Genomic DNA, 144,179 nt, shown 5'->3' with positions numbered 1-144,179 from the left:
CTATCCCCATCAAAATCCCAATGGCAGTTTTTACAGAAATAAAAACAAATCCTAAAATTCATATGGGATCACAAATCACCAAAGTGATTGTAGGAAGAATAACAAAGATGGAGGCAGCACTCTTCTCAATTTCAAAATATAAACCTTGAGTGAACAAAACAGTATGATACTAGCATAAATACAAATATATGGGCCAGTGGAACAGAATTAAGAGAGCCCAGAAATAAACGAACCACATTTACTGGCAAATGATCTTTGACAAAGCTACTTGGAATATACAATGGGGAAAGACCATCACTTTAACAAATGGTGTTGGGAAAATTGGACATCCACATGAAAAATGAATAATTTGGACTCTTACCTTATAACATAACAAACAAATCAACTCAAAGTGGATTAAAACTTAAACATAGGATCTGAAGCTATAAAACTACTGTAAGAAAACGGGAAAAGCTCCTTGATGTTTGTTTTAGCAATGAATGCTTAGCTATCACATCAAGAGCACAAGCAATAAAAGGAAAAATAGACAAGTGTGGCTATATCAAACTAAAATGCTTCTGCACAGTGAAGGAACAATCAACAGAATGAAAAAAAAACAAACTACAAAATGGGAGAAAATGTTTGCAAAGCATATATAAGGGACTTGATATAGTCCGTTCTCACACTGCTATAAAGAACTGCCTAAGACTGGGTAATTTATAAAGAGGCTTAATTGACTCATAGTTCCACATGGCTGGGGAGGCCTCAGAAAACTTAGACAATTATGCCAGAAGGAGAAGAGGCACATCCTACATGGTGGCAGGTGAGGGAGAATGAGCAAGGGGAGGGAAATTTGCCTTTTAAAACCATCAGATCTCACAAGAAGTCACTCACTATCATGAGAACAACATGGAGGAAATCGCCCCCATGATCCAGTCACTTCCCATGGGGTTCCTCCCTTGACATGGTGGAGATTATGGGGATTACAATTCAAGATGAGATTTGGGTAGGGTCACAGAGCCAAACCATATCAGGGCTAAAATAAAAATATCCAAAATATGTAAAATACTCCTACAAATCAATATCAAAAACCAAAATCCAAAAACAAAAAGCCTGGTTAAAAATGGGCAAAGTATTTAAACATTTCTCCAAAGAAGACATACAAATGGTCAACATGTATAGGACAATGTGCTCAACATCACTCGTGATGAAGGAAATGCAAACCTAACTAAAATGAGATACTACCTCATACTTGCAGCACTTTGGGAGGCTGAGGAGGGCGGATCATGAGGTCGGGAGATTGAGACCATCCTGACTAACGTGGTGAAACTCCGTCTCTACTAAAAATACAAAAAGTTAGCTGGGTGTGGTGGCGGGCGGGCGCCTGTAGTCCCAGCTACTGGGAAGGCAGAGGCAGGAAAATGGCGTGAACCCGGAAGGCAGAGCTTGCAGTGAGCCAAGATCACGTCACTGCATTCCAGCGTGGGTGACAGAGCAAGACTCTGTCTCAAAAAATAAATAAATAATAAATAAATAAATAAATAGAAGAGTTGATGAGGATGTGGAGAAAAGAGATCCTATATACATTGTTAGTGGGAATGCAGAATGGTACAGCTACTATGAAAATGTAGTATGGACTTTCCCTCCAAAATTAAAAGTAGGACTACCATATGATCCACCATTCTCATTTCTAGGTATATAGCCAAAAGAATTGAAATCATCATTTAAAGAGATATTTGCATTCTTATGTTTATTGCAGCATTATTCACAATAACCATGTTATGGAAACAACTCACATGTCTATGTTCAGAAGAAAGAATAAAGCAAATGTGATATATTCATACAATTGAATGTTATTTAGCCTTTACAAGAGGGAAATCCTGTCATTTGTAAAGCATAGATGAACCTGAAGGACATTATGCTAAATGGGTTAAGCCAGTCACAAAAGAACAATATTGCATAATTCCACTTTTATGAAGTATCTAAAATAGTCAAACTCACAGAAGCAGAGAATTTAATGGTGGTTGCCAGGGAATGGGAAGAGGGGGAAATTGGGAGTTGTTCAATGGATACAAAGTTTTTATTATACAAGATGGGTAAGTTCTACAGATCTGCTGAACAACATTCTGCCTATAGTTAGCAATACTGTATTGTGCAACTTAGAATTTTGTTAATAAAGTTTCATGTTGAGTAACAAGGAAAATTTAAAAAGGCACAAGAAAACTTTGAAGTGATAGATATGTCTGTTACCTCGACTATAGTTATGGTTTCATGGGTATATGCATATGTGCAAATTTATCAAATTGTATACATTAAATATGTGCAGCTTTAAATATCAATTATGCCTTAATAAAATTGTTTAAAAAATTTTTAAAAGCAGAAAAACATTAGAAAAGACCATTTAAAATATAAGGCATATATCTAACACTACCAATTATATTTTTAATGTAAATAATTTTTTAAGGTTAAAACAAAGGGCATGCAAAAATACTAAAAATTATAGGAATCATGCCTTCTTGTCTAGGATACATAATATAAGAGGAAACATCTTATATTATGGTACCTCTAAGGTCAAAACATCAGTAGGATCTACTAGTGAGAGTCAAAATAATTTAATTTCACATTAGGAGAGAAAGAAGAAACCTACTTACAGAATTGGAAAATAGTTGCTATATGAATTTGGGGATATCAACATTTCTTTGTAATTCCTAATCATCAATGCTTTGGGGTAATGACCAGGAATAAAATATCTGAGTCTGAAATACCAACAGCTGGAAAAGCAAAATAGAAGAAAAAGGGCTGTTTTCACTAGCCACTAAGATTTTTTAGAATGAAGTTTTTTATTTCCCCTAAGCCTTCTTTCCATTAAGAATTGGTTAAGATTATTAACCAATTCTTCTACATCTATTATTCTTAAACGACATTTTAAAATAGTTTTAAAATTTCAGAATCTGTATTTTTCATCAGTACTTTAATTTTATGTACAATATTATATATTTCTCATTATCATTATTATTACGGTGTATACTTTGAGTTTTGTTTGTTCAAAGCAAGTTTCAGTTAATCATTTAAAAAAATTCAGCAATTCCAATTCAAGAAACATAAACTGATCTTTTGTAGCTTTGAAAATTTTCAAAATAAAAATTTGGGGACAACACTCCAAGGTGACTTCTAGTGTAATATGACCAATTCCTCCTCTGGCAGCAGCTGCCCAGATAGAAATATTAGAGTGATTCAAGAGATGCTCTAGAGATGCTCTATCTCTTTCTTAAGGGGACAGGTGAGGAACATGCTTTTCCTCGCTTGTCCACATAAGGTTTTAAGGTGGACTGTAATGTTTGTTGGAAATAAAGTTCAGTCGTAGAGTTCAGAATCCAGAGTTGGAAGGGGGCTTAGAGTCATATACTTTAGTAGTTCCAGATTCTTGGATTTTGTGGACCAATGTAAATTTAAAAGATACACACACAGTGGGAGAGAGAGAGAGAAAGACAGAACAAAACAAAACAAAACATGGGAAACTGACAAAAGTTTGCTAACTTTATTTGTCTACTAATGACTGACATACAAAATTAAAAACCCTGTCTATCATTCCATTTGTTATCATATTTACATCAAAGAAAAAATAAAATCTATGTCAAGAAAAAAATCAATCTATTATCTAAGAGTAAAGTCATTTAAATATTGGCTACATTCAACCATGTAAGTATACACCTTGTTCTTCCTACCTTCCTTAGTTGACAAATAAAAATTGTGTAGTTACAGTGCAAAAAAAGAAAGAAACATGAGTTGAGTGCCTGCTAGTACATGCCAAGTATTGTGTTAGTCACAGAGATGGGGTGGTTGTTAGGGAAGCAGCTGACTGCCAAAGAAGAACTGAACACACCACTCCACTAGACTTACAATCTAGTGATACATGCACACAAGCACATATATACAAATGCATAATGTTTACATTTAAAAAGATAATTTAAATACTAGACTCATATAACAAAGTATATTGCGACTGTGTAGGATCAAATATAACATGAAGCAAATTGTCATTTTTTAAAAACTTTACATTTAGTGTGTTTATCTAGGGCAGGGATATACCTGACAAAATGATCATTAATGTTGACAATTACCCTGTTTCATTGCATGGGTTTTCCTATACATCTTCTTGTTCTAATTAGAGTTTTAAGATAGGTTCTAAAAACCTGCATTTTTTTTGTTGTTAACTTGTTTGATTAAGCACTTGCTTAACTGTCATGTATCTATGGAACATACGTATTTGGGGTTACAATTTTAAGAAATTCCTTGTTTGATAGAGCTATAACTACAGTTGTGAGTTGTATATTACCATTAATGTTCACAAAAAATTGTGGAAGAGTAGTAATATTGATATTATTTTTCTTGTTATTTACAGTATGTGGGAGATTTATTTATGTGCAGAACTAAATAAATTACCTAAATGTCTCTATAATTCAGAATAATAAATATGACAACTAGACTATTTCAATATATACTTAGCATAATATACATATAAAATAATGTACATATACTTGTGAATCTTACTGTGCTACTGAAGCTAAGTGGAATTAAAAAATATTCACCCATTCAAATACATACATTAAAAAAGGGGAAAAAAGGACACTTGGCCAGGCAATATCAGAATGATACAAAGGGAGAAATATAATAAGGACAAATAATAATGAGTATATTTTTAAGAAAAAGGAATAATACTCTTTTGCAATCAGGCATAATATTCCCATACACTGAAAGAATGCAACCTTACAAACAGGCTATCAATTCAAAGGTTTAGAGTGATAATTTTGCCATTTAGAAGTGAGCATAATAATATTCCTGCCTTGATCACTTATGGTGGTTATTAAAATGAAATAATTTTATATGAAATGACACATTGTAATATATAACAGTGAAAATAGGAGGATTTTGTAGTAATTAAAAACATTTTTCCCTTTTCAAACACCACACTTCACACACACACACACACCACACACACACACACACACACACAATCCTTTAAAGAGCCACAGTTATATTTTAAGTAAGAAAATAATTAATTTTAATTTTGTAGTTACTACCAGGATTATAGACAGTCAATAATTGAAAAGTCTTCAACTACTTTATTTGTCCATTGAGGCTGCTGTAACACCATAGACTGGGTGGCTTATAAAAATCAGGAATTTATTTCTCATAGTTCTGGAGGCTGAAAGCCCAAGATCAAAGTGCCAGTAGATTCTGTGTCCAGCGAAGGTGCATTTTTTGGTTCATAGACAGACATCTTTTTTCTGTAACCTCACATGGCAGAAGGGGCAAGAGAGTTCTCTGAGGCCTCTTTTATAACAGCACTAATCCCATTCAGGAGGGCTCTACCTAATTAGCTCCTAAATGCCTCATTTCCTAATTCCATCACATTAGGGATGACGTTTTCATATATAAATTTTGGGTAGAACACATTCAGTCTTTGGCAGTTACTCTAGGTATATTACTTCCTGAAGAACACAAGGCATTCCCCAGGAAAAGACTTCCTGGGTTCCATGAGTTTACTTTCTTACATCTGTTAAGTCTTTACTAAAATATCAACATTTCTGTGAGATCTTTTTGGACTCCTCTATGTAATGCCATAAAAAACTACATATTTGTAGCATTTTCTGTCCTCTAACAATTTCATTAGTCACCACCTAACTTTGATTTTATTTACTTTTATGTTTATTTTCTGTCCATCTCTTCTTCCTAAAAATAAGCTATAATTTGGCAGGAATTTTCATTTGATTTTTTTTTTTTACTTTTTTAGCAGCACCTATAACAATAAATGACATAGAATAGTTGTTAAATAAATATGTGTTGAATGAATTAATTATAACATTATATATTAAACTATGAAAGAAACTATATCAATGCAGAAGTTACAATATTTTAAAATATGGCCATCATTTGATTCAAAGTAGAGACATTTTACTGTCTTTGATAAACGACTTCAATTCATATATAAATTCAAAGATAGAGGTGGAGTATAGGAAAGGCAGAGATGCAGAGATGCATAAAAATAATGTTCAGACCTTCATTTCTGAACAATATTGACTTACAATGATTAAATTTGCACTCCTTCCTGAAGCAACCATAAAACAGACAAAATAAATAAAATGATGGGTTGCAAGACACTGCACATCAGGCAATGAAACAGTGATCCCTGAGAGACAGGAAATAAATGAGGTTAAATCTTAAAATTGCCAAGATAATTGCTTCGTGAGAATTTTCAGACCTCAGCACTAGTAAAGGAAGCCCAGTCAGAGCCCAGAAGATACCTTGACTTCAGGAGAAAAGACTGAGCATTCATGGTGGCAAAGACTGCTGGAGCATCCAGGGAAGAGCACCAAACAAAAAAGTTTCATAGATAAACTTTATAGGGACTGGTAGAACAGATCCCTCTAGTATTCACTGGAGTACTCATCAGTATATGAGTGTATGGAAAATACGGGGAAAAACAATAGTATGAATTCTCATGAAGCAAACACTGATAGAACTGCAAAAAATAGACAAATTCAGAATTATAGCAGGAAATTTTAATATCTCTTTTTCAATAAATGGTGAATCATTTAAGGACAAGATCAGGGAGGAAATTCTGAAACCAAACAACTTTGACTAAGTGACATCTATAAAACACTATACCCAAAACAACATAATATATATTTTTCAACAAAATTTATCAAGTTTTAGCCATAACAATCAGAAAAAAATACTTGATAATGATAGCCCAAATGTGAGAAAGGGAGAAAGTATACTGTTGTAAGATTCTTACACTAGAAATAGAATGGTATAATTTAGCTTGAAGGTAGACTGTAATAAATTAAAGAGGTGTACTATAAACAATTAAGCAGCAAAGTAGAATAAAGTAATATTTGGTGTTAATAAATATGTTAATTTTCTTGATTATGATGATGGATTCAAAGATGTTATACATATGTCAAAATATATCAGGTTGTATGATTTCATTGTGTACATTTTACACCTCTTTTTATGCCTCAAGAAATTTTTGTCTTTTTATGCCTCAAGAAATTTTTGTTTAACATTTTCACCTTTAAGAACTTACATGTCTATTGGAATAATAAATCTTTTTATATGTACACTTCTTCTTGCTTTACGGTTAGTTTAGCCAGAGATCTTTCTTCTACTTTTCGTACTCTAAATTACTAGACCTAAAGGCATGTCAATTGAGTAGATTCTAGAAATTTTTGCTTTGAAGAAGAGAATTTTCTGGACTTACTCTCAAAGGCCTTTAAAAAGGAAAAGACTTTTGCTGTGAATGAATTTTGAACTTACAAACCTTCAAGCATTAAACTAAACTAAAATCAAACACAATGAGTCAACTTGCCTTTCTGTGTGACAGAAAAGTAAGTCTGAAAGTTAATACTTTAGAATCTTCTTTACCAAGCAGAATTGCACTTGCTGAAGGAATTATTTACCTTAATTATTTCTTCAAAGAGAAATTTATGTGCCAGTTAGTAGCTACCACCTAATTAATATACATGCATGCATGCATACATACATACATAGTTATATACAGTATGTGCGTATAGCTTGTGTATGTGTTTGTGTGTATATCTATTTTGTTTTCATACTTGCCTGCCTATCTATCTATCTATCTATCTATCTATCTATCTATCTATCTATCTATCATCTTTGTGAATACATTTAAAACTAAAGAATTGAGAACTAAATGATTGTCCCAAGCTTGTCCCAGCTCCCTTCTCGGGATAAACTGAGAAGTGGACAATAGTGCCAACAGTGGCTTGTGCAATGAAACATAGTTTTCACCAGCTGCTGGGAGTGTTGCCCACTGATGGTTTATAGCTGAGTGCTTCTTCCAGAGTTACTCTCTGTCAAAGGAAGCTACCTTCTAAAAGGTCATACCACCTGGGATAGACCATGTCAAATGACCTATTAATTTGATAAGGCTGGACACCTTGTCTCAATTAGGTACTTCTTTGAGGGCCATTTCATCCAAACTTCATAACGTATAAGATCCTGTAAGGCCAATGTTTGAACGACATTGCATTGAAATCTCCTCCTTTAATTTTTTGTGTTCCCCTTGTTTCTTAACGGGTGGTGATCATGAGATTACTCCCCAATAAACTTCTTGTAAGAAAATGCATTTATCTCCCCATGTTTGCCAGGACCAACAGAAGAAAATGCTCTGATTCATTATCTGTTAAATGATCATCATCTGTTAGTATTCTTTAAATTTTAGGAATTATAAATTTAATTTCTTTTTTTAAAATTATATCCGTGTTCTTTTTTTTTAAATTATACTTTAAGTTTTAGGGTACATGTGCACAACGTGCAGGTTAGTTACATATGTATACATGTGCCATGTTGGTGTGCTGCACCCATTAAATCGTCATTTAACATTAGGTATATCTCCTAATGCTATCCCTCCCCACTCCCCCCACTCCACAACAGGCCCCGGTGTGTGATGTTCCCCTTCCTGTGTCCATGTGTTCTCATTGTTTAATTCCTACCTATGAGTGAGAACATGCGGTGTTTGGTTTTTTGTCCTTGCGATGGTTTGCTGAGAATGATGGATTCCAACTTCATCCATGTCCCTACAAAGGACATGAACTCATCCTTTTTTATGGCTGCATAGTATTCCATGGTGTATATGTGCCACATTTTCTTAATCCAGTCTGTTGTTGTTGGACATTTGGGTTGGTTCCAAGTCTTTGCTATTGTGAATAGTGCTGCAATAAGCATACAGGTATATGTGTCTTTATAGCAGCATGTTTTATAATCTGTTGGGTCTATACCCAGTAATGGGATGGCTGGATCAAATGGTATTTCTAGTTCTAGATCCCTGAGGAATCAACACTGACTTCCACAACGGTTGAACTAGTTTACAGTTCCACCAACAGTGTAAAAGTGTTCCTATTTCTCCACATCCTCTCCAGCACCTGTTGTTTCCTGACTTTTTAATGATGGCCATTCTAACTGGTGTGAGATGGTATCTCATTGTGGTTTTGATTTGCATTTCTTTGATAGCCAGTGATGATGAGCATTTTTTCATGTGTCTTTTGGCTGCATAAATGTCTTCTTTGGAGAAGTGTCTGTTCATATCCTTCGCCCACTTGTTGATGGGGTTGTTTGTTTTTTTCTTGTAAATTTGTTTGAATTCATTGTAGATTCTGGATATTAGCCCTTTGTCAGATGAGTAGGTTGCAAAAATTTTCTACCATTCTGTAGGTTGCCTGTTCACTCTGATGGTAGTTTCTTTTGCTGTGCAGAAGCTCTTTAGTTTAATTAGATCCCATTTGTCAATTTTGGCTTTTGTTGTCATTGCTTTTGGTGTTTTAGACATGAAGTCCTTGCCCATGCCTATGTCCTGAATGGTATTGCCTAGGTTTTCTTCTAGGGTTTTTATGGTTTTAGATCTAACATGTAAGTCTTTAATCCATCTTGAATTAATTTTTGTATAAGGTGTAAGGAAGGGATCCAGTTGCAGCTTTCTACATATGGCTAGCCAGTTTTCCCAGCACCATTTATTAAATAGGGAATCCTTTCCCCATTGCTTGTTTTTGTCAGGTTTGTCAAAGATCAGATCGTTGTAAATACGCGGCATTATTTCTGAGGGCTCTGTTCTGTTCCATTGGTCTGTATCTCTGTTTTGGTACCACTACCATGCTGTTTTGGTTACTGTAGCCTTGTAGTATAGTTTGAAGTCAGGTAGCATGATGCCTCCAGCTTTGTTCTTTTGGCTTAGGATTGACTTGGCAATGTGGGCTCTTTTTTGGTTCCGTATGACCTCTAAAGTAGTTTTTTCCAATTCTGTGAAGAAAGTCATTGGTAGCTTGATGGGGATGGCATTGAATCTATAAATTACCTTGGGCAGTATGGCCATTTTCACGATATTGATTCTTCCAACCCATGAGCATGGAATGTTCTTCCATTTGTTTGTATCCTCTTTTATTTCATTGAGCAGTGGTTTGTAGTTCTCCTTGAAGAGGTCCTTCACATCCCTTGTAAGTTGGATTCCTAGGTATTTTATTCTCTTTGAAGCAATTGCGAATGGGAGTTCACTCATGATTTGGCTCTCTGTTTGTCTGTTATTGGTGTATAAGAATGCTTGTGATTTTTGCACATTGATTTTGTATCCTGAGACTTTGCTGAAGTTGCTTATCAGCTTAAGGAGATTTTGGGCAGAGACAATGGGGTTTTCTAGATATACAATCATGTCATTTGCAAACAGGGACAATTTAATTTCCTCTTTTCCTCATTGAATACCCTTTATTTCCTTCTCCTGCCTGATTGCCCTGGCCAGAACTTCCAACACTATGTTGAATAGGCGTGGTGAGAGAGGGCATCCCTGTCTTGTGCCAGTTTTCAAAGGGAATGCTTCCAGTTTTTGCCCATTCAGTATGATATTGGCTATGGGTTTGTCATAGATCTAGCTCTTATTATTTTGAGATATGTCCCATCAATACCTAATTTATTGAGAGTTTTTAGCATGAAGGGTTGTTGAATTTTGTCAAAGGCCTTTTCTGCATCTATTGAGATAATCATGTGGTTTTTGTCATTGGTTCTGTTTATATGCTGGATTATGTTTATTAATTTTTGTATGTTGAACCAGCCTTGCATCCCAGGGATGAAGCCCTCTTGATCATGGTGGATAAACTTTTTGATGTGTTGCTGGATTTGGTTTGCCAGTATTTTATTGAGGATTTTTGCATCAATGTTCATCAGGGATATTGGTCTAAAATTCTCTTTTTTTGTTGTGTTTCTGCCAGGCTTTGGTATCAGGATGATGCTGGCCTCATGAAATGAGTTAGGGAGGATTCCTTTCTTTTCTATCGATTAGAATAGTTTCAGAAGGAATGGTACCAAATCCTCCTTGTTCCTCTGGTAGAATTCGGCTGCGAATCTATCTGGTCCTGGACTTTTTTTGGTTGGTAAGCTATTAATTATTGCCTCAATTTCAGAGCCTGTTATTGGTCTATTCAGAGATTCAACTTCTTCCTGGTTTAGTCTTGAGAGGGTGTATGTGTCGAGGAATTTATCCATTTCTTCTAGATTTTCTAGTTTACTTGCATAGAGGTGTTTATAGTATTCTCTGATGGTAGTTTGTATTTCTGTGGGATCGGTGGTGATATCCCCTTTGTCATTTTTTATTGCGTCTATTTGATTCTTCTCTCTTCTTTATTAGTCTTGCTAGTCTTCACAATTTTGTTGATCTTTTCAAAAAACCAGCGCCTGGATTCATTGATTTTTTGAAGGGTTTTTTGTGTCTCTATTTCCTTCAGTTCTGCTCTGATCTTAGTTATTTCTTACCTTCTGTTAGCTTTTGAATGTGTTTGCTCTTGCTTCTCTAGTTCTTTTAATTGTGATGTTAGGGTGTCAATTTTAGATCATTCTTGCTTTCTCTCATGGGCATTTAGTGCTATAAATTTCCCTCTACACACTGCTTTGAATGTATCCCAGAGATTCTGGTATGTTGTGTCTTTGTTCTCATTGATTTCAAAGAACATCTTTATTTCTGCCTTCATTTCGTTATGTACCCAGTAGTCATTCAGGAGCAGGTTATTCAGTTTCCCTGTAGTTGAGCGGTTTTGAGTGAATTTCTTAATCTTGAGTTCTAGTTTGATTGCGCTGTGGTCTGAGAGACAGTTTGTTATAATTTCTGTTCTTTTACATTTGCTGAGGAGTGCTTTACTTCCAACTATGTGGTCAGTTTTGGAATACGTGCAGTGTGGTGCTGAGAAGAATGTATATTCTGTTGATTTGGGGTGGAGAGTTTTGTAGATGTCTATTAGGTCTGCTTGGTGCAGAGCTGAGTTCAATTCCTGGATATCCTTGTTAACTTTCTGTCTCGTTGATCTGTCTAATGTTGACAGTGGGGTGTTAAAGTCTCCCATTATTATTGTGTGGGAGTCTAAGTCTTTTTGTAGGTCCCTAAGGACTTGCTTTATGAATCTGGGTGCTCCTGTATTGGGTGCATATATATTTAGGATAGTTAGCTCTTCTTGTTGAATTGATCCATTTACTATTATGTAATGGCCTTCTTTGTCTCTTTTGATCTTTGTTGGTTTAAAGTCTGTTTTATTCGAGACTAGGATTGTAACCCCTGCCTTTTTTTGTTTTCCATTTGCTTGGTAGATCTTCCTCCATCCCTTTATTTTGAGCCTATGTGCATCTCTGCACTTGAGATGGGTTTTCTGAATACAGCACACTGATGGGATTTGACTCTTTATCCACTTTGCCAGTCTGTGTCTTTTAATTGGACCATTTAGCCCATTTACATTTAAGGTTAATATTGTTATGTGTGAATTTGATCCTATCATTATGGTGTTAGCTGGTTATTTTGCCCGTTAGTTGATGCAGTTTCTTCTTAGCGTTGATGGTCTTTGCAATTTGGCATGTTTTTCCAGTGGCTGGTACCAGTTGTTCCTTTCCATGTTTATTGCTTCCTTCAGGACCTTTTTTAGGGCAGGCCTGGTGTTGATAAAATCTCTCAGCATTTGCTTGTCTGTAAAGGATTTTATTTCTCCTTCACTTATGAAGCTTAGTTTGGCTGGATATGAAATTCTGGGTTGAAAATTCTTTTCTTTATGAATGTTGAATATTGGCCCCCACTCTCTTCTGGCTTGTAGAGTTTCTGCTGAGAGATCAGCTGTTAGTCTGATTGGCTTCCCTTTGTGGGTAACCCGATCTATCTCTCTGGCTGCCCTTAACATTTTTTCCTTCATTTAAACTTCAGTGAATCTGACAATTATGTGTCTTGGAATTGCTCTTCTCGAGGAGTATCTTTGTGGCATTCTCTGTATTTCCTGAATTTGAATGTTGGCCTGCCTTGCTAGATTGGGGGAGTTCTCCTGGATAATATCCTGCAGGGTGTTTCCCAACTTGGTTCCATTTTCTCCATCACTTTTAGGTACACCAATCAGACGTAGATTTGGTCTTTTCACATAGTCCCACATTTCTTGGTGGCTTTGTTTGTATTTTTTAATTCTTTTTCCTCTAAACTTCTCTTCTTGCTTCATTTCATTCATTTCATCTTCCATCACTGATGCCCTTTCTTCCAGTTGATCGCATTGGCTACTGAGGCTTGTGTATTTGTCACTTAGTTCTCGCGCTGTGGTTTTCAGCTCCGTCAGTTCCTTTAAGGACTTCTCTGCATTGGTTATTCTAGTTAGCCATTTGTCTATTTTTTTTTCAAGGGTTTTAACTCTTTGCCATGGGTTCGAACTTCCTCCTTTAGCTCGGAGTAGTTTGATCGTCTGAAGCCTTCTTCTCTCGCCTCATCAAAGTCATTCTTCGTCCAGTTTTGTTCCATTGCTGGTGAGGTGCTGCGTTCTTTGGAGGAGGAGAGGTACTCTGATTTTTAGAGTTTCCAGTTTTTTTGCTCTGTTTTTTCCCCATCTTTGTGGTTTTATCTACCTTTGGTCTTTGATGATGGTGACGTACAGATGGGGTTTTGGTGTGGATGTCCTTTCTGTTTGTTAGTTTTCCTTTTAACAGTCAGGACCATCAGCTGCAGGTCTGTTGGGGTTTGCTGAAGGTCCACTCCAGACACCGTTTGCCTGGGTATCAGCAGTGGAAGCTGCAGAACAGTGGATATTGGTAAGCAGCAAATGTTGCTGCCTGATCCTTCCTCTGGAAGTTTTGTCTCAGAGGAGTACCTGGCCGTGTGAGGTGTCAGTCTGCCCCTACTGGGGGGAGCCTCCCAGTTAGGCTACTCCGGGATCAGGGACCCACTTGAAGAGGCAGTCTGTCCGTTCTCAGATCTCGAGCTGCATGCTGGGAGAACAATTACTCTCTTCAAAGCTGTCAGACAGAGACATTTAAGTCTGCAGAGGATTCTGCTGCCTTTTGTTTGGCTATGCCCTGCCCCCAGAGGGGGAGTCTACAGAGGCAGGCAGGCCTCCTTGAGCTGCAGTGGACTCCACCGAGTTCGAGCTTCCTGGCCGCTTTGTTTACCTACTCAAGCCTCGGCAATGGCGGGCGCCCCTCCCCCAGCCTCACTGCAGCCTTGCAGTTTGATCTCAGACTGCTGTGCTAGCAATGGGCGAGGCTCCATGGGCATAGGACCGTCTGAGCCAGGTATGGGATATAATCTCCTGGTGTGCTGTTTGCTAAGACCATTGGAAAAGTGCAGTGTTAGGGTGGGAGTGACCCGATTTTCCAGGTGCTGTCTGTCACCCATTTCTTTGACTAGGAAAGGAAATTCCCTGACCTCTTGCACTCCCCGGGTGAGGCGATGCCTTGCCCTGCTTCGACTCATGCTCAGTATGCTGCACCCACTGTCCTGCACCCACTTTCTGACACTCACCAGTGAAATGAACCCGATACCTCAATTGGAAATGCAGAAATCACCCGTCTTCTGCGTCGCTCATGCTGAGAGCTGTAGACTGGAGCTGTTCCTATTCGGCCATCTTCTATACTAGTCTGTAACTGTAATTTCTAAAAGATATTTTTAATTATCCTATCACTTTTCACAATCACTTATTCTTAAGTTGTTAATTTCCACTTGTGTTTGCCTGAAAATTTTCTGGACTTACTCTCAAAGGTCTTTAAAAAGGAAAAGATTTATGCTGTGAATAACCCCACCTTCCGAGTTTCCTTACTTTCTCTTGACCATAACTGAGCATATAAAAGAAACTTTTGCTGCATTGTTTCAAATATTTTGTGGTGTTGTCTACAAATCTATTCAGAGATATTGCAATAAACATCTTTAACAGACTAATGATTTTTAATATGTGAGAAAATGTATAAATGCTATAGCACTAAAGAGATTATTAATAAGACTTTTTGCATATAAATATGCATTTATGTAAATAATATAACATTTGTGTCCTTCAAGAAAATAATGTGCCCAAAGATTTGTATTTTAATATTGCTTAAAATATTTTTAAAATTATAACTTTTTATAATTTTAGGTTTTAAAATAACTCAGTTTTAAAATTTTTGCATTTTTTCTAAAAGTATTTGATTCAAAGGTTTAAATATCCCCATTTCCTCTAATTATATTGTTAGAACTATAATTACTTGGTCAAAGTGTATGAATTTGATTGACAGCTAGAATAATATAGGGTTCTTTGGTTCTGACATCTGACTGGTATGGGTTGAGTCCCAGTTTTTTCAACAACTGTGTGAACTTAGACTTTTCTAACCTTCCATTTGTTAATCTGTAATATTTAGATAATAACAGAACCTGTGTGATAGAATATTTGAGATTGCACAAAATAATGCAAGTAAATGTTTAGCAGAGTAAGTGTGCAATGTGTACTTTGATCATTACTGCAGTCTTTTCTTTTGCATTTGTTGATGCAGGAGTGGTAAATTCATATGACTTTTATAGTGATGAAATTAAGTTGTTCCTTGTTCTTAATTAGTTACTTCCACATATACCTATAAACTATATTTTCAGAATTCTGCGATTCAATTTCAAAGATTTCAGCTTTTATGTATTTTCAATTTTTTAAAAGATGAATCCCTCATTAATTTTTTTTTTTTTTTTGAAACAGAGTCTCGCTGTCCCCCAGGCTGGAGTGCAGTGGCGCGATCTTGGCTCACTGCAGGCTCTGCCCCCTGGGGTTCATGCCATTCTCCGGCTTCAGCCTCCCGAGTAGCTGGGACTACAGGCGCCCACCACCTCGCCCGGCTAATTTTTTGTATTTTTAGTAGAGACGGGGTTTCACTGTGTTAGCCAGGATGGTCTTGATCTCCTGACCACGTGATCCGCCTGCCTCAGCCTCCCAAAGTGCTGGGATTACAGGCATGAGCCACCGTGCCTGGCCTCATTAATTTTTTTATTGTGTTTATGGAAGTCACCATTATTCAATTTTCTTTCCTCTATGAAGCTTGCATTCATCAATTGTAAAGAGGCGTAGGAAATATGCTGAATATTTAAGGTAGTAGCATTCAATCACTTTCTGTTAACGTGTGGAGGATCAAATTTAATGCTATTGTGGAGCAGTGACTTGTAAACGTTCCCTAATCTGGCAGCTAGAAGAAGTATAAGCTTTGTTAAACCTTTTACTGAGCCACAAGTTATTCTCAGTGTAATCAGGCTATTTAATTCTTTAAAAATATTTATGAGTTATTAGTCACTTCATACATTTACATGACAGATTTATTTTCTTAATGTTTCCAGTTGAAAAACAATTAGGTTGCATATATAAAAATTAAAACAACACCTTTCATAAATGCCAAGAAAGTAACACATATCAAACAATGACAGAGGTTCACTATGAAGCTTTTGAGTGATGGGAGTAATATATTACTAATGATACCAATGGCACTGGGAAAAGAAATTAGCTGGGCTTAGCCGAAGCAGCTGATTAATAGGCATGAATTAATAGACATGAATAATGCCTTTCATATCCATGAGGTCTGATGGATATCATTACGTAAATGATTGACTTGTTATCAGCCACTAGCATTAATGTTTTCCAAATTGTGCATAAAGGTCAAAAAGCACCATTTAGCTTGATTCATTTTATTAACCAAAAGGTTTTATGATTTTTAAAGAGGTCCCTATCTGATATTATTCTCATGAAACTTGATACAAATATAACACATGTTAAAATTAGGAGTTCCTTAAACACATATTCCTTCAGAGTTCTTGGCCTTTCTGCATATTTGTTCCAGAAGGTCTATTTTAGTACCTGAAAATGACTTAAGAATTATGAATTAAACAAATAAATAATCAAATACTATATAAATGTTTCTACTAAAGATTTATAATTTAAGAATACACTTGCCTTTCATAATTTGAGAATTTTTAAAAATACAGACGAAATGGTACAGTTCATTTCTAAAACATTGCTTTTTCAGAATTAAGCAGTTGCTAAAGGCACCAATTTCATGTAAAATTCTAGTCCAGCATAATGTTTTGAAATGAAACTTTCTACAATTTATTTTCACCCAAAGTGAATAGTTTGTGCAAAACTGTAATCATTATTCTTTTATCAGTTAGGAGTAGTCTGCTTACTAAAGGGATATGTATTTTTAAAAGACCTGGTAAGTTTGTTAAATAAATATGATGCCTTTGGTAAAGTTATATCTTTTATGAAGTATTCTTTGGGTTTGTGATTATTATCAAAATAATAAAATTTCTTCTAAAATAAAGAATTTATCTGGCATTTAAAATTATTTATTAAATAATTATGTATTTAATAAACTATATTTTTTATAGTTTGTATTGATGCATATTTTTAAAAATAGTCTGTGTGATTGTTCTGAATCCAGTAATGACACAGTAGCATCTATCACATTCATCCTTCTGAAGATAAAAACTTTAAACTCTAGGCAAAATTTTTAGAAAACTAAAAATGAAGAATCTGGAAGTGACCAAAACCAGGCATAAACTGTATGAGATTAAACCTTAGAAATAAATAATATCCATGTTTATTTGACTTTTCCTCAAAGGCAACACTGAAGTCTATGCAGTGAGAAATGGCTAAAACTTAAAAACAAAATGTCTCAAGTTATATTAGAGGAAGACATCATGTTGTCAGAAGAGCTACTAATTGAGAAAGAAGATTCTTTGAAGGAGAGATCCCAAAGGGAAGCCCCAAATTCTGCATATACACTCATCTCTAATCCTGATCTGAATATTGAACTACATTTCAGCAGGTAGATTCTAAAGTCCCCAGAAAAGTACAGTCTTGAAGAGTTGGAAAGAGCTGAATAAAGATTTAAACAGTTTCCCAAAATAGAATAGATGTATTTTTGAAATGGAGTTCCACCAAACTTAGGCGCAGGTAGGGTGCTTCAAAAATTAATACCTTTGTAATTAATACACATATAGTCAAAGCTTTGCACATTCAAAATAACTACCCAGTAATCCGTCTGCCTGGTAGATGAAGACTAATATTGTTTTAGGGCCAATATTAGAATTTAGATTTTCTGCAACATACTAGTCGCCATATCTAGTATACAATGAATTGCTAACATGTAAGGAAATAGGACATGTAATCCATAGCCAAAAGGGAACAGGTTTTAGCTGAAACCCAGATGACACAGAATTTGAAATGAGCAGACAAGGATTTTAAACCAGCTATTCAAAATATGCATGTGGACCAAGAAAAAAAAAAAGTAAGAAAAGAAAAACATACGTAAACAAAACAAAGGAAAATAAAAATCCAGGATATTAGAGAGGTTAAAATGTACAGCATCATAAAGAAAAATATTACTTGATGGAAATATTAGAAGATTAAAGACACCAGAAGGAAGGTAAAGATTAGTAGCACAAGTTAAGTTCATCATGTTGAAGAATAGGTGGGAAAATATTATAAAAAAAGTGAAAAGAACCTTAATGTCTTATGAGACAATAAGAAGTGGACAACATACCAGTAACTGGAGTCCCAAAATAAAAGAAATTAGAGATGTTATGAGAAAAAAATTTGAAGAAATAATGATTGCTGCATTTTAGATTCATTATTATAGATCTTACAGAAAAAATTAGCAAATCCAAGAAGTCAACAAAATATAAGCAGAATAAATACAAAAGAGCCACACCTAGTCACATCATATTCATACTGTTGAAAGTCACATATATAGAGAAGATTTTATAAGCAACAATAGGAAATCAGAAAGCATTAGATATGAGAAGATTTTATAAGCAACAATAGGAAAAAGAAGGCATTAGATGTAAGAGAAAACAAACTATGTTTTACAAATCTTGAGCACATACTAGTTGATGTATACAAGAAATGATGATGAAAATATATCACATTCATGACTATAAGAGAAGTCTCAGTTCATTCTAAAATATTGATATTATATCAAGCATATTCTCTGACCACAGTAGAATTGAAATTATGAAGGATAAAATATCCAAAAATACCACATGTTTAAAATTAATCAGAATGTTTCTAAATAAGTGAAGAGTTCAAAAAGAAATCACAAGGAAATTAGAAGGTCTATTGAACTGTATAAAAATGATTTTACAAAATGTCAAAAGTTGTAAAGTGAGTCAGTGTACTGGGTGAAACTTACTTATTTCAATCTATAACTTGAAAAAGAATAAAGGTCTGAAATGAATGATACATATTTTAATCTTCAAAAGAAAGAGCAAATTAAATCCAAACTAAAAATAGGAAGAAAATAATTTATATAAGATCACAAATCAATGCAATTCAAAGAGACTAACAATAGAAAAAATAACAAGTAAAATTTCATTCCTTAAAAAATCAATAAAATCTATAATCATCTAGTAAGTGTGAATCAAGACACTAAAGAGATAATACAAATTATGAAACAGGAATAAAAGAGGGATTCTATAGAAATTAAAAGGATAATTTGATATTATAAACTTTATGCTGATAAATTTGACAATTTAAAATGGATGAATTTATTAAAAAACAAAACAAAAACTGATACTAGAAGAAATTAAAAACCTGAATACATCTGTGCGTATCAATTACATTGAATTTGTAGTTTTCACAAAGTATATAAATGCTTCATATTTTTACTGATAAATTTGAGAATTATTAGGAAGGAATAATCACAATCTTAGACTTTGTTTTAGAAAACAGAAGAAAGAAAAGAGAAAACACTTCTCTATTTTATGAGACTGTATATGTCTAGCATTGAAACATGAAAAAAATTGAGAAAAAAATATTTTAAAAGATCAAAATCTGTCATTAACTGGAAGTATACATCCTGAAAATCTAAAATCAATACTATAAGACACACAACTCTCCTTGGACACAATGTATTAATATATTAATTATGGTTAGATATTAATTTTGTCAAATAATTTGCCTATCCCTATTTTGATGAGTTTGTGGTTTTACTCTGCAATATGGAAGACCGCATAGATTTTTTTCCCAAAAATTAACTACAAGAAATGATAAAGCCTTATAGAAGAAATGATTGGCCAATTTATCTTAAATGTATGCTTCCCTGATATTAGACCAGATAGATTGATCTAATAATTTCATATTTCTTATTATAACTTTAGTGAGTCTTATTTTCAGTGAAAGTAGGCTTACTGGAAAGATTCTACAGTTATTTTTAAGCAAAGGTATATGATATATTCATTGAAATCAAAAGGGGTATATGGTCAATGATAATCCATCAGAACTTACATAAGCATAAACCATCCAAAATTACTGAAGTAACAGATTTAATTATTTTGCCTCACCTATGAGTTTAATGTTTTGGTATAGTGACAGAGAGATGGTAGAAGGAGAGAGTCACATTTTTTATAGAAAAACCATTCAAATTTGTTTGCAGATTGCATTAAAAAATCTTGAATATTTTACTAACAATTTGAGTCATCTGATGTGGACATACATCACTTTAATTTTGTATTGTTTAGGTACCTTTTATCAAATCCACCCTGATAACATTTACAGATGGTTTCTTTCCTTGAGGTTTTTAAATAATGATCACTAAGAAATTAAGCCTACAAAATATCAGATTGTTTCTTTTTGCAATAGATACATACAGTTCAGTATACCATGCTTCCCTAGTACAAGAGCTAATGGAAAAATAAAATGTATATTTCAAAGAAGTAGTTGCTCATTCTTTATGAAAATCTTTGTTACATATTTGGCTGTGTTTGTTAGATATCTGCCTTTACCTAAACCCAGTATTTTTCTTCCACATTTGCTAATGAACTACTGAGGATATTAATAAAGTCCAATATAAAAATTGGCTACATTAATTATTAAGGATTGTTGTAAATTTCCAAGTCTGACTGAAGAATCATTTACTTAAAGTGGGAAAATTTTAATAGGCTTACTTATACAAATTTACATATTTTAAAAGTTATTTAGGTCAAAATATTTAAATTAATTTTATTTTCAAATAAGGTATTACATTAAAAAATTTGGAAGACCTTGCAGTTGATTGAAAAGTTAAGATATAATTAGGTATTCTTTATTTGAAAATTACCTAAAGGATCATTAGATGTAAACATTTTAATCTTTGTCAGCATTGAGAAATATAAAAATAGCGTATATATCCATGTAACAAGCCATATAAGAGTGCAGATGTGAGGAAATTAAACAATTTCTGTTGATACGCGAGGTAGGTGAAAGTGTCAGCTTGAAGAGCTTAGAAATAGTAATAACATTAAAATATATAATAACAACAGCAACAGATGCAATATAAAATCTATACATAAATGTAATGCTCTTGATGTGCCATTATTACCATCTCTGGTTTCCCTAAGAAGGAGCAGTTTTTAATTTTCAGTGAGAAATATTATTCATCCATCAATCTCTTCCTAGGTCCTCTCTGTGTTAGTGGACTCTATAATCAGCCAAATTTGTGAAACTTATTAAAGCTAATAGTATCTTTGGACACTTAGACACTGCTATCTCTGTACTTCCTAATATACATCTGTATTTTAGTTCCATTATACTCCATTCTTAGTGATCCAGAAAGTAAGCTTCCATTTTTTTGTGGTAAATTACTTATACAATCTAACCTCTTAGTAAGTTTTTAAGTGTACTTTATAGTATTGTCAACCATATGTATACTTTTTTACTGCAGATCTTTAGAAGTTTTCATCTTGCGTGACAAAAACTCTGTATCCATTGAAGAATAACACCTCATTTTCCTTCTTGGCAGACAGTGGAAACCATCATTCTACTTTCTATTTCTATGAGTTTACTATTTTGGCTATCTCATTTAACAGAGCCATGCACTATTTGTCCTTCTGTCTGGTTTATTTCACCTAGTATAATGATGTCAGTTTCATCTATGTAGTGTATGGCAGGATTTTTATTTATTTATTTAGACTGAGTCTCACTCTGTCACCCAGGCTGGAGTGCAGTGGTGTGATCTCAGCTCACTGCAACCTCCACCTCCCGGATTCAAGCGATTCTCCTGCCTCAGCCTCCTGAGAAGCTGGGATTACAGGCACGCTCCATAACGCCTGGCTAATTTTTGTATTTTTAATAGAGAAGAGGTTTCCCCATGTTGGCCAGGATGGTCGCGAATTCCTGACCTCAGGGTGGTTCGCCCTCCATGGCCTCCCAAAGTGCAGGGATTAAAGGCGTGAGCCACCACACCTGACCAGGATTTTATTTTTTAAGACTGAATAAAATTCCATTATATGTTATATACCACATTTTGATAGGTATTGCATAGGATCTATAATTAGTTATTTTGGTTAGTATGGATATTTCAATAACATTAGGTCTTCCAATCCATAAACACAGGTTACTTCTCCACTTACTTGCATCTTTAATTCCTTTCATCAGTGTTTTCAGTATGTATTTTACTTTCTCGTTTAAGTTCATTCCTAAGTATTATATTCTTTTGGTATTATTAAAAATTAGACTTTTAAAAATATTTTCTTTGTGGATTGTTTGTTGTTATTTTACATAAACGCTGGCTTTTGCATATACATTTTGTATGCTGCAATTGCTGAATTCATTTATTATCTGAACTGTGTGTGTGTTTGTGTGTAAGGTGTTGCTTTCTCATATATGGCCTTTTTATGTTAAGGTAATATCCTTTTATTCTTAGTTTGATTTTTTTTGTCATAAAAGGATGTTGAATTTTTTTTTTCAATGCTTCATTCTGTGTCTACTGAGATGAGCATGTAATTTTTAACCTTGGTATATCACATTTATTTTTGTATGTTGAACCATTCTTGCATCCCAAGAATAAGTCCCACTTGATCATGGTATATGGCTGTTTTAATGTGCTATTGACTATGGGTTGCTAATATTTTGTTGAAAATTTTTGCATCTGTATTTATAAGGGGTATTAGCCTGCAATTTTATTTTCTTATAATGTCTTTGCCAGGCTTTGGTATCAGGATAATGGTGGCCTCATAAAATGAGTAAGTATTCTCTCCTCTCCTCAATTGTTTTGGAAGAAGTTGAGAAGGATTAGTATTAATTCTTCTGTAAATGTTTGCTTGACGTCTCCAGTGAAGACATGGTCCTAAGCTTTTCTTTGTCAGGAGATTTTTAATTACCAATTCAATCCCCTTACAAAAAAAAGATTAGAAATAAACAAAATAGATAATAGAGTAACGATTTAAAAATCAAGAAAAGTAAAACGTTGTTTTCTGAAAACATCAAGAAACTTGACAAAACTTTAGCTTTTTTTTTTCCTTTCTACTCCTAACTTTGGATTTTGCTTGTTCCTTTTTTAGAGTTGCTTGAGGTATAAAATTAGGTTGTTTAAATAATATGCTTTCTTTTTCTTGTAGACTTTTACCAGTGTAAACTTTCCTCTTAGTACTGCATTTGCTGTATCTTATCAATTTTTATGCTATATTTTTTCTTTTCATTTGTATCAAGATGTTGTCTAATTTTTTTTTAAATTTTTTCTTTGAAGCATTGCTTGTTCAATACTGTGTTAATTTTCACATATTTCTGATTTTTTTGTTTTCCTTCCTTTATTGATTTCTTTTTTTTTATTTTATTGTTGTCAGAAAAGATACTTAGTATAACCTAAATCTTCCTAAATGTGTTAACACTTGTTTTTTGACCTAATGTGTGATCTATGCTTGGGAATGTTCTATGCGTGCTTGAGAAGAATGTGCATTCTTCAGTTGTTAAATGGTATTTTCCACATATGCTTTTTAGGTCCATTTAATTTATTATGTCATTCAAGTTTTCTGTTTCCTTTTTCGGGTTTTGGTCTTGATATTTTACCCATTATTGAAAGTAGGGTATTAAAATCTTCTAATTTGTGTTGTCTATTTCTTCCTTCAATTCTGCCAGTACTTGTTTTATATGTCTGTGTGCTCTGATGTTGGGTGCAAATATATTTATAATTTTATACATTCCTGTATATTGATCATCTTATTATGATATAATGTTTTTATGTCTCTTGTGACAGTTGTTGACTTAAGAGTCTATTTTGTCTGATGTAAGTATAGACATTTCTACCCTCTTTTGGTTACTAATTGCACGGAATATTTTTTTACATCCTTTCATTTTCAACCTATGCATGTCCTCAAATGAAAAGTGAGTCTTTTATAGAGGGTATGTGGCTGGATCTTGTTTTTTATCCATTCAACCACTTAACATTCTTTGATTAGGGTGTTTATTTACATTTAAAGTAATTATGGATAAGGAAAGACTTAATATTGCAATTTTCTTCATTGTACTGTCTGTGTCTTATAGGTTTTCTTGTTCCAGTCTTCCTCTTTTGCTGTCTCACATTAAGTTTAGTTGCTTTTTATAGTGATATGCTTTGATTCCTTTCTCTTTATTTTTGTGTATCTGATATAAGTATTTTTCTTTTGATTACCATGAAGCTTTCATAAAACAATTTTTAGTTATAATCAGCTAACTGATAACAATGTAGCATGAATCACATACAAAAACTTTACTTTTTTACTCCCCCCAGTTTATTAATATGATAAATTTCATTTTTATATTGTGCATCCCTTAAAATATATACAGTTATTTTTATACTTTTATTTTTTAACTTTCCTACCAGAATTAAGTGATTTATACACACTTGTTACAGTATTGCAGTATTCTATTTGTATGTGTGTGTATGTTTGTGTATGTGTGTGTGCTCACGTATATCTATCTTGATTGACATAGTTTGGATTATTTGTCCCCGCTCAAATCTCATTTTGAAATATAATTCCCAATGTTGGAGGTGAGCTCAGGCCTGGTGGGAGGTGTTTTGATCATGGGGGCAGATCTCTCCTGAATGGCTTGGGCCATCCCCTTGGTGATAAGTGAGTACTTTCTCTGAGTTCACACAACATCGGGTGTTTTAAAAGTGTGTAGCACCTCCCCCCTCCACCTACCTCCCCCCCCGACACACACATTATTACTCCTGCTTTTGCCATGCGCCACCTTCTCTCTCTTCAACTTCTTTTATGATTGTAAGCTTCCTGAAGCCTCCCAGAAGCTGAGCAGATGTTGGTAACCTGCTTCCTACAAACTTTGCAGACTGTGAGCCAATTAAAGCTCTGTTCATTATAAATTACCCAGTCTTACATTTTTCTTATAGTAATGACAGAATGATCTAACACAGAAAATTGAGACCAAGGAGAGAGGCACTGCTGGAAAGATACTTGAAAATGTAGAAATGGCTTTGGAACTGGGTGAAAGGCATAGGTTGGAAGAGTTTGGAGGGCTCAGAAGAGGACACAAAGATCAAGGAAAGTTTGGAACTTCTTAAGGACTAATTGTTAGGCCATTCTTGCATTGCTATAAAGAAATACCTGAGACTAGGTAATTTATGAGAAAACTGTAATCGGCTAATGATTCTACTGGTAGCATAGGAAGCATAATGCTGGTATCTACTTCTGTGAAGGTCTCAGGAAGCTTTACTCATGGCAGAAGGCAAAGCAGGAGGAGGCATATCACATGGCCAGAGCAGGAACAAGAGAGAAAAAACAGGGGAAGAGGTGCCACATAGTTTTAAATAACCAAATCTTGTGTGAACTCAAAGTAAGAACACATTTATCATGAATGAGATGGCTCAAGCCATTTATGAGGGATCCATCCTCATCATCTAAACACCTCTCACCAGGACCTATATCCAACAATGGAAATTACATTTCAAAATAAGGTTTGGAAGGAGACATACAAACTATATCATCTGCTCCTCACCTCTCAAATAGTATGTCTTTCTCACATTTCAAAATAAAATCATCCCTTCTCAATAGTCTTCCAAAGTCTTAACGCATTCCAGCATTAACACAAAAGTCCAAAGTCTCCTCTGAGACAAGGAAACTTCTTCAACCTATGATCTTGTAAAATCAAAAACAAGTTATTTACTTTCTATATACAATGGGAGTTTAGGCATTGGGTAACCTTTATTATACTAAAAGAGAGAAATTGGACAAAAACAGAGGTTACAGTCCCCATGCAAGTGTGAAACTCACCAGGGCAGTTATTAAATCTTAAAGCACCAAAATAATCTCCTTTTACTTAATTTCCCACATCCAGGGCACACTGATGCAAGGGGCGGGCTGCAAAGGCCTTAGGCAGCTCCATCACTGAGGCTTTGCAGGGTTCAGCCTCTGAGCCTGCTCTCAGAAGTTATAAAGTGCCTGTGGCTATTCCAGGTTCAAGGTACAAGCTGCAGGTAGATCTACCATTTGGGGGTCTGGAGCATGGAAAACTCCTTTTCACAGGTATACTAAACAGTGTCCCAGTGAGGACTCTGTGTGGGGTCTCCAACCCCATATTTTCCCTTGGCACTGGCCTTGTAGGAATTCTCTGAGGCTGTTGCCATGCAGCAGGTTTCTGTCTGGACAGCCAGACTTTTCCATACATTCACTGAAATCTAGGTAGAGGTAGAGGTTGCCAAGCCTCATTCACTCTTTCACTCTCTGTGCCTGCAGAATTAACATCACATGGAACCGCCAAGGCTGAAGGAGTGGCCCAAGTTTTACCTGGGTGCCCTCTGAGCTGAAGCTGTAGCTGGAGCAGATTGGATGTAGCAAGCATTATCCCGAGGCTGTGCAGGGTAGCAGGGCCTTGGGCCTAGCCCATGAAACCATTTTTACCTGCTAGGACTCTTGGTTTGTGAGGGGCGGGGCTGCCAAAAAGGTCTCTGACATGCTTTCAAAGCCTTTTCCCATTGTCTTGGATATTAGCATTTGGCTCTTTTTAGTTATGTAAATATCTCTAGAAGTGATTGCTCCACAGCCTGTTTGGATTCCTCTACCAAAAGAGCTTTTTATATATGGCCAGGATGCAAATTTTCCAAATTTTTGTACTCTGCTTCTCTTTTAAATATAAGTTCCAACTTTAAGTCATTCCTTTGCTCCCACGTATGAGCATAGGCTGTTAGAAGCAGCCTTCATTGAATGCATTGCTGGTTAGAAATTTCTTCCACCAGATACTCTAAATCATCATCCTCAAATCCAAGCTTCCACAGATCCTGAGGGCATGGATACAATGTAGCCAAGTTCTTTGCAAAGGCATAACACAAGGCAGTTTTGTTCTAGTACAAAATAAGTTCCTTATTTCCATCTGAGACTGTGTAAGCTTGGATTTTCACTTTCAGTATCACTATCAGCATTTTGGTCACAATTGCTTAACCAGTCTCTAAGAAGCTTCAAACACTCCCTGATTTTCCTGCCTTCTTCTGAACCCTTCAAACTCTTCCAACATCTACCTGTTACCAGTTCCAAAGTTGATTTCACATTTTCAGGCATCTTTACAGAAATGCTCTACTCTCTGGTACCAATTTTTGTGTTAGGCCTTTTTTTAACTATATAGAAATACCTGAGAATAGATAATTTATAAATAAAAGAGGTTTAATTGGCTCATAGTTCTTTAAGCTTTACAGAACACATGGTATCTGCTCAGCTTCTGGAGAGGCCTCAGGAATCTTACACTTATGGCAGAAGTTGAAGTGTCACATGGCAAAAGCAGGTGTAAAAAATAGAGTGAGGGAGGTGGCACACTATTTTAAATAACCCAACGTGTGAAGTCAGAGCAGGTGCTCACTTAACACCACAGGGATGGCCCAAGCCATTAATGAAGGATCTGTCCCCATGATTAAAACACCTCCCAGCAGGCCTGAGCCCACCTCCCACTTTGGGAATTGCATCTCAACATGGTAGGGGCCAAACATCCAAACTGTGTCATTCTACCCCTGGACTCCCAAATCTCATGTCCTTTTTACATTGCAAAATACAATCATCCCTCTCAACAGACCCCCAAAGTCATATATCATTCCAGCATTAGCACGGAAGTCCCAAGTCTCATCTAAGAAAATGAAAGTCCTTTCCATTGATGAGCCTGTCAAATCCAAACAAGTTATTCACTTTTAAGATTCAATGAGGGTGTAGGCACTGGGTATTCTTTCTCATTTTATTAGCCAAAAGAAAGGGGCTTTAGGGCCTGTGCAAGTTTGAAACCCAGTATTGCAGCTATTAAATCTCAAAGCTCCAAAATAATCTCTTTTGACTCCACTTTCCACATTCAGGGCACATTGATGCAAGGGGTGGGCTCCCATGGCCTTGGGCAGCACTGCCTTTGTGGCTTTTCAGGGTTCAGCCCCCATGACTGCTCTCACAATTTGAGTGCCTGCAGCTTTTCCAGGCACAGGATGTAAGCTGCCAGTGGATCTACCATTATGGGGTCTGCAGGATGGTGGCCCCATACTCATAGATACACTAAGCTGTGCCCCTGTGAGGACTCTGTGTGGGGCCTCCAATCCCACATTTCCCCCTGGGACTGCCCTAGTAGAGATTCTGTGTGAGGGATCTGTCTCTGCAGCATGCTTCTGCCTGGGCATCTGGGCTTTTGTATGCATCCTGTGAAATCTAGGTGGAGGCTTCCATGCTTTTTTTACTCTCACAATCTGCATACCCACAGGCTTAACACCACATGGAAGATGCCAAGGCTTTTGGCTTGCTTATACCTTCTTGAGCTGGAGCAGCTACTCGAGCTGTACCTGGAAACCTTTGTTCCACGGCTGGTGTTGGAGTGGATGGAAAGTGAGGAGAAGAATCATGAGGCTGCTCAGGGCAGCTGGTCCCTGGGCCTGGCCCACAAAACATATTTTTTTCTTCTAGGCTTTTGGTCCTGAAATAGGAGGGGATGCCACAAAGGTCTATGAAATGCCTTTGAGATATTTTCCCCATTGTCTTGGATATTAGCTCTTGACTCTCTTTTAGCTATGCAAAAATCTCTAGCAAATGGTTTCTCCACAGCCTACTTGAACTCCTCTCTCCCAAAAACTTTATATTTCTCTGTCACATGGCCAGGATGCAAATTTTCCAAATGTCTCCCCTCTGCTTTCTATTTAAATAGAAATTCCAACTTTAAGTCATTTCTTTGCTCTCACATCTGAGTGTAGGGTATTAGAAGCAGACAGGCCACATCTTGAATGCTTTGCTGCACAGAAATTTCTTCCATCAGATATTCGAAGTCATTACTCTCAAGTTTAAACTTCCAGGGATCCCTGGGGCAGGGATAAAATGTAGCCAACTTATTTACTAAGGCATAACATACATGACCTTTGCTCCAGTTCCAAATAAGTTCCTCATTTCCATTCAAGACGGTGTCAACCTGACTTTCACTATCCGTATCACTATCAGCATTTTGGTCATTGCCTAATACACCTATGGTGAAGCTTTATACTGTTATATACTTTTGTATTGTCATCTAGTATTATTTAATTTCAACTTTAGAAACTCCCGTTAGCATTTTACTGTAGTAGTGATGAACTCTATCAGCATTTCTTTATCTGGAAGAGACATTATTTTTTCTTCAATTAGGAGAGTAGTTTTGCCAGATACAGTATTCTTGGAGTGTATTTAGTTTTTTTCCTTTTTCTTTTTCTTCAATACTTTATATGTATATCAACCCATTCCCTTTTGGCGTGCAAGTTTTCTGCTGAGAAATTTGCTGATAGTGTTATGGATGCTCCCTTTTATGTGACAGATTGCTTTTCTCTTGCACATTTCAAAATTTTCTCTTTGTGTTTAACTTTTATCAATTTGATTGTAATGTGTCTTGGTGTAGAATTCTTTGGATTTATTCCAGTTGAAGTCCTTTGGGCTTTTTGAATCTGAAGATTAATTTCCTTCCTAGATTTGAGTCCACTTTGCCATTATTTCTTTAGATAATCTGCATCTCTCTTTCTTTTTCTCTTCTCCTTCTGGAAACTTCATGAGTCTTTTAGGGTTTCTTCACTTTTTTAAATTAAAATATTTTTATCTGAATAATTTCAAATGACTTGTTTTTAAGTTTGCTAATCCTTTGTTCTGCTTGCTCTAGTCTGCTGTTGAATCTCTCTAGAAAACATTTTAGTTAGTTCTTATATATTTTTGCACCAAAATATCCATTTGGTTCTTTTTATATATTTTCTATCTCTATGTCGATATGATGTTTGGTTTATATATTATTTTATTGAGTTCATTGAGCATAATTATGGTAATTTTGAATTTTTGTCATGTAATTTACATAATTCAATTATTTAGGTTAATTTTATGGACATTTACCTTGTTCCTTTAATTGAGCCATGTTTCTCTGATTTTTCATGTGTTTTATAAGTTAGTGTTGAGATCTGCACATTTGAAAGAACAGCCACCTCTGCCAGTCTTTATAACCTGACTTTTTACGGGTATAGACCTTTATCAATCAGAAAAAGCAATTCTGGGGGCCTCAAACCTTTTTTGTGAATGCATCTTCTCTGGACTTGGGTTTGTTCTTTTCTTTTTGCAGAAGATCATAATTGTTTTCTCCCTCTGGTGTCTGTGGTCATGGTTCTCCAGAGCTGCTGCAATCTATCCAGCCCTCTTTTGGTTTCAGAACCTCCCAGGCTTCTAGAGTATAATGGATCCCATTAATGCTCTGACTTAGGTGTGACAGAAACCATTTCCTTGGGAAGCTCCCTGAAAAGCAATATGGTTACATGCATACCCTGTGTCAGGCCTCTGAGCCCAAGCTAAGCCATCATATCCCCTGTGACTTGCATGTATACATGTAGATGGCCTGAAGCAACTGAAGATCCACAAAAGAAGTGAAAATAGCCAGGTACTGCCTTAACTGATGACATTCCACCATTATGATTTGTTCCTGCCCCACCCTAACTGACCAATTGACCTTATGACAACATACCCTCCCTGCCCTTGTGATAATGTACTTTGTGATATTCCCCTGCCCTTAAGAAGGTACTTTGTAACATTCTCCCCACCCTTGAGAATGTACTTTGTAAGATCACCCCCTGCCCATAAAAAATTGCTCCTAACTCCACTCCCTATCCCAAACCTATAAGAACTAATGATAATCCCACCACCCTTTGATGACTCTCTTTTTGGACTCAGCCCACCTGCACCCAGGTGATTAAAAAGCTTTATTGTTCACACAAAGCCTGTTTGGTGGTCTTTTCACATGGATGCGTGTGACACTCTACCCTTTTCTTTTCCTGGTAAATGAGAGATTGTGAAACTGTATTGGTCTCTGTGTGCTATATGTCGGGTCCTCTAGAACAGCAGTAAGGTGCTCAGCTCTCTTTTGTTCTCAGAGGCCCTCAGATATATATAATATGCCAGATCCATTTAGTGCTTTAAGACAGGTGAAACAGAAACCAGTTTTTTGGTCATCCCCCCAAAACTGAAACATTTGATGGAGAGTTTAGCTCTTTTCCTTTCCAGGGAGAATCTGGGAGATAGGGGTTTTCTCCTGCTCATTCCACCCTGAACAAAGGGTAGTGCATTAGGTGAGTTGGTACATGCTAGTCCAAATTTTCACCTGTGTTTTCATTGGCCCCCAATCTGATGCACTTTTCTATTAGTGCTTGATTCAGGCAAGATGGGAACCAGTTTCTCTGACTCTCAAAAACTTTGCATCTTAGATATACATTTCAGGCTTTTCTATCCTTCCCTAGGGAGAAGCTTGGAGTTGGGAGTGTTTTCACCAATCACAGCTGGCTGAACCATGGAGAGTGACTATGTGACTATGGTGAAATTCATGAATTTTTCTAGCAGCTTTTGTGCAGCTTGTTTTACGGTTCAGGAACTTAATTTTATTTTTTCTTTTTTTCTTTTCTTGCTTTTTTTTTTTTTTTTTTTTTGGGACAGAGTCTCGCTTTGTCATCCAGGCTGGAGTGCAATGGCACAATCTCAGGTCACTGCAACCTCCACCTCCCAGGTTCAAGCCATTCTCCCTGACTCAACCTCCTGAGTTGCTGGGATTACAGGCACCCACCACCACGCCTGGCTAAAACATATATTTTATATTGTTTAAAAGTAGTTTACTATAGCTTAAGTAGTGAATAAACCAGCATGTGCAACTGGGACATTATTTTTCACACAGGGTCTTTTTTTCATGTATTGTTGAATTGATGTGTTTTGTTTTGTTTTGTTTTGTTTTGTTTTTTGTTTTTGTGGGGAAGAAGGGTCTGGAACTTCCTATTTTGCCATTTTGCTGAAAGTAATTTTGCCATTTTAGGAAGTAATTATATAAGCTTTAGATTATTTTTATATGAGTGAAACTCAACTATTGTATGATTTTTTTTTCCTTTGTGACATTTATTTATCTGCAGTTTGAAACTAAGGAAAGTAACAGCTGACCCTCAAAGCTCCCAAGCAGATAATTTAAGTCTTTTTTTGACATTAGTTATGAGCATCAGAGAGATGGAGGCTGAAGCTTAATTAAGTTTCCATATACTCACAGACTAGATGGAGTTTTCTTTGGTAAAATAAAAATGAAAGAAAAATTCATCTGTGGACTGATTTCCCTGTGCTCTCTTTCACTGCTCATGTTCAAAAGTTCCAAGGGCTAATTTTAAGATGGAATAAAAATAGAAAAGGAAAGTAATAAATAAAAATGAAAAGTCCTTCAAAATTATGAAACTATAGCCATCTCTTCTTATCTGTGGTTTATTCATCATTTGAAACAGAAATGTTTCAAATCTAAAACATTTGAAAAAATATAAAAAATTAATACAAATTTTAAAAAATGATATAGTATAACAACTGTATAACATTTACATTGTATTAGGTATTATGTCATCTAGATATGATTTAAAGAACAGGAGAGAATTTGCTTTGCTTATATGCAAATAATACATCATTTTATATCAAGGACTTGAGCATCCATATATTTGGATATGCACTGGTGAGCAGGGGAGCTAGGGAGGGTCCTGAAATCAGTCTCCCACAGATATTGAGGAATGACTGTACAGTGTACATTTTCAATCTGAGAGCAACAGGTATTTTATGAATGTATGAACAATACCAGATTACCAGAACAAAATTACGTGCTATCCATACCACTCAAATTTTTTAAATCTCATTTTTTATAATAATTTTTTTAAAAGTTTTTTGACTAAGTTTTTTATTTTACCTCAGCCTTCACACAATACCAAGCATAAATTTACCATTACTAATTTCAATTTCCTGTAATTAATAATAATACATAATACTGGAAATGGATTCATCTTAATAAGAAAGCTGGACTACATCTGAAATTTTTATTCATATTTTATGATACACAGAACAAAATGACACTTTTGTACCTAGTCACTTCTAAGTAAATGGTTTATTGTTTACTACAAAAAATTGAGACCCTTCTTACCATTGTGTGTTCTCAAACTAAGAGGGAGGTTTGAAGTTGGTGGATTTTTGTTATTCCAAGCAGTATATTGTAGTTTATAATTCTGTTGCCTTCTGAGGTATTTATGAACTATCCCCTACTTGTTATTTAAGGAACTGATTTTCAGTTAATGGTCCTTAGATTAGTTGAGGCAGATATTGAACCACTTAAAATGGACAGTAAGCAAAAATTGGAAACTCTTAGAATCTCGAATCTCACTGTGGGTAAAAAATCACAGATAATATGTATTAACAGAGACACCTGAAGGTCTCCCATAGCTCTATGCCCTTTCAAGGTAATGCATAAATAAATGAGACTTTGTAATCATTCTACTGATTTAATAAAGCCAATTTATATATTTTGGAAAAAAATGATTAAAGCACCTTTTAATAAAATAATGTCCCAGTTGCACATGCTGGTTGATTCACTACTTAAGCTATAGTAAACTACTTTTAAACAATATAAAATATATGTATGTTTATGTTTATTGAGTGTACTTAGTTAACATTTAGCTTGTCACCTGGAGAATTCATTGACAGGCTGTTATATGTATTCAATATCATCACTTTCTTTTCTTGGAATAAGTGAAAATAAAAAATGAGAAAATCCTCATTAATGTTTAAATATCTGATAAATAATTTAAGTTACACCTTAATTAGTAAATGCAAGTGGATAAGAAGCTAAATCAATGGCATTTTCTACAACTTTGTCTCTTTCTTTAAGCAAACTCGTGTCACATTAAGTGAATTATACTAAGAAGCATTTCATTGCTCTATTTCCCTGTTTACTTGGATTTTGGAGGGTTTATAAAAACTAACATTGAATTTTAGATACAAATAAGAATTTTTACAAAGGCTCCTAGATTGTGGTGTGTGCTCATGTTCTTTATACTAAGTAATAGAGCATTTGATACAGGTAGATTCCAATCACCTAATTCAGGTGAGCCTAAGTCTAATCATGGCTTTTGGTCATCTCTTCATCTCAAGAACTGGATAGTTAGCAAATTACTAGCTGCTTCGTTCTGGTGTCACCTTATTAATAAGAGAAATTTCGTTATTCTCACCATATTTCCTCTATTGATGAGCCATTGCATTTAATACATTTCAAGCCATGTGGGACAATGTAAAAAATGAGTGGAGCCATCAAAATTTTAAATAATTAACATACTGCCTAAACCATGGCTTAGGTAGCTCTGTCTCTATGGAACATTAGGAATCAGTTATAGAAGTCTACACATTTCAGTCATGATATATTCCAAATGCAGTCCTTTTAAATGATTGTTCTTTTTTAGCATATTTATTTTATAGGTTATGCAACACAAATTATTTTTCCAAGAAGTCTGTGTGTCCTCAAAAATTCAAATGGTAGATGCTTTGAGATGTGCAATGTACTTTAAAATATTTCAGCATAGGCAGTGTGGTGTCGTGTACTCATTCATTAATTTAAATTTCACTTAGGATTCTTCAGTTTCCCTAATCAGAAATTTACATCTAAGATGTGGTTCATTAGCATTATAATTAGAAAGTCTTACTCTGTAAGTGACTTCCAGAAGTGCTTCATTTATCTGTATATCTGTTCAAGTTTAGCAACTTTTTAATTAGAACAATAGATATTAGAAATGTGTGTGTGTGTTTCTAACATACAAATGATGTGGATTTTCTAACATATCATTGAGTCAATCTTTCCCCTTGCAAGAATGGCATTTAAAACTCTTGAACATCATGTAGCTTGTATTCTTAGGGATAACACATGGACCTTGTTTTTTAAAGGTCTTAGGTTATCTGCAATTGAAGAATTATGGTTATGGTTGAATGAAGCCAATAAGGTTAACTGAACCTTCCTCCACAATATGGAAACATTTACCTGAAATAAGTTTTTATTGAAAAATGTGATCTGAGCAGTTAAACTATAGGCAGCTAAAACTTTATTCAGATGATGAAACAATTCGAATAACTTTTTATGCTTGTTTTATTACCTAAGTTTAGATATAAATTAGAATTTAATCTGATATGACATGCTTTTATTTTACCTGGTTGCTAGATCTTTAGTTAGTAGCTGATTTTTACCAAAAATGAGAGACGCTATACTCTCATTTGCCGAAAATGAGCCGTTAATTATACATGAAATAATATAAGCTACTTTGTAACGATACGAGACTCTTGTATGCAATGCTCAAAATATTAGATTGAACACTTTTGTGTTCCATCTTTCTATTGTATGTACTTGCTCCACAAACTCTTAGCCAAAATTTTAAGGCCTAAAATTTTTTTATTATTTTTTATATAATCAATGATATTTTCTTTCTCATGGGAAATAAATAAACTTAATGTATTACAAACTTTCTATGAAGGAAGTCACCAAGTTATTTTCTCTTTATTTAGCAAGATAAAATTTGCATTATTGCAACAAATAATATGTAAAATGTGTAATGTTTCTATGAGAAATCTGCCAAGAAATTGTGCCACTTTACTGTATAATTTAGTCCATTCAGGTTCTGGAGATAAAAAGGATAAGATCAACACCACGGGAAGAATCCATGTTTGGTGACTACCCATTCCTTATAGATTGTGCCTTTTCTCGCATGTTCATATGGTAGAAAAAGCAAGGCAACCCTCTGGGCCTCTTTTATAAAGTCACTAATCCCATTAATGAGGGCTTTGCCTTCATCACCTAATCACTCCCAAAGTCCCCACCTCCCAACACCACCATCTTTAGGGTTAGGTTTTTGACACATCGATTTTGAGGAAACATAAGCATTAAGACTATAGAAATAATATTGCTGTTATAAATGATCCATCCATTGTACTATCAACTGAAGAATGATGAGGCTCACACATTTGGAAAGGAGAGCTTTTTTCTCATAAAGGTTTGTAGCTTGCAAGGTGGCCATGCTGACAGACTGGGAAGCATAGCCTCTGGTCAGAAGCTGGAAGCAGACGTTTCAAATGAGGAGCAAAGGGAACAGGAATTTATGCTGAGCAGGATGGCCAAATACACATATTCATTAAGCCACAGAAGGAGTCATGGATATTTATGAAAGGAGAAATGTGTGCATGTGCAGTGGCACTTCATGCCCCTTCATGGGTCTCATGTTCAAAAAAGGACAGTGTTAGCAGGATCTGACAGTGAAGTTTTCCACCTTCTGACATTAAAGTGTGAAGCAAAGGACGTGAAAACCCTTACTGTGCATTCTCTTTAGACTGGCCAGAAACATCCCATGATTGGTGGCCTCCTATCAAGTAAAAATGAAGGGGCAGCATAAGGTGGTTGGCTGATATCCGTGGTAGAGTCTTTTGAAAAGGCTGGTTTCTGTTTGGCCCTTAGGGAAGAAAGGCCAATTGTGGTTAGCAGGGGCAGGCAGTATAAGGAGGTATGTCTTACACCCCTTCCAATCATGGCAAATAATTTAGTTTTCAAGATTGCTCTGGCATCCCCATGACCAAGAGATGGTCTGCTTAAAATTTTATCTTTAGTTTACATGCCTATCTCAAAGGATAAAATAACTTTGTGAAGTTATGAATAGATTTCAAACTAGACAATGTATCAGAAGAGTGGTATCTAAGGAATAAAACATGCTGCTTTTCAATTTCAAGCAGAACTCAGACATTTCCCCACGTTCCTAAAAAAGCATGAATAATTTAAGATGGTGAGAAACTAAAAATTCTGAGCCCTTAAGTGACTGAAGAGGGCCCCTCTTGGCCATGAGGACCACAGGGAACCCTTGGAATCTGAGTTCCATGGCCACGATGAAATGCTGGACAAGCCTCATCATACCCCCTCCCTGACTAACCCTATTAGATTTTCATCTGTAAGGGGCCAAATATAACCCAAACCTTTCAAAGACTCCACAAAGTTAAAACTGATTACTAGCATATTGTCCCAGGTACAGAACACAGACAAGATGAAATTAATCATTCTTTCACTCTTTCCTGAGATATCTGCCTCCTCTATTCTCTTTTTCTTCAAATATTCACCTTACTCTTTGTAAAATGTAGATTCATTAGGTGCTAACTACAGTCTCACAAGTGTGTAATCATGCATTGCGTTCTTCCCCCTTTTAAAGGAAAATGTATAAGTACTAAATCTCCTCGCACCTCCATGGGAAAAAAAAAAAAATCCCCATGTGCCACAGATGTGTCTGTGACTTGCATTTTTTTAAGGCACACCCTCAGACTGTCTCAATAAACATTGATGATTTGAGACTCAAACCTCAGTCACTCATTTTGGTTGTCAGTGGCAATACAGGTAATAGTTGAATGTTGGTAATATTTTTATAAGTCTAAAATGGATGTTTTTAAGTGACTAGTGAAATTATCTTTGATATTTTAAAAAATCTACATTCTTTCATATTTAAAGAAACAAAAGTAAGCCACTTTGAAAGGATCACCTAAGTATTTTTAATCTCATGCTATAAAATGTTCCAGTAAAAAAACTGAGAATTCATATGGGAGTTAATTTAATGTACTTTGTATTTTAAAAATTTCTAATGGACAAATTATTTAGGTTGTTGCAAACAATGAGGGAAGAGGAAGCCCAGGATGGCTTTATAGGATTTGGCTTTGTATGTAGGTAAAATCCTAAAATAAAGACAACAGATATATTCAAACATTATAGAGCATTAATGATATTGTATTTTAAAATTAAGCATTACAGTAAAAATGTAATACAGTTTAAGTAGCCATAATTTCTGTTACTTTTGGGCCTGGTAGCCAATGTACCAAATATTCACTTTGTCAGTAGGCTGGAGTCATCCCACATAATATATAGTTTATCATTCTTTCTCTCAGAAGGAATTCAGTTGTCAAGGCAAGACCAACATCTTGGCCTACTGGTATTCTATAAACTTAATATTCATACTGATTTCAGATCCATTTACTTCATGGAAAAAATCCATATTTCATTTATTGACTCATAACAGAGTAACACAATTTATAAATCCTTAGAATAACTACTCTAGAGAAAGAGAGAAGGACAGAGAGATGGACACACACACACACACACACACACACACACACACACACACACAGAGAACAAATTACCAGAAGCAGAAGGAGGGAAACATAAAAATACTAAAAGGATAAGGCGATAAAATGACAATATCATGCCGATATCACTGACATCTTGGATGAAATAAGAAAATTCTTTGGCAAAGCATCCTACAGAAATTGACAAAAGAAGAAAATAGATCTGAATAGTCTTATATCTGCTTAGGAAATTAAATCTTTTATAGGAAACCTTATCTTATAAAAACAGATATAATTGTTTTCACCAGAAGAAATAATAATAATCTGAAGTAGAATTTTTCAGGAAATGCATGGCGATGAAAAAAGTTTTTAACTCATTTTATGATCCCAGAATAACTCTAATATCAAAACTTGTAGGGACATTACAAGAAAAATACTAATCAAAAGCAATGCCACTCATAAGCACAAGCACAAAATTTCTTTTAAAAAGCACAGCAGATGTTGAAATAAATAAAGAGAGTAATAAATAATGATCAAGTGAATTTACCTAAGGAATGTTAAGATTTGATATTCACAAATCAAACTTTGTATTTCACACTAATAGATGAAAGAAGAAAACAATATGATGGTCAGACTAGACTCATTAAAAGCATTTGACAAAATCCAAAGCCTACTCACAGTAAAAGTTTCAGTAAACTTGAAATAAAAGGAAATTTCCTCAGTATGATAATGACATATAAAATGTAATATTTTAAATGGTTTCTATTTAAGACCAGAATAAAAAGTACCTGTTCTCATCATTTTTATTCAACATTGTTATGGAGTGAATTATGTTACCCCACAAATGTATATGTTGAAGCCCTATTTCCCAATTTGGCTATAATTGGTAAGTAATTAATGTTAAATGAGATCATAAGGGTGGAGCCCTAAGGCAATATGACTGCGGTCCTCATCAGGAAAGACACACAAGATATGCATGTACGCAGAGGAAAAGACCATGTGAGGACAGAGTAAAAATACAAGTATCTGTAAGCCAAAGAATGAGAGTCCTTGGGAGAAATCAAACCTGCTGGCAACTTATCTTGGAATGCCAGTCCCTAGAACAGTGAGAAAATGAGTTTCTGTTGTTTAAACAACCCAGTTAACCATTTTTTGTTATGGCAGTCCTAGCAGACTAATATAAGACATATATTATATCAAAGACTTTAGCCAGTGAAATAAAATAATAAATAAATCACAAACATTTTGGAATAGGAGACATACAACAGTTTTTGCTTGCAGGACATATAATCCAGTATTTAGACAATCTTAGGATATCTCAAAAAATATAAAGAAAATAATAAATTTTTATAAATCTTGGGATTCAATGTTAAATTTACAAAAATGTTGTATTTTTCAGTACAAGCAAAAAATTGCAAAATTAAGTACATATATATAGACGATGCATCAAAAGCATAAAAAGGAATAGGATTAAATGTAACAAAAGAGCTATAAAACTACAACGAAAACCACAAAACAGTGTGGAAATAAGCAATACTAAAGTAAATAAATAAGCACTCTGTTCATGGAAAGAACAACTAAAAATTAAGTTGTTAATTCTACCCTAAATAAAAAATCCAATAATTGTAGAAATTGGGTAGGCTGATCCTAAAATTTACTTGGGAATACAAATAACACAAATGAGCCACACTGGGTTTAAAAGGAGAGAATAAATGGAGCAAGATTTATACATTTTTCTATTAAAAACTTACTATAAAGCTATTGAAATCAAGATATTAGGGATAACAGCAGAAAACTAGATCAATGGAATAGAACACAAAGTCCAGGAAAAAGAAAAATAGGTGCAGTTAGATGATATTTGACAAAGACTTTAAAGCAATTCAGTAAAGAATAGTATTTTAACTGGTGATAATGGGCAAGTACACACACACACACACACACACACACGTGGGGGAATGACCATCTCCAGCTCACAGTATACACAAACCTTAATTTGAGCTCGACAATATACTTAAACATAAAAGTTAAAAAAATAATTTTTCTTTTTTTATTATTATTGTACTTTAACTTTTAGGGTACATGTGCACAACGTGCAGGTTTGTTATATATGTATCCATGTGCCATGTTGCTGTGCTGCACCCATTAACTCGTCATTTAGCATTAGGTGTATCTCCTAATGCTATCCCTCCCCGCTCCCCTGATCCCACAATAGTCCCCGGTGTGTGATGTTCCCCTTCCTGTGTCCATGGGTTCTCATTGTTCAATTCCCACCTATGAGTGAGAACATGCAGTGTTTGGTTTTTTGTCCTTGCGATAGTTTGCTGAGAATGATGGTTTCCAGCTTCATCCATGTCCCTACAAAGGACATGAACTCATCATTTTTTATGGCTGCATAGTATTCCATGGTGTATATGTGCCATATTTTCTTAATCCAGTCTATCGTTGTTGGACATTTGGGTTGGTTCCAAGTCTTTGCTATTGTGAATAGTGCCGCAATAAACATACATGTGCATGTGTCTTTATAGCAGCATGATTTATAATCCTTTGGGTATATACCCAGTAATGGGATGGCTGGGTCAAATGGTATTTCTAGTTCTAGATCCGTGAGGAATCACCACACTGACTTCCACAATGGTTGAACTAGTTTACAGTACCAGCAACAGTGTAAAAGTGTTCCTATTTCTCCACATCCTCTCCAGCACCTGTTGTTTCCTGACTTTTTAATGATGGCCATTCTAACTGGTGTGAGATGGTATCTCATTGTGGTTTTGATTTGCATTTCTCTGATGGCCAGTGATGATGAGCATTTTTTCATGTGTTTTTTGGCTGCATAAATGTCTTCTTTTGAGAAGTGTCTGTTCATATCCTTCGCCCACTTGTTGATGGGGTTGTTTGTTTTTTTCTTGTAAATTTGTTTGAGTTCATCGTAGATTCTGGATATTAGCCCTTTGTCAGATGAGTAGGTTGCAAAAATTTTCTCCCATTCTGTAGGTTGCCTGTTCACTCTGATGGTAATTTCTTTTGCTGTGCAGAAGCTCTTTAGTTTAGGTAGATCCCATTTGTCAATTTTGGCTTTTGTTGCCATTGCTTTTGGTGTTTTAGACATGAAGTCCTTGCCCATGCCTACGTCCTGAATGGTATTGCCTAGGTTTTCTTCTAGGGCTTTTATGGTTTTAGGTCTAACATGTAAGTCTTTAATCCATCTTGAATTAATTTTTGTATAAGGTGTAAGGAAGGGATCCAGTTTCAGCTTTCTACATATGGCTAGCCAGTTTTCCCAGCACCATTTATTAAATAGGGAATCCTTTCCCCATTGCTTGTTTTTGTCAGGTTTGTCAAAGATCAGATAGTTGTAGATATGCAACATTCTTTCTGAGGCCTCTGTTCTGTTCCATTGGTCTATATCTCTGTTTTGGTACCACTACCATGCTGTTTTGGTTACTGTAGCCTTGTAGTATAGTTTGAAGTCAGGTAGCATGATGCCTCCAGCTTTGTTCCTTTGGGTTAGGATTGACTTGGTGATGCAGGCTCTTTTTTGGTTCCATATGAACTTTAAAGTAGTTTTTTCCAATTCTGTGAAGGAAGTCATTGGTAGCTTGATGGGGATGGCATTGAATCTATAAATTACATTGGGCAGTATGGCCATTTTCACGATATTGATTCTTCCAACCCATGAGCATGGAATGTTCTTCCATTTGTTTGTATCCTCTTTTATTTCATTGAGTAGTGGTTTGTAGTTCTCCTTGAAGAGGTCCTTCATGTCCCTTTGTAAGTTGGATTCCTAGGTATTTTATTCTCTTTGAAGCAATTGTGAATGAGAGTTCACTCATGATTTCGCCCTCTGTCTGTTATTGGTGTATAAGAATGCTTGTGATTTTTGTACATTGATTTTGTATCCTGAGACTTTGCTAAAGTTGCCTATCAGCTTAAGGAGATTTTGGACTGAGACAATGGGGTTTGCTAGATATGCAATCATGTCATCTGCAAACAGGGACAATTTAACTTCCTTTTTTCCTCATTGAATGCCCTTTATTTCCTTCTCCTGCCTGATTGCCCTGGCCAGAACTTCCAACACTATGTTGAATAGGAGTGGTGAGAGAGGGCATCCCTGTCTTGTGCCAGTTTTCAAAGGGAATGCTTCCAGTTTTTGCCCATTCAGTATGATATTGGCTGTGGGTTTGTCATAGATAGCTCTGATTATTTTGAGATACGTCCCATCAATACCTAATTTATTGAGAGTTTTTAGCATGAAGGGTTGTTGAATTTTGTCAAAGGCCTTTTCTGCATCTATTGAGATAATCATGTGGTTTTTGTCTTTAGTTCCGTTTATATGCTAGGTTACATTTATTGATTTTCGTATGTTGAACCAGACTTGCATCCCAGGGATGAAGCCCACTTGCTCATGGTGCATAAGCTTTTTGATGTGTTGCTGGATTTGGTTTGCCAGTATTTTATTGAGGATTTTTGCGTCGACGTTCATCAAGGAAATTCGTCTAAAATTCTCTTTTTTTGTTGTGTCTCTGCCAGGCTTTGGTATCAGGATGATGCTGGCCTCATAAAATGAGTTAGGGGGGATTCCCTCTTTATCTATTGATTGGAATAGTTTCAGAAGGAATGGTACCAAATCCTCCTTGTTCCTCTGGTAGAATTCGGCGGTGAATCTATCTGGTCCTGGACTTTTTTTGGTTGGTAAGCTATTAATTATTGCCTCAATTTCAGAGCCTGTTATTGGTCTATTCAGAGATTCAACTTCTTCCTGGTTTAGTCTTGGGAGGGTGTATGTGTCGAGGAATTTATCCATTTCTTCTAGATTTTCTAGTTTATTTGCTTAGAGGTGTTTATAGTATTCTCTGATGGTAGTTTGTATTTCTGTGGGATCGGTGGTGATATCCCCTTTGTCATTTTTTATTGCGTCTATTTGATTCCTCTCTCTTTTCTTCTTTATTAGTCTTGCTAGCGGTCTATCAGTTTTGTTCATCTTTTCAAAAAACCAGCTCCTGGATTCGTTAATTTTTTGAAGGGTTTTTCGTGTCTCTCTTTCCTTCAGTTCTGCTCTGATCTTAGTTATTTCTTGCCTTCTGTTAGCTTTTGAATGTGTTTGCTCTTGCTTCTCTAGTTCTTTTAATTTGTGATGTTTTGGTGTCAAATTTAGATCTTTCCTGCTTTCTCTTGTGGGCATTTAGTGCTATAAATTTCCCTCTACACACTGCTTTGAATGTGTCCCAGTGATTCTGGTATGCTGTGTGTTTGTTCTCATTGGTTTCAGAGAACATCTTTATTTCTGCCTTAATTTCGTTATGTACCCAGTAGTCATTCCAGAGCAGGTTTTTCAGTTTCCATGTAGTTGAGCAGTTTTGAGTTAGTTTCTTAATCCTGAGTTCTTGTTTCTGGGAGAAAACATAAGAGAATGGGTTTGTGGTCTTGGGGTAGACAGATAATTTTTAGAGACAAAAAAGTTGATAAATTGAAATGAATTATTTTAAAACACACAACTTCTGTGCTTCATAAAAATTAGTTAAGAAAATTAAAGCACAAATGACAAACTGGGAATTGGCAGTTTCTTATAAAGGTAAGCGTGCACCGAACCTAAGACCTAGCAATTTATTGTTCAGTATTAATTAACTCAAGAGAAATAAAAATATGTATGGGTATCTATGAAATGACTCATAATGTTTATAGTGTATTTATTCATGATATCTACAACTGGCAACCACATTAATGTATACACCCACAGAAGAATAAATAAATAATTTTGATAGATTGACTTGTCGGAATATTTCTCAGCAATGATAATGAATGAACAAATGCTATCCAATTTTGCTAAATCATAAAAATGTAATGTTGAGCAATAAATTCAGAAATGAAATATAACATTCTGTATGTTTTGATTTTCGTGGGTTTCAAGAATAGGCAAAACTAATCTGTGGTGATAAAAAGTATCAGCACAGTGGTTATCTATTGGGTATAGAAGATGACTTCAAAAGAGAGAAATAGCTTTCTTTGTTTATGGAAATAGTCTATAGATTGATAAAGGAAGTGGTTATGTGGAGATATTTGCCAAAATTATCTACTTGATTATTTAAGATCTATGCATTTCACTAACATAAGTTTTATATCAGTTAAAAAAAAAAACAAGACTTTGGATTTGATCTATGTGCTTGAAAATTTGTCCTCTAGATATCTGGAGTCTAGAATTTACTGATTCTGATATTTCATGCAACTTCCAGGGATACTCTAGCCAAATATTTACTGCATAATTTCCTAGATATACCATAACAAAATACTATATATTGGATGGCTTAAACAAGAGAAATATGTTTTCTCACAGTTCTTGAGGCTGGAAGCCTAAGATTGAGGTGTCAGCAGTTTTAGTTTCTCCCAAGTGCCTCCTCCATGGCTGCCTTCTCATTGCATCCTCACAGGGACTGTTCTTTGTGTATACATCACTGGGATCTTCATCAGCTTATAAGTTCACCAAATATATGGTATTAGTAATAATTAAAGCCATACCACCCTTATGATCTTTTTGTTGAAAATAAAAAAGCCTTGTTGAGATTCAATTCAGAAACCACACAATTCATCCACTTAAAATGTACAATTAAGTGGCTTTTATTTTGTTCACAGAGTTGTGCAACCATCACCACAGTCGCTTTTAGAACATTTTCACCATCATAAAAAAAAACCCTGTATCCTCACACCATCACCCCCTACATCCTCCTACCCTCATCCTATCCCTCAGCAACCACTAATATACTTTCTGTTGCCATAGATTTGCCTATTCAGGACACTTCTTCTGAGTACAGTTATATAATATGTAGCCTTTTGTGATAGGCATCATTCACTTAGCATAATGTTTTCAAGCTTGTAGCATATGTCAGTACTTTGATTCCTTTTAATGGCTGCATAGTATTCTACCATATGGATATATCACATTTTGTTTGTTCATTTATCACTTCTTAGATATTATGGTTATTTTAACCTTTTGGTTCTTGTGAATAATGCTACAAGGTTTTTATGACAAATACTGCAAAAGCAACTGCAGCAAAAACAAAAATTGAGAAGTGTGACCCAACTAAACTAAAGAACTTCTGCACAGCAAAGGTAACTATCAATAGAGTAAACAAACAATCTACAGAATGAGAGAAAATATTTGTAAACTACACATCTGACAAAAGTCTAAAATCCAGAATCTATAAGGAACTTAAATCCACAAGCAAAAAACCAGCAATCCTACTAAAAATGGGAAGAAGATACGGACACATCTAAAAGAAGACATACACATGGTCAATAAGCAAATGAAAAAAATGCTCACCATCACTAATCATTAAGAAAATGTAAATCAAAACCACAATGAGATACCATCTCACACAGTCAGAATGGCTCTGAAAAAAAGTCAAAAAATAACAGAAACTGACAATGTTTTGGAGAAAGGGGAACAGTTATACATTGCTGGTGAGAATGTAAATTAGTTCAGGCACTGTGCAAAGTAGTTTGGAGATTTCTCAAAGAACTTAAAATAGGACTACCATTCCATTCAGCAATTCCATTACTGAGTATATATACCCAAAGGAATATAAATTGTTGTACTATAAAGACACATGCACACATATGTTCATCACAGCACTGTTCACAACAGCAAAGACATGGAAGAGTGAAAGAAGGTCATTGGTGTGCTAAAATAATTCATCTTTCAGAATAAAACAGAAACTGACTAGTAGTACATAGCCTGAGATGCTTATTATTTTGACCTCCCTCTACATTTAATATGTCTTTTGGAAGAGTTATTTGTTCCTTTGTTGGTGCTGGTGTACAAAAACAATAATCTGGCTGGAATTAGGCTCATATTGTGAAGAATATAATTATTGTAAGAAGAGGGTAAGTGTGAATTACTTTATGTGTTAAATCATAGAGGATTTTTGAACCTCTTGAATTTTGAACTTCAGTTTCTTAGGAATATTAATATTAGATTAATAAAAATATCAAGTATACCATAATAGAATAAAGTTTATATGCAAATTTCAAGTATTTCTACATTTCTAAAAATTGAAATATCAAAATATGTTCATTTATTTCCATTGCATAATCTCTGATAAGGACAATGCATAACATTGGTTGTAGGTTACATTATGGTCCTTTGGAGAGTAAAGTCAAAACTGCCTACCAGTGGTCTATGGAGTGTCTATGAAAGACTGGCAGCTGATTGTGAGTAGTCCCATGAAGGAAGGACACAGGTTCAATTCTAAATTGTAATATTTAAGAGATCAAACACCTATGAAATATTCAGGAGGATGCTTATTATACCCTCTTATTTTCTTAAGGGGGGATTTTTTTCATGAATACTCTTGGTATCCTCCCCTTCCTTCGTATGTTTCTACTGGGGATTGGATCAGTCATATAGTTGGTAGCTGTCTTAGTCTATTAGTATGGCTATAATAAAATAACTGAGACTAAATAATTTATAAGTAATATATATTTATTTCTTATAGTTCTAGAGGCTAGAAAGTCTAAGATAAGGCACTGAGAGTCTTGATGCCTGCTGAGGGTCTCTTCTAATCTCACAGATTAGATGGCTCCTCTTCTGTTTCAGCACATGGTAGAACTAAGTTGTTCTCTTCTTTGATACCTCCCTAACACCTGGCACATGTTGGGTATATATTATAGAAAATTAATAAATATTTATTTGACTGACTTGTATTCAATTTGGTTTAATTTCTCAACTTCAATAATCATTGAAATAATGAATTTCTTTTAGGATTTTATTTAAATTAATTGTGTTATTTTAAACTAGGCATTTTTAAAATGTCCTTTTATTTATAAAATATTTTTTTCCTTTAAAATATATTTAAAATGTTTAAAAAACTGTCAGCAAGTACGTTTCATATAAGTGCTGCACACTAACCAGTTGCGCTACTGGAGCTCCAGTAAGTACATTTAAAATATTCAATTGTTTTACTTTTTAGTGGAATGGAGCGCATTCTTATGGGTAAAGACAAGAGAAACACAATTTTATTTTTCTCATATCAGTTTGTTTGCATGCACAGATGGAGCTAATGAAAATGGTCTTTATTTCCCATTTGTATTTGTTATCTCCATAAATTGATGGACTACATAATAATTGGGCTATAAAATTGTTTCCACTCATTATACGAGAATTGGGTAGAAGATATTTGAGGTTGCAGAGCACAGTACACAGTATTTCTATAAGGCTTTCATTTCTATTTTTAAGCTCTCTTCTATTTTTTTTCTTCTAAGCTCTTCCAGGGCTCAGAAGCTAAGGTTAGTGCTATGATCAATCTGTTTTTTATACAAAGAATTGAAAAGTGAACAAAGAGGCAGAAACACTCTCCACCACCTCTTCTCTCCATATAATATCATATAATTTCTGTTTAGGATGCCAGAGCTGCTTATAAATATAAACCAACCAGTTAAAACAGATGGCAATCAGAAGTTCAAGTAAATCCTTTTATGTAGATGCCTAGAACGTAGATCTTACATTTAATAGAACAAACAAACCCAGTTTTCTTTCTATTCCTTTTGTTTGCCTCTGCATAGCTACAGTTTGTGAGTTTACACTTCAAATAAAAAACAATCAGACTGAAAATATAACTGTGCCTTTTCAGCTTGCTTCCAATGTGAGATGAATACTAATATTTCACTCCCTTCAAACAGTGTGAAAAATTGGCCACTGAAAACACTGAGTATGTTAGTGGTGCTCTCACTGGGTCCACTGCTTCATTCATCCTTACTTTTCTTTAAATTGAATTTCAACTCACATAAAGGAAAACAAAACACAAAAGGAAAAGAAAAAATTAGTGAAAATAATGAAAAGTAGAGAACATTCATATCAGTCAGCTTCCTTACATTCTACCAGAAAATATCAGAAATCAGATTGATTTTATTTTTTTGCAGTTATGCATTTGTCAGGAAATTTAAAAAAATCAATTTGTGTTTTTTTGCAACCTAGAATGTCTTCTTGATTACAAAAAAGTGTGTAAGAATTAGTTTCATTTCTCAGAAGTGTGTTGGAGAAATAAATAAATGAAATTGATTTCTTTTCCCAGAATTGTGTTTTGAAAGTGCTGAGGAAGTAAAAGTATCCTAGGTCAATGCTTAAATAAAATTTCAGTTTATTGAAAGGTATGGGTGAATATTTTGATGTTATATGATTATATGACCTGTTGCTACACACATTTGACCACTTCCGTGTTCTGAAAGCACTGTCTTCTATTGTCTATACTTCTACTAAATTCACTGGGTTTTTCTAACACTTCACCGGCTTCTACTTCTGCATGAACCTTGCAGACTTCATGTATTTGGTGCATCCTTGATAGATGTTGGTGTTCCTCTTCAAATATTCTCACTCTCCAGGCATCTGAAACTATATTGGCTTCACTTACAATGTATGTCTGATGGCTTTCACATTTATTTCTAGTAACTAGATACATATGCCTCATATACATCCAACTGTTATTGGACATCTCCTCTTGAATACATTGCATCAACTTCATCCAAACCCGACTTACCAACTTGCTTCTCCTGTATACCTTCTCATTGAAAGTATTAAATAAAACTGATGGAGCCCTGGTCACCATCATTTATTCTCCCATATTTCTCCCTCTTCCTCATTCCTTAAAATCAATAAACAGAAACTACTAATCCTATATCCTAATTATTTTTCTCAAGTTGCTTTACTTTTCACAATATCCCCTACTTACAATTTTATAGCTAATAGCCTCCTAACTGGTCCCGCCACATAGAGTAGTATTTCTAACGTGTAAAACTGTGTTATTCCTAATCTTAAAATTGTCTGTTTTTCCATTGCTGCTGGGCTAAGCTTTAAACATTCCACTGGCCCTTGTTACATCTCCAGATCCTGTTATCAGTTATTTAATAGTACACTCTGTATTCCTACCAAATTAAAATGTTTACTTGCTTCTTCTTTCTTGAAACTTTATCAGGTGTGACATTAAAGTCAACTTTTACCCATTTTCTATGTATTATTTATATCTCAAATTAGAAATTGCCACCTCCAAAATATTCTTCATGATCACTCCCATGTGTCTGGATTGGTTGGCTCCCACAGACAACTCTATTTATCTATCACATCACTTACCACATTTAAAGTAAATAACTATTTGCCTATCTGTCTTCCTGACATACTGGAATTTTTATTGCATAAGTAACTGATCTATCTTTACTGTTGTGCCTACATTAAATGGATAGTTTTAAATTTTTTTCAACATGTGATATTCCAGGAGGAGGTTAATAAATATTTTATTAGTTAACATTAACTAAAAGGACACTTTTCCCTATGCCCTTTGGACCTGATAGTGGAGTTTAGAAAGCGCTGGGAATCTTCGTATTGCCCTCCAGAGGCATAGAGAGAAGAGGCAAATGTTTAGATATATTTGGCTGCATGATGCCTAACCTTGCTGAAGAACACTCTACTATCTCCTAAGCATAGTAAGAATGACGCAGAGCTGCCAGATCCAGAAGAACCATGCAGCCTGGGGGTGAGAGTTTTATTGGTAACCAGTCAGGAATTATAAAGTGAGAGTTTGTCTCTAATGTTTGATTATTAGTTAGATGCTTGAGTAACTGAGGTTTATTGATCACCATTCTGTAATGGTATTGGAGTGAGGGTGGGTGACACTGGAATTTTGTGGACTGTGATTCCAAATTGCCAAACATCTAAAAAAGCCCAATTATTTCTGACTGTGCACACTATTTATTAAAACATATTTTTTAAAGCTTAATAATGCCAGGTAATGCTAGGTGCTGAAGATCTGAAAAGACACAGTTCCTCTCTAAAGTAATGAAAAATATAGCAGAGGAGACAAACATATAAACAAATAATCATAACCTATGTACAATAATATAAATATGTGCCATTTATGGCAATAGAAGAAATCAACTCTGCTTGATTACTACAGTAATATTTGTAAAGAAGAAAATGGCTTTGAATTTTGATAAATAAGGAGGAAATTGCAAAAAATAAAATATGAGAGATGGCATCCTGGGCAAAGGGTATATATACATATAGTTTAAAGCAGCATACTATTTTTAGGGAATGATAAGGGTCCTTATTTCCTATTTTCTTGACTCAAATAAACAGCATTCTCTGTGTTCATTCACATTTTGTTTGTTTTCTTGTTGTTTTGCAAGTCTTTAGTTCATTTTTCCTTTCTTGCTGTCTTGCTGTGTGATTTGATAATTTTTGTAGTGGTATGCTCTATGTTTTTTCCCTTTACCTAAGTAAAGTAAATACCTTAGTAGTGTATCTACTATTAAGTTTTTGCTTCATGGTTACCATGAGGCTTACATAAAAACCTCTTATAGTTATATCAGGTTGGCTGATAACTTGGTAAGTTTGAGCACATTTAAAAAACTAGATTACTTTACCCCCCATTATTGTATGTTTTGTGTGTCATCCTTTATATCTTTTTATATTGTATATCTTTTAATAAATTATTATAGCTATAGTTATTTATAATCCTTCATCTATTAACTTTTATACTAGAGATATACGTGATTTCCCTTTATAGTGTTAGAGTATTCTGATTTCAGTTATATACTTTTACCAGTGAGTTTCATACTTTCTTATGTTTTTCAAGTTACTAATTAATATCCTTCATTTCAGGTGAAAGGACCCCCTTCAGTATTTCTTGTAAGATGGGTCTAGTGGTGAAGGATTCCCTCCGTTTTGTTTGAGTTTGACAGTGTTTATTTTGCCTTCATTTATGAAGAATATTTTTGCCAAGTATGGTATTACTTTCTGGCATAATTTTTTCCTTGGCACTTTGAATGTATCATCTCACTGGCTCCTGGTCTGCAAATTTTCTGCCAAGAAATCTGCTAAAAACCTTACTGGGACCAGGTGTGGTGGTCAGGCCTGTAATCTCAGCATTTTGGGAGGCTGAAGTGGGCAGATCACTTGAGGCCAGGAGTTCGAGACCAGCCCGGCCAACATAGTGAAACCTCATTTCTAGTAAAAGTACACATGTTAGCTGGGTGTGGAGATGCACCCCTGTAGTTCTAGCTACTCAGGAGGCTGAGGCAAGAGAATTGCTTAAAGCTGGGAGGTGGAGGTTGCAGTGATCCAAGATCATGCCACTGTACTCCAGACTGGGTGACAGAGAGAGATTCTGTCTCAAACAGATAAACAAAAAACAACCCCCCCAAAAAACCTTATTGGGGTTTCCTTGCATGTGAGGATTTTTTTTTCTCCTGCTGCTTTCAAGGTTCTCTCTTTGTCTTTCATTTTTGTCCATTTGATTATAATACACCTTGGGGTAATCTTTGGGTTGAGTCAGATTGGAGACCTTTGAGTTCTTTATACCTGGCTGTTTATATTTTTCCCAAGATTCGGGAAATTTTCAACCATTATTTCTTTAGGTAAGGTTTCGATTTCATTATCTTTCTCTTTTCCTTGTTTAGTACTTATAACGTTAATGTTAGCTCTCTTGCTGTTCTCCTGTAAATCCCATAGGCTTTCTTCATTCATTTTCATTGTTTTTTTTTTTTTTCTCTGACTTCGTATTTTCAAATAACCTATTCTGGAGTTCAAAGATAATTTCTTCTGTTTGAACATTTCTACTGTTAATATGCTCAGCTGGATTTTTTATTTCATTTCTTGTATTATTCAGCTCCAGAATTTCTGCTTGGTTCTTTTATATAACTTTACTCTCTCAGTTAAAATTCTCGTTTTGTTTGCATATTATTTTTCTGATACCATTACATTTTCTCTCTATGTTTTCTTAAGTTCATTGAGCTTTATTAAAACAATTATTTTAAATTAGTTGTCAGAAAATTTATAGATCCATTTTTAGGGATCAGTTACTGGGAAATTATTGTGGTCTTTTTGTGGTGATGTTTCCTTTTATTTAAAAATATTTCTTATTGCATTTCATTAATGTCTGCTCATTTGATGAAGCAGTCATTTCTTCTAGACTTTCCAAGCTGTCTTTATTGGAGAAGACCTCCCCTTATGAGTGAGTGTGAGGACACCCATTGGGTTGGTTGTGATGGTTCTGGCTATACACTTAAACCTGTAAAATATTGATAAAAAAAATTGAAGGAGACAAATATGTGGAAAAATACTTTGCATTCATGAATTGGAAGAATTATAATTGTTAAAATATCCATACTACACAAATTGGTACAGACTAAATGCAATCCTTCTCAACATCCCAATGGCATTTTCATAGAAATACAAAAATAATTATAAAATATGTAGCCAACCACAAAACACTCTTAAAAAAAAAAAAAAAAAAAAAAAAAAAAAAAAAAAAAAAAAAAAAAAAAAAAAAAAAAAAAAAAAAAAAAAAAATAATAAATAATATGTAAAAAATTCCCAATACACACAATGGGGAAAGGATAGTCTCTTCAGTAAACAGTGTTGTGAAAACTAGATATTCACATGCAGAAGCATAATATTGGACCCATATCTCACATTATATACAAAAATCAACTCAAAATGAATAAAGACAAGCATAAGATGTAATACTCAAAGTACTAGAAGAAAACATAGAAAAAAAAAGCATCCTTACATTTGCTGGGTGTATTAGTTCATTTTCACACTGCTGATAAAGACATACCTGAGACAAAGAAATTTACAAAAGAAAGAGGTTTAATAGACTCACAGTTCACATGGCTGGGGAAGCCTCACAATCATGGCTAAAGGTGAAAGGCATGTCTCACATGGTGGAAGACAAGATAAGATAATGAGAGCCAAATAAAAGGGGTTTCTTCTTATAAAACCATCAAATCTCATGAGACTTATTCACTACCACGAGAACAGTATGGGGAAAACCATCCCCATGATTCCATCATTTCACACTGGGTCCCTCCAACAACATGAAAGAAGTATGGGAGCTACAATTCAAGATGAGATTTGGGTGAGGACACAGCCAAACCATATCATTTTATTCCTGGCCCCATCCAAATCTCATGTCCTCACATTTCAAAACCAATCATGCCTTCCCAACAGTCCCCCAAAGTCTTAAGTTATTTCAGCATTAACTCAGAAATCTATAGTCCAAAGTCTTTATCTGGGACAAGGCAAGTCCTTTCCACCTATGAGCCTGTAAAATCAAAAGCAAGTTAGTTACTTTCTACATACAATGGGGGTACAGGCATTGGGTAAATACAGTCATTCCAAATAGGAGAAATTGGCCAAAACAAAGGGGCCTATAGCCCTTTTGAAATCCAGTGGAAGAGTCAAATATTAAAGCTTCAAAATGATCTCCTTTGATTCCATGGCTCACATCCAGATCACACTGATGCAAGAGGTGGGTTCCCATGGTCTTGTGCAGCTCCACTCCTGTGGTTTTGCAGGGTACAGCCTCCCCCATGGCTGCTGTCACAAGATGGTGTTGAATGTCTTTGACTTTTCCAGGTGCACAGTGCAAGCTGTCTGTGGATGTATCATTCTGTGATCTGGAGGATGGTGGCCCTCTTTTCACAGCTCCACTTGGCAGCACCCCAGTGGGGACTCTGTGTGGGGGCTTCAACCCCACACTTCCCTTCAGCACTGCCCTAGCAGATGTTCTCCATGAGGGCCCTATCCCTGCATCAAACTTCTGCCTGGACATCCAGGAATTTGCATACATGGTCTGAAATCTAGGCAGAGGTTCCCAAATGCCAATTCTTGACTTCTTTGCACTCAAAGACTCAACACCATGTGGAAGCTGCCAAGGCTTGGGGCTTGAATCCTCTGAAGCCACAGCCCAAGCTTTACATTGGCCCCTTTCAGCCCCAGCTGTAGCAGCTGGAAACAGGGCACCATATCTCTAGGCATTACACAGCAGGGGGACCCTGTACCCAGCCCACAGAACCATTTCTTTTTCCTAGGCCTCCAGGCCTTTGATGGGAGGGCCTGCCATGAAGACCTCTGACATGCCCTGGAGATATTTTTCTTATTGTCTTGGTGGTTAACATTTGTCTCCTCATTACTTACACAAATTTCTGCAGCTGGCTCAAATTTCTCCTCAGAAAATGGATTTTTCTTTTCTGTAACATCATCAGGCTGCAAATTTTCTGAACTTCTATGGATCATCTCCCTCAAGTTCAGAGTTCCACAAGTCTCTAGGGCAGGGGCAAAATTATGCCAGTCTCTTTGTTAAAACATAACGAGTTACCTTTGCTCAAGTTCCCAACAAGTTCCTTATTTCCATCTGAGACCACCACAGCCTGGATTTCATTGTCCAATCATTATCAGCATTCCATTCAAAGCCATTCAATAAGACTCTAGGAGGTTCTTAAGTTTCACTCATTTTCCTGTTTTCTTCTGAGCCCTTCAAACTGTTCCAACCTCCGCCTGTTACCCAGTTGTAAAGTTGCTTTCACATTTTCGAGTCTCTTTTCAGCAGTGCCCCACTCTTCTGGTACCAATGTACTTTATTGGTCTGTTTTCACGTTGCTGATAAAGACATACCAGAAACTAGGCAATTTACAAAAGAAAGACGTTTAACGGACTCACAGTCCCATGTGGTTGGGGAGGCCTTACAATCATGGCTAAAGGTGAAAGGCACTTCTCACATGGTGGCAGACAAGAGAAGAAAATGGGAGTCCAGCAAAAGGGGTTTCCCCTTATAAAACCATCAGCTCTCATGAGACATTGACTACCACAAGACCAGTATGGTGGAAACTGCCCCCGTGATTCAATCATCTCCCACTGGGTTCCTCCCACAATACATGGGAAATATGGGAGCTACAATTCGAGATGATATTTGGGTGGGGATACAGCCAAACCATATCACTGGGAAAAGATTTCTTTGAATGTAACTGCTGTAACACAGACAACAATTGCAAAAATAGGCAAATGAGATTAGATCAACCAAAGTGCTTTTACACAGCAAAAGGAACTGGCATTAGTGTGAAAAAGCGACCTAATGTACGGAAAAAATATTTGCAAACAATTTGTTGGGAAAATGGTTAATAGTCAAAATACGTTAAAAAATTCGACAGCTTACAACTCAGTAGCAAAGACAAAATAATAACCCATCTTTAATCGACATTAAAAAAAAAACAACATAAAAATGACTACCACATTCATGAGAAAATCTAAAAATCATGGATCATCAGAAAAGTGTAACTCAAAACTAAATTAGATGTTATATCACACCAGTTAGAATGTTCAGTATAAAAATAAAATAACAAGTGCTGGTGAGGATGTGGAGAAAAAGGAACGCTCATACATTGTATGTGTGAATGTAAATGAGTGCACTCATTATGAAAAAACAGTAAATAAATTTCTCAAAAAAATAAAATGGAATTACAATAGATCTCCACTCTTTCAGGTTTTTGCTTCCCTTGTCTCAGTTATCCCCAGTCAACCTCAGTTTTAAAATATTAAATATACAGTTCCTGAAACAATTCATAAATTTTAAATTCAATGTTTTTTTGAGTAATGTAATAAACTCTCATGCTGTCCCACTCTGTCCCTCCCAGGACATTAGTTATCCCTTTGTTTAGCATATCCATGCTGTATGTGCTATGTGCAATTAGTCACCTAGTAGCCATCTTGATTATCAGATCAACTGATGTGTTTTGCAGTGCTTGTGTTTAAGTGTTTATTTTACTTTAACAGCTGCAAAGCACAAAAGTAGTGATGCTGATAATTCAGTTATGCCAAAGAGCAGCCATAAAGTGCTCTCTTTAGTGAAAAGGTGAAAGTTCTCAACTTAATATGGAAAAAATAAACATTCTGATGTTGATGAGATATATGGTGAGACTGAATCTTCTGTGAAATTATGAAGAAGGAAAAAATAAATTTGTGCGTAGTATATATAGGGTTTAATACTATGTGCAGTTTCAGGCATCCACTGAAGGTCTTGGAATGTATACCTTATGGATAAGTATAGACTACTATTGCATGTGATTCAACAATTCCACTTCTGAGTATGTATCTAGAGGAATCAAAATCAATATGCCAAAGAAATATCTGCACCCCCAGGTTCATGGCAGCATTATTCATATTAAATTAAATTTCTCCTAAACCTTCCTTTATACACAGCAAACTGCAACCTAACAAAGTATGATTTTATAAGAGATAGCTAAGTCATAGCCAATCACAGGCTGCCAATTGGTCACATAATGACCAAATAAGACAAATGTTGAGCTGTAACCAGTCAAGTTGTTTTTGTATGTTACTTCCTTTTTCTGCCTATAAATACTGCCTACTCACATTGCTGGTATAGCTCTCTGAATCTCTCCTGTTTCTGAGTGTTGCCCTATTCATGAATCATTTTTTGTTGAAACAAACTCTACTAATTTTAATTTGTCTAGAGTTTTTCTTCTAACATTTACAATAGCCAAGATATGGAATCAATGTAAGTGCCCATCAGTGGATGAATGGATGTAGAATATTTGGGGTGTGTGTGTGTGTGTGTGTGTGTGTGTGTGTGTGTGTTGTGTGTGTGATGGAATACTATTCAGCCTTAAAAAAGAGGGAAATCCTGTCATTTGTAAAAAACATGATTAAATCTGGAGGACATTATTGTAAGTGAAATAAGCCAGGCACACAAAGATAAGTTCTGCATGAGCTTACTTTTAGGTGAAATCTGAAAAAGTCAAACTTGTAAAAGTAGAAAATAGAACAGTGGTTGACATTGACTTGGAAGGGGAAAAAGGAGAAATGTGGTGATGTTGGTCAAAGGCTACAAAGTTTTAGTTAAACACAATGAATAAGTTTTGGAAATCTATTGTACAGCATGGTGACTATAGTTAATAATAATGTATTTTTATTATAATAATGTATACCTGAAAATTGTTAAAAGAGTAGATCTTAAATGTTTTTACTATAGAAAGTGATTAAGTATGTGAGGATATGGATATGTTATTTAGCTTGACTTCTTCATTTTGTAATCTATACATATACCAAAACATCATGTACACCAAAAATATATACATTTTAAAATTTGGCAATTATACCTTAAAAAACAGAACAGAAGTAAAAATAATCTAAAGCCTAAATAAATATAGAATGAGTATAGTCAACAACAATAACATGACAGTCAGCTGATAAATGGAGATAAATTATGTAAAGTTCTAGTATTGTCTATCCAGCAGTAAAAGTAATAACTTGTAGTATAATAAATAAGTGATACATGTTTTATTCCTTAGTGTAGCCACTAAATGAAAAGTAAAACACAATAGGAATAATATATTCAATAATTTAGAAAGGAAGTAATTCAAAATAGATATCCATAAAAGAGGTAAGAGAAACACACAAAAACAGAGGGTAAGATAGTCATAGAAAACACAACATGAATACATTAAATGGTAATGTACTAAGTAGAATAAGATCAGATTGGTTTTAGAGCAACATTTTCTTCTCAAGATTAATGCTAAATCAAATTCATAAATTGGACAATTTAATTTTGATTTAAAGTTGAATTATGTTCATAAATTGAGTAATGTAACATTTGAGACTATATTTATTAGTGTATTAGTCAGGTTTCTCTAGAGAGATAGAACTAATGGAATACATTTTTATATATATGAGGAGTATATATATATGAGTTTATTAAGTATTAACTCATATGATCACAAGGTCCCACAAAAGTCTCTTGCAGGCTTAGGAGCAAGGAGAGCCAGTCCAAGTTTCAAAACTGAAGAACTTAGAGTTCCATGTTAGAGGGCAGGAAGCATCCAGCATGGGAGAAAGATGTAGGCTGGGAAGCTAGGTTACTCTCCCTTTTCACATTTTTCTGCCTGCCTATATTCTAGTCTTACTGGCAGCTGATTAGATTGTGCCCACCCAGATTAAGGGTGGGTCTGCCTTTCCCAGCCCACTGACTGAAATGTTAATCTCCTTTGGCAACAACCTCACAGACACACCCAAGATCAATATTTGTAACCTGCAATCCAATCCAGTTGACAATCATTATTAACCATCACAGTTAGTAACTTCCTATTCAAATACTATATGTACATATGTATACATGCAGAAAATTATAGATCTCAAATATAAAGCATGATGAATTTGCAAAACTTACTATACCCATATAAGAACTCATCTATAGCAGAATATTATTATAAAACTGAAAATGTAAATATAATGGTTTGAAATGTTTTTTATAATTTAAATTATAATTTCTTCCTAACCCATAGATTATATAATAATTCTATACGCAATAGGAGACTTAAATTTTTTTTAAATCGTCTATGTCTAGTAGGATCTCTGTTTTATCAAATAATAACTTCTGAATGATCGAAAGGCTTTGATATTTCTTGCAGCTTTTCTTACTAACTAGCATATTGTTGACTTTGGTAAACAATGCATAGGCCCTTGAAAGCATTTGAATTCTGTAGAAATTGAATATATATTTTTATAGTGTCAGCTAGTTCAAGTTTCCCAATTGTGTTATCAGATCTTTTGAAACCTTAATTAACTGTTTTTATTTTTTTATGAGAAGTCCATTTATAATTCATGATCATATTGTAGATTATTTAACTTTTAGTTCTGCCAAGTGATGATTAATATCCTTTGAAGCCATTTATTGTAAGCTTATAATTTGAATATTATGATGTCTTACTGTTGGATTAACTTTCTTATCATTTTGAAATGCCAATCTTTCTCAGTTAATTTTTTTTTTGTCCTAATTATTTACTGGGTCTACGTTTGTATAGCTAAAACGATAAACTTTGGTCAGAGTTTTCATTATAGTTTTTTATGGACATTTGTGCTTATTCTTTCTACATCTTTATAGTTTGAGTGTGCCTTGTATTATGCATATAATTGTGATGCTGTTTCCCAGACTCAAATCTTATTTTTTTTTAATTTGGTATAGTTAGTCTACATATATTTTAATTACTAATACAGTTTGTTGTATATTTAGCATTTTTCTACTTGTTTTCTCCTTAACCCACCTATTTTATGTTTCTCTTTCTCCCTGTCATAGTATTAATCACATATTTTATTATCATATTTTTCTAGTAGTCCATTTGCTACTTGCACATTTTTGTTATGATTTAGTGGTTACCCCACAGCAGACTATTTCATTCTTGGTACTGTTGATATTTTAGTTGAATAATTCTTTGTTGTGTGGGTGCTATTGTGTTTCGTATGATGTTTAAAAGTATTCCTGACTTCTACTCACTAGATGCCTGTTAAGTACACACTTCATATCCCATTGTTCCATCCAAAAGAGAGTTTTACACATTACCAAATATCCGCTGGGGACAAAATTTCCCCTCAGCAAGAGCCACTACCTGAGAAATACAGTATTCATTCTTGAATACTATAGTCAATGAAAATTATTTATCTTGATGATCCTATGATAAAATAGAATATTGAAACACTTCAAGTCCAATTACTCCTTTCAACTTTTCATTATATTTTCACGTATTTTAATAGCACACATATTTTAGTCTCTACTATGTACTTAAATTGATGTTAAGTCAATATTAAGCCAGTATTGACTTAAATCAATCTTAAGTCAATATGGAGTTATCTATAGCCACACACACACACACACACACACACACATAATGTCTACCTTTCTTTTATTTATTATACTCCTGAGTTTACTTGCTTTGGACTGTTAAAATGTACCCTCTACCAGAAGAACTTCCTTGGATATGTTTTTAATGCAGAATCACTTATAACTTTTTTCAATTTTTGTTTGTCTGCAAATATCTTTATTGTATCTTCATTTTTGAGAAAATTTCACTAGGTTTACAATTATAGCAGTTATTTTCCTTCAGTACTTTAAATGTGTTATTCCATTGTCTTCCAGCTGTCATTGGTTTAGTTGTGCAGTCAGTGCAAGGCTTCTTAAATCTCTAGGCATTTAGGTTTTCCCATTTTTACTTTGGTTCTTAAAAGTTTTTCTATAATATTCCAAACCTCTCTGTATACCATGAGGTTGATGAATCTGTAGGTTGATGTCTTTTAGTTTTGGAAAAATCCTCTGCTGTTACATATTCTAACAATGCTTCTGTCCCAGATACCATCCTGGTCTTAGTATTTGAAGCCACACGTTTCTTAGCCTATTGTGCATGTTCTACATATTTTTTACACTTATCATTTTTTTACATTATTTTTCTCATGGAGCATCAGGTGGTATCCTTTTTTTTTTTCGGTTCATGTTTCTGATGACTAATCCTGTGTTTAGCTTTGATCAACTTACTTTAAGACATTGTTGAGTTGATAATATCAAATATTATAAGTTTTAGCTCTATACTGACTTTTCTTTACATAAATGCTAATTGCTAGGTAAAATCATCCATCCTTTTATGTGTTTTATATATACTTTCCATTATGTTGTTTTTATTGTACAGGCATACCTCATTTTTTCACGCTTTTGTTTAGTGTGCTTCGCATACATTGTGACTTTTAAAAATTGAAGTTTTGTAGCAACCATGCATTGAATAAGTCTATTGGTGTCATTTTTCCAACATGTGCTCGCTTTGTTTATGTATCACATTTTGATAATTCTCACAATATTTCCATTTTTGTTATTATATCTATTATGGTGATCTTTCATATTGCTATTGTAATTGTTTTGGGATGCTACAAACTGCACCCATATAAGATGGCAAACTTAATCAATAAATGTTGTATGTGTTCTGACTGCTCCAGTGACCAGCTGTTTCCCCATCTCTCTGTGGCACCTCAGGTCTTCCTATTCCCTAGACACAGCAATATTGAATTTAGGCCAGTTAATAACTCTACAATAGTCTCTAAGTGTCCAAGTAAAGGGAAGAGTCACACATCTCTCTAAGTCAAAAGCTATAAATGATTAAGCTTAATGAGAAAGGCATGCCAAAATCCAAAATAGGTTCATATCTATGCCTCTTGTGCCAAATAGCTAGCCATACTGTGAATAAAAAAAGAAAATTAAAAGTGATGCCCCAGTGAAGACACAAATGATAAGAAAATGAAACAGCGTATTGTTGAAATAGAGGAAATTGTAGTGATCTGGAAAGAAGACAAATCCAGCCACAACATTCCTATAAGCCAAAGCCTAACTTCAACCAAGACCCTAACTCTTTTCAATTCTATGAAGATTGGGAGAGGTAAGGAAGCTGCAAAAGGAAAGTTGAAAGCTAGCAAACGTTGATTCATGAGGTTTTAAAAGAAGAATCCATCTATATATCATAAAACTGCAAGGGGAACCAGTAAGTGCTGATGTAGAAATTGCAGCAAGTTATCCAGAAAACCTAGCTGAGATAATTTATGAAAGTAGCTACACCAAAGATTTATAACATAGATAAAACAACCCTCTTTTGGAAGAAGATGTCATTTAGGACTTTCACAGCTAGAGAGGAGAAGTCAATGCCTAGTTTCAACCCTCAAAGCTATTCTGACTGACTTGTTAGGGGCTAACGCAGCTGGTCAAAAAAAGTTGAAGCCAGTGCTCATTTGTAATTCTAAAAATTTTAGGCCTCTTAAAAATTATGCCAATTTAACTTTAGCTGTGCTCTAGAAATGGAACAATAAATTCTGGATGACAACACATTTATTTACAGCATGGTTTACTGAATATTTTAAGCACATTTTGGAGAGTACTTTTCAGAAGCAAAGGTTTTTCTTTTTTTTTTTTTTTTTTCAAAATATTACTGTTCATTGACCATGCACATAGACACGTGAGAGCTCTGATGAAGATGCACAGGGAGACTAACGTTGTTTTCAGGACTGATAGCACAACATCCATTCTGTAGCCCATGAATCAGGAGTAATTTCAACTTTAAAGTCCTTTTATTTAAGAAATACATTTGGTAAGATTATAGCTGCCATAGATAGTGATTTCTCTGGGGGATCTGGACAAAGTTAATTTAAAACCTTCTACAAAGGATTCAACCATTCTAGATGCCATTAAGAAAATTCATGATTCATGAGAGGAGACCAAAATAACAATACTAACCGGAGCTTGGGATAAATTGATTTCAACTCCAATGGAAGACTTTAAGAGAGTCAAGGCTTCAGTACAGAAATTAAGTGCAGATGTGTTGGAAATAAGAGAAGTAGAATTAGAAGTGGATCCTGAAGATGTGACTGAATTGCTGCAATCTCAAGATAAAGCTTTAATGCATCAGAAGATTCTTCTTACGAATGAGCAAAAATGCTGGTTTCCTGAGATGAAATCTCCCAATGAAGATACTGTGGACATTGTTGAAATGACAACAAAGATTTTGAATATTATATAAACTTTGTTGACTAAGCTGTGGTAGGGGTTGAGAGGATTCACTCCAATTTTCAAAGGAGTTCTACTGTGGGTAAAATGCTACCAAACAGCATTGTGTGCTACAGAGGAACCTTTTGTGAAAGGAAAAGTCAATCAATGCTGCAAACTTCTTTGTTGTCTTATTTTTAAAAATTGCCACAGCTACCCTGACTTTCAGTAGTGACCACTTTGATCAATCAGGCCCCATCATTGCAAGACCTTCAATCAGTAAAAAGATTACAATTTGCTGTAGGCTCAGATTCTTATTAGCATTTTCTAGCAATATACTATTTTTAAATTAAGGTATGTACATTTTTGACATAATGTGATTGCACACTTAATAGACAATACTATATTGTAAACACAGCATTATTTAAACCAGGAAGCCAAAAAAATGTGTGGCTCACTTTATTGTAGTATTAGCTTTATTGCAACAATCTGGAACTGAACACACAATATATCTGAGACATGCCTGTATATTATTTTTAGTTATTTCAAAGTCATTTTTTAACATTACTTCCTGCATTATTTGTTATCTTAATAATCCTGTATGTTTTTATACTTGGTAGTCAGTCATATATCTTTGTTTCTTTGCGTGTTTGACAATTCGTAACCATATCTATGCATCTTGTATAGAAGAACTATGGAGGCCCCAGTAATGTTATCATCTACCAGGGAACATCCCTCTTTTCCTCCATTACACAAACACAATGAGAATCTAAGCACATTGATAAAGCTTCAGATTGAGCTAGGTCTTGGCAAAAATACAGCCTTGGTAAGTTTAGATTTTCTCCTCCTTATTTTTGAGAGGCTGGCAGGTTCTGTTGTTGTTTGTTTTTATTTTTTTTTTTGTTTTGCTTTACTTTTCCTACTTGTTCCTGAAAGACTGTGGGAAATTCAGTTCTGCCCATTAGATATTTTCAGCTTAACTCTTTAGCTTTTGGGATTTTCAATCTTTAAATTATAGCAAATAAATTAACGATAGGACTGATAGTGTATTTATTTGAGGTCTCTTTCATATCCAGCTTTTTTTACTCCATCTCTACAGAACCTCTAAGAGTTATTTCTTCTTGCTCTATCAGCTTACTTTCTCTACCAAATAAGAGTTTTAGCCCAAATCCAAGAAGCTCTGATGCACTTATTTAACATAGAAGTGGCTGCATGTTACTTAGCTCACCTCAGAAGATATTCTCCCTTTCTGGAATTTTGGTTCATTTAACATTTTTTTTCATAGCTCTCTGGATGCCTTTAAATATATCTTTAAGATAAAACCCATAGTTTTCTCTGTCAGTATGAGTGTTTAACTGCTAGAACATTCTGTCTTGAAGCAGAGGTCTCTCATATGTATTTTAAGATAGAAAAAAGACATAGATGAAGTCACTTGACCATGACCTCACAGCTAACACTGTATTTCAGTATAGTGGTAAAGATCAACACAAGTCTTCAAAACTGAATTAAGTTCTGTTGACATTACAGCATGATTTATGGAAAGTAAAATCTACTGCTGACTACTAATTATTACTTGGAATAATGTTAATTAGCCTTATATATATGTAAAGAAACTCTAAATTTTAGAAAAGATTGACCTTTTTATGTTTTAATGTTTAATTATACTTTAAATATTATTTACTGTTGGTTTATTTGAATTACATTGCTGGTTTTATTTCTTACCCAAAAGATAGAATTTTAAGATAAAGCAAGTCATACATCTTTACAAAACAATTTTGAAATTCATGTGGGTCACCAGATTCAATATGTTTTATGGCCATATATATATATATGGAGAGAGAAAGAGAGAGAGAAAGTTGGACTTTTTAAATTATGCCTGCAAGATAAAATGTTTCTTTAAAATCATCTATAATGTTCACCAATTCTTTAGGTGTTGCAACAAGAGAAATGACTAAAATTGTAAAGGTGAAATTTGAAAAAACAAAAGATTTATATATCATAGTGACAGAAAATAAAATTGGATAAATGTTGCCAAAACCAAAGTATTTCATATAATAACTCTTTTTCTTACTGTAGGATAGAATTTGTGTTTATTTTATCTCAGGTTTTAATTCTGTTACTATTGATCAAAGCTCAATTGTTAGTTGAGAGGCCTGTAGAAATTGGAGTACTCAGCTTGCAAATAGTTGATAGGTAAAATACTTTGTTTTGCTCTTTACATATTCTGTTCAAAAAATTATTTCATCATTAGTATAGGGTATATATATGAAAGAGAGAAAAATGGCAAGATAAACATACCAAGGGTCACAGGAATGAATGCACAACCATAATAAGCTGGGGTAGTTACTATTTACAAAATTTTAAATTGTGGCCTGAAATTGTAACTTATCCTCAGTCTAAGAATACTGATTATTTAATGGCCATAGGTTAGAAAACAATACCCTTCCATATTAATTCTCCCAATATTTGTTTCTAATTCAAGATTTGTCACATTAACTTAGAGTATAATAATCTAATCACAACGGATAGCCAGGAATGTTCTTCACATGAATGGCAACCCCTCTTCATCTGAAAAGCCTACTTTGAGGTGAAATGTGGGAAAATGAAAGATGTCTCTACTATTTGTTTATTTTTTCTTGGGTTAAAAAACATTGAATTTAATTTGATGCCACCTGTGGTTGTACCTTTTGATTCCATATCTAATGTTCTGAAAAAAATTCATATGTCTTTTATTTAACCTACATCTCTATGATACTTTTATAATTTTCATTTATCATTTAAGGAATAGTATAGATTATCTGGAAATATTACACACATATTTCTTACTTGCTTCTAGGTCTCTTCTCAATCCTGACTTCCTTTGCAATATTTAATTGAAACAGGGCACAAATATAACTTAAAATAAAATTTAATTAGAAAATACAGATAGTGGAATGAAGATATATTTCATTGGAACAGAATGTAATTAAGAGAGCCACGAGAGAGTAAGCAGGACAGAGACAGAACAAAGAAAAGGGAAGAAAAGCCATGTAGAGTAGTCTGAAGAGATCAGGACAGCAGATTGAGTCAGTCCTCTTGTAAGTAGAATGATTCTTTAGTTAGCAAGACCATGGATGAATAATCAGGGAATAGAAAAGGTGTTCTATGTTCCAGTGATCCAAGCAACATTTCTGAAATTGCTTGAATATATATAAATTATACCTGCTTGAAAATAGAAGTTTATTAAAGTTAATTAATTCAAAAAGTAAGAAAAATTTCCTTTTTGGTAGTTAGGTTTATACTTTGCAGAATCTTATAATACCATTATAAAAGTCCCTTGTTTTGTGCACTGAGAGTTTGTTTTGACATATGTCTTTACTGTGGAGATACTTGAGTAATACAGTAAAAGATGATTTAAACACCCTTTGGGATATAAAATTATGCAGTGCTTTGTATACACACTTAACACACATTTAATAATTTTAACAGTTTTATTTAATACACACCATTAGGGCAGATGTGATGATAATCTTGATTTATTATACAATTCAAATTTATAAATATGTTTTATTTAAAAGTGATATGGTTTGTATTTTAATCAAACAGATAGTTAGTAAAAAGTGGCTGCCCCCTGAAAAACTTTTGAATATGTCTATTTTTGTGTTTCAATATTTGCAAGCATATCCTTTTATACAATGTCAATAATGTATGTTAAGCTAGAATTTACTTGAAATATACTCTGAGAAAATGTCTAAAGCTTTTAATCAGATGTAATTTTCTCACATTAAGTTTTTATTTTAAATGAGGATCATCTGAAAATTGTATTTTGCAAATTATTTTTATATTTTTATTTATTTCAGTATGATTTTTATTTATTGTTAATATGCGTTAGCTTTCCTTCAGATATTTTTTAACTACATGATTGTCTTCAATGGGACAAACAGCTTTAGACAGTCTAATCATTTTAATCATCAAATTACAAACATATATATTTAAAAAGCATCTTAGTTATCAAAGACACAGTCTAGTAGACAACTGTAAAGAAGAAAAACACTATGGCAGGATCATGTTTTTGAAAAAGCCACTTTCTGGGCACTGTTTGCCAGAATCAGGACCACGTCACATTATTAAAGCCAACACACAGTACGATAGCTGGTACATGACTAATATTAATACCATTGAAGAGGTAAAAATGGATAGTCACTTCTGCTAACTGGAAAGAATTTGCATTTATATGACATGAAAATCAATAAAGGCATTTAATCTTGGTAGATCATTTAATGTTGGTATATCAGTTAAGAATCTATCTTTCTGGTACCACATTGCGCCTTAACCATTTCCCATGAGCATATTAATAGAAACTTTGTTATAGACTAACTTACAGACAGGAATAAGCACATATTCCAGAAAACTTCTGGGAAAATTGAAGGTGTATGCCAGTAAAAGATGCTTTTCAAAGGCAAGCATGTCTTAAAGAGACTGTCTTCTAAACACATAGTTTTGGGAGATTTTTTAAAAAGGCGAAGTGAAAGAAATAGCCAATCTTCAGCAAAGAAAAAGAAAAACAAAAGTTGAAAACCACAAAATCAGAGCTAACCTCTCTGGTGTTGTGGGCAACCCATACCCACCACTAAATTAAAGTAGCAAACAAACAAAAATATTGCCACTAAAGTACTAAACTAACAGAAAAGGGTGCCAATAAACTAGAACTCTTGTAAAACACACTAATACAACAATATTATAACAATATTATAACAATATTTTAAAATAAAAAAAAGTCAATGTAAACAAGGAGACAATTTCACACATCAAATCCTGCTCCTTTCCACATTTGATAAGAATGTATAAAACCTAGGCGAAAAAATATTTAAAATACTGTTAAAATGTTAAAAAATAATAACAGATTTGAACAAATGGAATAAACACTGTTCTTGGATAAGATTTTAGAATAAAGATATTAGGTGTCTCTAAATTAATTTATAAATACAACCTAACTCCAATAAAAATTCCAACCAGCTATTTTTGGAATTGAAGATGATGATTCTGGAGTTGATAAGGAAAACCAAACATTCAAATCAATAATAGCCAGGTAAATACTGGAGAAAATAAATACACAAAACATAAAACTATGATGTGGTGGTGGTATTAAGGGTTTAATTTTGTCTCTCATTAATATATATGAAATCGTAACCCTTTGGAACATCCATGTATGACATTTGGAAATAAGGTTATTGCACATATAATTAAATCATAATGGAATAGGTTGAACCCTTAATCTAATATAACTGGTGTCATTAAAAGAAAAGATACAGAGATAGACTTACAGGGAGAATACTATGTGTTGATGGAGGCAGAGATAGTAGTAGTATGTCTACAAGCTAAAGAGTGCCATGGATGTGTAGCTTCACCAGAAGCTAAGAGAAGGGCATGGAACAGCTTCTTCTCTAATACCCTCAAAGATAGCATGGTCCCTCCAACACTTTGATTTAGGACTTCCAGCTTACATTATTGTGAGAGAATAAATTTCTATTGTTTTAAGCTCCCCAGTTGGTGGTAATTTGTTACAGCAGCCCTAGGATCAAAAGCTCTACCAGTACCAAAACACAGTATAAATATTTGCTGTAATGAAAATAGTGTACTACTGGCACATGGATATATATATATGTCTATCACCTTTCTATCTATCTATCTATCTATCTATCTATCTATCTATCTATCTATCTATGAAATTTGAGTAATTGACACAACAAACATTTGAAATCACTGGAGAAAGATGAGCTTTTAAATAAGTGGTACCATAACATCTGACAGCCTTTAGATAAAATATCTCACACCATACATAAACTCCAAATGGATTAAGCCTCTAAATGCAAAAAAATTTAAACCATAGAAGACTAGAAAAATAGATGGGCAAATTCCTCTTTAAATGTGAAGCAGTGCAAGTCTTTGTAATATGACTAAAAATCCAGACAATATATGATTTACTGTGGCTACATAAATATTAGAAACATTTGCATGACACAAATAAGTAAAGTCAAAAGGTAATTGAAAAACTAGGACAAAACATTCAAAATGTATAATAAACAAGGAGATTTTATTGCTAATAGATAAATAACTCAAAAAGTGAAAGAATTAAAGATCAAAGATCCAATAAGAACGTACATATCTTCAACCTTCTTGCATTTTGCCAATTATCTTAGTCTCACTTTTTTTGGTGTGAAAAGAGTGCTTGCTGGTAAGGGCTTTTTGCCACAAAAGACCATGTTTTAATATTGAATCAAAGTGAGAAATGAATTTGTCAAGAAAACTTTTGATAGAAATAAAGCCACATACTTATAATAATGCTAATTGTAAATCACATTAGCTTAAGCAAGACAAGTCAGAGGTGCTTTAAAGGGCAGAGACAAATAGAGGGGTTGCTTGAGAAAACAGGAGTGTGAATTTCATGTAGAAAACCAAAGTGTGTGTGTGTGTGTGTGTATCCATCTGAAATGTTTACATCTGACAGCTTTTATAGATATGCATCGTATGTATCTTCTAATGGATAGTTATATAAATTATGAATTTATTAATCTAAGTGAGGATTTCAGTTATACTGACCAGCATCAATTTTAGGCCAAATGTAGAACATATAGTGCATAGTGACTTTTGATGCTATCAATATTCCCTTAATCCCAACTATCAAATTCAATTCTTTTTTCTACTCTTTGAAGTCTGTTGTAATATCAATTCACACACACTAAATATTTCTTGCCTGATTATGGCTTAGAAGACTATCTGAAGGGTGTTTTCATTATGCAAGGTATTTGAAGTATGAATATCTTGGGTCAGATATTTAAGGGACAATATGGAAGCTCTCAGATCTTCCCAGAAGTCTTGAGAACCATGTTATGCTATCCCCTTACTCCTGAGGGAAGATGCCCTGTGCACATTTAGCTTAGCCCGAAGGATGGTTATACATCAACAGCTTTATTTCTCAATCTCCTTGAAGAATGAACAGTTTCTGAGTCATGCTATCTTTCCTCCAACCACCTTTGCTCTATTTTAATTCAAAAATTCTAATTTTCCCTATAGTTTGTAGCTATTTAATTAGATTAAATAATATCCACTTACCCAGCTTTAATAAAAATGAATTTTGACAAGTGTCACATCATAAATGGAATATATTTCATTCTTCAACTTTCTATGCTAATTTACTTCCTAAGAAGCTTGTCTATGTAAATTGCCCCAGTCACTCTACTTCTGGCTAATTTTGTCAGATACTGGAAAGTTCATCTCTAAAATCACACTATAATAGTGACATTTAAAGCTAGACTGTTATTCAACGCTAGACTAACAAAAAGGCTATCAATTTCACTTCTCTATAGCATTTATATTTTTGGTTATTAAAATTATGCAAGGATGACAAGTATATTAAGAGAAACTACACATGCTTCTGATCCCATAAAACTTGTCTAAATTGCCAGAATTAAGACTAAAGGACTGTATATAACATCAACATAGGTGGTTTATTTCTTTTCCTCCTGCCAAGCTTTTATTCACTTTATTGCTTATTCTCAGAACAGAAATAAGCTTAAAGAAAACAAGTTTAAAAATTCCCCAGATATTTATAACAATATAAGATTACTCTTAGACATGAGGAGATAGTGTGTGTGTATATGTGTGTGTGTGTGCGCATAATGAAAATTCATTTTTCTTTTTAAGGTCAAAATCTTTATTTGTAACTTATTCTCCAGTGGATATAAAGTATTAAGATAAGCAATTGACATTCCTTTTTCCTCCATTTTTTATTTATTGTGGTAAGGATTTATCCCTTTAAAATTTTAAGTGTATAATACAATATCATTAACTATAGGCACACTATTACACAGGAGATCTCTAGAACTTATTCATCTTACATAACTGGAACTATTTCTGAACTCAGTGCGATGGAGGAAAAGCTTCTGGGAAATTCCACTGCTCTGTGTATGAGTGAATGTTTGCACTTATCTGAAAACGAGAAATGACTTTGGTATAATACGTATACTGGTGAGAGCACTGAGATTGCTTCTTTCCTGAGTTTGAGTCTGAACATTGCAACTTACAAAATGTATGATCTTATGATTGCTTCCTACAGTCTTTAAAATAGGCGTAATAGAAACTGACTCTCAGAATTATTGTGAGAAGAGAAAAGGTAATAAATATAAAGGTTTGGTTTTGTTTTTAAATGAGGATTACTAAACAAATGTAAGTTAATGTATTTTATCAGGATTATATCTGATGCTTTACTGATGCATAATATTTTTATATTACAGTAGACAATTCAAACTTGACACTAACTGATTGCTTTTTCTAGTATTATGGTAACAATGTTGTTACTTGACAGAACAAGGAAGAATGATACTCATAAGGAGATTCAGACCAATAATACTAACTTAAAAATTAATACCTGTTCACATGAACATCCATAGATTGTATGTTAGACTGCATATAAGGAACATTTTCAATTCCAGCTCTGTAACTTATTTGCATATCACTGGATCTCAGTTTTCTTCAAATGTAAATATCCAAAGACACTAGTTTTATTCAAACTAAACAAGATAGTGACCAATGGACAATCAAGGAGGCCAATATGAGAATGCAATGTAGGCTTCAGGGACCCCTGTCTATCCCACTTCAGTCAAAATGGTTCTACTTTTATCTTCTTCAGTGTCATGAAGGATTTACTGTATAAAAATCATTCAAAAGATAAAAATGTAAGAATCTACATGGCTTTTATCTTCTATAATAAGAAAATTCTATATAAAGCTCTGATGTGGAAAACTGAAAATCCACACAGAAGTTTCACATAGACAAGTATAGTGATAGTATTACTTTCAACCAAAAAATATAAAATCTTAGTCTCTATGATTTACTATTGTGATATGTTGAGTGTATATTCAGACAGATGATATCATGCTTATATCTCCTCAAGTGCTAGATTTTACATTGATGACAATGAAGCAGTTCTATTTAGAAAAAGTCTGAAATATTCTACAGGCAAAGCAGTCAAGAAAGACCTACATACATTAAAATATCAGTCAAATAAAGGGGAGCAGATAAATAACAAGACTACTAAGAAAAATATGGGAGTGTCAGGTAATATAGGTTTAAGTCAACAAGATTGGGAGTCCAGGTGGAAAGAGGATCAGTGACCTCTTTCAGAATCCCTCTAGCATGGAATCTAGTTGTAGCAGCTGTAATCTTGGAAAGGTAGAAAAAAAGGTGTTATTGGGTGGAGAAAGTAAGAGAAGTGAAATTTTTGTTGGTGAATATGCTTTCTACTTTGCATTGATATTTTTGAGCTTTCCTGAATGAGAAATACTGGTAAAATAGCGACTAATGTCTAAGGTAATTTTTTTTTTTTTTTTTTTTTTTTAGCAGAAAGTGACTGAAAGACAGAAGCATTTGGGATACATAACAGAAGTCATTAAAAAGAGGTATGATGAATATGATGAACTTAGAATGGTACTGATCTTCACAATGAAGCATAAAGTTGAAAGCAGATAAGTATTGAACCTTAAAAACTCCTTATATTATATGGATTTAATCCAAATGTGAGTATTTTGTGGACTTAAAGGAGGCAACATGATTTTTATAGTACATAGCGAGTGTTTTACAAGTGTAAGGGGTGACTGGGGAGAAAAATAATTTAATAAAATTTAGAATTTTTAAAATGTTTCCTCTTTAATCATAAACTAAGTACCTACTTATGCCAACCTCTGGAGTAGGGGTAACATGATGAATAAAAGGTTTTACCTGCTCCTGAACAACAGAGTCTAAAGCAAGCTTGTCTAACCCACAGCCCGTGGGCTGCCTGTTGCTCGGGACAGCTTTGAATGCTGCCCAACACAAATTAATAAGCCTTCTTAAAACATTATGAGCATTTTTTGCGATTTTTTTAAGCACATCAGCTATCGTTGGTGTCAGTGCATTTTATGTGTGGCCCCCAATAATTCTCCATCTTCCGAAGTGGCCCAGGGAAGCCAAAATATTAGACATCCCTGGTATAAAGGATAGGAAAAGAAGATAAATGAAATTTAATATGTTAAGCTACACAATAAAAAATAACAAAATGCTGTATTAGCATATATGGAAAATACTTTTCCCAGTATTCATCTGACATCATGTAAAATTTTATAGGTCAGAAGACTTTAAATGTTCATATTTAAATGTAGACAAGATTTCAGCTGGCCACTCTAAAGTGAAAAATCAATTGGACATAAATAAATGCCCTACCCTGTGACTGGTTTCACAGCATGGTGTATGTCATATTGGAAAAAAGCCAACCTGAAGTTTTAAGATATCAGCATATACTTTGGTGGAAGATGAACTGATTGCCCTGTCTTCAAACAAGTATAACTTCTACTAGAATTCTTTATTAAAAATAATCATATTAAGACTAGACTAATTCCAGTATAAATTTGAAATAATTTTAGGTAGTAACATAGTAGAAATTCCTTTATTTCACTTTCTCTTTGAGTAATTAGTTGAATTTTCTTTATTGTTCTTTTTTTAAAAAAAATACAGAAAGCAAACTTTCTAGTAATTGGCATTTTTTAGTAACAATAAGTCTGTGTTTCTAATATAAAAATCACAGAAACAGTTTTGGGACATTAAGGTTAAGGATTTTTCAACTCTAATTTTTTAAGACATATGCTAGGGTATCATTCTTCAGTGGCAGAATTAGAAATCCTTGACAGAGTACACTTTACCAATTAGAAAAACTACTACAGTCCATCATATAGACCTATGTTGTTTAGTCATTTTCCTAATAAAACAATGAGATTTGCAATATGATTGGGGTGAGGTATAACTCCATTAATAATCTGTGTTTATGACTGCCTTTTAATCCCAATTTGTGGCATGGTAATAAAGGGCTTATTAGGAGATCAGTAATGCTCAAAATGACATGTAGTTTGAAAGTCAGGTGTGGCCACATATTCCTTGGATGTCACCAAAATTTGTATATTACATTACTTCCTCCAGCAACAGACAACATATGAGATGGTACCTGTATATTTTTCCTTACTTGGTCCCTTCAGGTTGGAGAATTGAGATAACTTTATTTAATGTGCATCCTTAAATTCTGGCTTCTTTAGAGATCATAGTAGGTAAATTATTAGCTCGCTAGGTTCTTCATTTGTAAATGAGAAAAAAAACTTCTGGAAGTAAAATCAGGACAATTTTTCTAAATGTATTTACAATCCTCTATACTAAGGTTTTGTGAAATCGGAGAAACTGTAACTACTCTTAAAAAAAAAAATCCTTTCTTTTCCATTTGTTTTTATGTAATGCGTCTGTGTTTTGGACAATATCTTTAATCCAGTTATGAAGTTCAGTCTTTTAAATACAGCTATCCCTTAGTATGCCCATGGAATTGACTCCAGAACCTCTGTGTAGACTAAATTCCATGCACAATCAAGTCCCACAGGTGGCCCTATGGAGCCACTTAAATGAAAATTTGCCCCTCTGCCTATGTGGGGTTTGCATCCCATAAATAGTATATTTTCAATCCCTTTTTGGTTAGAAAAAAATTCATGCATAATTGGACCCTTGAAGTTCAAACCCGTGTTGTCTACTTTGGTCATCTGTTCATGCAACAAAACAAAATGAAACAAGAAACAAAACATGGACATACACATTTTTTTTTTTCAAAATAACTGATTCACTTACCACCAAAGCTTAGAAAGAATGAAAATGGAAGTATATCTGTATACAAGTTAATAATGCACATGCTTTTAGCAAAATGCTATTATGATAACCATGATATTAAAGTATTTGTCATTAGGATTATGCACATGTGGTAATAATAACTAGCATAATATGTTTGAAAAAGGTACCAAGCACACCTCTCTCAGTGGAGAGAAATCATCTTTGATTGGCTTTGTCATTTCCTGTGATTTGTATACAGTCACCACTGTCTACTGGGGATTGGTTCCAGAACCCCTGTGGATACCAAAATCCATGGATAAGCAAGTCTCTTATATAAAATGATGTAGGGATAGAGGTGTAGCAAGATGGGATAATAGAAAGCTCCATCTATCATGCCCCTCACAAGAACATCAAGTTAACAAGTATCTTCACAGAAAATTAAAAAAAAAACCCCACCTTCATAAGAACCAAAAATCAGGTGAGCGCTCATAGTACCTGGTTTTAACTGCATATCACTGAAAGAGGAACTGAAGAGGTAGAAAAAGCAGTCCTAAATCTCTGAGGCCACCCCTCCCTCACCCTTGGTAGCAGCAGTGGTGTGGTGTGGAGAGTTCCCTGGATACTAGGAGAAAGATAACACAGCAATCGTGAGGCATTGAACTGAATCCTGTCCTGTCCTGTTAGAGCATATCCTGTCCTGTTACAGCAGAAGGGAAAACCAGACCAAACTCAGCTAACACCTGCCCACAGTGGGAGCACTGAATCCAGCCCTAGCCAGAGGGGAATCCCTGGTTGCGGTATTCCAAACTTGAGTGCCTGCAAACCCCACTACCGATAGTTACAGCACTCTGTGTCTCCATGTAAACTTGAAAACCAGTCTAGTCCATAAAGACTGCAACTCTTAGGTCAGTCCTTGAGCTGAACTAGGCCCAGAAACAGTGGACTGAGGGGGTGTGTGACATACTGAAACACCAGCTGGGGAAGCCAAGGGAGTGCTGGCACCACCCCTTCCCTAACTCCAGTTTACATAAATCAAGGCTCCAAAAGAGACCCTTCCTTCTGCTTGAGGACAGGAGAGGGAAGAGTGGGGAGGACCTTGTCTAGCATCTTCGATACTAGCTCAGCCACAGCAGAATAGGGAACATGTCAGAACTTTGAGGCCCACACTTCAGGCCCTAGCTCCCAGATAGCATTTCTAGACACACCCTGGGCCAGAAAGTCACCTATTGTCTTGAAGGAAAGGACTCTGTCCTGGCTGCATTCATCACCTGCTAGCTGAAGAGCCCTTGGGCTCTGAGTAACCAGCAGCAATACTCAAGTGCTACATTGAGAACCTTGGATAAGCTTCTGAGACATGCTGGCTTCAGATGAGACTCAGTACATTACCAGCTGTGGTAACTATGGGGCAAAACTCCTTTTGCTTGAGAGAAACAGAGGGAAAATTAAAGGGGACTTAGTCTTGCACCTTAGGTATCAGCATAGCCACAGGGAGATAGAGAACCAAGTGGGCTTTTGGGGTCCCCAATTCTAGGACTTGACTCTTGAATGGCAGTTCTGGACCTGTTCTGAGTTAGAGGGGAGTCCACTGCCCAGGGTGAGTCCCAGATCAGGCAGCATTCTATGGCCAGCTGACTTAAGGACCTTGGACATTAAGGAAACGTCTGTGGTAATCTGACAGTACTCTCTGTACTGCGGTGGTGGTGGCTGCAAAGTGAAATGGTGCTGGGAAAACTGGCTAGCCATATGTAGAAAGCTGAAACTGGATCCCTTCCTTACACCTTATATAAAAATTAATTCAAGATAGATTAAAGACTTAAATGTTAGACCGAAAACCATAAAAACCCTAGAAGAAAACCTAGGCAATACCATTCAGGACATAGGCGTGGGCAAGGACTTCATGTCTAAAACACCAAAAGCAATGGTAACAAAAGCCAAAATTGACAAATGGGATCTAATTAAACTAAAGAGCTTCTGCACAGCAAAAGAAACTACCATCAGAGTGAACAGGCAACCTACAAAATGGGAGAAAATTTTCGCAACCTACTCATCTGACAAAGGGCTAATATCCAGAATCTACAATGAACTCCAACAAATTTACAAGAAAAAAACAACCCCATCAACAAATGGGCGAAGGATATGAACAGACACTTCTCAAAAGAAGACATTTATGCAGCCAACAGACACATGAAAAAATGCTCATCTTCACTGGCCATCAGAGAAATGCAAATCAAAACCACAATGAGATACCATCTCACACCAGTTAGGATGGCGATCATTAAAAAGTCAGGAAACAACAGGTGCTGGAGAGGATGTGGAGAAATAGGAACACTTTTACACTGTTGGTGGGACTGTAAACTAGTTCAACCATTGTGGAAGTCAGTGCGGCAAATCCTCAGGGATCTAGAACTAGAAATACCATTTGACCCAGCCATCCCATTACTGGGTATATACCCAAAGGATTACAAATCATGCTGCTATAAAGACACATGCACACGTATGTTTATTGCGGCACTATTCACAATAGCAAAGACTTGGAACCAACCCAAGCGTCCAACAACGATAGACTGGATTAAGAAAATGTGGCACATATACACCATGGAATACTATGCAGCCATAAAAAATGATGAGTTCATGTCCTTTGTAGGGACATGGATGAAGCTGGAAACCATCATTCTCAGCAAACTGATGCAAGGACAAAAAACCAAACACCACATGTTCTCACTCATAGGTGGGAACTGAACAATGAGAACACATGGACATAGGAAGAGGAACATCACACACCAGGGCCTGTTGTGGGGTGGGGGGAGGGGGGAAGGATAGCATTAGGAGATAATACTTAATGTTGAATGATGAGTTAATGGGTGCAGCACACCAACATGGCACATGTATCCATATGTAACAAACCTGCACATTGTGCACATGTACCCTAAAACTTAAAGTATAATAAAAGGATAAAATATATCGGATACATAAAAAAAAAGAAAGAAAAGGGAAGGGAAGATTAGGAAGGTCAGCATCTTGTGATTTGAGTGCCAGCTCAGCTGGAATACAATAGAACATCAGGTAGACTTCTAAGGTTTTTGGCCCTAGTCCCTGACTATCGGACAGCACCCCTTGGCCCATCCAGGGTCTAGGGACCATACTGCTCAGAAAGGAAGGCCCAGGTCCAGCTGGCTTTGCTCCCTGATTGCAGAGCCCCAGGGCCTTGAGTGAACATAAGCAGTAGCCAGGGAGGGGTTACAGTGGGCCTTGGGCAAGACACAGAATTGTGCTGGCTTCAGGTCTGACCCAGCAAAGTATTATCAAGAGTGGCCCTGAGGGTGCTTATGTGACTCCACCCGCAGTTTTAGGTGGCTAAGAACAGAGTGAGAGACTCTGTATGTCTGGGAGAAAGAAACAGGAAAGAACCACAGTCTCTGCCTGGTAATCCAGATAATTCTCCCAGATCGTGTCTAAGACCATCAAGGTGGTCCTTCTATGAGTCTACAAGAACCACAGTTTTATTGGGCTTGGGGTGCCCCTTAAAGCAGATAGAGCTTAGATAACAACACGTAAGTCCTTTCAAATATCTGGAAACTCTACTAAAGAAGAATGACTATAAATAAGCTCAGAGAGTAAAGACTACTATAAATACCTAACACTTAAATGCCCAGACACCACAGAACATCTACTAGCATGAACACAATCCAAGAAAACATGATATCACCAAATGAACTAAATAAGGCACAAGGAATCAATCCTGGAGAAACAGAGATATGCAGCATTTCAGACAGAATTTAAAATGGCTGTGTTCAGGAAACTTCAAGAAATTCAGGAGAACACCAAGAAAGAATTTAGAATTCTATCAGACAAATGTAATAAAGAGATTAGAAGAATTAAACAGAATCAAGCAGAAATTCTGAAGCTGAAATATTTAATGAGTATCCTGAATATTGCATCAGAGTCTTTTAATAGTGGAATTGAAATAATTAGAGAGCTTGAAAACAGACTATTTGAAAATACACAGTCAGAGAAGACAAAGAACAAAAAGTAAAAAACAATAAAGCACACCTACAGGATCTAGAAAATAGCATCAAAAGAGCAAATCTAAGAGTTACTGGCCTTAAAAAGGATGTAGAGAAAGAGATAAGGGTAGAAAGTTTATTCAAAGGGATAATAACAGAGAAGTTCTCAAGAGAAAGATGTAAATTTCCAAGTACAAGAAGTTTATAGAACACCAAGCAGATTTAACCCAAAGAAGTTGGTCACAAAGCATTTAATAATCAAACTCCCAATGGTCAAAGATAAAGAAAGGATCCTAAAAGCAGAAAGAGAAAAGAAACAAGTAACAGACATTGATGCTCCAATACATCAGCAGACTTCTAAGATGGAATCTTACAGGCTAGGAGAGAGGGGTATGGCACAATTAAAGTGTGGGAGAAAAATAACTATTACTCTAGAATAGGATATCTGGTGAAAATACTCTTCACACTAGAAGGATAATTAAAATACTTTTCAAGAAAAAAGCTGAGGGATTTTTTTTTTAAACCAATGTCAGGTCTCCCTACAAGAAATGCTAAAGAGAATATTTCAGTCAGAAAGAAAAAGACATTAATGAGCACTAAATAATCACCTGAAGGTACAAGATTAACTGGTAATAGTTATACACAGAAAAACCCAGAATATTATAACATTGTAACTATGGTGTGTAAACGACTCTTATCCTAAGTAAAAAGACTAAATGATGAACCAGTCAAAAATTATAACTGCAACTATTTAAAACATAGCACAATAAGATAAAAATAGAAACAAGAAAAAGTTAAAAAGCAGGGGGTTGAAATTAAAGCATAGAGTTATTATTAGTTTCCTTTTTGCTTGTTTGGTTTGTTGTTTATGCAAATAGTTAAGTTGTTATCAGGTTAATATAATGGGTTATAAGTTCATAATAACCTTCATGGTAACCTCAAACCAAAAACATGCAATGGATACATAAAATATAGAAAGCAAGAAACTAAATCATATTAACAGGGAAAATCACCATCATTAGAGGAAGACAGGATGAAAAGAAAGAAGCAACATAAGATCATAAAAGAACCAGAAAACAAATAACAAAACGGGAGGAGTAAGATCTTACTTATCTATAGTAATTGAATGTAAATGGACTAAATTCTCTAATTAAAAGACATATACTAAATGAATGAATGAAAAAACAACACTCTGATCTGTTTCCTACAGGAAACACACTTCACCTCTGGAGACATATATGGACTGGAAAAAAAGGGATAGGAAAAGATTTTCCACATCAATGGAAATGAAAACAGAGCACAAGTCATGATACTTATATCTGACAAAATAAGCTTCAAGACAAAAACTGTAAGAAGAGACAAAGAAGGTCATTATAAAATGATAAAATGGCCAATTCAACTAGAGGATATAACAATTTTAAATACATGTGCACCTAACACTGGAGCACCAGCTGTATTAAAAAAATCATTAGAGCTAAAGAGAGAGATAGGCCCCAATACAATAATAACTGAAGACTTCAAACTCCACTTTTAGCACTGGACAGATCTTCCAGAAAGAAAATCAATATAGAAATATCAGACTTTATCTACAGTATAAACCAAATGGGTCAAATAGATATTTACAGGACATTTTATCCAAGAGCTGCAGAATACACATTCTTTTCATCAGCACTTGGATCATTCTCAATGATAGACCATATGTTAGGTCACAAAACAAGTCTGAAAACATGCAAAAAAATGAAAAATATCAATCATCTTTTCTGACCCCAGTGAAATAAAACTAGAAATTAATAGCAAGAGGAATTTTGGAAAGTTTACGAGCACACAGAAACTAAACCGTATGCTCTTGAATGACCAGTGGGTAAGTCAAGAAATTAAGAAAATTGAAAAATGTATTTAAACAATTGATGATGGAAACACAACATACTGAAACCTATGGGATACAGCAAAAGCAGTACTAAGAGGGAATTTTATAGCTATAAGTTTCTACATCAAAAAAGAGGAAAAACTTCAAATGAAAAATTTAATGGTGCATCTTCAAAAACCAGAAAAGCAAGGGTAAACCAAACTCAAAGTTAGTGGAAGAAAAGAAATAATAAAGATCACAGTATAAATAAATGAAATTGAAATAAAAAATACTAAAGTAAAACAAAAAGTTGTTTTTTTGAAAAGTTAAATAAAATTGAGAAATTTTTAGCCAGACTGAGAAAACAAGAGAGAAGATACAAATAAATAAAATCAGAAATGAAAAAAGAGACATTACCACTGATATTGTAGAAATTCAAAGGATCATTAGTGCCTACTATTAGCAATTATATGCCAACAAATTGGAAAATCTAGAAAAAATAGATTTCTAACTACATAAAACTTAACTAAGTTGTAAACTGATATCAATATACAAAAATCAAACCACAATGAGATAACATCTCACACCAGTCAGACAAATTTCTAGCCACATACAACCTATTAAGTTGCAAACGATATCAATATACACAAATCATAAATCACAGTGAGATACTATCTCACACCATTCAGAGTGGTTATTATTAAAGCATCAAAGAACAACAGAGGCTGGTGAGGTTGTAGAGAAACAGAACATTTTTACACTGTTGTTGGGACTGTAAATTAGTTCAATCATTGTGGAAGACAGAGTGGCAATTCCACAAACACCTAGAGGCAGAAATACCATTTGACCCAGCAATCTCATTACTGAGTATATACCCCCCAAAATATAAATCGTTCTATTAAAAGATACACATATGTTCAGTGCAGCACCATTCACAATAGCAAAGACATGAATCAACCTACATGCCCAACAGTGATGAACTAGATAAAATGTGGTACACGTACACCATGGAATACCATGCAGCCATAAAAAAAGGAACAAGAACTTGTCCTTTGCTGGGGCATGTATGGAGTTGGAAGCCATTATACTCAGCAAACTAATGCAAGAACAGAAAACCAAACACCGCATCTTCTCACTTATAAGTGGGAGCTGAATGATGAGAACACATCGACACATGGCAGGGAACAACACACACTGGGGCCTGTGGGAAGTGGGTGGTGGGGGAGGGAGAGTATCTAGAAGAATAAGTAATGCATGCTGGGCTTAATACCTAGGTGATGGGATGATCTGTGCAGCAAATTACCATGGCACATGTTTACCTCTGTAACAAACCTGCATAGCCTGCCCATGTTGCCCTGAAATTAAAATAAAAGAAGAAAAAGAAAGAAAATGACCCAATAAAGCAGGGGATAAATTAGCTATTGCCACTTCAATTTTAACTGACAACAGATCCTGAACACCTTCTGCAACATAATATGTTAAAATATTTAATAAAACATTTTTAAACACACACAATATAATACACAACATATCAACAAAATGAGGATAAAAGCCATATGATCATTTCAATTGATGCTGAAAAAGCCTTTAATAAAATTCAACATCCCTTTATGATAAAAATCCTCAAAAAACTGGGGATAGTTGGAACATATCTCAATATAATAAAAGACGTATATGGCAGACTCACAGATAGTATTATACTGAATGAGGAAAAATGAAGGCCTTACCTCTAAGATCTGAAACATGACAAGGATGCCCACTGTCACCACTGATACTCAGCATAGTACTGAAAGTCCTAGCTAGAGCAGTCAGACAAAAGAAAAATTTAAAGGGCATCTAAATTGTAAAAGAAAAAGTCAATTTCGTTGTTTGTAGATGATATAATCTTATATTTGAAAATACCTAAAGCCTCCACAGGAAAACTATTAAAGCTGATAAATAAATTTAGTAAAGTTGCAAGATACAAAATCAACATACAAAAATTGGCAGCATTTCTATATGCCAAGAGTGAACAATGTGAGAAAGAATTTTGAAAAATTAATCCCATTTACAATAGCCACACAAAAAATTACATGCCTAGGAATTAACCAAAAAAGTGAAATTTCTGTAAAATGAAAACCGTAAAACACTGATAAAATAAATTGATGAGGACATCAAAAAAGAAATTGAAGCAGACGCCGTGGATTGGAAGAATCACTAAAATATTAAAATGTTCACACTACCCCCCCAAAAATCTACAGATTCAATACAATCCCTTTCAAAACAGCAGAAACATTTTTCAGAGAAATAGAAAAAACAATCCAAAAATTTATATGTAATGACAAAAGACCCAGCATAGCCAAAGCTATCTTAAACAAAAGGAACAAAACTTCAGGAATCACATTTCTTGACTTCAAATTACACTACAGTGCTATAGTAACCACAAACAGCAAGTTATGGACATAAACACAGACCAGTAGACCAGAAGAGAGGACCTAGAAACAAATCCACACACCTACAGTGAAATCATTTTTGAGAAAAGTGCCAAATACTTACTTTGGGGAAAAGATAGACTCTTTAATAAAAGGTGCTGAAAAAACTGTATATCCATATACAGAAGAATAAATGAGACCATATACAAAAATAAAATTGGATTAAAGACTTAAATCTAAGACCTCAAACTATGAAACTACTAAAAGAAAACTTTTTTTGGAAAATCTCCATAACTTTGATCTGGGCAAACATTTCTTGAGCAATACCCCACAAGCACAGGCAACCAAAACAATAATGGACAAATGGAATCCCATCCAGTTAAAAAGCTTCAGTATAGCAAAAGAAACAATCAACGAGGTGAAGAGACAACCCACAGAATGGGAGAAAATATTTGGAAGCTACCCATCTGTCAAGGGATTAATAACCAGAATACATAAGGAGCTTGAACAACTCCATAGGAAAAAGCCTATTAATCTGATCAAAAAATGGGCCAAATATTTGAATAGGCATTGCTTGAAGACATACAATAGCAAACAAGCATATAAAAAGGTGTTTGACATTATTATCATCAGATAAATGAAAATTAAAACAATAATGAGATATCTCACCCCAGTTAAAAATAGCTTACATCCAAAATCCAGTTTCCTTTATCTACCTTGTGTTATCTATTAGTAAATAAACATTACTGTGGAAAGATACATATAAGGCAGGAAGACATACAGGAAAGACTTAAAAAGAAAGCTATCAGATAGTGAGAGTGAAGGAGAGGTAGAAAGGTAGTCCGCAAAGCATGTCATAATATAGGTTTAGCTTGAAAAAAGCTAATGATCAGGAAATACTTAAAAAATTAGAACGCTGAAAAAGAGTGTAGAGGAAAAGACTACTGGTGACATTATGAAACTCATTTGTTTCTTCCTTAAATTCTCATGTTTTAAGCATATACCATATCCAAAGAGAAAGAAGGGTTCTAGATAATTTTGATGTTTAACCAAATTGATCAATAGCATACATCTAGCAAAAAGCAGAGCCAGGATTTAAACCAAGATAAGCACTCTTTCTTCTCCATCTCACTACTTCCCTCATGGGGCTATTATTTGTTCTGGACAAAAAGGATTTAAAAATGGCTGACTGTAAATCTGATTGGAGAGTATATATAGGCCAAAATGGACCACCATAATTGAATTTGCAAATTATTTCTTCCTTTAAAGCATTTAGGCACTGTTAGAATTAAAATAATACTGGGAAGTTGGAATAACATACCAAGCCATTATCTTCTTATCACATGTAATTTTTCATTGTGTTTACTCTTTTAAGAAAATGGATCACAACATATACAATTTTTGATCCCATAAATGATTAGAATCAATGTACTTTTTAAGAATATGCTATGGCTTGAATGCCCCCTCCAAAAACCATGTGCAAATGTAATCTCCATTGTGGCAGTATTAAGAAGTGATTAAGCCATGAGGAAATCCACCTTCATGAGTGGACTAATGACATTATTGCAGAAATAAATTTCTGATAAAAGTGAGCTCACCCTCCTCTACCCTCTTGCTCTCAGATGGACTTTTTTGCTATTTCACTTTCTGCCATGGAATGACATAGCAACAAGGACTTCATTAGATAGCTCCAAGATCTTGGACTTCCTGGCTTCAAGAACTCTAATGAATATTTTTTTCTTTATAACTTACCCAGTCGTGGTATTCTGTTATATCAACACAAGGTAGACTTAGATTGCAACTTTAAGAAAATGTCTCGATGAGTTCCCCAGAAGTTTAAGCAACATTCGTAATATACTAATTTTTTAAGTGAAAGTTAACAGTATGCTACTGAACCTAAAATGAGAAATGTACATGGATTAGACTGACAGAACAATAATCTCATATGTATTGAAATTTTGCTTGTAAGTGGTTCAAATAACAAAAATACACCATACACACACATAGATGTTCATGTGCACACATACACTTACATAAATGCAAATACAAACATAAATTTCCTTATATTTAAAATATTTAAGAATCCATAACTTATTTTTCTAAACCCCACCATATCTCATGTGCGAAATAGGTTCTACGCTGTTTTTCTTCTCTCATATTTTCTGTTTGGCCTATGTTGTGGAAGTTAGTGGATCCCTTTGCTAACCTTCTGTAATTCTTGTACAAACTTCTAAGATAACATTTATTACCTTTTAGCAATTATTTAGCCATGGTGCTATCTCTCCCATTAGACCTTTAAATTCAAGAGGGCAAATAAAATTACTTATTTGGAATTGTATTCCTTGCTCACAGTTCATTTCAGAGCACATATCAGAAAAAATATTTTTTATGTATAAATGAAAATGATAAATAATGGTGTAATTGATGGACTATAAAGACATTTTTATGTCATTTTAGATTGTAGACTGTAAGAACAATATTGGTATATATTGTATTTAAAAACTTGATCATATACTTGTTCAGCAATAAAGCACTCAATTCCTTTTTAAAAAATATCTTGCCATAGTTTTTTGCTTGACATTGACTAACGTGGGATATAGCCAGAGGCCTGAAGAGAAAATCTATGTCTTTGATAGCTACTGGTGATCCTGTATTTCCTCTAAAAAGTAGACCTTATAGTCTTAAACTAAATCCCAATGAAAATAAATTTAACCCAAACCCAAAAAGCACTTAGATCACAGGGAGTGATTTAGTGTTATATCATTTATTTGATTTTAGAAAAATACTCATAATACCTAGACCCACTATGGTATTATTGAAATATAGTTAAGGAATTTTTAGAGAGGGAACATTGTTATAATCAATAGTCAGAAGTATGCTGTACTTAGATTATAATAGGCATTGAGCCATGTGTAACAAACCTAGAAGATGAAATAGAGGTAGATTTGGCAGACTCTTCTGAAGGACCACATTCCAATGAGCTGCTGTAGTCATAATGGCCAACAAAATGGTGGGATTTGTTACAAGGAGCATTATGAACAAAACAACTTGCATATTACTCTCATAAACCCATGTATCCAGTCTACCAGAATACTGTGTGTGTGCAGTGATGTTTTGGTTGATGTATATCAAAAAAATAGAAACATTCCAGAGAAAAAGTAATATGAGAAAAAGACTTTTGTTTGTGAGAAGGATAGACCCAAGAACGGTTTATTTAATTGTAGGAGAATTAACCCCTTTTACTGTATCATTATAAACTGGTGTAAACAATTGTTTGCTAAAGCATATCTAGGAGTTCCACAGCAGAGTATCAATTTTATCTCAACTAAACCTAATTCGCATCATAAAAAGTTATTGTATTACTTCATTTTTGGTTCTATAGAGGGTGTTTTATGGGGCAGAGGGGAGTTTATTTCACCTAAATATTGTGATGAAAATGAAAAATTTATCTGCTGAGAAACTTCTTATTCATGGCTGCAAATAACAATATAGTTCTGAGTAATTGAAGGGTTTCTAAAGGTGTCAAAGTATTGGAATAAATATTATTAGCAGCAAAGATTAATATGTTTTTAATTAGCTGGGCTATACATTTCAAAGTTGTTGTTGTTGTTGTTGTTTTGCTTTTTAAAAAATAAACCAGTACCGTGCAGTTTTGGTTACCATAACCATAGCCTTATAGTATAGTTTGAAGTCAGGTTATATGATGCTTTCAGCTTTGTTCTTTGTGCTTAGGATTGCTTTGGCTAGTCCCAAGCTCTTTTTTGGTTCTATGTGAATACATTTTTCTAGTTCCATGAAAAATGTTGTTGGTAGCTTGCTAGGGATAGCGCTGGATCTATAGATTATTTTGGGAAGTATGGCCATTTTTTTCCATTTTTACCTATTTAAATTTATTCCAATTTTAGGAAGTTTTGAGAAAGCTTCAGTAATACAGTTTTTATTATAGTAAAAAATATGTAACATAAAATGTATCACCTTAAGCATTTCTAAGTGTATAGTTCAGTAGTGTTAAATATATACATATATGTATTTATAAATATATTTAATTTTTAAATTTTGTGGATATATAGTAGGTATATGTATTCATGGGGTACAAAACATATTTTGATACAGGCATGCAGTGAATCATGGTCACATCAGGTTACATTGGATATGCACCTCCTCAAGCATTTTACCCTTTGTGTTACAAACAATTCAATTGTACTCTTTTAGTTATTTTAAAATGCACAATTGCATTACTATTGACTATAGTCACCCTGTTGTGCTAACAGGTCCTAGATCTTATTCATTTGTTCTATTTTATGTTCCCATTAACCATTCCCATGTCCCCTGCACCATCCCTCACTACCCTTTTCAGCCTCTGGTAACCATTATTCTAGTCTTTATCTTGATAAGTTCAGTTGTGTTGATTTTTAGATCCCGCAAATAAATGAAAACATCCAAAGTTTGTCCCTGTTCCTGGATTATTTTACATAACATAATCAACTCCAGTTTCATCCATGCTGTTACAAATGACAGGATCTTACTCCTTTTGACGTGCTGCTGGATTCAGTTTGTAGGTATTCTACTGACAGAGACATAGACGAATGGGACAGGATAGAGAACCCAGAAATAATGTTGCAACCTTACAGCCATCTGATTTTCAACAAAGTCAACAAAAAGAGACAATGAGGAAAGGGCTCCCTATTCAATAAATGACACTGGGAAAACTGGCTAGTCATACTCAGAAGAATAAAACTGGACCCCTCCCTTTCATCATAGACCAAAATTAACTCAAGATGGATTAAATATTTAAATGTAAGAACTCAAAACTATAAGAGTCCTTGAAGAAAACCTAGGAAACAATATTCGGGACACCAGCCTTGGGAAATAATTTATGACTAAATTCTCAAAAATTAGTTGCAACAAAAACAAAAATTGACAAGTGGAAATAAGTAAACTAACAAATCTGTGCAGCAAAAGTAACTATCAACAGAAGAAACAGACAACCTGCAGAATGGAAGAAAATATTCACAAACTAAGCATTTGAAAAAAGTCTGATATTCAGAATCTATAACAAACTTAAACAAATCAGCAAGCAAAAAAAAACCCCACTAAAAAATGGGCAAAAGACATGAAAAGACAATTCTCAAAAGAAGACATAGAAGCGGCCAGTGGACATTGAAAAATGCTCGACATTACTCATCATCAGAGAAATGCAAATCAAAACCACAATGAGATACCACCTCAGACCATCAGAATGGCTATTATTAAAAAGTCAAAATACAGCCGATGCTGGGGAGGCTGTAGAGATAAGGGAATGCTTATACATTGTTGGTGAAAATGTAAATTAGTTCAGCCACTGTGGAAAGCAGTTTGGCAATTTCTCAAAGAACCTAAAACAGAACTACCATTTGGTCCAACAATCTAATTACTGAATATACATCCAAAAGAAATTAAATTATTCAATCAAAAAGATACATGAACAGGTATGTTGATAGGATCACTGTTCACAATAGCAAATACATGGAATCAACAACCTAGGCGCCCATCAATGCTAGATTGGGAAAAGAAAATGTAGTACATATACATCATGGAATACCATGTAGCTACAAAAAGAACAACATCATGTCTTTTGCAGCAACATAAATGCACCTGGATGTCATTATCCTAAGTGAACTAACACAGGAACAGAAAACCAAATACCATATGTTTTCACTTATAAGTGGGAGCAAAACACTGGGTACTCATGGACATAAAGAGGGCAACAATAGACACTGTGGACTGATAGAGAGGGAAGGAATGGAGGGGAACAAAGATTGTAAGACTCTCGATTACTATGCTCAGTATCTGGGAGATGGCAACAATTGTACCCCATACTTCAACATTCTGCGATATACCCAGTTAACAAACCTATACTTGCATTCCCTGAATCTAAAGGAAAAGTTGAAATTATAAAATATAATAAAAATAAAAGATAAAAAGAGTTACAAGTGTCACATGTGATAGAAATCTTTGTTCCCTAGAAATATTTAGTAAATAAACTTTAGGCCATAACTCTGTATACAAGAGCTGCTTGATATAGTCATTTTTATCATTAACTACACAAACAGTCTTGCCTCAATATCTATATGTACTTTAATTCTTACTCATTTTGTGTTACTATTCCCATGCAGTAGAATACAGCATGCAATTTGAGAAACTGCCCTAAAAATTGTACAGTATAAGAATTTTTTATATGAATGGTTATAATAAAAAGTTGGAAGTGCATCATAAGTGTAGTACAAAATTGTAAAGTACTGGTTTTGATAAAAGAACTTAATGAGCTCTCCCTTTACTCAGGAGTATGCTTTATGCAACTTGATTTTATTTGATTTCTATCTGGTAGTATGGAGAGAATTTGAGTATGAGTTGGAACAGGAGTGGGTATATTTGAGAAGCTGGATGTATAAAGTAGAAAAAAATACATGGACAAATTCTCAAGGAATATGTTTTGTGTGTACAATAACTAGTTGATAGTTAATTTGGGAAGATACAAAAATATGCCCAAATTTTGAGAAGATTTAAACGTAAGGTTTAGTAAAGGAATTCTAAATAAACAATATTAAAGTGGAGATGAATACATTTTGTAATCTATGTAATCTCATGCATCATTTAATTAAAAAAAGATAGCATTTCAGGTTTGGACAATATGTTATATCTTTCATGTCATTTTGCATAAGATGTACTGCTTCCATAGCTTCAATTACATTAAAGGTAAAGCTGTGGAACCAGTACATCTTACGCAAAATGACATGCAAGATATGACATATTGTCCAAACCTGAAATGCTATCTTCTTAAAAATGTTTATTTCAAGAGATGAAAATTATGGTTTTCATGTTTTGTACTGTAGAATGAGAAGGAAACACTTTTGAAAAATTTTAAATGCACATTTAAGTATGAGCCTTTTTCCCCCCAGAGAACTGACATACCTTAGTACTTCTGAAATATTTGAGACTGAGACCTCATTTAATTTCTGGGTCCATAATATGCAATTTATATGTATAATACTTAGGGTATATGAGAACCTATACGCATATGTGAATCAAAATTATTTCAGGACAAAATTATAACAAGGACAATACATTCCAGTAAAGTCACAAGTAAAATATAGGTATAAAATGGATGATACAGAACCTCTAACCTTGTTGCCTATTTGAGTAATGACCATTCACTTTTTCAAAAAATTGGTATTTTTGACATTTATATTTCCATTTACAATTTTTTAAAAACAATTTTAGTAGTTTTATAAGTCTGCCATATCAATTAAAACACTTGATACCAATATTTTAATAACTTAATTATAAAGAAGGTATATACATATATTAATGCAATTATATATAATCATTAATTTAAAAAATCAACAATGAAGAAACTGCAAATTATGCTTGCTTTCATTGAAAATATTCAGATAACCTAGGAATAGCCTGTACATAACAGATGTTAATACATTTTGCAAAGCAGTACTGTTTCAATTAAAATTACAAATTCTTTGCCAGAGATTTAAATTCTATGTCAAAATTCATTACAGTTATTTTTTATTCAAATTTTTTATGCTTTATTTGTTTGCTGGCTTGTTTGGAACCTGCTATAAAGGAAACTCTTCTCTTGTGTTAAGCCTCCTGTAAGCAGTAGTCAATTTCTCAGTGAAGACTAGCTCTGACCACAGATAAAGATTAACGTTCTTTGTTTCCACGTGGTGGCTGGCCTGTTGGTGGAAGGTATATAGTCATTAATGATTTAGCACTTCTATTAAAATATGTTTACTTAGAACTTGATGTCTCATACATGGCTACAAAGTAGATTGAGACTGTGAAGTCCAACATGCTTATAATGGGATTTAATCAGTTATAAAATTATTAAAAATACAAATAAATTATGAATAATCCTGAAGTCAAACCTAGCTTAAAATGTTTCATAAATAGCTTAATAAATGGCATAAATTGAAAGCTTGTTGTCACAATAACATTTAATGAGGATTCCATACCTTTGTATTAATCAGGATTCCACCAGAAAAAAAATAACTATTAGGATATTGCATCGATAAATAGACAGATAGGCAGACAGATAGATGTGTTATACACATCGGCTTATACTGTTGTGGGGACTGACGAGGCATGTTTGCAATCCACAGGGCAGGCTGCCAGGAAGGACAGGCTCTCAGGAAGGGCAGGCTGGAAACTATGGCAGGAGCTGACGGTATACTTTACAGGCAGAATATTTTCTTCCATCACATAACCTCAGTTCTGCTCTGAAGGTTTTTCAACTGATTGGATCAGGTCCACCCAGATTATCAAGGATATTCTGTTACTTAAAGTCAACAGATTGTAGCTGTTAATCATACTTACACAATAACTTCAAATAACACCCAGATTAGTATTTGGTGGAATATCTGGGGATGATATCTTGCCAAATTGACACAAAATACTGACAAGTACACCCACAAATATTAAGAAGAAGGCAAAGATATCCTGTGGCATTACCCTTTTTCAACATTGTACTGGAAGTCCTAGCTAGTGCAAATAAGGCAAGAAAAAATAAAAGTTATACATATTGGATAAAATATTTACAATTAATATGTCTAATAAACAATTTTTACCTAGAAGATTTAGTAAAACCCCCAAAACTTAACAATAAGAAAATGAAAACCCCAATTAAAATTAGGCAAGAAGTATGAACAAACCACTCACCAAAATTATACAGATGACATATAAACATAGGAAAGATGGCCATGTCATCATTTATCATTAGAGGAATGCAAGTTAAAATCACAATTTAATATCTCTATCCACTTATTGGAATGGCTGTAGAAAATCACAGGACGATGCTCATTGCTGGAGTCGATGCAGAATAAGAGAAATCCACATTTATTGATGGTGGGAATGCAAAAATGGTAGAGCCACTTTGAAAGAGAGTTTGTCAATTTCTTATATATTCAGAAATAATCCTACCACAATACTTGGTATTCCTGTTCCTATGTACTTATCAAACATACTGAACAAATTCTGCCTACACAAAAATAGGTATGTAAACACTTTTAGAAGCCAAACCCGGAGTGAATGTGTAAACTACAGTACAAATATACAATGGAATAATATTCAGTAATAAAAAGTTGGCTATTTATTCATGGAGGAATATGAATGCATCTTAGATTAATAGTGCTAAGTGGAAGAAACCAGAGAAATGCTGCACACTGTATGATTTCATTTATATGGCATTATGTGAAAGGCAAGCTATAGATGTGTAAAATAGATCTGTGATTGCCAGGGATTTGTGAAGGTGCAAATTTTGAGAAGGGGGTTTTATTAGAATGGAAGAACTAATTTTTGTGTTACTGGAGTGGTAAATATATAACTCTATGCATTTTCAGCATCTGTAGAAATTTTCAGCACAAAATGTGAACATTAATGTGTGCAATTAAAAAATAAAAGTCAAAATAGGTGTCAGAGGATCCTGACATAGAAGGTAGACTATAACAAGAGAATCTAACTATTAGAAGTGTATAATATAACCTAATTAAAGAAGTGTGGAAAAATGGTGTAAAGTCACCCAAGTGATATGGTTTGGCTCTGTGTCCCCACCCAAATCTCATCTCAAATTATAATCCCTACGTTTTGAGGGGGGGACCTATAATCCCCATGTGTTGAGGGAGGGAGGTGATTGGATCTGGAGGCAGTTTCCCCCATGCAGCTCTCGTGATATTGACAGAGTTCTCATGAGATTTGATGATTTTATAAGTTTTTGGAAGTTTTTCCTTCACTCTTCCCTCTCTCTTGCCTGCAGCCATGTAATATGTGCCTGCTTCCCCTTCTGCCATGATTGTAAGTTTCCTGATGCCTTCCCAGCCATGCAGAACTGTAAGTCAATTAAGCATCCTTTGTTTATAAATTACGCGGTCTTGGGTAGTATCTTTATAGCAGTGTGAAAACAGACTAATACACCAAGTAACTTTGCAAAATGATGTTTGACTGGCAAGTATAAGACAAAAGACAGGAAATTACGTATCAGTGCTGTACTTTAGTTGATAAAGTTTGTTTCTCAAAATAAAACACAAAGAATTTTATAAAGGATCTCACTATTGACTCACAGCTACACTATCTCTAACCATACCTTCTTCTATTTTATCCATGCATTCCATACTATCCCCATTGGCATTCCAAATTCACCATGTTTACAAATCATGGGATCATCTCCTGCGATAACTCCAGGTTCTAATTCTGTCATAATATTTTGGGTCTTTGACTTCATCTTTCTGGTATTTTGTAGTTCCCTTGGATTATGTGACTTTTGATTTCTCTCTGTTCTTTCAAAAGTGGATAGAGCCTCCAACAACTTAACCTGTGCCTTATTTATGAAAAATGTGCAACTACAGTTTCTTTATTTATAATTCAATTAGTTTCTTATTATTGGTGTTTCCTGCCCTCTGGCCAATTTTATGTTTTTAAATCTTAATTTATCTGGAGCATGCTTCAACCTCAAACTCTCATGTTTAGCATTTTCATTGATATTACACAGTAAGTAGTAGGTTTTATTGATATATTTAAATTTTCATTTGAATATTTAAAGTTGATTTTCAGATATGTGCAATTTAAATATTGTAGGGTATTTATTGTATATTCTACTTAGGTATCAAAACACCCATTAACATATTTTACTTCTTTATCTCTCATTAACAGTAATATATTTTCCAATATTTTATTTTAAAATGCATAGTAACTTAGAAGTACTTTGGCAATGAAACTTAAGAATACAAGTTCTTTTTCTCCTCAGAAAGTTTTACTTAGTCAGTATTTGACTACATAACGTGTTAAAGATAATAAGCCTATTTAAGTCTCAGCAGATCAAATTTACTTTCCAATTCCCTTCCCTACATGTGAATAAACTCAGTACAAATTCTGGATTTTGTCAAGCCTTGAGGCAGAATCAGAATTTACTAATAGGAACTGAAATAGAAAGGTTCCTTGTAACAAATGCCAGAAGAACTAATTCTTTTCCTCTACATTAAATAAAAATAAAATCACTCTGTTAATGGGATACTTGAAGTTGTTATATCAGAAAATAAAATTGTGAATTCTCCTTAATAAAACTTGGGACAATAAAAGATGAAACAAAAAAAGAAAGAAAACTTCTTGAGTCATAAATTGTCTCAAAAATATGCCATACACACCAATTCTGTTTTCCATATCCACAACACTAAGTGCTCCCTTTTATTTCAAGCTAAGCATTAAATTTTTCATTCTGTCAGACAACGTTGTTTCTGTCAACTGTACCAAAAAAAGGACTATTCAGAGCAGAAGCAAAACAACCAAATATACAAATGTAATTTGTATGATAAAAGCTGTAAGAAAGCGAAGACTTATTCAGAAAATCATCTCTGAAATGTATCTGAATGAATATAAATAATGATTTTCCGATTAAACTTAGTATGTGTGTCATGTGGAGGGCATAGTATGGGTACTATATTACTTGAGCTTAATGTTTCTAGTGTCTGTTTTCTATTACAACTGATCATTGTACATGTACTATATTTTAACTATGAAAATAAAAATATAAACCAAAAAATAAAGAGAATATAACTATTTCTCTTCTGCATAGTATGAGGTACCCACACATATTAGGCTCTTAAGTGACACATAGTTTTGTGTGTTTTTTTAAAAAAGAGGAAGAAAACACAAAGTCTCACTCCATCACCCAGGCTGGCATGCAGTGGGCAATCTTGGCTGAATGCTACCTCTGCCTCCCAGATTCAACAGATTCTCATGCGTCAGCTTCCCTAGTAGTTGGGATTACAGGCACTTGCCACCACGCCCATTTTGTGGGTTTTAAAAGAGGCCAACAGATGACCTCTCTACCTGCTACTGCGACTTAATTCATTGCTGTGTCACCACTGCAAAGTGCCTAAAAAGCCACCAACCCTAGGATGAGACACTGAATTTAGTTATCATCTTTCTCCAAAGACCATCTAAATAAATTCTATCACATACTTCATCACTATTTGTTGTCTTTTACTTTTAATAAACTATTTTAGAACAATTTTAGATTTGCAGAAAACTGTGAGGATATCATAATACAGAGTTTCCAATTTCCACATACCCTGCTACAAGTTCTATTATTAAACTCTTAGGTAAGCATGGTACACTCATTGCAATTACTGAAATGATATTGATTTCTATATTATTATTGTTATCATTATGTAAATGCCATGCTTTATTCATATTTTCTTTTTATGTTTCATGCATAAGCCCATTCAGGATACTGCATTGTATTTAGTTGTCATGTCACATTTGCCTACCTTAATTTTGATGATTTCTCGGACTTTTCTTGTTTTCGATGACCTTCACAATTTTGAGAATAACTTGTCAGACATTTTGTAGAATATTATTCAGTAGGATTTGCCTGGTGTTTTTCTCATAATTTGACTTGGGTTATGGGATTTGGGGAGGAAAGGCATAGATGTAAAATGCCATTTTCCCAAACATCATATCAATGGTCCAAACTATCAACCTGACATATCACTGTTGATATTTACCTTCATCTCCTGGCTGAGGTAGTTTTGTCAGGTTTCTGCATTGTGAAGGTATTCTTTTTAGTCTTTTTACCGCAGTCACCTAGAAGGACATCTTTATGTGTAGCTCACACCTAATAATTAGAGTTATGTTCCACTTTCTTGAGAGATGCCTAAATTATTTGAGATTCTTCTGCATGGGAGATTTGTTTCTTCTCTTTCATTCATTTATTTATTGAATTATTTATTTATATCAGTATAAATTGATGGATGTATATTTTATGTTATGGGTTATATTTTAATACAATTTTATTTTGTTCTTCAACTTTTTTAAGATGTAGACAACGGGAGCTCTTTCAGTTGGCTCCTGTGTACCTTTGACATATCAAAATCAATTTGTGTGTGTGTGTGTGTGGTGTGTGTGTCTTGAGCATGCTTTACATTATGGTACTCTGAAATGCACCAGCTTGTCTTGTATCTTTTCTTTCCTAGTCCTAGAATCAGCTGTTTCTTCGATGAATCCTATCTCCTTTTATTGGAGAATGACATTAGACATGAAGATTTTAGGGTACGCATACTGGCTCATGCTTATAATCCTGGCACTTGTTGGAAGCCAAGGTGGGAGGATTGCTTGAGGCCAGGAGTTTGAGACTGCCTTGGCCAACATAAGGAGACCTCATATCTACAAAAAATTTTAAAAAAAATAGCCAAGCATGGTGGCACACACATGTATTCCTAGCTATTCGAGAGGCTGAGGTGGAAGGATCCCTTGAGCCCAGGAGGTTGAGGCTGCAGAGGGCTATGGTCATGCCACTGCACTCCAGCAAGAGTGAGAGAGATCCTACCGCAATAAATAAATAAATAAATAAATAAATAATATAGAAATGAAGATTTTAGTGTTAGGTGTACTTCTTGCTTCTGGGGTTTGTTACTGTTAGTCTCAGCTGATGGAATAGGAAATGTATGTATGTATACTAATCTATGTATACATGCATATGTAAAAATTTATACATAATCATCTATATCAATTTTAAGCTAAGCATTAGTTCATACCGACGACTCTAATATTATTACATGGATCATTCTAGCATCTTCCTTTTGCTTATCTGGACCTGTTTCCTCCAACAGTCATCTATCTAATTCCCATCCTCCGCCATTCATTTACCAAATTGCTCCTTTCCAGTATACTTGTATAAGCATTTCAGAATTGTTAACCCAATTCCACATGAAGTGATTTATTGAGAAGAGTCCAGTGCTTACATACAATTCTTATGTATGGTTTCTTTTCCTTTTAGTTATTTAGCTAGGCAACTTTTTCTCCTACACTTTCAGTGAAATTCTTTCATCTGTACTACAATTAGATTGTTTGGACATATTCTGTATTAAATCCTGGGATCTGCCAACTACCTAACAGACTATCTGTTAATTTACATACATTAATTTGGTCTTAACATTAAGACTAACTCTGAGCTATAATTTTATGTAGATTTTTAGATGAAAATATTTAGCATATAATATGTTTGTAGCTGATTTCTATTAGTCACATTTATTCTTTCTTTCTTTTCCTTCAGTTTTTATCTTTTTTGGTTGTAATTTTTTTATGACTCCATTTTATCTCATCCCTTAGCATATTAATCTTACTCATTTTAAAAATTATGTAATACTTCTAGAATTTCCAATATACATGTTTGACAAATTTTATTTCATCATAAATTAACATTATACTACTTAATGGATAATGAAGGTAATTTATATCAATGAATTCCCAGTTCTTCCCTTTCATCATTGAAGATATTATTGTCACATTCATGTCATTTATTTGTATGCTTTAATCATTCAATAATTGTTACTATTATTACCTTACAAACAGTGTTATCTTTTAGATAAATTAAGAATAAGAAAATTGTCATCTTTGTTTATTTTTCTTCATTTACCTTCTTTCTCTGCTGCTTTTTTGTTTGATAGATTTGAGTTTCTGGCCTATGTCATTTTTCTTCTCCCTAAAGAACTTCTTATTAACATCTATGCAGAGAAGTTCTACTGGTGATGATTTCCTTCCATTGTGAGTGTGTGTGTGTGTGTGTATGTGTGTGTATGTGCATGTGCATGTATGTCTGAAAAACTCTCCATTTTTCTTTATAGAAGAATGATTTCATTGGAAATATACTTCTAGTTTGATGGTTTGGATGTTTTGTTTGTTTTTATCAACACTTTAGATGTTTTGCTTACTCTTACTTCGCTTTCATGCTTTCTTATAAGAAGTCTACTCTAAGTCTTATTATTACTCAGTAGGTAAGGTATATTTATATTTATTTTATTCCTCTGATTTCTATCAAGAGTTTCTCTGTGTCACTGGTTTTCTGCAGTTTAAATATTAAATGACTATATGTAGATATTTTGATATTTGTCTTCTTTGTTTTTCTTTGATCTTCCTGGCTCTGTGGGGTGTTGACTGTCATTAATTCTTACCCGTTGTTACTTCAAATAGTTCTCCATTTTCTCTCATAATATAACATGTGACCATGCTTTTAATTTCACTAAGAAAATAAACCCAGTAACATTACAATCTTACTCCTCCACCTCAAATTCTGAATCTTACTTGCAAATTTTGCCTTCATTCCAGTTTTATTAGAAGTATGGGACATCAATTGGTAACAGTATTCTATCTCTTACCTACTGAATGGCTTCTCCTATAATTAACTCCTGTACTACATTATTGGTTTCCTCTCTCTCTTCTTAACATTTCTGAAGATATACTGAATGCTGTAACATTCTTGATGAAAAATTCAACCCTTGCTTTCTAGCTACTGCTCTGTTTTGTTCTATACTATAGAAGAAATACTCAAGCAAGTTGGCCATGCTTCCTACTTTTACTTTCTCACATTTCGATGTTCCATCAGCTTTTAGCATAGCTAACCAGTCAGTGGTTTTAAGCATCGTGTTGTACAACTAATATTTAGTGAATGCCTACTTGATGTTTTTTGTTTGTTTGTTTGTTTGTTGTGACAGAGTCTCGCTGTGTCGCCCAGGCTAGAGTGCAATGGCACGATCTTGGCTCACTGCAACCTCCTTCACCTCCTGGGTTCAAGCGATTTTCCTGCCTTAGCCTCCTGAGTAGCTACGGTTACAAGTGCATGCCACCATGCCTGGCTAATTTTTGTTTTTTTAGTAGAGACGGGGTTTCACCATGTTGCCCAGGTTGTGTCTTTCACATCTCATCCTCCCCTGCTATTTACCCAATATTGATGTCCCAAATATCAAAATAATCAGATTGCTTTTGGTAGCAACTTGACCACAATAAGCACAGCTTAGAAGTGTGTGTGTAGAGGAAAATTAAATGTCCAAAAGTTCCATTGCCCATAAACAAGGAAGAAAAGCTGGCAAGTAAATTGCCCAGTGTTGTCTTTTATATGGCTATACGAGATATGTAAAAAAGCATTCTAAACACTCCCCTAGAGATCTCAAAAGAATCAGCTTCCAAGATTAGCATACCTTTATATTGCCTTGTCTTCCTTCTCTGTCTCACTGTCTTCACTCCTTCATATGTCTTTTATGAGATTAATTCATTAAAAATCTGAAATTCTAATATTCTTCTCAAGGTCTGCTTTTAGGGAAAATCCAAATTAAGTTAGTTATCTTTGATTTATTTTAGACTGACCATCAACCCTTAAGCTATCAGCTTAAACTTCATCTGCAACTCTGTTTTCAAAATATATCTCTTAAATTCAACCATGTCTCATCACTTATACTGTTGCTCTGATAAATCACAAAACCCTAATTTTTTATGGGTGAACTACATGTACTGCATTTCTTCGAGTAAATCAGTAGCCATCAACAATACCCTTTCTTCTCTTTTCCCTAGCACGTTTCTCTATAAAGCAGTACAATTTGAACATTATAAAGTCAAAATAAATCAAATCATTTATTTATATGTAATTTGCCATTACAGGTAAGTCTTTTTTAAAGGCCTGCGTGATTTCTTTCATTCCTTCATGTGTGACTTCCCCTCAAAACATTCTTCTCCTTTCTTATTATGTCCCAGTCTTTCTGTTTTTTTTTCTTCTATTTGTCAAATGTACCAAGTTTGTCTCTGACAAGGACCATTATATTTGTTGTAACATGTGCCTTTTCTTTTCCATCTTTACTTGACTCTTTCTCATGACTTTGTTCTCTCCTCACATAGCTACACCCCCGTCCATCCAATCTAAAATATTCCACTCATACTCTTTGCTTATCCTTCCTTCTTTTTTATCCCTTTGTATAGCATTCCTGACAATCTGAAATTATACTCTCATTGTTAGTTCATGTTTTAATTGTCATATTCTTTCACTAGCATGTAAATTCCTTGAGGCAAAAACTTCATCACTTTAACAGAAGGAATAAAACCTCTGATGTAAAATGTGGGTAAAGCAGCTGAAATCAATCATAAAATACTTTTTAAATTTTCAACATATTTTAAATATAGCAAATATTGTATTACAAATAATTATAAAGAAATTATATGAAGTTATGATGGCAATGAGATATTATTTGGAACATAAGGATTATAAAACAATGTAAGTATATCAGAGTTGAGTTTACTCTAGGTAGATATAAAATATATACTTTATTTGGGGACCAAATTTTAATTGAACTCTGGGGGAAATGTGAGAATACAAATGCCAGTGATTTAAATGAAGATGATAAGTTTTCAGGGTGATAAAATCTTTAACTGAGTTAGTTGAGTTTAATGTGAAGTCATTTATTAGAAGAAAGTAGTACACAGATCAATAGTTTCTCTGGGAAAAAAACACATTCTGCTCAAAAGCATATAAAGATTTAGCAGTATGATCAGTGCAGAAACCTTTTATCACCTAGATTGTATTTGATTTTATCTCTTTGTTCTGCAGATTTAAAACATGCATTGTGAAATTGTCATTTACATTCATCTTGTGAATGATTAATAATCGTCAGAAACATAAATGTTCACATACATAATTTAAACTGATGTATACTATATATTCTGTAAACTAAATGAATGAGAAGAAGAAAATCAATTTATCAATACTAGCATTTGTGCAAAAGACCTCTTAAATTAATATTGACACAACTTTTTAAGAGTAGCTGATGTTATCTTTTAGAAAGCCAGACATTTTGCCTTGTGGCCTGTAAGTATTGATAGGAAATTTTGTAGGAAATAAACCTCATGTTATTTAACTAACCTTAGAGTCTAAAAAATATATGATTTTATGTGGGATATAGAAGAGTGAGGTAGCAGAAAACAATGATTTTAGTTTTTTTTCTTCTTTTGGTAATGTTAATTTTTCTCCGAATGATTAGTTTTCCATTGCTGTGGCAACAAATTACCACAAACTTAGCAGCTTAAAACAATACCGGTGTATTAACTCACAGTCTGTATGGCAGAAATCAGACCATGAATACAGTATACCAGGCTTCCCTGCTTAGGGTCTCACATGGTAGAAGTCACGGTGTCACAGATAATGTCTCACCTGGAGCTACAATCCTCTTCCAAGCTCCTTCAGATTGTTGGTAGAATTCAGTCCCTAGATTCACTTTCTTTAAGGACTGAGGGGCTGTGCCTTTTACCTTTAAAGCCAGCAGCAGAAATTTTCAGACATTGTTGAATCTCTTGTGCTTAGAATTCCTGACTTCCTGTCTCTGACCTCAAAATCCAGGTTTAAAGGGCTCATGAGATTAGGTCAAGCATGACTGGATAATCTCCCTTTTTAAAAGTCCATTGTGACATATAATGTATCCTAAATATGGGAATATGACCCATCAAAATCGCCGTGCCTGAGATTATGACAGGCATATCCACCACAAGGCATCAATCTTGAGACTGACCTTGAGAGGCCATCTTAAAATTCTGCCTGAATTTTGAGTAATGCCACCTGACAAAAATACTTGTTTTTCCTTCTCCAGTTAGAAACAAGAAATATATTTGATTACATTCAAGCTACATATTTATTAAAAATCTTTATTAAGGACTTCAATAGTATTTGTAGAGGCATATAAATATGTATGTTAAAATAACTCTACCCTAGAGGAACATTTTTTGATTTGTATGTATTTATAAGTAAATGAAAAAGAGGTAGTGTGGGAGTTATAAAACAAATGTGCCTCTCTAATATAAGTATGCAGAAAGTATAATTTCCTTTCCATGGAAAATATTCACATTAATTCCTCTTGCTCACCTATATTTATCATCACACATGACATTCTTTTTCTGTTGTTTAATAATTTAAAGAAAATTAGAAGATACACTTGCCTCAAGATAATTTCTCATATCTCCCAAAAGTATGCTCCATGTTATGGAGATGATGTATCACTTTTGTTTCTTGACATTCTAAAATTAGGTAGATAAGTATATCTTATTATGGTATTTCGACTAGAAAGCCCTTCCTCTAAACATTCTACTTTGCCTAGGCAATTTTTAGACATTTTATTTAAATAATATACTCATGAGTTAGACTCACAATTTTGGGGTGAAATACTAGAATTATCATAAATAATTTGCATCTCCTTGCATTAAGAGGTGGGTTCCATTTCCCTATCTATTGAGTTTGTGCTGGATTTGGGAACTGCTTTAACCAACAGAATGAAGCACAAGTAAATTTTGTGCAAATTCTGGGAAAGGGCTCAAGAAGCCCTGCTTTTTTCTGCTCTGATTTTCCTGCTGCTCTGAGATTACCAGGTAAAAACAGCCTGAAGTATTAGGAGAGAAGATCACCTGAGAGCCATCTAGGGCCGTTCAGTATTTTTAGCCACTAGCTAACCTAATAATAAATTAAAATAAAATACTTACAACCATGTATTTAATTTTATTAAATGATTTGAAATTTTTATATATATTTTAGATAGTATGTTTGGCTTGATAGTAAAAAAAATGTTTTTGTGTTATATTAGTCAAAACCATAGAAAATAGAGTTGAATCAACAGAAATAACTCATAAAATTGAATCAACATATAAAGAAGGATTAGTGTTCTTGGTTAATAAATCAGTCAATTTTCAGAAACTTTTTTTAGCAAGGAAATACAGCAGGTTGTTAAAAACAAGGGCTATGGAAACAGCAGTCCTCATTGGTAATCTTGGCTCTGATAAATGATTCGAATAAATTACTTAATCTCTCTTTCTTTAGTTTTCTCATCAGTAAAACACAGACTTCTGACTCATAAGGTTATTGGAAATTTGGCCATGTTAATATATGAAAATCCATATAGTCATTGTTTATTGCCACGTAACAAATCATCAAATACTAAGCAATTTAAAAATAATACACATTATCTTCCAGTTTTCTGTGGGTTATAGTCTGTCCATGGTTTAGCTGGGTTCACTGTTTCAGATTCTTATTAGGCTGTAAGGCATGTGTCAGCCAGTACTTTGGTCTTACACAAACTCAACTGGAGAAAGAACCTTTTGCAAGCTTTCTCAAGTTAGCAGAATTCATTTCCTTTTTGGCCACAAAGCTGAGGCTTTTAGTTTCTTGCTGATGGCCACACTCAATTTCTAGAATCCTTCTGAAGTTCTTTGCTATGTGGGCTTATCCAACAAGGCCACTTAATTTATGAAAATTTATTTCTTCAAATCCATCAATAGAAAGAGAGTAAATTAACTATCAAGATGGAGTCTTACAGAACATACCATAACCTCACAGTAGTATCCCATCATATTTGCCACATAATTTACTTAGAAGTAAGACACAGGTACTATTCACACCAGAGGAAAGAGGATGTAAATATCAGATGTAAATATCAGAAGACAGGAATTATTAAAGGTCAGTTTAGAGACTGTCCACCGAAAACCCTTACCTCAGTGTGTGGAATAGAGTAAAAGCAGAATGAATGTGAGCTGTCTAACAATTGCTATAAAAATCTCAGAACAAAATTGCAATAGAATATATAGCAATTGAAACAACAAAAATTTTACTAGGACAGTCATTATTTATTCATCTTCCTCCTGTGATTCTTAAAGTACATGTGCACAAATAAATAGTAACCAGTTTAAAATAGTCTAATAGAAGATTTGGAAAGAGTAGACGACTTAAAGATGTTGATTCAGCCACTTGTCACTGAGCCGATAATCAGCAGCTAACATCTTTGAGAGCTTGGCACTTACTCATTCTGGCTAAGCTTAAATGCACAGAATTTGTGAAAATGTACCTAAAACAATATATTTGATAGGGGCTGAAATCCATTGGTCATTCTGATAAGGTTTAAGATGATCTATGACTCAAATAGTTATCTCTGAAATGAACATTTTGTATAGTATTTTTCAAAATCTACTCTACATGGCAAAATAACTGAGAATCTGATAACTAGTTATAAGAGGATTGTTATTTATTTTTTTGGAATAAGTTTAGAGAGTTTTACCAATTTCAAGTTTTTGGACACAATGTCTACGATTAACCTGTATTCAGTGGCTTTTTAAAGTACAATTTAAATATTCTTATTTTGTTTCCTAAGTAAAAGGCATAATTTTCCCCATTTGTACTTGTTTTTATATTTAAATGAGCAAATTTTTTGATATTGCTGCTTCCTTAATTCACCTTTTAATTTATGATTTATATTGTTCTCATTAAGTAAATTCTAAAAGGGGAAAAATATCTCTTCAGGAGATATAATAGAGAAATATATCTGCACTATCCACAGCAGTAATATAGGTACCACTGAAGGTGCTGAATAAAAATCTAGAAACTGATTAGTTTTCTTCCCAGTTATACTTCTCAGTAGAAAAACACTAGAAATTTAGAGGCATTTGTACATGCTGGTTATTCTTTGTAGCATTAAATGAAGCCTCCAGTAGTGTATCAGTGGTTTCCATGGTATAGCTATGATTCACTTTGATGACATACAGCTTCCATAGTGAGAGAGACATGGGAAAAGGGGCAACGACATTTCTAAGTCAAATGGAAAAATGTCTTCAAACATGATTTTCTGTGTGTGCTATGAATGTCAAACTGATTTTAGAAGTATAGCTTTTATAAATTCAGTGATATGAATTTTTAAATTTTATTTCTAAGCCAAAACAATTATATTAAAAATTAAATTATTGGTGACAGTCCATGAAATTTTATTTTCAGGGGATTTTAGGTATAACCTAAAGAGATGCATAAAAATGATGCTATGAAATCATAGCATTATGTGCTGTATATAATGAAAAATTATAGTTGTATATATTTAAGGGGCACAAAACAATATTATGATCTATAAGTAAAATGTGAAATAATTAAATCAAGCTACTTTACATATCATCACCTCAATTACAAATCATTTTTGTAATGAGAATATTCAAAATTTACTCTCAGCTACTTTGAAATGTACAATACACTGTTATTTACTATATTCAGTACATTGTACAACAGATCTCAAAAAGTAAAAATTAATCCTCCTGTCTAATTAAGGCTTTGTACTCTTGGATCGCCATCCCCCCATTCCCTCCATCCCCTAGCCTTTGGTAACCACTATTCAATTCTATTATTTTATGAGTTTGATTGTTTTAGAGTTCACAGATAAGTAAAAGGAGGTAATATTTGTCTTTCTGTGACTGGCTTATTTGTCTTATCTGTGACTATAATGACAACATTATGGTGTACAACTTCATCCATGTTGCAAATGATAGCATTTCTTTTTTCATGGCTGAATAGTATTCCATTGTTTATGTATACCATATTTTCTTTATGTGTTCATCTGTTGATGAACACTTAGGTTGATTCTATAACTTGGCTACTGTGAATAACACTACGATGAATATGGGAGTGCAGATATCTCTTAGATTTATGGATTTTAAATCTTTTGGGTAAATACCTGGAAATAGGATTTCTGGATCATAAGGTGATTCTGTTTTCATTTTTTTTCAGAAAACACCGTATATGATGGTTGTCTATGATGATAATACTATTTTTGATTCCCACCAACAGTGTGCAAGGATTTTCTTTTCTCTACATCCTCACCAAAACTTGTTACCTTTTATTTTCCTCTTATTAGACCATGGGGAAAAACCTCCTGTTTTCTATAATGTAATTAGCTTTATATAGCCATTATAACATCTAAAAACTAATTTTAATATAACTTTTATGATACTATGGTAATTTGACATAAATAAGTTGAAGACCTGGATACGGTTTAGTATCTGAATTAGGCACATAGGGAAAAATACAAATAATGCTTTTATAAAATAATTGTGAAAAATGACCTAAAATAAATTATACAGACGGTCTATCCAAACCACACATTAATTTTTGCATTTGTGATAGCAGAGACTTAACACATTTCAGCATAATATCAATGAAGAGAGATGACTTTTATCATGTAATACCATCCCATAGTCATACTTGCTGGAACGTGCTATGCATGCATGCTGGCAAACAGGAAATCTCACAAAGTTTCTCTCTCTCTTTTTTTAATCAATTAGATCATGTCAACTCCATAGTAAGTAAAGGCTTCAGGAAGCAAGTTAATTAGCACATATGGTCAAAATCCTTAATTTCTTACATAAAAACTGGCCATGCTCTGGGAAAAATATAATTATAACTTTGCTTCAAAATATAGGAATGTACACATACACACAGACTGCACACTTCTGTAAGGACTTTTGCATGTAGGATCTCAATGTTGCTTATCAGTGAAAGATTGTGAATAATGATTTCCATAGCATGACCATCAGTTTTGCTTTAAACCTAGACACATGAATAGGTACGTACATTATGAAGCTTATGAAAACACTCAACTAGAAACAGATGCCGCATTGTGGTGGATAGGGCATTTTGTTAGATGAGAATTCATTTAAGTAATATGAGAGTGCTAATTGTGACAGACAGAAGAAAATAAAGAGAAATCATGGTATAGCCATGAAATTAGACTTCAACAGTGAGCAAGGCCTTCTACAAAGTACAGAAACTCAAATAAAACAGTAAATCGTTTGAACTGAGATTCAAAGGCAATTCAGAAAATAATTCAGCACCATCAATTGGATAATCATCCTTGGTCCTTTGGAGATTCTGACCAAGATAGTTGTACTATTAATGTGAATTAGTTTTGTCATGTAGGAGTTTTTCTCTCCTTCCATTGTCAACCATTTCCTAGTATCTCACATATAAATTCTCAAATGTTAGCACTTTTAGGCAAAGCAATTTCATGTTCACAGAACAGAGTATAGGTTAGCTTCCTATAGATATGCTCCTGACCCAGTATATTTTACAAATCATTTTTGTTCATCATTAATAATCCCCAGTTCCTTAACGGCATCTCCTAGTATCAACTGTGACAATTTAGAACTTCTAAATGATGCCAATATTATACTCACTCATGATATTAGTTATTGTTTCTTCCAAAGGGATGTCTTCTAAAATTTTCCTAGAAATTTGCCAATGTATTTCTGACACTTTCATTCCATACATTGTGGACCATATCTTTTTCCAATATTTCAAGTTATATTCCTGCATTGTGTTAAGACAGGTTCCAGGAACATTAAACTTTGGGATATGGATTGTCTCTGTGTCAACAATCTTCTCTTTCTTCAGATTTATACTTTGCTTTTCTTAGTTCAGGACATTCAAGATCACTTCTAGTGATGCTTTGCGAAGTAATTATCCAAGAATTAAAGTGGCAGAAAATATTGAGGAGGACAAGTGTTATATGGTAGAGCAACTACACAGACATCAGCGAAGAGGACCCTGCTATCTTCTGACATTGGGGATGGGAATCAGGGGGTCAGTATATTCAAGCTACTTACCCATATGGCCCCTTCCCAACTCTTAGGGCTTAACTACTTTCATATGAGGATCCAACTTGTGAGGTAGAAATATGTTGAGGCCCTGAAGTACAGGCTTTTCTGAAATTCTGATAGTTTTATAATCAAGTTGTATGCCTGTTATTTAGCATAGTCTGTCTTCCAGCTATACAAGAGGAGCATCTTTATTAAACACATCTGCTTTTATCCCAGACATTAAATTGATAATTTTCTGACATTTTTCTCTAAATTTATTTTTTCAATACAAATTGTTAAATAAAATTTTTGGTCCTTATAATTACTATTTGTACATACCTCTTGAATACTAGGATGTATCAAGTAATCCAGTGCTTTTAGCTTTTCTCTGATTTCTGTCTTTGCTGCCCAAAACATTTGTGGAATATAATGTTATTTATAAATAAAATAAACACTCTAATCCTTTGTTGCTAGAATGACATGCTCCTCTATTACCATTTCGATTTTATCGGTGAGTGCTGCCTGGCTATTCCATCCTGATTAGAATTTCTCTGCTACATTAGTCATCATGTAATAGTAATTTTGACTCAGAATTTTGTGATAAGTCAGTGCTGGAAGCTCTTTCTCCCAGAAAGCCCAGCAACAGGCCAGTTATTTTACTTTGGAGGAAATATATTTAGCTGATGTCTCAGGTAACTTGCATCAAAGGTAGAGAACACTACTGAATATTGAAAATAAGCAAAAATGATGATTTACTTGCACTCCAAGCAGCAAGAACTGTTATTTGTGAGGCAGTGATTCTTGAGTTCTACAAAAATCTTATAGCAACTGAAAAGTTAGTTTCTCCGTGAATTCTGGAAGGAGACAAAAATGTTCTCTGCTCTTTTATTCAATGTTTACTATAGCAGTAAAATAAAACAGGGATTAAAATAACATAAAATAAGAAACAGACTTGTCATTATTAATAGATGTCATTATTATGTACATAGAAAACTCAGATTAATCTACAAACAACCTACTTAAATACATGAAATGCATTTGAAAGCTCAGTGTTGTAACAATATTGATTCTCCTTAAGTTTGTCCATGGATTCAATGACAATCAAATTAACATCCCAGTCAATGTGTATTGTGTGTGTGAGACTCTGTATTAGTCCGTTTTCACACTGCTATAAAGTAATACCCAAGACTGGGTAATTTATAAAGCAAAAAGGTTTATTTGACTCACAGTTCTGCATGGTTGGGAAGCTTCAGGAAGCTTACAATCATGGCTGAAGCACTTCTTCACATGGCAACAGGAAAGAGAAGACGTGTGTGAGAGGGCAGGAATTTATAAAACCAACAGATCTTGTGAGAATTCACTCACTATTGCGAGAACAGCATGGGGGAAATCATCCCCATTATCCAATCACTTTCCACCAATTCCTCTCTTAACACCTGGGTATTACAATTCAAGTTGAGATTTGGGTGGGGACACAAAGTTAAACCACATAAGTCTTCTACGCTAAATAATTTTTAAGTATAGAGGAAATCATAATAGAAACAAAATAATACTCAGAACTAAATGGTAAAGAAAACTTGGCATTTCATGACTGATTTTAAGTAAATTAGTATGAAGATTTTAATAAAGCAAAGATGCCTATTAACATCATCTCTATTCAACATTGTAAGATGGAGAGTAGGGCAGGGTAGTTCATGTCTGCAATCTAGTACATTGGGAGGCTAAGGCAGGTGGATCACTTGAGCCCAGCAGTTCCAGAGTTCCAGACCAGCCTGGCAATATGGTGAAACCAGTCTCAAATAAAAAAAATAAATAAATAACTTGAGCCCAGCAGTTCCAGAGTTCCAGACCAGCCTGGGCAATATGGTGAAACCCAGTCTCTCCAATAAATAAATAAATAAATAAATAAATAAATAACTTGAGCCCAGCAGTTGCAGAGTTCCAGACCAACCTGGGCAATATGGTGAAACCCAGTCTCTCCAATAAATAAATAAATAAAATAAAATAAAATAAAATAAAATAAAATAAAATAAAATAAAAAAATTAGCCATACATGGTGGTACATACCTGTAGTTCCAGCTACACAGAGGGCTGAGGCAGGAGGATCACTTAAGCCCCAGAGGTCAAGACTGCAGTAAACCATGATCTGGCCACAGCACTCCAGCCTGGGAGACAGAGCGAGAACCTTTCTCAAAACAGAAAAACAAACAATGACAACAACAAAACATGGTAAAATACTACCTCTCCAGCATTATCAAAATGGAAATGAAAACACAAAATTAGGAAGAAATAAATCAAATTGTCTTTATTCAAGGGTAGTATAATTTGCCTCCATAAAAACCTGAAAATCTGAAAATTGCTAGAATTACACAGAAAGCTTAGTAAGGTGGCTATATATAACAACAATAAAAACAAATGACTTGCATTTCTATAGACCAGCAACAAAGTAATATAGAAATCTAATTTAGAAGAGTTGCTATTTATCCTGGCAACTAATATCATAAGGTACAAAGAAATAAATTTAATATGATGTACAAAACTTTAAGAAAATTAGAAATCATTTTTCAAGAAAGTCAAATATTTGACCAAACGGAATGGACTATTGCTTTCATATATGAAAAACTTCAATGATGACAAAATTTCCCAAAATAATTTAAAGACTAAGAATTCTTCCCATATAATTTCTCAAAGGAATATAAATGAAACTTAGAATGGCAATCCTTAATTATTATTAAGAATAATGGTCCAAGGATACACAAAAACATTTTGAAGAAGAAAATAAGGGATTTTTCTTATATTGTATCAAGATTAATTATAATGAAATAGTAGTTAACACAAGTGGATTTTACAACTTTTCTTTTACCCCACACAACACCTTCCTGCTTAAAATTAACGTCTATTAATTTCAGTTCTAGCAGTCTCTTTTCAATATTCTGAAAGTATTTTATCCATTTTCTTTTCTTTGCTATACTAAAGTGATAAAAACCCCCAACTCTCTTCTTTATCCAAGCCTGCCCCTGAGATGTTGAATCGTTTTTGAGAACTTTTCCCACTGGGGATACTTTCTGCCCATTTAAGTAATGGTCATCAACCTTAACGAGATTCTAAATATTGTAATCCTGCTATTAAAAATGTCTTAGTTTTCTAATTCTATATAGTGAGTACTAGATAAAAATTCATTATCATTTTCAAACATTTGTCCTATTAACATCTCCCTATATCTTTACCTTTCTTAAAGGAGATTTCCCAGTTTCTTAATTCACGGAATAAAAAAAATCAAGCCATCTTAGCATTCTATCATGATACCCTTATCTTCTTTCAGCCCTATTACAAGTGTGAAAGTACATTTCCCCAGATTTGATGTATTCCCATGTTTGCCTATACTCCCTACCCTTTCACCTCATTAGGGTCCTTGTACTTTAATTGCATCCCTCTTGCTGTCATATCTTCAATTTATCTTATTTTATTAAGTTATTGTAAACAGCATCTATATATTCTATCTCAGATATAAACTAGTAAGACAAATAACAATAAAATCCTTTTCAACCTCACTCCACCTTGTAGGCACTCCCCGGTATTTGTCCCTTTCTTCAAAACCAAACTTCTGAAATAAATTTTCTATACTTACTATTCCAGTATCCCCACAATGAACTTCTCAGTGCACCAGATCTTGACTCCACCTTTCTACTTCAACATAACTTTAATTACTCAAAACTAAAATTATATCCATGTCACTAAATTCATTAAAACTCTTTCAATTGTCATCTTACTTGAGCACTCGTGGAATTTGTATATATTTACCAATTATCTTCTATTTGTTAGGCAGTTGGGTTATTGTAATACCATGGTGATCAAATTCATGCATAATTCTTAACTTTAAAGCTCACAGCCAAGAGGTAAAGAAATGTATTTACCTAATAATCAATGATTCAGTGTGTCAGAGGAAAGTTACACGGTACATTATGAATATAAAATAAGGATAGTGGCAGTCTATGAGCTGATACCTGAAAGGGAATTAGGACAAAGAGCAAAGAGAAGAGTATTCCAGGCAAACACAGAAGCTTATACAATTGTCAGAAAGTTGAGAGAAGCGTGGTGAAGCTGCAGAACCCAAAGAAGACCAGTGTAACCATAGAAGCAACAGTAACAGGGCACCTGTAGAGAACAGGTTAGAATTACTGGAATAAAATCTGCAGTTAAATGTAGTAAAAGATGCATGTATTAAGCACAGTACCCAATACTTACCTTTTCTGCTCCTCTTCCTCCTCCTATCCTCCCTTTTCAAGTAGACCCCAGTGTCTGTTTTTTCTTCTTTGTGTTCATAGTTCTTATCATTTAGCTCCCACTTTTAAGTGAAAACATGCAGTACTTGGTTTTCTCTTTCTGCATTAGTTTTCTAAGGATAATAGCCTCCAGCTTCATCCATGTTCCTGCAAAAGGCATGATCTTGATTGGATAAAGAAAATGTGGTACATATACACCATAGAATACAAGGCAGCCATAAAGAAGAGCATATTCTTGATTGAGTGCTTTAATCTGATTATTAAAAATGACCAATCCACACCAAAAAAGAAAACTGTTGTGATTGTTTTATTAATCTTTAATTTGTCAAGTGATATATCCTTCTTCTTAGAAATCAGAACAATAATACAGTGTTAAATTTCTCTAGACATCTGAACCCTCACAACATCCTGCCACCATTGCCTTATGATAGCATTTTAATGCATTCAGCATGTCCTTTCATAACCTCTTTATTTGGTAATATAATATGCATAAAAATAATATATAGCACTAGTTTATATTTTAATGAGGTGTAAGAAATTGTCTTTATGTAATGGAGGTCTTAAAGCTACTGTAAACCAAGCTATTCCAGAAGTTATGGAACAGAATGGATCTCAGGCCAAACTAAAATTCTTGAATGACATAGTTTATAAACTCAGTTAAAACCATATAGTAAAAGCAAGAGGAAAGCAATAGGATAGGATGGAAGATTATACTACCTGAACCCTGGGTTATGCAACATTTATTTGTATGTCTATTTCTCTCCACCATATCAGTCTTTCCAATTGATGGTGGTTAATGGGGACCAGATTTAAGGTTTGAATGAGGGGTCCAATAGAATGATTGTGCCAACACAAATATACTTTTTCTATCAAAGAGATGCCAGGGCAAGCAGTCGTGGTCATAGCTGTAACTCACAAGTTAGTCTAATGGACAGTAACTGGTAGTTAGCTGTTTCTTGGAAAGAGCCCAGGAGGGGCCAAGTTAGAGCGTAATGGGAGTCACAAGCAGATGGCCAATTTAGGGATAACAACTGTCAGCCCAATGGTGCCATAATCATAGCCTATGACTTGATCTTTCCCTTTATATCTATTTGAAAGTAGCACTCTTGTTTGTTCCACTTATTTCATCTGTGTTTAACATGTCTTAAATATTACTAACTTGCAATATATACTTAAGCATATCATGAATTCTATCTCACAGGCAACTTCTTTAAACATTACACACACACACACACACACATACAAACATATATAATGAGGTATTACCTGTATCTCATAAAATACTAGCTAATTTTTGCTTAACATTTAAGTGTTTTGTCAACTCCTTGTGTTTTTCTAGTCTTTTTGAGCAGTCATGAATATCCTCAAATAACACTTCCAAGACAAACTACATTTAATATAAATTGTATCAAACTCTCTATATTTGGTAACATTTTTTCTGTATATTACATTTGTAAATTATCAAGATTGTTCTATACACATGTATCTGGATCTTACTTCAAATGATTTATACTTATAAAATTTTGCATCCTTCTAGTTAGCTTTTTCATTATATATGATATTTAGACACAACTTTCCTTCTTTCCATCTTTTCTTCCTTCCTAGATTTTCTTCCTTCTTTCTACAAATATAAATAATTCAAATAATATAGAAAATTTTGAAATGGAAAGAATGGTTTAAGACGTTGCCCTAGTTGGACAAGTATACATTACTATAGACAGTGGTGAATCAGAAGTGGTGAAACAATTACTAATAGAATATTTTGTTCCAGTTCCACATTCCAAATCCCCATGGGGTGAAGGAATAAAAGAAGAAAGTCACTCCATATATTTCAGGGTATGCATCAGAGGAGGATAACTCCAAACCTATGAAACTGGGAACTTATATAAGGTAGCTGGCAATCTACCTCTCTAGAGATGAAAATAAATTGATGTTTGCTCTAGATATAAAGAAATGCTCTCTAGAGAGAGCAGAAGGTCTCTAGGTTTATAAACCCTGGAATGTAAACAAATGGCTTCAGGGAAAATTGTTTATAAATCTCTCAGAAGGTCCCTATATTTAATTTCCGAGGCTTGTTTTTCCTTCAATCATTCTTTAACGTAGGTTGTCAGTAATTGTTTCTCAGTAAACCATAAGTGTGAAGAAACGTGAAAATATTTATTGATCATTGTTTCCTGACAGCTGCAACAAATGTCTTCATAATTTTTTCCTTGTAAATTGACCTTTTATTTGTTGCTTTCTGAAATAAATTATACAAGTAAAAATAGATCACTTTCAACAAGATAAAATCAAGCTAAGCACATATTTATTCCTTCAATATATCAATTACAAAGAAAATAATACAGAATTACTATGGTAATTCTTAGAAGAAATGTCATAACTCTAGAATCTTGTATGCATTCAAGATTTCATTCATGTGTTAAAAGAATGAGAAAGTTAAGAATATTTGAAAACATATTTTGACATCTACTATCTTCTCCAGAAATACTTGATGCAATAATTGCAATTAATATATAACTTTTGTTTTACTACCTGATGCTTTGTGTTAATTATTCTCAATTGTTGGCAGAGAGAGGTAAGGATAATATGTTTCTTATTCCGTAATTTACATAGTTTTAGAAATTGTAGAGCATTATAAAAGTACTTTGATTTAAGGTAAATGGAAAATATGTACCCACTCTTTTTGGTAATGCAATATACAGAAAGGGTACGAGAATATTATTTCTTACTAAAAATACTCAGGTTAAAGAAGAATGAGTAACACATCTATGTACTGCTGAAAGAATAAGCTGTGTTAACTCCTAATTTAACTTAATAAGCTCTTTACTTTTCAAACTACAAGTTTGTTTAAATGTACTTTTCAAAATAAAGTTTGTTTAACTCGTGAGAAGGAATTAAAATAATTTATGTAGGAATAAAGATTTTCTTCTAAAGTTGCCTGATGTCTGCTACATGTTGAATGTTAGGAAGGATATAAAAAGGAAATTTTCAATAGCTCGAAGAATCGATTGCTAATTCTTGTCTAATGCATGATAACAAGAATTGTATATTCCTCGTTGTGTACATTTTATTGTGTAATTTCTTCTGATGCCATTTTTACAGATATATGTGGGTAAATACAGCTTTCTCATATGCAGATATGCTAGAGCACCCTTTTTGCATGGATACGTAGAGAGGACACAATGAATAGAAATCAGCATTTTGGCTACAAGTTAGATTACAAAGAATTGCATGGCCTGTGATAGTAAAGACAAGCTGCAGTGAATAAAGTACTCAGGATAATTCATAGCGGGACAGGCTTCAGATGTATTAACTAAGAGAGTTTTGTCTTTGTGGCTTGTCTTTGTCTTCGGTTGAATTGTATGTCCCGTCCCTAAAATTCATATGTTGAAGTTCTACATTTTGGTACATCTGAATGTCATAATTTGTTAAGAAGAGGTCATATTGGAGTAGGATAAGCCTTCTGACACAATATGGCTTGTGCCCTTATAAAAAGAAACAGTTGGACATAGACACACACACACACACACACACACACACGGAGGGAGAAAACTTTGTGAACATCAGGACAGACATTCACGTTTCAAAGCTTGCCAAGAAACACAAAACAGTAGGAGAGGCATAGAAAAGATTCTCCCTCAGAGCACTTGGGAAGAACCAATACTGCCAGCAACTGGATTTCTAGCCTCCAGAACTGTGAGACTCTGTGCTTCTGCTGTTTAAGTCACCTTGTTGTGGTACTTTGTTATGGCAACCCTAGCAGTCATATATGACCCCTGTATCTTTTCTTTCTGCTAAGAGTCAATGACATTCATCACCTAATGGGCCCTAGTTAATTCACTTCGTGGAAGAGGAGCTGATAAAATGACCTTCTAAAAAAGAACAAATAAGTCAACTTATCTTCTAATCAGGTGTTTAATATTTTAATATAGAGTTTTGAAAGCAAAGATGCAATTATTTACAAAGAACTAAGGTCTTGAGAGAGAAAAGGTGAATAACATTATTTCAACACCAATACTGTCTTTGTTAAAGCAAAATATAATATTTAATCAAAGAGAACTTTCAGTTTACTCTGTAACAGAGTTCAGGGAAAGGCACTGGTATGTGAGAGTGAATTTTTCTAGTTTAAAAGGGAGAGTCAGTATGCTTATAGGATAACTAAGGATAAAGCTAGTAGCTTATACCGGGAGGCTGAGGCAGGGGAATCACTTGAACCCAGGAGGCGGGGGTTACAGTGAGCCGAGATCACGCCACTGCACTCTAGCCTGGCGACAGAGCAACACTCCATTAAAAAAGAAAAAAAAAAAGTAGCTTAATGGAGGTAACTCTTTTTCATGTGGTTATCTTAAAAGGGTTTTTGGTTTCTTCCTCAGTAAAAAAACTTTAGGGAACCTCAAACTTCCAAAACCAAAGATACCTATGGCTAGGTTCCAATGGGGTGGACTATGAAGAGCCCACTCCACACCCAGCAGCACACCAGAACTATTGACTGACTGTTGTTAGATAAAGCGTCTGGGTAAGTACATGATGGCAGCCTCACAGAACACTGAGCTCCCCATATATTATGAAAATAACATCCATATGTCTGTTCTCTACAGTAAGTAGTGGAGAAGTTTCTGAGAGAGAATTACAGAATCTATATAAGCCTTAAGTTTGAGATGAGAAAAGTGGGATGATCAGAAATCATGAAGAGATAGGGTTATCACAGAACAATCCAGAATAAAATATGAATGCGTAAGTCCATCAGGCATTTTTTCATTTCAGCAAAAGCCTGATTGGATAGGTGCTAACGAGTGAGAACCAGACTTCTCCTCCCTATTGCTAGTTTTATGCCTGGGGAGTTTCACAATAAAAAGAGATGTGAAAATAAACTTCCCAGTCTACAAAAAGACCTTGGTGAAACAGAACTAAACAAAGAAGTTAATAGGTATAGCTGGAAGAGAATCTCGTATATACTATACACGTATGTACATGTACAAACAGACACTTATATATGTAATTCAGAGTATATGTAATTCTGTTAAAACCCAAAGTCTTTAAACTGTTAAAATCATATACCAGGTATTATTAGAATACCTATTAGATAGAATACTTTGTATACTTTTACGTGTTTCATTTCATTTTGCTTTTTGCAGTTTCGTTATTTGATTCTAGTGAGCTAGTAAGCTCAGATATGATTAATATTATCTGACATCTGAAAATAAACTCCGAAAGGTAGGAATGTTACTTAAAACTGCACATCTAATAAATCACAGTGGCGGAACTAGTACATCACTTTCTGCACAGTGCCATAAAATTGTTAGGTTCCATTAGGCATTTTAAGCCATGGGTCAGACTGAGCCCCTGTTTTAGCTTTCAAAAGAGAAACTAGATCTTTCTCCAAATATAATGCATTTTTAAAATCTTTTCCAAGTGCTGTTGCAATCAGATTTATACCTAAGATTATACTCTTTGCCACCCTCCTTAAAAAAAGAGAAATTATATATTTTCCTATTAAGTCATAATCCTGTGGGAAGTGGTAATTATGTTGCAAATTCTTTGCCCATATTATTCAAGTTACTTGGGTTCTTCCCATTAAGGTTTCTTTTGAATGCAATTGTCATCAAGGGCATGGAGACCAGCACAGGTGAAGTACCATGTCACTCTGCCCTTAACATCAATCCTTCAAAGACTGGATGCTTATCAATGTACTAAAAATTAGAAAAGGAGAATGAAAAGGTAACTTGGTCTAGAGTAACAAAAAATAGAATCAATGTTTATATTTTATTCACTTTAGTTAACAAATATGAAGAAATGTATCTGGAAAAAATACTATATGTGATTTTATCATTCATGAAGAAAATGATGAATAATTCAATCAATAATATTAATAATGTGATGATGATAACAGCTAAATTTGGAGTTTAAAAACTGTGTCATGCACTATGCCAAAATTTTACGTGAATGGTACAATTTAAATCTCAAAACTCCTATGAGGATTTATCCTTTTTATCATCTTTTTATAGATAAATAAAATAGTCTTGAAGAAATTAAGCAACATTCTCAAGTGCCACATAGTCTATTCCTATGGCCATGATTTGTACTTTGATCTATCTGAAGTCAGACTCCAACCCTTAATTGATAAAAATCAATTGCTATATATCCATTATCACATAGTACTACTTAAAAGTATTTCTTTATTTTTTCTCAATTATTAAAATATAACTCTCGAGTAGTTTAGTGTCATAAAAATGTATATTCAATTTAGTCTTTAGTAAAAAGTGGTAGCTGATATCTAAATTAAAAAAGCAATATCTGTTAAATTCTTCATAAGTGTGAACTAGTCTTTGAGTTTGTTTAGGTTTATTTATATCTCAACTTATGAAAATAATTCTGATCACTAACCTGTGATAGATAAAATGTTCTGAAAACTAAATAACTTTATAAAGAGCCTCATATTAGAGACTTCAAGTATTCAACTTTTGAATATACTAGAAAACAGTATCAAATACCTTAGATTTAATTAGCTCCAAATTGTAAGCTTCCTACAGTGATAGGCTTATTCATATGCAAAGCCCTGTTACGGTTTGAATGTCCACTCCAAAACTCATGGTGAAATTTATTCCCCATTGTGGCAGTAATGAGAGTTAGATCCTTTAAGAGATGAATGCATTGAGGGCTCTGACTACATGAGTGAATTAATCAATTCATGGATTCATGGATTAATAGGTTATGAAAAGGGAACTGGTGGGTTTATAAGAAAAACAGACCTGAGATAGCACATGAACAAGCTCAACCCCCTAACCATGAGATGTTCTGCACTGTCTCAAAGCACTATGGGGTTCTCATCAGCAGGAAAGGCCTCACTAGAGGCAGCCCCTCTGCCTTGGACTTCTCACCCTCTATAAGTGTAAGAAATCAATTTTTTTTCTTTATAAATTACCCAGCTCAGTTATTCTGTTACAAGCAACAACAACAACAGAGATTAAAGCAAGCACTTACAAACCAAAGAACTACACATTAGTCCCTGGAGGATTAAAATAAGACCATTAAAAATCTGACAACACTTAACAGAAGACAACAAACCCTAGACTTGAAAAGGGCAAATCCAGTGCCTGTCAACAAAAATGATTCAGAAATTCTGAAACTCTGGCAAATGAGGGAGCAGGTGAATCTCTGGAGAATCCAAATCCTGAATTATTTTTAGCTCAAAGCCACCACCCAGAATTCTATTCAGAGTCTGCTGGGTGGGCATCCTCAAACACGAAAGATAGATACACTATCTAGTGGCTGGAGCAAATGTGTGTGTGTGTAGCTACTGATCCATAATGTTAAAACATTTCAGAGACATTCGCCTGAATGCTTTCAGTTGTGTAAGCCTATCTTCCCTAATATTGTTTTCAATATATGTTCTGATAAAAAGAACAGTTAATTTCAAGTCTCTCTAACATTTTTCATCTTAAGTTACCTATAATTTTTTAAAGGCATTAAAAAGTCTTCCCTTTTAAAAATACCATTTTGTTTTTATTTTCTAGGGAAAGTTTGCCTCATTTATATTGAGTAAGAAAGGTTGCAGCTAAACCTATCCTTTCTTGCATTAAAATGATAATAAGGAATGGTATGTTTTTATCTAAATATGAATTGATTGAGAAGACAAATACATTTCCTGCTAATCTCAGCAAGCTTTGTGAGACTTGCAGGGGGTCGGGCTATTTCTTGTGGCCATCTGTGGACTCCTGTGATGTGTTGTGAACAGTAAATTACATTCACATTGACACTGTTATACCTTCGTAAAGCATCTTCCATTCTATGACTGGCACTGAAATTAATTTAAAAGTGTAAGTAACTGTCTGCTTTCTAAAATATATCATTTTAAACACACCAAAACTGCTATGGCTTCTGTTATTCATATTATAACAGAATCTTATTTTAAACTTTTAGAGAATGGAAATTTTCTTTGAATCACATAACTCTGTACCTAATGAAACAAGGGAAAACTCTAACAGAATTATTTACTCCTTTAGTAGAAAATGGCAATTGATATAAACAGTACTTATTTAAAGCATTACAAGTTAAATATTTATGAATAGCTTGTGGAAATCAGAAATTTTCTATGATAGTTTTGTTTTTTATATACATGATAAGATACAAAGACCCACTTATATTTCCCAATTCTCTAAAAATTTGTTAATTCTAAGTTAATCAGAATATCCTGGCCTATAATCATTTTGTAAAGTACAGATGAATGTGTACTATTATACTATTTTTTTCTGTAAAGTATACATCTCCATAAAGACTACGTTTTTATGATTTTAGATAATGTACTATAAATAATCTCAGTAAATGTGTAATGAGCTAGAAAATAGCTTCAGATTTTGAAGACACTTTTAATATTTGAATAATTTTGAAGTAAAATTTTAAAATGAAATTTGTATTGGAATCAAAAGACTGCTAAAAGCTTTCAGATAATTACTTTTAGAAAATATTCTTTTCCCAAGACAAAGTAATTCTTACTGGTATTTCTTGAAAACATACCTTCCTCTAGACAGTTTGTTACATGATTGATTTCTCTTGCAATATAAACTCTTGGACAATGTATATAATCAAAAATTAAATAAATAAAACATTGCATAAATGTTAGCCTTTTTTCTATACTGTTTTGAAAGGACATTTCTGGGAGCTTTGTACTTGTAAAGCTACAGCAGTATTCACGTAGAATATTGTTATTCTGAAAAAAGCTGACGGAGCACATAAATCTTTGTTCCCAGTGGGAAGCTGACTGACCTTACATGGTGACAAGAATGCTGTCAGATTTTGATGCGCAGCAGAAAGGTGACCAGAGAGGAGAGGTGTAGGAGTGGATAGTCTGGCAAATGAACTGGCCTCACCTGCCACAATGAGCACGCAATTGTAGAAACTGGAATTTACATAAATCTTGTTCTTTATGTATCCTAATAGCATATTTGTGCTTAGTAGTTTATCAGTTTAGGCAATCTATTTCACTAACTCTTCCACAATCACCTCCCCACTTCTTTTTTATTTGTTTACTTTGGTTTTGTTTCTAATTTTTGTGATAACATCTTTATTGCTTAATGATCTGGCTTCAATACAGTTAAAAGAGAAATGAGAGAAATGAAAACAATCTGGTTTTATTTGGAAGCTAATAAATATTTATTTATACTTGATACAATGACATTTAAAACTTGAAATGCTGGCACTCCAGATAGACTCAATCTTTTCTTACTGTCACGGAAAATAATCACAAAAATATGGAATGTTTATGCAAAGATAGATGTTAAGAAAATTTCCACTTGCATTGTTTTCTTTTCAATTTTTAATGCGTAGTGACCATGTGTGAACTCGAAATTATAAAAGGACTAACTTTTTACCAGCAGGTTAAAAGACAGAATTGTATCCCATTAATTGATAATTAGGTACTTGCCAGAAAAGTTGCAGTTATCAATACTTATGATGGCTGAGACTAGCCATACACTCACTGCCGGAAAACGCTTTGATATTAGGAAAATCTGATGAAAAGTTTTTGCCTTTGAAATTAATCACCAGGATTATGGGATTTTCTATAGAAAATTTGAGTCTAGTGCAAATCTCAACTCCAATAGTCTTTCTTCAGCTTCATAACCAATCTCCATTTCTAGAGATTCCATTCCTAAGGAATATCTTACATTCTGGTCTTTCTTCACATAACTTAGGTTATTTTTGTTTCTCATTTAAACACTCTCCCAACCCATGAGCATGGAATGCTGCTATAAAGACACATGCACACGTATGTTTATTGCAGCACTATTCACAATAGCAAAGAGTTGGAACCAACCCAAATGTCCAACAACGATAGACTGGATTAAGAAAATGTGGCACATATACACCATGGAATACTATGCAGCCATAAAAAATGATGAGTTCATGTCCTTTGTAGGGACATGGATGAAACTGGAAACCATCATTCTCAGTAAACTATCGCAAGGACAAAAAACCAAGCACTGCATGTTCTCACTCATAGGTGGGAATTGAACAATGAGAACACATGGACATAGGAAGGGGAACATCACACTCCGGGGACTGTTGTGGGGTGGGGGGAGGGGGAGGGACAGCATTAGGAGGTATACCTAATGCTAAATGACGAGTTAATGGGTGCAGCAAAACAACATGGCACATGGATACATATGTAACAAACCTGCACATTGGGCTCATGTACCCTAAAACTTAAAGTATAATAAAAAAAAAAACACTCTCATAGTCACATGCAGAACTTACAGAGCCAGAATCTACTCCACCATCAAAATCTTTATTTGTAACCCCCTTTCCCCCCACCACCATTCTGCTCACTAGTTCCTATAGTCACCTCAGTTTTTCAGTTTATTATTCATATTCTACAATTTTTTGATCTTATGGAGAATTTCAATACATATTCTCCACCATTTTGTCATCATTTATTTAACTCAGGTAGGACTTTACTTTTTCTTCCAAACACCACTTTGGACTTCTCCATATGAATTGAGTAGGCCTGTGTTTCCTCATCATTTATTTTGTGTATCAGTAAGGGTTCAAGAAGAGAAACAGAATTACGAAGGTATATATCATACATATGTGTGTTTGTGTACATACATATATACATATACATAAATAGATGATAGATAGGGAGACATATAGATGATAAAGTGAGAGAGAGAAAGAGAGACTGACTTACCATATGAAATTGACTTAAGTGATTGTAGTGCCTGTCTAAGCAAGATCAAACCCCATGGACCAGAGATCATAGACAGGATGGAACATATGGGCATTAGAGAAAGCTATTGTTCACAGTATTCAAGAAGTGATCAGGAGCAGGATGGAGCTCCGTGGGCCCAGGCAGAAGCTGTTGTACCTTAGTGACATCTGTAAAATTCTTCATAGGAACATTGAAATTAGTGCTTAACTGAATGACTAGGACTGTAACCTCACCAAATTGACATATCAAAGGAAAGTCAGTTTCTGTAAAGATATCTGTTATTGCTTTTGTAAAGGTTTAATATAATATACTTGTGAGGTCATGTGGAACTGGAGGATTTCATTTTAAATTTCCATTAAATTGCAAATCTGTTTTATTTAAATAATATGTAGGAATATTAATATTTTAATTGTATTTCTTTGTTTTATGGATTTTTGATTTTCAAGGAATTTCACTATATTGAGGTGAATTTTTTAATGGTATAATTTATATATTATGTATGGCATTGAGGTTAATTTAATGGTATAATTTATATATTATTTGGTATGGCACAAGTTTTCAAATATTCTTGCACTCACTTTTTAATGTCTGTGGGAGCTTCAGTGCTGCTGTTTCTTTGTTTCTCTCCCTCACTCTCTCCCTGTGTCTCTATTTCTCCACTTGTTCATTCTATCTAGTTGTTTATATTTTTATTGTTATTTTTATAGAAGCACCTTATGATTTTATTTTTCCCACTTTGTAAATTATCTATTATTACTTTTCTAGATGTTTTTTAAAACCTATTTCCTTCCTTCTGTATACTGTGTATTTATTTTGCTCTTAAATTTCTGGCTTCTGAAGAAGCAGCTTAAGTTCCTGATCAATAACTTTCTCTTTTTTTCCTAATGTAAGCATTTAAATCCTTAATTTTTTTTTCACATTGCCTTAGCTGCTTTTCACAAATTTTGATATCTTGTGATTTTATTTTCTTTCAGTGGTATTTTCTCATTTGCTTAGCAACTTATTCTATTTTGGGGCTATTTAGAAATGTATTTCTTAATTCCTCACTATGATGACTCATTTCAGGTACTATTATGTTATTGTTTTCTAATTTAATTCCATTTTTATTCATAGAACATGCTCTGCATGATTTCAAACATTTTATGTTTTAGGATTTATTTTATGTCCCAGAATGTAGTCAATCATACTTAAAGTTTTGTGTGTACTTGAAAATAGCATGTATTCTGCAGTATTTCAATGTGTATTATTAGTATGTATACATATTTGTAGTACTATAAATGGTAATCCAATTAAGCTACTACAGAGTTCTAATAAAAGCTGCAAATCCATCTGATATTTTGCCTACTTATTCTATCAATTTTTTTTTTTTTTTGACAGAGTCTCACTCTGTTGTCCAGGCTGAAGTGCAGTGGCGCAATCTCGGCTCACTGCAACCTCCACCTCAGGGGTTCAAATGATTCTTCTGCCTCAGCCTCCCAAGTAGATGGGATTACAGGCATGTGCCACCATGCCCAGCTAATTTTTGTGTTTTTAGTAGAGACTGGGGTTTCACCATGTTGGCCAGGCTGTTCTCAGACTCCTGACCTCAGGTGATCCATCTGCCTCAGCCTCCCAAATTGCTGGGATTACAGGCATGAGCCACTGCACCAAGCCTTATTCTATTGATTATTATAAGAAGTGTTAACATCTTGAACTATGATTATATATGCATCATTTTAAGCATATACATTTGATTTTGTTAAGTCCTCCTGAAGAAGTCTGTTTATAATATTGAATATCCTAGTTGATCATTGTTTTAAATTTTACTTTTTTATATTAATGTTTTTCACTTAATGTAACTCTGATGAATGCTACTGCAGTATGCCTGGAAGTGGAAATTACAATATGAATATTTTTAATGAGGAAAAAAACTGGCTTTTAATTTTCAAGTGAGTCTTATGTACTCCCCCACATATTTAGACATATATGTGTGTGTGCACGCGTGCCTATATATACTTACATACTTCATATATATACACACACATATATATGTATGTGAAGAGAGAGAGAATATGTATACACACATACCATATTTAGCAAGTTTTTAAGTGCTTTAGGTGTTGAGCTGTGAATGAGAAAAAAGAGCAGGGGATTCAAATAAAAATAATGTGGCCTTAACATAATTATTGGTATCTTAGATTTTGTTTCTATTTACTGTTGAATTTTAGGTAAAAATTCAGAATATCTTAGAATAGCTCATCAAATTTCCAGTCAATGATATAACCCAGCCCCAACCCATAGAACATGATACACTGCATTTTTACATATTATAGTTCTTTGATATATCTAGTGAGAAGCATTATTTATCAATTTTCTTTAATGTCTTATTGTATTGTATATTATATAAATAAACTCTATTAGTATATTCCTGTTTAAAAATGATTTTTGTAAGGCTTCACTAACTTGAAATTTCCAGACAAAGAAAAACTTGTACCATCCCTTTTTTCCTTTAACGAAATCAAGTAAATCTGAATGCATTAGTGGTCTACATTTCCACTGAGGATAATTGACAGGCACTGATGTCTCCCCTTTTAAGTAACTGTCAAAGGGTATCCTAAGAGGCTCTAGGGAATATGGTAAGCCATTGCTAATGATGTTTATATGTCTGAATATCACCCTAACAATGTAACACTCTCCCATTAACAAAATTGTTTCTAAAATTACCATCAACATTATTCCAATAAATGTAATCTTGTTATTTCATTATGAAAGTGGTATTTTGTATTTCTTTATAAACATTAACATAAAATGTTTTTTTCTTTCTTTAAGCCATTCCTGTGTTCTACATAAACTGAGAAAATATTCCCAAGGATAAATATAATTTGTGCTAAATAATCTACTAGAGCACTTGAGAACAATTTATAAGCTAACCTTTAGTTTTTCCTTTACCTAAGAAAGAAAAACTTAACATTAAAACATTTTATAATTCTCAAGTTTAAAAAACATATATTTGAAAGCTTCAATTCAGATATATGTACTTAATACATTAATTTTTTAACCGCATATAGGTAAAACAACATCTATGTAATAGAATATTTATTCATATATATATGTATATAAAATGTAAAGTCCATCTGAAATTACTCAGCTTGTTACAAGATCAGATGTTTAGTTGTTATTGTTGTAAGAAAAAGTTGATAGTGTGAGCACAGGTGAGCACAGACTAGACTCAAAGATAGATTCATTTATAAAAATAGATTTGAGTCTCTATTGTGTGCTAGAAAATGAAAAACAAATAGGTATTAGGAACCACTAGTAGGAAAGACAAATAATCTACCACTGTCATTGAAAATGAGCTTAAGTTTACACCCTAATTTTTAAGATAAGAAGGCCACAAATAGACAATAGTCAAGGGGCACTAAGAATAATGGGAAATAGTCTGAGTAGAGAAAATGCTCAGACCATGTATGTACCAAACACGTACCACATCATATGTAATTTCTGCTAGACTTCATTCTGGACTTCTTATATGCAAGGTAGTTTTATTTGTACACGTAAGTTTTTATCGAAGTCACCACACGTTATTTACATCTAAGAAAGACAAATCAACCAAAGGTCACAGTTAGCTGGCATAGACCTAGTAGGGACAATATAAATACTTGGTAAATGAATGTTGAGTAAATGACTTGTTAACTAAATGTGCTATGGGATAATATAAAAATGGACTAATATTTTAAAAGGCAAAGATAATTTAATTTAAAAATAAATGTAAATGTAAAATTATCATATATTGTATATGTCTTATTATATATAATGCTTTTTATATTATATGATGTTATATATAATATTACATATTATTTATAAAAATGTATTCTTTTAAGCATTAACTGAGCTTGAAAAAAAGCAAATGAAATTGCAGAAATCTGAAATACAGAATGGCAAGCAGAAATTCCAATGTTAATAGACATGCAAAAGGCATGACCATGGCTCAGGGCCTGTGAAAGATGGAAAGCTAAATTGGAGGGTCACATGAACCCACAAATGTCAAGACTATCAATGAAAGTATAAATAAGAAAAGAATCGTCACAAAATTAGATGGTAATTGAACTTGGTGTCATAAACTTTTACACTGGTAAGTTGAGGAGAAGAAACATCCTCCACTAAAAATTCAAAATTATAAACAAGACTTACATGTTGGATTGCTGTCTGAAGGTCTAAAAAAATCCAAGTAGATAATTTGATTTTAAGAGTTCATGGATTTGAAAGTACTTCCAAGATTTTGGGCAAAGACATTCAAATCTTCTACAAAACAGTTTCACCTCCTACAAAATCCTAGGAAAGAAGAGCCCAAAATGGAACATTACAAGACAAGAGAAATTAGTGTACATAACCAAGAGTAAACAGAAATATTAACAGCAGAATTAGCTTCTTCTATTCTTGGGTCCACCTTCTTTTCAGGCCTCAAAGTCCCCTATGGAAACGTAGAAGATAGAGAAAGAGAGTATAAAGAAAGTAAAACTTCTTAATTATCTTTGCTGAAATGTGCCTCATATCTATATATTTTGCTGCCATTCTATTAATGATTTGTGTTGTCATTTTACTCATTTAAAAAGTGGTGGTGGAGGAAAGCCTATTGGGCTGGCGAATATAATCTCTGACTTGACAAAGATTTTTTTTTTGTGATGAATATATGCTGTGGAAAAGGCACTTCAAATTCCTGGAGTTATGCCAGCCATCTCTGTCTCATTGATAAAAATGTTGGAGAAGAAACAGGAATACCTGTGCAAATCATTATCACTTAGCAAATGCTATTTTAAAAGTATGTTTACAAAAATATTAATGAGACTCAATATCTCTGTCCATTAGTTACTTTTCTCTCATAAAATTAAAAAATAATAATGATTATCATTTTATCACAGGAATGTTGTGAAGACTAAATTGATGCATATTAAATATTTAATCTAGTGCTGGCTCATGGTGAGAAATACATATCTTTGTACCACTATTATTATGATCTTTGAGACTCAGTGTGTTTTCTGGGTTAGTATTCAGAAGACAAACAGGACCAGGGGATGCAAAATGAAGGCACAGCTTGCCTTATACAGGATAGCCCATCAATTCCTCTATTGAAACAAGAGCCCTCTGTCTAATTCCCATTTCTGTGACCTTGTTGACATCTAAGCCTTCAAAATATGATTACAAAGTCCATCACACGTGAAGTATTGTGAGATAAGTTGTCCCCGAGTAAGGGCAGAAGAATGTTTCTCTAAAAGGCTTAGACCTGATGCAAAAATGTAAATAATTGCTTCACTTGTCATAAGTAGTGACATGAAATCCCACAGATTTTTACTCTAGGTAAGATGAAGTGTTACTATTAATCTAATAAGAGAATTATTAGCATTACAGACATTTGACATTCATTTCCTAAAAAATTAGCACATAGTTAAATTTAACTAAAGAATTTATTCAGCATTCTGCTAAGACCAGCTGTCACACAATGCCTGGCAATGTTGCAAAGCTCCTATTTGCATGCACATTCACTGATAGTAGGAATCTCTCCACTTTTTATAATGGATGTTGCATTTTTAGTGAAACATCTGTGTTGTCTTGAGTGTTATGACTTTTAATCTTTGAGTTAATATCTTTGTAGATGTTTCAAATTTGGTTTAATAATTATTTAAATTTGTTTTAAATGTTCAATCTTTAAATATTTGATTAAATTGTTTTCAATGTGATTTGATTTCCCAATGGAAATTAATGTACCTTATTTTGATTATGATCTGTTTAAATTAAAAAAAAAGTATTTCAGCAATATTCTTAAGATACTGGCATATTTTCAGTTGTGATTGTCATAATTAAAGTTCGACTGAAACTTTTTCATTAATAGGATATTTAGTAGCATACATATCTTGGTACCATTATTGTTATTATTTTTGAGACCTAGTGTGTTTTCTGGGTTGGTATTTATGTTCACAGGATATGTAGTGTTTATATACATATATAGATATGTATATGCATTTATATACATTTCAAAGTAAATGCTAGGAAAATAATGTTCTCAGATACAATAACTCTAATTTAATTTTTACATGCTGAAAACCTCCAAAAGAATATTGCACATATATTTCCATCTTTGGAGAATTCTGCAAGTTTATTTATTTTGTTTTTAATTTTTTGTCTGTCTACTTTTACCTATTAATTTGGAAATAATCATATATTCAAAGAAAGTTGTGAAGCTAGTACAAAGAAGACTCTTGTACTGCTTATCTGGTTTCCCCCAGTTGTTACATCTCACACAGTTGTGATGCCAAAACTAAAAATTTGACACTGGCAAAATGTACATTCTATGCCATTTTATCATATGTGTAGACTTGTGTAACCGGCATCACAATCTACATACAGAGTTGTCCCATACCCCACAAATGTCCCTCGTGGTATTCTTTTATAATTGAACTTACACTTCTCCCCAGCAGATCACTTCTAATACTGGCAAACCCTTATGTTTTTTCAATTTCTATAATTTTGTCATTTGAAGAATGTGGTGTAAGTGAAATAATATATAATGATACCTTTGGAGACTGGCTTTTTTTCACTCAGTCTAATACTTCTAAGATCTAATGAAGTTTTTGCATGTATCAATAGTCCATTACATTTTATTATGAGTAGTAGTCCATGATATGGATGCACCAGGGTAATTTTTAATCATTTTCACCTATGGAGGAAAATTTTGATGGTTTCCACTTTCTGACTGTTGAAAATAAAGTGGCTATCAACAATTACATACATCTATTTGTGTGGACATAGGTTTTCATTTCTCTGGAATGAAAGCCTAGGAGGGAAATTGCTGGATTGTGTGAATGGGTGTGTTTAGCTTCTTAAGAAACTGCCAAAATGTTTTCAAGAGTGACTGTGACATTTAACTTGCATCTCACCAGTAATAAATGAGATGTAGTTTCTCTGCATTAGAAACACCATTAAATATTTTACTGTTTTTTTTAAAGCTGTTTTAATTGGTTTGTAGTGATATCTCATCATAGTCTTAATTTGGATTTCCATGATGGCTAATGATATTGAAAAGCTTATCATGTGCCTACAAGCCATTATATGTACAGTACTTTCAGAAAAATATCTGTTTATGTATTTTGCCCATTTTCTACTTGGATTCAATTTTTGAGTTTTGAGAGTTTCTTATATATTCTAGATATAATTTCTATTGTCAGATTTATGGTTTGCAAATATTTTGTTCCGGGTCATACCTTGTTTTTTCTTCCTCTTAGCATGATCTTTTGCAGAGAAAAAATTCATCTTGATGAAGTCCTGTTATCAGTTATTTTATTTTATTGATAATGCTTTTGGTGTCCTATTTCATCTAGTGCCATACCTTCGCCAAGATCTAGATTCTAAAGATTTTCTACACTTTTATATTTTAAATCTTCATTATTTTAGATTTTATGTTTAATTCTATGACCTGCTTTGAGTAAATTTTTAAATAAGTTATCATGAGGCAAGCTTAGTTTTTATGTTTTAATTTTTCTTTGCTCATAGATGTCTACTTTCAACGTTATTTGTTAAACAAAGCTATTGCCCCTCCATTGAACTGCTTTTTCACATTTGTCAAAAAAAAACATGTGGCTAGACTCCTCCAAGGGCATTACTGAACTTTCTATTCTATTATATTAATCTACGTCTTCTCCTCTACCCATGTCATGCAATCTTTGATTACTGTAGCTATATAATGAGTCTAGTAATTTTATAGTGATTATATCTTTGAAAATTATTTTAGCAATTAGTTTCTTTACCTTTTCATATATTCTTTGAGAAGAATCTTTCTTATATCTAAAAAACCTTGTTGAAATTTTGATAAGAAATTTTCTTAATCTAACTGTAAGAAAAATTGTCATCTTTATCATGTTGAGTCTTTTGATTCACGATCAAGGTATGTCTCTCATTAATTTAGATATGGTTTGATTTCTTTCATCAGTGTTTCATAGTTTTCAGTAAAAAAAATCCCAGACACTTAAAAAATTATATGTATTTCATTTTTAAATAACTAAATAATGTTGTAGTGTTGATTTTGTCGTCTACATGTTCATTGCTAGAATATAGAAACGCAACAATTTTTGCATGTTGATCTTGTACCTTGTGACCTTGCTGAATGCACTAATTAGCTTTATGAAATTTTTGTGAATACCTTGGGACTTTCTACGTGGATATTGATATGGTTTGGTTGTGTTCTCACTCAAATCTAATCATGAATTCCCACATGTTGTGGGAGGGACCTGGTGGGAGGTAATTGAATCATGAGGGCAGGTCTTTCCCATGCTGTTCTCATGATGGTAAGTAAGTCTCCCAAGATCTGATGCCTCTATAAGGAAGAATTTCCCTGCACAAGCTCTTTCTTTGCCTGCTGCCATCCATGTAAGACATGACTTGTTCTTCCTTGCCTTCCACCATAATTGTGAGGCCTCTTCAGCCATGTGGAACTGTAAGTCCATTAAACCTCTTTTTCTTCCCAGTCTTGGGTGTGTCTTTATCAGCAGTGTGAAAATAGACTAACACAGACATTCATGACATCTGCACAAAACAGCAGTCTTATTTCTTCTTTTTGAAACTGTATGCTTTAAATTTTTTTCTTGCCTTTTTTTCCCTGTCTAGAACCACTTGTGTCAAATAGAATTAGTGGTGAAAGTGAGCATCCTTGCTTTGTTTCCCATATTAGAGGAAAGTTATTCAGTCTTTCACCATTAAATATGATGTCAGCTTCAATTTTTATGTAGATATTCTTTACCAATCCAAGGAAGTTCCCACATATTTATTATTGTTCTGATATTTTATAGTCAAGAATGGATGTTGAATTTTGTCAGAGGTTCGTTCTGTATCTATTGATATGATCATGTGATATTTTTAAAATTAGCTTGCTAATTTCGTAACTACTTTTCAAATGTACAATCAGCCTTGCATCCCCCAAATAAACCTCATTTAGTCATAGTGTATATAGATATTTTTGTGTACTGCTACGTATTATTTGCTAATATTTGGTATAGAATTTTTGCGTATGTATTTGTGAGAGATATTGGTGTGTAGTTTTTGGGTGTGTGTGTATGTACCTGTGTGTGTTTTATCTAGTTTTAAAGTCAGGATAATACTGACTTTAAAGAATTACTTGGGAAGTATTTACTTCTTTTCTGTAAAAAAAAGATATAGAATTTGTTTTAATTCCTTTTTAAGTGTTTCTTAGTATTCTTCAGTGAATATCAGGGCCGGAAGATCTCTTGTTGGGATGTTTTAAAAATTATGAATTCATGTCTTAATAGTTACAAGACTATTAAATTATGTATTTTATACTGAAATAATTGTTTTAGTATGTACTTTTAAAAGAATTGGTTCATAGAGTCCAAAATGTTCAGTTGAGATATGTAGAGATACTTCTATTATTCCCTTACTATCCTTTTGATTTCTGCAGTGTCTGTAGTTACATGAACTATTGTATTTCTTACATTAGCAATTTGTGTCTTTACTCTCGAATTTTCTTTTTTGTGAGACTTTCTAAAGGATTATCAATTTTATCAGTCTTTTCAAAAAACTTTGCCTTTGAATTTAAATAATTATTTCTCCTTATTTATATATAGGGGTTTTCATTTACATAGAACTTTCAAATGTATCTACACTATGTAAACCACACTGTTAATGCCATACTAGCAACACTATTTTGTGAGACTGGATAAATACCTCTAGTATCATAAGTAATTATTATCCTGTCTAATGCATCTCAGCCAGATGCATTATACCACATTCTATGTCATATTAATGAGGGTCTACATTTTTCTTTATTATTCTGCCACATTTTAAGTCACAGTAAAAAGAAAATATTATATCAATAAATGAGGCTTTATTCACGCAGAAGAAAATATGATTTTGTGAAATAATTTATATGCAACTCTCATTATATTTAACCAATGTTTTAATTTACAAAACTACAAACTACCTTTATCTTTTCACTATGGCTTTTTGTAAAGATTTCAAGTATTTCTGATAAACAGTAATTTTTTCAGTGTCTACTTAATGTCATTTTCAACATAATTTTAGGGGCATATTAGTGTGTAAAATAGTATTTTTAGAATTATTAATAATTACTATTATTGAAGCTAATTACCATTACTATTAATAATGGTAATCATGCTGATGTCAAATTTAGATTGCAAGTGACAACTGAATTTAAGTGAGAAAAATATTCATAAATATATTTTTAAATTAACATGACCTCATTTTCTGTAACAACAAAATATGGATATATAAAAATGTATATTGATTTATATGTTCATTTATATTCTGTGTCTTTTGTGATAAAAATAACAACTCATTTAATTTTTTTCAGAAAACAAATTAAAAACAGGCTTGCAACTTTGTGTGCTGGTTTGTTTTTATTTGAGTTAAAACCATTGAGTCATAAAGTCGTTACAAACTGCACTTACAAAAGAATGCTGCCAGCAAGATCTGCTATAATTTTTAAATAACAATAATGACAAAGTAAAATAATAGTTTTCATGTTCATCTTGAGTTTAAAAGAACCCTTAACTTTCAGTGCTAAATGATGAAGACTCATTATTTTCAATGAGTTAAATTAATAAGAAAAGAAATCTTGCAGCAATCACATTGTAAAACTTTTAGATTTTTGTCTCTGTGTAATAAGCTTTAAGTTTCACAAGAAATACTTATATCTAGTTAGCAGGTTGTAATCTTATTGAGTAGTAATAGCCATTAGTACTTTCTTTAAATAAAAAAAATTCTCCCTAGAGTAAGTTATCATTGCCCACCTTCTGTAACAATTTAGAACACCATTACGATTTCTTTCAAACTACAAAGTGGAATAGAAATGTTTAAGCTGCTAGTTGATTCAATCAAAGCTTTTCCCATTGACATCGTTTAAGAATTTTTTTGTTTGTTTTAGTTGAGAATGAGAAATTTTTCAGATAGATTTGCACTGTACTTCTAGATATATGTTCAGTTCACTTTTTAGTTTGTATTTGGAAAAAGTAGCTTGGGGATTCTAAATAAACCCACACTAATTAAAATCCAAGACCAGCTGTTACTTCCAAGGACACTTGCCAGGGACTATAACCCACCTCAGCTGGGGACTGAATTTGTGGGCGTCTTGCCCAAGGGCAGTGAGATATGCTCTGGTATCAAAGATTCTACAACTATGTTAATTCTATAACAAATCATTGGCATTAGGATGAAAACATAAGAAAACACATAGTGTTTTTAAAAGATGAACAATGTTCACATTGTTATTCTTCAATTAAATAAACTATTTAATTTTATTTGAAATGGTTTTATTTTTATCAGAAAAGTAGCTTTTACTTATAGAAGACTATTATGTTTTTTAGCTGGGCGCGGTAGCTCACTCCTGTAATTTCAACACTTTGGAAGGCTGAGGCGGGTGGGTCACTAGAGGTCAGAAGTTCAAGATCAGCCTGGTTTACGTGGTGAAACTCCGTCTCTTAGTTGAGATTGCACCATTGCACTCCAGCCTGGGCGACAGAGCGAGATTCTGTCTCAAAAAAAGAAAATATTATTATTATTCTTTTTAAACTTGAGGCATTTACTAAACCAGACAGTTAAAAGAATCAAAGTAATTACTAAGAAGTGGTATGGGCAGTTGCTGAATGATCATGGCTATAAGATCTAAATATTTAAGAACCAAAATTATTTTTCTATAACTTAGAAGCTTCTTTGTATATGACTGTCATCTAGCTCTTCTTAGTTCAATATCCTGAATTTCAATGTGTAATTTTCCTATTTTTCTTTATAGATTCACCTTCCCTGAGTATATTAATAAACCACATATTCTTTAGTTTCACCTGCTTTGAGACTATTTTGTTTAATTTTGAAAAGGTTAATCTTTATATGTAATTAATTTGATATGTTTCATATGTTATATAGAAACGATGTCTATTTTTGTACCTTCCAATCTGTTTCTTTTTGCTGTCTATGCATATGCCAAAATCACACTTTTTTAGTTATCGAAGTTATGTGAGTACTTAATATATGATTAATATAGACTTCCTCATTGCACCAAATTACCACAGTTTTAGGTATACAACTGCCTCTATATAAATGTTAGAATTTACTTTCTGAGTTCTGGAAAAGCATTGTACTGTTTTAATTTTGATATTATATTTATTATCATTGGCATTATTAATATCTTGTTTAATATTTCCATCCAAAAACATAGTGTGTTACTCTTTTTACTTGTCAATTTTTCCGTTTCAGAAATGTTTTGAAATTTTCCTCACCAAGATATTTTGTGCATTATTTCTAAAGGTTAAACTAGATATTTTAAAAAGACATTTCTATGTTAAAGGGATATGATGATATTTTTAAATATTTTTGTCTAATTCTATGAAAGGCATTCACATTAAGGCTGTATTTTTCAATATCTTAGTAGTGTTATTTTTTGGGGGGGAGTTTATTTTAGTTGCACATCTTAGTTTTCCTGTCATATCATCTACAGGTAGAAATAGAACCAATTCTTTCATTTTAATTATTATACTTGTAATTTAATTGTCTTTTCTAATGTCATTTAAGTAATTCAAAAATAGTGTCAAATGACAGAGATGACATGAACATGAATATTATAGAAGCTTTATTTATAATTGCCAAACTTGAAAACGATGCAGATGTCTTTCAAAAGGTGAATCAATAAACTGCTAAATACTGTTCTTCAACAATAAATAATGTGTCACCAGTAAACATTACAACATAGATGCATCTCCAAATAATTATGTTGAAGGACATAAGCTGGAAAAAAACATTACTCTTTGAATTTATTTACATAAAACTCTAGAAAATGCAAGCTAATCTTTACTGACAGAAAACTCATCAGTGATTACCTTGGTAAAAGAAGCAGAAAGAAAAGGGTGGGAGCAGTTACTACATAGGGACACAACCATTATCTTGATTATTATGATAATTTCATAGAAGTATATACACATCTCAGTATCTATAAATTTGTACACAGTATGTGCAGTTGATTGTATGTTAATTATATCTTAGTAAAAGTGCTTTTAAAAAGATAATTGGCTATCTCAAGCAAATACAGTAACATTGTATTGTGAGGATTTATCATAAGTAGAAATAAAATGACAACAATAGCATAATGTGTAGGTGGTAAGAAACATTAACTATATTGTTGAAAGATTAATATCCTATTTGGTATAAATTTTTTTGTAAGTAAACTCAACTCAAAGAGGTATAACCTGTAGGGCAAATGTTAAATAAAAGATGATTTATAACTAGAAAGTCAAAACAGAGAAAAAATGAAATAAAAAAAATTGGTCTCTAATCTACAAGAATGCAAAAAGGGAGGAGAAAGGAGCAAACAAAGATGGGACAAATAAACAAATGTTCATGATATGGTACTATTAGATCCGATCATATTAAGAAGGTGTTGCATACAACTTATATAAGTACATAGATTTAATACCAACTATACTAATAACACATCACGTGTGAATAATATGAAAACATTTCAAATGAATGGTTTTTCAAATTCATAAATAAAGGATAGCCCTATAGATAAAAACCTAGTTATATTGGAAGACAAAAGCTACTCTCTCATTTATTGATTTTAAAAAATAAGAAAATCAGTTAGAATCTAGAAGACATGCAAAACAAACCAATCCTATTAACTTACTTGATTTTCATGAGACACTTCACCTACCAGCAAAATATAAAGTTTTTCCAGGTAATACGAAATATTAACAAGATAGACCACATTCAGACAAATAAAATATACCTGAATAAGCTTAAAAGAGCTAAATTATACAAAGCATGTTCTCCTGTTATAGCAGAATTAAACTAGAAATCAAAAAGTGTGCAATAGCTGAATACCTCCAACACTTAAAATTAAACAACACACCTAAATAAAATATGAATCAAAGAAAAATTCCCCCCAAATTTTAAGTTATTTTGAAATAAATAAAAATTAAATCACAGCCAAAATTTGTGAGATACAGAGATATCAGTGATTAGAAGAAAAAAAAAGAGAGGAGGAAATTAAATCTAAAGCAAACAGCAATAAAGAGATGTGGACTGAAAAAGCAAAAATCAATATAATTGAAAAAATAAAAGCAAAATCAATAAAAATAAAAGTTGAAATTTTAAAAGGATTAACAAAGCTGATAAATCTCTAAAGAAACTGAGTAAGAGAAAGTTACAAATTGACAAATCAAGAATGAAGAAAAAAGTTACTCCATATCCTACAGGTATTAAAGTTATAATAAGGAAATATTGTAGACAATTTTTGCCAATAAATTTGATAAAACAGATGAAAAGTTCAAATTCCATGAAAGATACAAGTACTAAAGCTCATTGAAGATAAAAATGTATGTCTTGAATAGCTTTTTATCTATTAAAGGAAATGAATTAAACATTAAAACATTGCAACACAGAAAACTCCAGGATCAGTTTCCTTCCCTGTCAAATTGTACCAGACATTTAGGAAAGAAAGAACAGCCATAGCACACAAAATATTCAAGAAAAAAGAGAAGGATGAAACCCATTCAAGTTCTTTATAAGGACAATATTATCCACTACCATAATCAGAGACAAAGACATAGGAAAAAAAAAGAAAACTACAAACAAATATCTCTCATAAATATTAGACAAAAATTTTTTTCCAAAATATTATCATATTGAACTCAGAAACATAAAAAAAGATACTACTTAATGGCTAATTAGGTGTTATCCCCAACAAGATTGGTTCAGAATTCAAAATTAATCACTGCAATTTGATATATTAACAAAATTAAAAAGACGTATTAAATTAGGGTCGACAAACTATTTCTATAAAGGCAAGATATTAATAGAAGATATTTTGGTTATGGGACCACATATACCTTGCTGCATATTCTTTTCTCCTTCTCCACTTCTTTACTTTCTCAATATTCCTCTGTCTCTGTCTTGCTCTGTCTGTTTCTGTCTCTCTGTCTCTCTGTCTCTCTCTCTCTCTCTCATGTGCTCACACCTTTAAAAATGAAAATCTCTCCTTAGCTTGGAGGTCATACCGAAAATAGGCTGCAGGCCCGATTTGTCCCCCGAACTGTTTGCCAGTCCTTAAGCTAAAGAGAATTTTTATAATTGCAAATTTAACATAAATTCAGGATAAAAACCTGCAAAATACTAGAAATAAAAATGTATCTTCTCAATACATTAAAAGTGACCTATATAAAACATAGAGGCACCATCATATGTAATGGTGAAAAACTAAATACTTTTTGTATGATATCAGAAACAAAGTTAAGATGCTAACTCTCACCACATTTATTAAATAATTAACTACAATTTTAGTCTACACTGCTGGTGCATGTTTTCTTAACATATACCATGACCTTATTAATCAATTTGTTATTAATAAATTATTAATTTATTAATAATACCTTAAGGCAAAGAAAATAAAAGGCATACAGATTGGAGAGCAAGTCCTTATGAATGTCACGTTCATCTAAATAGACAAATACTCTGCTACAAATTCTAATGGGAGTCATGAATAAATTTAGCAAGGCTCAAGGCTGCTAGATACATTTAGGACTCCAGTTTTCTTTTTTTTTTTCCTTTTTTTTTTTTTTAGATGGAGTCTTGCTCTTGTCACCCAGGCTGGAGTGTAGTAGCATGATCTCAGCTCACTGCAACCTCTGCCTCCTGGGTTCCAGTGATTCTCCTGCCTCAGCATCCTGAGTAGCTGAGATTACAGGGACCCGCCGCCATACCCGGCTAATTTTTGTACTTTTAGTAGAGATGGGGTTTTGCCATGTTGGCCAGGCTGGTCTCAAACTCCTGACCTCAGGTGATTCACTGAAAAAAACTACCTTTGATAATAAAAGCAAAATATGTAAAATCATTAGAGCTGTATCTGATGAAACTTCAAGATAAAGGCCTCAATTAACGGGTGGGTATCCTAGATTTATGGATGAGTAGACGAAACATTTTCAAGATGCCAGTTTTCTATGTACTATTCTATCAGTCAAATGCAATTCAACTCATACTGTGGTCTCTTTGTACCTATTTGGCCTCACATCCATCTTGGCCGTGAACTTATATTTTAGTCACCCATCCTTTTTTCAGTACCACAAAAATGACTGTTCTTACACCCTTATGTTTTCCCACCTCTGTATTCCACCTTCTTGCCTGTTAACTCCTTCTCATCCTCAGATCCCTACTAAAATCTCATTTTCTCATTGAAGCCTTCACTAAACCTTCAGACCAAGCCATGTACCCTCTTACAGACTCTCGTGAAAACTTGCATATTTTCTTCACAGCACTTCTAATTGTTATTTCACATTTAAAGTAATATGCCTCTTTCCCCCTAAACTGTAAGTTTCCTTAGAATAAAAATTATCTTATTTGTTGTTATATTTTTCTTCTCATATAGCACATTGTCTTATCCAATGTAGAGACTCAGATTAGTTGAAGCAAGGGAAGAGTTGAGAAGACAAAATTTGCCCTACGTTGGACATATTTGTTTGGTGCAAAAGTAATTGCAGTTTTCACCATTAAAAGTAATGGGAAAAACAGGGATTATTTTTGCACCAACCTGATAGATACATATATACATATATATGTATATATATATACACACACACACACACACACAGAATGTAGGTATGTGTGCACGTGCACACACACACAATCTAACATACAATCTGATTTATATACCTGCTACAATATCAAATTAAGCTGTCTTTGGTAGAAACCTTTTCTAAAGCTGCAATATTATGAATGAAGATTTTGTTCTACATCTTTTATTATAGCATAGTAACCAAACTAGATAAAGTAAATTTGAAAATAACATGAAATAATAATGAATGGTTTTCAAATATTTATTAACTATGAAAAGTAAAATACTCTATAAAAATTCTGTCAATATGTTCCCTTGGCAGAATTTGCATATTTCTGCAGCTGGCTTTACTGAGGCCACTTAAATGTGAACTCATTTGAATTTGGGGTAGAGATAGTATGTACTCTCCCTAATAAATTTTTATGTGATAAGAGTAAGCGTTTTTGTGGATCCAAAGAACTTCTTAATTCATTAAAATTTAAATATTACTTTTTTATGATTCAAACATTTTACAATGGCAAAATCCTGTGAGAAGATTATTCTATGGAAACAACTTCTAGGAGAACTGTATTCCTTGTTACCACTACATTTTTTTCTTCTTTTAAACTTTATATTTTAATGTCAATATGATCCTCAATAGTAAGCTCCTGTGAATGAAATATCAACCACTTAACAATCTTTAAAGCAGAAAATTCATGTTTCACTTGATATATTAAATACATAATTGATCAGTTTTGATGATGTCTGTTACAGGGTTCCAGACAAAGTATTTAAAATTCTCTCAAGACAACAAATTATATTCTACAAAATTATGTTAATGCTATTTCAATGACCAACTTTCAAGCTTTGTTACTAGTTATTTAAACCATTCATTGAATGTCTTTGACAGTACTTTGATCTTTTCACTGTTTTTCTTGTCAATTAATCCAGACAGCCTTTGAAAAGCTCTTTGAAGGAAATAAGACCTTGGGAACAAAATGAGATTAATTCACATGTTGATGCTTTTAGGGCATATAAAAACAATCTCTAATTTAGGATATTGCTTGTGAATTCAGGATGATCTGAGATATAGGCCTAAATCAACTTTGTTTAAAAATGATGACTATTGTAATAAAATATGTTGCAATATCTGAAACAAAATAATGAAAAAAATCTTTATATCCTTACATTCATTATATTGGAACTAGTGACTATGTTTTTATTTGATTCAATTCTGTAATGCTCTAGAGTTCTCAGAACAACACAATAAGTAATGCTTTCAACTTGTCTTTACTTTTTGTATCTGCCCTCAATAATATAAACAACATAATCAATCAATCTTTGCTCTATTTAGACAATCATTGACTTGATTTTTATTCCTTGCCTTGTAGCAAATTGCAAGAATTTGTTTACAAAATGATAATAAATATAATAAATATTAACACCTTATTTTGCTTTAGGCTGTATTCTATAATCTTTATACAAATTATGTAACTTAATCATCATAGTAAACACATTAGGTATGCACTAATATTGTTCCATATTAAAGTTGATAAAACTAAGATAGAACTTTTTAGTAATTGCCAAAAGCCACAACTTCAATGTGGCAGATAAAGAGATCATATCACACAATGTGAATCCAGTAAGATGTCGCTATCTTATGCACTACCCAATAATCCCTCTCCCCAAAATGTTACTGTGTTTATCATTTTAAACATCTATTGGGAACATTTGGAAGCCTTCTTTCTAATTAATGATTTCAGTTAAATTTTTAAGAAAAAAATTGTGAATCTGTATTGATATTTAAATATTCCCCTGAAATTCAGAATAAGGCATTCCTTTCTCTACCAGAGCTGAAACTTTCTGTGTTGTCTCATCAAACTCAATAGTTGAGAATTTAAAAACTAGATTATATCTTTGCTGAAAATTGTGCCTGCCTCAGAAAAATATGGAATTACTTTATCTAATCATGGTTTCATAACACCACATTTTTCCATATTGCCAATCAACCCATCATAATTTTCATACCAGATTTCACTGAATTGACCTATTAATCTTCACTTTTTCTCACTTTTCAATTTTTCTTTGACTTCTTTTTATTACTACTACTTCAATTCAATTACAATTACTTTTTTATTACACTTCAAGTTTTGGGGTACATGTACAGAACATGCAGGTTTTTAACATAGGTATACACGTGCCATGGTGGCTTGCTGCACCCATCAATCTGTCATCTACATTAGCTGTTTCTCCTAATGCTATCCCTCCCCTAGCCCCCCACCCCCCTACATGCCCTGGTGTGTGATGTTCCCCTCCCTGTGTCCCTGTGTTCTCATTGTTCAGCTCCCGCTTGTGAGTGAGAACATGTGGTGTTTGGATTTCTGTTCCTGTGTTACTTTGCTGAGAATGATGGTTTCCAGCTTCATCCATGTCCCTGCAAAGGACATGAACTCATCCTTTTTATGGCTGCATAGTATTCCATGGTGTATATGTGCCACATTTTCTTTATCTAGTTTATCAATTATAGGCATTTGGGTTGGTTCCAAGTCTTTGCTATTGTGAACAGTGCCACAATGAATATACAACACAATCAAATTACTTTTAGCTAGTGTTATATACTGAAATGTGTTTCTCAAAATTCATATGTTGTAGCCCTAGCCACTAATGTTAAGGTATTTTGAGATAGGACCTTTAGGGAAATAATTAAGCTTAAATCAGATCATAAGGGTGGGGCCCTAATCCTATGGATTTGGTGTCTTTATAAAAGGAGGAGGATTTCCAAAGAGCTGTTTCTCTCTCCCACCATGTGGAAACATAGCAAAAACAAGGCTTCTTGCAACTAGGAAAAGAGCCCTAACATGAAATAGATTTCTAGCCTCCAGAACCATGAGAAAATGAATGAATGTTGTCTAAGCCACCCAGTCTGTGGTATTTTTTTATGGTGGCCCAAGCAGGCCAATACAATGAGGAATGTAAAAGTGGTTCATTGTTAGAAAATATATACAAAGAAATAACCACACTAATAGAACAACTAAAAATCTGTTATGATGAATTAATAAAGAACCAAAAGCATCTAACAGATTGTAACTTATTTAGATAATACATGTTAGAAAACTAGGAATAAAGAAATTTATTTGATGTGTTAAAATGTTAAATACCAAAAGCCTTTAGCAAAGGCATCCTTAATAGATAAAAAATAAAATGATGTCCTAAAGTTTTGGAAACAGACTTGCATAGCACCATAATTGCTACTGCTTAACACAAGAGTGAAGGTCTTAGACAATGCAATATGTCAAAACCCAAACAAACAAACAAAATAACAACTATAAAAACAAACCTGTGAGGGCTTTTTAAAATCTGAATAAAGGACATAAAATTCTCAATTTTGAAAGATGACATTATCCTCTACTTTCAAAAGCCAAGAGAATCGTTAAGTTGTTAATCAAATAACTTAGCAAGGTTGACTGGAACCAGATGAAGTTATAAATTTCAATAGCATTTCTCTAAAAATAAGTAAATGTAATTGATGGTGTGATGAGTATCGTGCAGCAACTAGTTTACAATAAAACATATTAAGAATAGCAAACCATTCACAATGGCATCCAAATAATAAAATCTCTAATAATTAATTTAACTAATACTTCATAAGTTCCCAAAGGATAAAAATTTACAGATGAAGAAAATAATATAGAAACTATGATAAATGTGTAAGTACTCTTGGATGAAGTGACTTAATATTAGATATATGCTTGTTCTCTCTAAACAAATTTATTAGATAACAAAATAATAAAATATTTCATGTGGAAATCAAAAACCTATTTCTAAAATACTTATGAAAGAAAAAAGTTGTATATATCACAGTATAGACTATTCCACTGAAATACACCACACCCCCAATCCCAATACTTTTCAAGATACACTTCTCTATGTCTGTGCTTCTTTAGAATAAGACTCTTTTTAGAAATTCTCTTACTTAACTTAGATGGTATATAAGGCACCACCACTTCAAATGTTTCGAAGGTTTTATCATAAGGTCTTATAGACACAGGCTTACCATGATTTTTGTTCCTAGGCCTTGTTTCATTTTTAGCATCTTTTACTGACTGGTAAATTGGAGATGAGAAACACTTATTTTTCAGTGCAGCCATTGCAGAATCTTCAGTATTCTTTCCAAAATCTGCTTACAGAACAAAAAGTTCTTTACTTAGCTCAGCATTATGATTTTCCCTTTAAAGGGCATTTGGAAATATATATATATATATATCCTATTGGTTCTGTCTCTCCAGAGAATCCTAATAACAATTTTGCACTGGGAAAGCCAAATATCATTATTTTTTACTATGTTTCTTAAAACACAGTGAAAGGATCTGTGAAATTGTTCCCTCACAAAAAAAAAAAAAAAAAGCTGTCATAAGTGTATGAGGCTACTTAATGGTAAAAGATAAAAGTTTAAAAGCTAATTATTATTGGTGCTGAGAAAGCAGAAAAATCACTTAATTGCCACAGTCAAACAATAACTAGACTTTCAAATGGATAGCATATACTTAAAAGATGTGTAGACCACAACCACTCTGCAAATACAAGTGTAGGGAATCTTTGTAAATCATGGAAGAATTAAAAACGGCAACAATACAAGAAACAATTATTCAGTCCTGTATAATGTCTTCCCCTTCACACATAGTGCCATGCTTGCCTTCAAAAAAACACCCTTCATTAGATAATAAAAAGAATTCGACAAGCTCAGTGATCGTCTGAACCAAAGGCACTTGCTATATTGTGGTCCCCCTTGTATTACAAAACACATTGACTGGTGAACTATTCTTGGTTAAGCCTGGATTTGACTGTCAAAGAAGATATACTTCTTACATTTACCACTAATTCTATCATAGAAAAACTAGCACATACTTCACTTTGACTAATGGATGGCACTTTCAAAACTGTCCCCACTATTTTTTTAATCAACTATATACAATTCATGCCTCCATTGGATTAAAAAATTCTAGAACTTATCCACTCGTTTATGTATGAGTGACTGAAAAAAAGTGAATTACTTTATACAAAGTTATTTGAAGATTTGGTCGATTTTACAGAAGAGAATGGATTTTAATTGAATCCTTAAACCATAATGACGGATTGGGAATTAGGTGTAATCAAGGCTTCTAAAAGTGAATGTCAAGGTGTTACCAATAATGTTTGTTTTCCCATACAGTCCACTGTGTTTGATGGAAAATCATGATCAGCGGATTGGCAGCATGATATGGCAATAACAAAACCTTCAATTTAAAAACATATGATTTGCCTGAAGTGGCATTCTTTCTAGCTGTTGACGTTGCAGGAGCTTTTAATGAATTAAAGCTGCATTTGCCAGAAGAAGCCATTGAAATTACTGCATTGCTGATAGTTATGTGCCTGATAAGAAGATACTTATGCAACAATGTTGCTGTTCAATCACCTGTATTGTTTCCACCTAATTTGCGATATGTATATGAGTGCATGTGGTCTGTATAAGAGTGTGTACAGATTTCTGCATACCAAAAACAACATAGAAGCATGGCTCAGAGGATGAAAATATTTAATATGGAATGCTTATGTTATTGTATATCTAATCATTGAAGGATTTCAAAAAGGGCAGTGTCTCCTAGAAAATAAATGTCAGGGCATTCTCTGAGGAAAGCAATGTCCTAAAAAATAAAAGAAAACTAAACTGAAAACAAGCAAACAAAAAACAAAACAAACAAACAAAAGGCAACTATTCATCATGATGCAAGACTTCAACATATAATGATTACAAAATTCAGCTGGCTCTTCTGGACAATCTTCAAGCAATTGCCATAATCTATCATTACAATACACTTTTTCATAGGTCAAATTTTCTGTTTTAGTTTTTTTTCTTTTCTTCTTTTAGTATTTTAAATTGTCAGAATTATTTTTTACAATTCGCTATACTATGTATCTTTTGCATCATTTTCAATACTGGAGCTCTAAATTGTGCAGATACTTTAGAGAGTTCTAATTCATTTAATGCATTTTTTGCTAATTTGGCTATACAAAAGTGTATTAGTGTATATTGACTATGCATAAGCATTGCTAGTGTACATAAAAATGTTGAAACTTCCTCAGTAAATGAAAAGATGCCCTTTTTGCACATCTGTATTTTTGAAATAAAATTTCTCAAGACTTCTGCTCTTTGAAACTGCGTATGAAATGATGACCCATCATGATTTTTTTATTAATCTCCTAAAAAGAATGAGATTGTCACAATATTTCAAAGGACAACAGTTAGAAAGCTGGATGCACAAAAATATCAACTGTAGTAATATGCATTTATTCATTTCCCCTTTTGACCTACTTCTTTGCACACAGGTTATCTGCTCATATCTGTTGGATCTATGAGACCATCATTAGTATAG

The 144,179-nt window shown here is 33.7% G+C and overlaps 1 long non-coding RNA gene across 1 annotated transcript; it reads left to right on the top strand.

Moving 5' to 3' along the window:
• The first annotated feature begins 71,449 nt into the window (after positions 1–71,449).
• On the top strand, positions 71,450–123,943 carry LOC115838003. Its single transcript, XR_004033068.1, has 3 exons — positions 71,450–71,501; positions 91,780–91,853; positions 122,571–123,943. It is a non-coding gene; the product is annotated as an uncharacterized LOC115838003 (long non-coding RNA).
• The last annotated feature ends 20,236 nt before the right edge of the window (positions 123,944–144,179 follow it).

Source organism: Nomascus leucogenys, chromosome 13 (assembly GCF_006542625.1).
Source record: "Nomascus leucogenys isolate Asia chromosome 13, Asia_NLE_v1, whole genome shotgun sequence".
In the NCBI taxonomy this organism is placed as follows: domain Eukaryota; kingdom Metazoa; phylum Chordata; class Mammalia; order Primates; family Hylobatidae; genus Nomascus; species Nomascus leucogenys.
The sequence above is the reverse complement of the archived record's forward strand: the minus strand, read 5'-3'. Positions and strand labels throughout refer to the sequence as shown.